The sequence below is a fragment of the Pelophylax lessonae genome (assembly GCF_965119305.1).
Source record: "Pelophylax lessonae genome assembly, chromosome: 6".
NCBI classification, from domain to species: domain Eukaryota; kingdom Metazoa; phylum Chordata; class Amphibia; order Anura; family Ranidae; genus Pelophylax; species Pelophylax lessonae.
Window position 1 is genome coordinate 2,328,038 of NC_138773.1, and position 130,666 is coordinate 2,458,703.

The 130,666-nt window shown below is 48.0% G+C and overlaps 2 protein-coding genes across 2 annotated transcripts; both read left to right on the forward strand.

The window, feature by feature from the left end:
• Positions 1-17,561: 17,561 nt before the first annotated feature.
• Positions 17,562-57,631, forward strand: GREP1 (glycine rich extracellular protein 1). The gene is made up of 32 exons (XM_082262410.1): positions 17,562-17,623; positions 20,997-21,056; positions 22,212-22,271; positions 26,452-26,499; positions 27,947-27,994; positions 28,220-28,258; positions 28,378-28,425; positions 28,542-28,568; positions 29,704-29,745; positions 30,057-30,104; positions 30,428-30,454; positions 33,086-33,124; positions 33,583-33,624; positions 33,771-33,812; positions 35,507-35,554; positions 37,036-37,062; positions 37,362-37,436; positions 38,653-38,679; positions 39,011-39,040; positions 39,824-39,850; positions 39,940-39,972; positions 40,955-40,981; positions 42,391-42,417; positions 43,090-43,146; positions 45,392-45,463; positions 46,369-46,431; positions 46,646-46,702; positions 51,579-51,608; positions 52,645-52,722; positions 53,405-53,449; positions 54,388-54,441; positions 57,518-57,631. The coding sequence occupies exons 1-32, from the start codon at positions 17,572-17,574 to the stop codon at positions 57,535-57,537; spliced, it is 1,419 nt and encodes a 472-aa protein (XP_082118536.1). The 5' UTR covers positions 17,562-17,571; the 3' UTR covers positions 57,538-57,631.
• A 4,575-nt stretch (positions 57,632-62,206) lies between these two features.
• COX6A2 (cytochrome c oxidase subunit 6A2) lies at positions 62,207-86,721 on the forward strand. Its single transcript, XM_082259942.1, has 3 exons — positions 62,207-62,366; positions 72,607-72,749; positions 86,570-86,721. The coding sequence occupies exons 1-3, from the start codon at positions 62,294-62,296 to the stop codon at positions 86,663-86,665; spliced, it is 312 nt and encodes a 103-aa protein (XP_082116068.1). The 5' UTR covers positions 62,207-62,293; the 3' UTR covers positions 86,666-86,721.
• Positions 86,722-130,666: the final 43,945 nt, after the last annotated feature.

The following is a 130,666-nucleotide window of genomic DNA, read 5'->3' on the forward strand; positions in this document are numbered from 1 at the left end:
GTCTATGGACACATCGTATTGTACAGATGGAAGTGTTGGGTCTTCATGGGTGTATGGACCCCCAGTCTATGACACATCGTATTGTACAGATGAAGTGTTGGGTCTCCATGGTGTATGACCCCCAGTCTATGACACATCGTATTGTACAGATGAAGTGTTGGGTCTTCCATGGTGTATGACCCCCAGTCTATGACACATCGTATTGTACAGATGAAGTGTTGGGTCTTCATGGTGTATGACCCCCAGTCTATGACACATCGTATTGTACAGATGAAGTGTTGGGTCCTCATGGTGTATGACCCCCAGTCTATGACACATCGTATTGTACAGATGAAGTGTTGGGTCTTCATGGTGTATGACCCCCAGTCTATGACACATCGTATTGTACAGATGAAGTGTTGGGTCTCATGGTGTATGACCCCCAGTCTATGACACATCGTATTGTACAGATGAAGTGTTGGGTCTTCATGGTGTATGACCTCCAGTCTATGACACATCGTATTGTACAGATGAAGTGTTGGGTCCTCATGGTGTATGACCCCCAGTCTATGACACATCGTATTGTACAGATGGAGTGTTGGGTCTTCATGGTGTATGACCTCCAGTCTATGACACATCGTATTGTACAGATGAAGTGTTGGGTCTTCATGGTGTATGACCCCCAGTCTATGACACATCGTATTGTACAGATGAAGTGTTGGGTCTTCATGGTGTAAGGACCCCCAGTCTATGACACATCGTATTGTACAGATGAAGTGTTGGGTCTTCATGGTGTATGACCCCCAGTCTATGACACATCGTATTGTACAGATGAAGTGTTGGGTCTTCATGGTGTATGACCCCCAGTCTATGACACATCGTATTGTACAGATGAAGTGTTGGGTCCTCATGGTGTATGACCCCCAGTCTATGACACATCGTATTGTACAGATGAAGTGTTGGGTCTTCATGGTGTATGACCTCCAGTCTATGACACATCGTATTGTACAGATGAAGTGTTGGGTCCTCATGGTGTATGACCCCCAGTCTATGACACATCGTATTGTACAGATGAAGTGTTGGGTCTTCATGGTGTATGACCCCCAGTCTATGACACATCGTATTGTACAGATGAAGTGTTGGGTCCTCATGGTGTATGACCCCCAGTCTATGACACATCGTATTGTACAGATGAAGTGTTGGATCTTCATGGTGTATGACCTCCAGTCTATGACACATCGTATTGTACAGATGGAGTGTTGGGTCTTCATGGTGTATGACCCCAGTCTATGACACATCGTATTGTACAGATGAAGTGTTGGGTCCTCATGGTGTATGACCCCCAGTCTATGACACGTCGTATTGTACAGATGAAGTGTTGGGTCTTCATGGTGTATGACCCCCAGTCTATGACACATCGTATTGTACAGATGAAGTGTTGGGTCCTCATGGTGTATGACCCCCAGTCTATGACACATCGTATTGTACAGATGAAGTGTTGGATCTTCATGGTGTATGACCTCCCAGTCTATGACACATCGTATTGTACAGATGGAGTGTTGGGTCTTCATGGTGTATGACCCCCAGTCTATGACACATCGTATTGTACAGATGAAGTGTTGGGTCTCCATGGTGTATGACCCCCAGTCTATGACACATCGTATTGTACAGATGAAGTGTTGGGTCTCATGGTGTATGACCCCCAGTCTATGACACATCGTATTGTACAGATGGAGTGTTGGGTCTTCATGGTGTATGACCCCCAGTCTATGACACATCGTATTGTACAGATGAGGTGTTGGGTCTTCATGGTGTATGACCCCCAGTCTATGACACATCGTATTGTACAGATGGAGTGTTGGGTCCTCATGGTGTATGACCCCCCAGTCTATGACACATCGTATTGTACAGATGAAGTGTTGGGTCTCCATGGTGTATGACCCCCAGTCTATGACACATCGTATTGTACAGATGAAGAGTTGGGTCTTCATGGTGTATGACCTCCAGTCTATGACACATCGTATTGTACAGATGAAGTGTTGGGTCTCCATGGTGTATGACCCCCAGTCTATGACACATCGTATTGTACAGATGGAGTGTTGGGTCTTCATGGTGTATGACCTCCAGTCTATGACACATCGTATTGTACAGATGAAGTGTTGGGTCCTCATGGTGTATGACCCCAGTCTATGACACATCGTATTGTACAGATGAAGTGTTGGGTCTTCATGGTGTATGACCCCCAGTCTATGACACATCGTATTGTACAGATGAAGTGTTGGGTCTCCATGGTGTATGACCCCCAGTCTATGACACATCGTATTGTACAGATGAAGTGTTGGGTCCTCATGGTGTATGACCCCCAGTCTATGACACATCGTATTGTACAGATGAAGTGTTGGGTCCTCATGGTGTATGACCCCCAGTCTATGACACATCGTATTGTACAGATGGAGTGTTGGGTCTTCATGGTGTATGACCTCCAGTCTATGACACATCGTATTGTACAGATGAAGTGTTGGGTCTCCATGGTGTATGACCCCCAGTCTATGACACATCGTATTGTACAGATGAAGTGTTGGGTCCTCATGGTGTATGACCCTTTTACCCAGTCTATGACACATCGTATTGTACAGATGAAGTGTTGGGTCCTCATGGTGTATGACCCCCAGTCTATGACACATCGTATTGTACAGATGAAGTGTTGGGTCCTCATGGTGTATGACCCCCAGTCTATGACACATCGTATTGTACAGATGAAGTGTTGGGTCTCCATGGTGTATGACCCCCAGTCTATGACACATCGTATTGTACAGATGAAGTGTTGGGTCCTCATGGTGTATGACCCCCAGTCTATGACACATCGTATTGTACAGATGAAGTGTTGGGTCCTCATGGTGTATGACCCCCAGTCTATGACACATCGTATTGTACAGATGAGGTGTTGGGTCTTCATGGTGTATGACCCCCAGTCTATGACACATCGTATTGTACAGATGAAGTGTTGGGTCCTCATGGTGTATGACCCCCAGTCTATGACACATCGTATTGTACAGATGAAGTGTTGGGTCTTCATGGTGTATGACCCCCAGTCTATGACACATCGTATTGTACAGATGAAGTGTTGGGTCTCCATGGTGTATGACCCCCAGTCTATGACACATCGTATTGTACAGATGAAGTGTTGGGTCTCCATGGTGTATGACCCCCAGTCTATGACACATCGTATTGTACAGATGAAGTGTTGGGTCCTCATGGTGTATGACCCCCAGTCTATGACACATCGTATTGTACAGATGAAGTGTTGGGTCTTCATGGTGTATGACCCCCAGTCTATGACACATCGTATTGTACAGATGAAGTGTTGGGTCTCCATGGTGTATGACCCCCAGTCTATGACACATCGTATTGTACAGATGGAGTGTTGGGTCTTCATGGTGTATGACCTCCAGTCTATGACACATCGTATTGTACAGATGAAGTGTTGGGTCTTCATGGTGTATGACCCCCAGTCTATGACACATCGTATTGTACAGATGGAGTGTTGGGTCTTCATGGTGTATGACCTCCAGTCTATGACACATCGTATTGTACAGATGAAGTGTTGGGTCTTCATGGTGTATGACCTCCAGTCTATGACACATCGTATTGTACAGATGAAGTGTTGGGTCTTCATGGTGTATGACCCCCAGTCTATGACACATCGTATTGTACAGATGAAGTGTTGGGTTCTCATGGTGTATGACCCCCCAGTCTATGACACATCGTATTGTACAGATGAAGTGTTGGGTCTTCATGGTGTATGACCTCCAGTCTATGACACATCGTATTGTACAGATGAAGTGTTGGGTCCTCATGGTGTATGACCTCCAGTCTATGACACATCGTATTGTACAGATGAAGTGTTGGGTCTTCATGGTGTATGACCTCCAGTCTATGACACATCGTATTGTACAGATGGAGTGTTGGGTCCTCATGGTGTATGACCTCCAGTCTATGACACATCGTATTGTACAGATGAAGTGTTGGGTCTCCATGGTGTATGACCTCCAGTCTATGACACATCGTATTGTACAGATGAAGTGTTGGGTCCTCATGGTGTATGACCCCCAGTCTATGACACATCGTATTGTACAGATGAAGTGTTGGGTCTTCATGGTGTATGACCCCCAGTCTATGACACATCGTATTGTACAGATGGAGTGTTGGGTCTTCATGGTGTATGACCCCCAGTCTATGACACATCGTATTGTACAGATGGAGTGTTGGGTCTTCATGGTGTATGACCCCCAGTCTATGACACATCGTATTGTACAGATGAAGTGTTGGGTCTTCATGGTGTATGACCCCCAGTCTATGACACATCGTATTGTACAGATGAAGTGTTGGATCTTCATGGTGTATGACCCCCAGTCTATGACACATCGTATTGTACAGATGGAGTGTTGGGTCTTCATGGTGTATGACCCCCAGTCTATGACACATCGTATTGTACAGATGAAGTGTTGGGTCTCCATGGTGTATGACCCCCAGTCTATGACACATCGTATTGTACAGATGAAGTGTTGGATCTTCATGGTGTATGACCCCCAGTCTATGACACATCGTATTGTACAGATGAAGTTTTGGGTCTCCATGGTGTATGACCTCCAGTCTATGACACATCGTATTGTACAGATGAAGTGTTGGGTCTTCATGGTGTATGACCTCCAGTCTATGACACATCGTATTGTACAGATGGAGTGTTGGGTCTTCATGGTGTATGACCCCCAGTCTATGACACATCGTATTGTACAGATGAAGTATTGGGTCCTCATGGTGTATGACCCCCAGTCTATGACACATCGTATTGTACAGATGAAGTGTTGGGTCTTCATGGTGTATGACCTCCAGTCTATGACACATCGTATTGTACAGATGAAGTATTGGGTCCTCATGGTGTATGACCCCCAGTCTATGACACATCGTATTGTACAGATGAAGTGTTGGGTCCTCATGGTGTATGACCCCCAGTCTATGACACATCGTATTGTACAGATGAAGTGTTGGGTCTTCATGGTGTATGACCCCCAGTCTATGACACATCGTATTGTACAGATGAAGTGTTGGGTCTCCATGGTGTATGACCCCCAGTCTATGACACATCGTATTGTACAGATGAAGTGTTGGGTCTTCATGGTGTATGACCCCCAGTCTATGACACATCGTATTGTACAGATGGAGTGTTGGGTCTTCATGGTGTATGACCCCCCAGTCTATGACACATCGTATTGTACAGATGAAGTGTTGGGTCTTCATGGTGTATGACCTCCAGTCTATGACACATCGTATTGTACAGATGAAGTGTTGGGTCTTCATGGTGTATGACCTCCAGTCTATGACACATCGTATTGTACAGATGAAGTGTTGGGTCTTCATGGTGTATGACCCCCAGTCTATGACACATCGTATTGTACAGATGGAGTGTTGGGTCCTCATGGTGTATGACCTCCAGTCTATGACACATCGTATTGTACAGATGAAGAGTTGGGTCCTCATGGTGTATGACCCCCAGTCTATGACACATCGTATTGTACAGATGAAGTGTTGGGTCCTCATGGTGTATGACCCCCAGTCTATGACACATCGTATTGTACAGATGGAGTGTTGGGTCTTCATGGTGTATGACCCCCAGTCTATGACACATCGTATTGTACAGATGAAGTGTTGGGTCTTCATGGTGTATGACCCCCAGTCTATGACACATCGTATTGTACAGATGAAGAGTTGGGTTCTCATGGTGTATGACCCCCAGTCTATGACACATCGTATTGTACAGATGAAGTGTTGGGTTCTCATGGTGTATGACCCCCAGTCTATGACACATCGTATTGTACAGATGAAGTGTTGGATCTTCATGGTGTATGACCCCCAGTCTATGACACATCGTATTGTACAGATGGAGTGTTGGGTCCTCATGGTGTATGACCCCCAGTCTATGACACATCGTATTGTACAGATGAAGTGTTGGGTCCTCATGGTGTATGACCCCCCAGTCTTTGACACATCGTATTGTACAGATGAAGTGTTGGGTCTCCATGGTGTATGACCCCCAGTCTATGACACATCGTATTGTACAGATGAAGTGTTGGGTCCTCATGGTGTATGACCCCCAGTCTATGACACATCGTATTGTACAGATGAAGTGTTGGGTCCTCATGGTGTATGACCTCCAGTCTATGACACATCGTATTGTACAGATGAAGTGTTGGGTCTTCATGGTGTATGACCCCCAGTCTATGACACATCGTATTGTACAGATGGAGTGTTGGGTCTTCATGGTGTATGACCTCCAGTCTATGACACATCGTATTGTACAGATGGAGTGTTGGGTCTTCATGGTGTATGACCTCCAGTCTATGACACATCGTATTGTACAGATGAAGAGTTGGGTCTCCATGGTGTATGACCCCCAGTCTATGACACATCGTATTGTACAGATGAAGTGTTGGGTCTTCATGGTGTATGACCCCCAGTCTATGACACATCGTATTGTACAGATGAAGTGTTGGGTCCTCATGGTGTATGACCCCCAGTCTATGACACATCGTATTGTACAGATGGAGTGTTGGGTCTTCATGGTGTATGACCCCCAGTCTATGACACATCGTATTGTACAGATGAAGTGTTGGATCTTCATGGTGTATGACCCCCAGTCTATGACACATTGTATTGTACAGATGGAGTGTTGGGTCTTCATGGTGTATGACCCCCAGTCTATGACACATCGTATTGTACAGATGAAGAGTTGGGTCTCCATGGTGTATGACCCCCAGTCTATGACACATCGTATTGTACAGATGAAGTGTTGGGTCTTCATGGTGTATGACCCCCAGTCTATGACACATCGTATTGTACAGATGAAGTGTTGGGTCTTCATGGTGTATGACCCCCAGTCTATGACACATCGTATTGTACAGATGAAGTGTTGGGTCTTCATGGTGTATGACCTCCAGTCTATGACACATCGTATTGTACAGATGAAGAGTTGGGTCTCCATGGTGTATGACCCCCAGTCTATGACACATCGTATTGTACAGATGAAGTGTTGGGTCTTCATGGTGTATGACCCCCAGTCTATGACACATCGTATTGTACAGATGAAGAGTTGGGTCTCCATGGTGTATGACCCCCAGTCTATGACACATCGTATTGTACAGATGAAGTGTTGGGTCTCCATGGTGTATGACCCCCAGTCTATGACACATCGTATTGTACAGATGGAGTGTTGGGTCTTCATGGTGTATGACCCCCAGTCTATGACACATCGTATTGTACAGATGAAGTGTTGGATCTTCATGGTGTATGACCCCCAGTCTATGACACATCGTATTGTACAGATGGAGTGTTGGGTCTTCATGGTGTATGACCCCCAGTCTATGACACATCGTATTGTACAGATGAAGAGTTGGGTCTCCATGGTGTATGACCCCCAGTCTATGACACATCGTATTGTACAGATGAAGTGTTGGGTCTTCATGGTGTATGACCCCCAGTCTATGACACATCGTATTGTACAGATGAAGTGTTGGGTCTTCATGGTGTATGACCCCCAGTCTATGACACATCGTATTGTACAGATGAAGTGTTGGGTCTTCATGGTGTATGACCCCCAGTCTATGACACATCGTATTGTACAGATGAAGTGTTGGGTCTTCATGGTGTATGACCCCCAGTCTATGACACATCGTATTGTACAGATGGAGTGTTGGGTCTCCATGGTGTATGACCCCCAGTCTATGACACATCGTATTGTACAGATGAAGAGTTGGGTCTTCATGGTGTATGACCTCCAGTCTATGACACATCGTATTGTACAGATGAATCACTGGGTCTTCATGGTGTATGACCCCCAGTCTATGACACATCGTATTGTACAGATGAAGTGTTGGGTCTTCATGGTGTATGACCCCCAGTCTATGACACATCGTATTGTACAGATGAAGTGTTGGGTCCTCATGGTGTATGACCCCCAGTCTATGACACATCGTATTGTACAGATGAAGTGTTGGGTCCTCATGGTGTATGACCCCCAGTCTATGACACATCGTATTGTACAGATGGAGTGTTGGGTCTTCATGGTGTATGACCCCCAGTCTATGACACATCGTATTGTACAGATGAAGTGTTGGGTCTTCATGGTGTATGACCCCCAGTCTATGACACATCGTATTGTACAGATGGAGTGTTGGGTCTTCATGGTGTATGACCTCCAGTCTATGACACATCGTATTGTACAGATGAAGTGTTGGGTCCTCATGGTGTATGACCCCCAGTCTATGACACATCGTATTGTACAGATGAAGTGTTGGGTCCTCATGGTGTATGACCCCCAGTCTATGACACATCGTATTGTACAGATGAAGAGTTGGGTCTTCATGGTGTATGACCTCCAGTCTATGACACATCGTATTGTACAGATGAAGTGTTGGGTCCTCATGGTGTATGACCTCCAGTCTATGACACATCGTATTGTACAGATGGAGTGTTGGGTCTCCATGGTGTATGACCTCCAGTCTATGACACATCGTATTGTACAGATGAAGTGTTGGGTCTTCATGGTGTATGACCTCCAGTCTATGACACATCGTATTGTACAGATGGAGTGTTGGGTCTTCATGGTGTATGACCCCCAGTCTATGACACATCGTATTGTACAGATGAAGTGTTGGGTCTTCATGGTGTATGACCCCCAGTCTATGACACATCGTATTGTACAGATGAAGTGTTGGGTCTTCATGGTGTATGACCCCCAGTCTATGACACATCGTATTGTACAGATGGAGTGTTGGGTCTTCATGGTGTATGACCCCCAGTCTATGACACATCGTATTGTACAGATGGAATGTTGGGTCTCCATGGTGTATGACCCCCAGTCTATGACACATCGTATTGTACAGATGAAGTGTTGGGTCTCCATGGTGTATGACCCCCAGTCTATGACACATCGTATTGTACAGATGAAGAGTTGGGTCTTCATGGTGTATGACCCCCCAGTCTATGACACATCGTATTGTACAGATGAAGTGTTGGGTCTTCATGGTGTATGACCTCCAGTCTATGACACATCGTATTGTACAGATGAAGTGTTGGGTCCTCATGGTGTATGACCCCCAGTCTATGACACATCGTATTGTACAGATGAAGTGTTGGGTCTTCATGGTGTATGACCCCCAGTCTATGACACATCGTATTGTACAGATGAAGTGTTGGGTCTTCATGGTGTATGACCCCCAGTCTATGACACATCGTATTGTACAGATATCTCTCATCTATAGGGGGGAGTCCCAGGACATCTCTCTTCCTCTTGTGCACTCTCGGTGAACTCTCTGTCACCCATCATTGGCAGTCTGTTCCTGTCTTCTCCGATATTTAAATATGGCACCTCCATGTCACATTCCTGTACACTGCCGGGGTCCCTGCTTCTCCAAGCTGATGCATGGCTCTGATTGGAGATATACTACAGGGCTGACATCACCGGGGGGACCTTACTACTAGATGTGTAACAATCAAGCTGGAGTCCAGCTCTATAAGGGTACACTGGAGTGAGATATGGGTGATAAAACAGGACTAGTAGGGGTGGGGTAGGATAGAGGGGTAAGTACAGGACTAGTAGGGGTGGGGTAGGATAGAGGGGTAAGTACAGGACTAGTAGGGGTGGGGTAGGATAGAGGGGTAAGTACAGGACTAGTAGGGGTGGGGTAGGATAGAGGGGTAAGTACAGGACTAGTAGGGGTGGGGTATGATAGAGGGGTAAGTACAGGACTAGTAGGGGTGGGGTAGGATAGAGGGGTAAGTACAGGACTAGTAGGGGTGGGGTATGATAGAGGGGTAAGTACAGGACTAGTAGGGGTGGGGTATGATAGAGGGGTAAGTACAGGACTAGTAGGGGTGGAGTAGGATAAAGGGGTAAGTACAGGACTAGTAGGGGTGGGGTAGGATAGAGGGGTAAGTACAGGACTAGTAGGGGTGGGGTAGGATAGAGGGGTAAGTACAGGACTAGTAGGGGTGGAGTAGGATAGAGGGGTAAGTACAGAACTAGTAGGTGTGGAATAGGATAGAGGGGTAAGTACAGGACTAGTACCGGTGGGGTATGATAGAGGGGTAAGTACAGGACTAGTAGGGTGGGGTATGATAGAGGGGTAAGTACAGGACTAGAAGGGGTGGAGTAGGATAAAGGGGTAAGTACAGGACTAGTAGGGGTGGAGTAGGATAGAGGGGTAAGTACAGGACTAGTAGGGGTGGAGTAGGATAGAGGGGTAAGTACAGGACTAGTAGGGGTGGGGTAGGATAAAGGGGTAAGTACAGGACTAGTAGGGGTGGGGTAGGATAGAGGGGTAAGTACAGGAGTAGTAGAGGTGGGGTATGATAGAGGGGTAAGTACAGGACTAGTAGGGGTGGGGTAGGATAGAGGGGTAAGTACAGGACTAGTAGGGGTGGGGTAGGATAGAGGGGTAAGTACAGGACTAGTAGGGGTGGGGTAGGATAGAGGGGTAAATAAAGGGCCAGTAGGTGTGGAATAGGATAGAGGGGTAAGTACAGAACTAGGAGGAGTGAAGTAGGCTAGAGGGGTAGAGTAGGATAGAGGGGTAATTACAGGATTATTAGGATATGTGGGTGAGTAGATAACTAATAGAGGTTTAGTAGGACATTGTGGAGAGTAGAAGTCTAGTAGGAAGAGTAGGATACAGGAGTCAGAACCAAACTAATTGGGGTGTTGTAAGATAGGGAGGTGAGTACAGGCATAGTAGGGGTGTAGTAGGAATTAAGGGTGAGTACAGGACTAGTATGGTATAGTAAGATATGGAGGTTATTAAAGGACTATTACGGTATAGTGAGTTAAGGGGGTGGGTACAGCACCAGAGATGTTATAATATATGGGGGTGAGTATGGGACTAGTAGAGATGTAGTAGGATATGGTGGTCAATACAGGACTAGTAGGGTGTAATAGAATATTGGGGTACGTACAGGACTATTAAAGGTGTAGTAAGATTTGAGGGTGAGTATGAGAAAAGTAAGGGTGTAGTACGAAACAGGGGTGAGTGAAGGACTAGTAGAGATGTAATAGGATATTGGGGTATGTGCAGGACTAGTAGAAGTGTAGTAAGATATGAGGGTGAGTACAATACTAGTAGGGGTGTAGTAGGATATGAGGATGAATAAACGACTAGTGAGGTGTAACAGGATCGGGGGTAAGTACAGGACTAGTAGAGATGTAGCAAGATATAAGGGCAAGGTAGGGGTGTACTAGGATATGGGGGTGAGTTCAGGACTAGTAGAGGTGTAGTAAGATATGAGAGGGATTACAACACTAGTAGGGGTGTAGTTGTATATGGGAGAAAATATAGGACTCGTAGGTTATAATTGAATATGGGGGTAAGTACAGGACTAGTGGGGGTGTAGTAAGATATTAGGGTGAGTACAGGACTGGTAGGGGTGTAGTAGAAGATGGGGCTGACTGCAGGACTAATAGGAGTGTAGAAGGTTTTGGGGGTGAGTATAGGTTTAGTAGGGGTTTGGTAGGATATTGGTGTGAGTCCAGGACTTTTAATGGTGTATTAGGATATAGGAGTGAGTATAGGACTTGTAGGGGTGCAGTTAAGTATGGGGGTGAGTACAAGACTAGTAGGATGTGGGGTGAGATGGTGAGTACAGGACTAGTATGGGTGTAGTAGGGTATGAGAGTGCGTACTGAACTAGTAGGGGTGTAGTAGGATATGGGGGTGAGTAGTAGAGGTGTAGTAAAATGTGGAGGGTGAGTAGTAGAGGTGTAGTAGGATGTGGAAGGTAAGTAATGGAATTGTAGAGGTGTAGTAAGATGTGGGTGGGGGGGGGGGGTGAGTATAGGGCTTTTAGAGGTGTATTGGAATTGTAGTGGTGTAGTAGGATGTGGGGGTGAGTATTTGAATTGTAGAGGTGTAGTAGGATGTGGAGGGTGAGTATTGGAATTGTAGAGGTGTAGAAGGATGTGGGGGATGAGTATTGGAATTGTATAGGTGTAGTAGGACGTGGGGGTGAGTATTGGAATTGTAGAGGTGTAGTAGGATGTGGAGGGTGAGTATTGGAATTGTAGAGGTGTAGTAGGATATGGGTGTGAGTATTGGAATTGTAGAGGTGTAGTAGGTTGTAGTGGTGAGTATTGGAATTGTAGAGGTGTAGTAGGATGTCGGGGTGAGTATTGGAATTGTAGAGGTGTAGTAGGATGTGGGGGGTGAGTATTGGAATTGTAGAGGTGTAGTAGGATGTGGGGTGAGTATTGGAATTGTAGAGGTGTAGTAGGATGTGGGGGTGAGTATTGGACTTGTAGAGGTGTAGTAGGAGGTGGGGGTGAGTATTGGACTTGTAGAGGTGTAGTAGGATGTGGGGGTGAGTATTGGACTTGTAGAGGTGTAGTAGGAGGTGGGGGGTGAGTATTAGAACTGTAGAGGTGTAGTAGGATGTGGGGGTGAGTATTGGAATTGTAGAGGTGTAGTAGGATGTGGGGGTGAGTATTGGAATTGTAGAGGTGTAGTAGGATGCGAGGGTGAGTGGAATTGTAGAGGTGTAGTAGGATGTGGGGGTGAGTGGAATTGTAGATGTGTAGTAGCATGTCGGATGAGTATTGGAATTGTAGAGGTGTAGTAGGATATGGGTGTGAGTATTGGAATTGTAGAGGTGTAGTAGGATGTGGGGGTGAGTATTGGAATTGTAGAGGTGTAGTAGGATGTGGGGTGAGTATTGGAATTGTAGAGGTGTAGTAGGATGTGGGGGGTGATTATTGGAATTGTAGAGGTGTAGTAGGATGTGGGGGTGAGTATTGGGAATGTAGAGGTGTAGTAGGATGTGGGGGTGAGTATTGGAATTGTAGAGGTGTAGTAGGATGTAGGGGTGAGTATTGGGATTATAGAGGTCTAGTAGGATGTGGGGGTGAGTATTGGAATTGTAGAGGTGTAGTAGGATGTGGGGGTGAGTATTGGAATTGTAGAGGTGTAGTAGGATGTGGGGGTGAGTATTGGAATTGTAGAGGTGTAGTAGGATGTGGGGGTGAGTATTGGAATTGTAGAGGTGTAGTAGGATGTGGGGGTGAGTGGAATTGTAGAGGTGTAGTAGGATGTGGGGGTGAGTATTGGAATTGTAGAGGTGTAGTAGGATGAAGGGGTGAGTATTGGAATTGTAGAGGTGTAGTAGGATGTGGGGGTGAGTGGAATTGTAGAGGTGTAGTAGGATGTGGGGGTGAGTGGAATTGTAGAGGTGTAGTAGGATGTGGGGTGAGTATTGGAATTGTAGAGGTGTAGTAGGATGTGGGGGTGAGTGGAATTGTAGATGTGTAGTAGCATGTCGGGGTGAGTATTGGAATTGTAGAGGTGTAGTAGGATGTGAGGGGTGAGTATTGGAATTGTAGAGGTGTAGTAGGATGTGGGGTGAGTATTGGAATTGTAGAGGTGTAGTAGGATGTGGGGGCTGATTATTGGAATTGTAGGGGTGTAGTAGGATGTGAGGGGTGAGTATTGGAATTGTATAGGTGTAGTAGGATGTGGGGTGAGTATTGGAATTGTAGAGGTGTAGTAGGATGTGAGGGGTGAGTATTGGAATTGTAGAGGTGTAGTAGGATGTGGGGTGAGTATTGGAATTGTAGAGGTGTAGTAGGATGTGGGGTGAGTATTGGAATTGTAGAGGTGTAGTAGGATGTAGGGGTGAGTATTGGAATTGTAGGGGTGTAGTAGGATGTGGGGGTGAGTATTGGAATTTTAGAGGTGTAGTAGGATGTGGGGGTGAGTATTGGGAATGTAGAGGTGTAGTAGGATGTGGGGGTGAGTGGAATTGTAGAGGTGTAGTAGGATGTGGGGTGAGTATTGGAATTGTAGAGGTGTAGTAGGATGTGGGGGTGAATATTGGAATTGTAGAGATGTAGTAGGATGTGGGGGTGATTATTGGAATTGTAGAGGTGTAGTAGGATGTGGAGGGTGAGTATTGGAATTGTAGAGGTCTAGTAGGATGTGGGGGAGGTTAGTATTGGAATTGTAGAGGTGTAGTAGGATGTGGAGGGTGAGTATTGGAATTGTAGAGGTCTAGTAGGATGTGGGGGTTCGTGCAGGACTAGTAGGGGTGTAGTAGGATGTGGGGGTGTGTACAGGACTAGTAGGGGTGTAGTAGGATGTGGGGGTGCGTACAGGACTAGTAGGGGTGTAGTAGGATGTGGGGGTGTAGTACAGGACTAGTAGGGGTGAGTATTGGAATTGTAGAGGTCTAGTAGGATGTGGGGGTTTGTGCAGGAGTAGTAGGATGTGGGGGTGTGTACAGGACTAGTAGGGGTGTAGTAGGATGTGGGGGTGTGTACAGGACTAGTAGGGGTGAGTATTGGAATTGTAGAGGTCTAGTAGGATGTGGGGGTTCGTGCAGGACTAGTAGGGGTGTAGTAGGATATCGGGGTGAGTGTTGGAATTGTAGAGGTCTAGTAGGATGTGGGGGTTCATGCAGGAGTAGTAGGTGTGTAGTAGGATGTGGGGGTGTGTACAGGACTAGTAGGGGTGTAGTAGGATGTGGGGGTGCGTACAGGACTAGTAGGGGTGTAGTAGGATGTGGGGGTGTAGTACAGGACTAGTAGGGGTGTAGTAGGATGTAGGGGTGTAGTAGGATGTGGGGGTGCGTCTGGGACTAGTAAGGGTGTAGTAGGATGTGGGGGTGCGTCTGGGACTAGTAGGGGTGTAGTAGGATGTGGGGGTGCGTACAGGACTAGTAGGGGTGTAGTAGGATGTGGGGGTGTGTACAGGACTAGTAGGGGTGTAGTACAGGACTAGTAGGGGTGTAGTAGGATGTGGGGGTGTAGTAGGATGTGGGGGTGTAGTAGGATGTAGGGGGTGTAGTAGGATGTAGGGGTGTAGTTGGATGTAGGGGTGTAGTTGGATGTAGGGGTGTAGTAGATGTAGGGGTGTAGTAGGATGTAGGGGTGTAGTAGGATGTAGGGGTGTAGTAGATGTAGGGGTGTAGTAGATGTGGGGGTGTAGTAGGATGTGGGGGTGTAGTAGGATGTAGGGGTGTAGTTGGATGTAGGGGTGTAGTAGATGTAGGGGTGTAGTAGATGTAGGGGTGTAGTTGGATGTAGGGGTGTAGTAGATGTGGGGGTGTAGTAGGATGTGGGGGTGTAGTTGGATGTAGGGGTGTAGTAGGATGTAGGGGTGTAGTTGGATGTAGGGGTGTAGTAGGATGTGGGGGTGTAGTACAGGACTAGTAGGGGTGTAGTAGGATGTAGGGGTGTAGTAGATGTGGGGGTGTAGTTGGATGTAGGGGTGTAGTAGATGTAGGGGTGTAGTAGGATGTAGGGGTGTAGTTGGATGTAGGGGTGTAGTAGGATGTAGGGGTGTAGTTGGATGTAGGGGTGTAGTAGGATGTAGGGGTGTAGTAGGATGTAGGGGTGTAGTTGGATGTAGGGGTGTAGTAGGATGTAGGGGTGTAGTTGGATGTAGGGGTGTAGTTGGATGTAGGGGTGTAGTAGGATGTAGGGGTTTGGTTGGATGTAGGGGTGTAGTAGGATGTAGGGGTGTAGTTGGATGTAGGGGTGTAGTAGGATGTAGGGGTGTAGTTGGATGTAGGGGTGTGTACAGGACTAGTAGGGGTGTAGTAGGATGTAGGGGTGTGTACAGGACTAGTAGGGGTGTAGTAGGATGTGGGGGTGTAGTACAGGACTAGTAGGGGTGTAGTAGGATGTAGGGGTGTAGTAGATGTGGGGGTGTAGTTGGATGTAGGGGTGTAGTAGATGTAGGGGTGATGTAGGGATGTAGTAGGATGTAGGGGTGTAGTAGGATGTGAGGGTGTAGTACAGGACTAGTAGGGGTGTAGTAGGATGTAGGGGTGTAGTAGATGTGGGGGTGTAGTAGGATGTAGGGGTGTAGTTGGATGTAGGGATGTGGGGGTGTAGTAGGATGTAGGGGTGTAGTTGGATGTAGGGGTGTAGTAGATGTAGGGGTGTAGTAGGATGTAGGGGTGTAGTTGGATGTAGGGGTGTAGTAGATGTAGGGGTGTAGTTGGATGTAGGGGTGTAGTAGGATGTAGGGGTGTAGTTGGATGTAGGGGTGTAGTAGATGTGGGGGTGTAGTAGGATGTAGGGGTGTAGTAGGATTTAGGGGTGTAGTAGGATGTAGGGGTGTAGTAGGATGTAGGGGTGTGTACAGGACTAGTAGGGGTGTAGTAGGATGTAGGGGTGTAGTAGGATGTAGGGGTGTAGTAGATGTAGGGGTGTAGTAGATGTAGGGGTGTAGTAGGATGTAGGGGTGTAGTAGGATGTAGGGGTGTAGTTGGATGTAGGGGTGTAGTAGATGTAGGGGTGTAGTAGGATGTAGGGGTGTAGTAGATGTAGGGGTGTAGTAGGATGTAGGGGTGTAGTTGGATGTAGGGGTGTAGTAGGATGTAGGGGTGTAGTAGGATGTAGGGGTGTAGTTGGATGTAGGGGTGTAGTAGATGTGGGGGTGTAGTAGGATGTAGGGGTGTAGTAGGATTTAGGGGTGTAGTTGGATGTAGGGGTGTAGTAGGATGTAGGGGTGTAGTAGGATGTAGGGGTGTAGTTGGATGTAGGGGTGTAGTAGATGTAGGGGTGTAGTAGGATGTAGGGGTGTAGTAGGATGTAGGGGTGTAGTTGGATGTAGGGGTGTAGTAGGATGTAGGGGTGTGTACAGGACTAGTAGGGGTGTAGTAGGATGTAGGGGTGTAGTAGGATGTAGGGGTGTAGTAGATGTGGGGGTGTAGTAGATGTAGGGGTGTAGTAGGATGTAGGGGTGTAGTAGATGTAGGGGTGTAGTAGGATGTAGGGGTGTAGTTGGATGTAGGGGTGTAGTAGGATGTAGGGGTGTAGTAGGATGTAGGGGTGTAGTTGGATGTAGGGGTGTAGTAGATGTAGGGGTGTAGTTGGATGTAGGGGTGTAGTAGGATGTAGGGGTGTAGTTGGATGTAGGGGTGTAGTAGGATGTAGGGGTGTAGTAGGATGTAGGGGTGTAGTTGGATGTAGGGGTGTAGTAGGATGTAGGGGTGTAGTAGGATGTAGGGGTGTAGTAGATGTAGGGGTGTAGTAGGATGTAGGGGTGTAGTAGATGTAGGGGTGTAGTAGATGTAGGGGTGTAGTAGGATGTAGGGGTGTAGTAGGATGTAGGGGTGTAGTAGGATGTAGGGGTGTAGTTGGATGTAGGGGTGTAGTAGGATGTAGGGGTGTAGTTGGATGTAGGGGTGTAGTAGGATGTAGGGGTGTAGTAGGATGTGGGGGTGTAGTAGGATGTAGGGGTGTAGTAGGATGTAGGGGTGTAGTAGGATGTAGGGGTGTAGTAGGATGTAGGGGGGTAGTAGGCTGAGGATCTGGTGGGGTGATATAAATCCCGGGGACGGTGGATGACTGGTATCATTCTTCTAGGGGGAGTAGACTGGTATTTGGGCCCCGTACTCCGCTGTGTACATATGACACCTGTGTGTCTGGGCGATGGCAGGATTTGACACATTACATGTAGGAGGGGTGGGGGTGGGTGGAATTGCTGGGGTATATCTAGGGGCCCGGGCCCCAGGGCTGTCTCTGCTTCCTGCACATTCTGAACAATGCTGCGCTTCGTACTGCTCCTGTCCCTGGTGGGGTTCAGCTTACAAGGAGGTAGGTGGCTGATTCTCTCTATCTATATACCTGTATGAAATATGTGACTGTCTGAGGTCTTCTTGTCATACATAAATCCTTCATTGGAGGGTGATGGATGCTGTGATACTCGGTGCTGGGAAGAGTGTAGATGTCTCCGGCTTTCTGTACCTTCCACCCCTCCAACATGTCTATCACCTGCCTGATGTCTCCTCAATAACAGATAGCACTTTATATGCCCCTCTACTCACCCAATATACCCCCCGAGTATATCTCCTTACCCTCCTTACCACATCCCCATAACTATATGTTTATAGTCCTTTCCTAAATGTCTGCTGCCCTTCTACCGAGTACCCTACTACATCTGTACCCCGCCCATCCACCTAGTACCCTACTACATCTGTACCCCGCCCATCCACCTAGTACCCTACTACATCTGTACCCCCGCCCATCCACCTAGTACCCTACTACATCTGTACCCCGCCCATCCACCTAGTACCCTACTACATCTGTACCCCGCCCATCCACCTAGTACCCTACTACATCTGTACCCCCGCCCATCCACCTAGTACCCTACTACATCTGTACCCCGCCCATCCACCTAGTACCCTACTACATCTGTACCCCCGCCCATCCACCTAGTACCCTACTACATCTGTACCCCGCCCATCCACCTAGTACCCTACTACATCGTTACTGCCCATCCACCTAGTACCCTACTACATCTGTACCCCGCCCATCCACCTAGTACCCTACTACATCTGTACCACCCATCCACCTAGTACCCTACTACATCTGTACCACCCGTCCACCTAGTACCCTACTACATCTGTACCACCCATCCACCTAGTACCCTACTACATCTGTACCACCCGTCCACCTAGTACCCCACTACATCTTTACTGCCCATCCACCTAGTACCCCACTACATCTTTACTGCCCATCCACCTAGTACCCCACTACATCTTTACTGCCCATCCACCTAGTACCCCACTACATCTTTACTGCCCATCCACCTAGTACCCCACTACATCGTTACTGCCCATCCACCTAGTACCCTACTACATCTGTACCACCCATCCACCTAGTACCCTACTACATTGTTATTGCCCATCCACCTAATACCCCTACTACATCATTACTGCCCATCCACTTAGTACCCTGCTACATCATTACTGCCCATCCACCTAGTACCCGACTACATATATACTGCCCATCCACCTAGTACCCTACTATATTGTTATTGCCCATCCACCTAATACCCCTACTAAATCATTACTGCCCATCCACTTATTACCCTACTACATCATTACTGCCCATCCACTTAGTACCCTGCTACATCATTACTGCCCATCCACCTAGTACCCTACTACATCGTTACTGCCCATCCACCTAATACCCTACTACATCGTTACTGCCCATCCATCTAGTACCCTACTACATATATACTGCCCATCCACCTAGTACCCGACTACATTGTTACTGCCCATTCACCCAATACCCTACTACATATACACTGCCCATCCATTGAATACCCTACTATATCATTACTGCCCATCCATCTAATACCATGCAACATTTATACCGCCCATCCATCTAATACTCTATATATCTATACTGCCCATCCATCTAATACTCTATATATCTATACTGCCCATCCATCTAATACTCTATATATCTATACTGCCCATCCACCTAACACCATGCAACATTTATACTGCCCATCCATCTAATACTCTATACATCTATACTGCCCATCCACCTCATAATGTACTACATCTATGCTGGCTAATACCCCATTACATCTACAGTACCCCATCTTCCATGTCTTCTCCTTTTACAGCCATATTTCCCCTCCATAGTGCTGACTGCTTCCTGCCCTGAAAGTGTAAATGTTCCCCCAGCTGTAGTGCTGGGCCCCAGGCTGATATTGTACAGAATGGGGCCCTCGTGGAGCCCACAATCTGAACACGCCGTGTATGACAATGGACGCCAGGAGCTGTTCCAAAAAGCTAGGCCCCATGTTTTCTCCCACCTATGTGTCTTGGTTCTTGGTCCCCAGAGGTTGTCATGGTGGGGGTTGTAGTGCTCTATCTCACGGGGAAGGTGTAATACTGAGGGATTGTAGTGCTCCAGACTCTGGGGTGGGAATGTGGTGGGATGGGTGGAGGGGGAGGGGGGTGGGGGGGGTTGAAGATCTTCACAGTTTGCTCACAGTCTGGTTGTAGAGTGAGAAAACCAGCGGAGTTCAGGTTGGGAGGACAAGAGACGGGAGGTGGAGAGAGGGACTCACAGGACAAAAGGGGGCTCACAGGACGGAAGGGGACTCGCAGGACGGGAGGGGGCTCACAGGACGGAAGGGGACTCACAGGACGGGAGGGGACTCGCAGGACGGGAGGGGGCTCACAGGACGGGAGGGGACTCACAGGACGGGAGGGGACTCACAGGACGGGAGGGGGCTCACAGGACGGAAGGGGACTCGCAGGACGGGAGGGGGCTCACAGGACGGAAGGGGGCTCACAGGACGGAAGGGGGCTCACAGGACGGGAGGGGGCTCACAGGACGGGAGGGGGCTCACAGGACGGAAGGGGACTCACAGGACGGGAGGGGGCTCACAGGACGGGAGGGGGCTCACAGGACGGAAGGGGGCTCACAGGACGGGAGGGGACTCACAGGACGGGAGGGGACTCACAGGACAAAAGGGGGCTCACAGGACGGAAGGGGACTCACAGGACAAAAGGGGGCTCACAGGACGGGAGGGGGCTCACAGGACGGAAGGGGACTCACAGGACGGGAGGGGACTCGCAGGACGGGAGGGGACTCACAGGACGGAAGGGGGCTCACAGGACGGGAGGGGGCTCACAGGACGGGAGGGGGCTCACAGGACGGGAGGGGGCTCACAGGACGGGAGGGGACTCACAGGACGGGAGGGGACTCACAGGACGGGAGGGGGCTCACAGGACGGAAGGGGGCTCACTGACCCAGGATTCCAGATCTATGTTCAGGATTGTGACTTTTATTACATGCGTTACAATTTATACCATATCTGGAGCAGTATCCCTGGTGAAAAGTGTCCCTCGTGGTCTCCAGGAACTGGAAGAACCTTTCTTCTTTATGAAAACTGCCCAATCCCTCTGCATGGTGGATCCAGTTTGTATCAGATTTCATCTTTGAGGCACTGATTGAGGGTATCAATGTGGAGATGTGGTTTGGTGGAGGGGAAGATTTAATAAGCTTTGGGAGGTCCACAGGGAGATCATGTTGGTTCCTCAATAAAGTGACCCTGGAACCTAAAAATGGCGTTTAGCGACTGGTGGAGAAAAAGTCACCCGAGGAGCATTTCATTATATATGTTATCTCTGCCCTGTTCAAATGTCCTTCCCGTTTCCTTCAGGGGCCAAACCCCAGCAGAGTGCCGGAGGAAACCCTATATATCAGCCGGATTATTCCAGGGGTGAGAGCAAGACTGCAACCAACCGCCATCATTTAACACCTGACTGCTCCCCCCTACTGGTGCAAGCACTGCCCCTCTTTTACCGAGACTGACACTGCCTTTCTCCAGCTGTCTGTACTGACTGCACTGACTTTACTGCCCACACAGCTGCTCCCTGACCAATCTCCAACTGCCACTGCCCCTTTCCAACTTTCCAAATGGCCCGCTGACTCTCCAGACCTCTGACTGTACTGCACACCCAACTGCCTCTTGACTGACTTCCTACTGCCACTGCCCCTTTCCAACCCTCCAGCTAGCCAAGTGCACTGCTCACCCAACTGCCCTAATGACTGATCTCCAACTGACACTCCCCAGACCTCTGACTTTACTGCCCGCCCAACTGCCTCCTGACTGACTTTCAACTGACACTGCCCTTTTCCAACCCTACAGCTGGCCTACTGCCCGTGCTGCTCACCCAACTTCCCCCTGACTGACCTCCAACTGACATTGTCCCTTTTCAACTGTCCAGTTGGCCCACAGACTGAACTGCCCACCCAACTGCCCCCTGAATGGCCTCCAACTGTTTCTACTTCTCCCCAGCCCCCTGATTTTACTGCTCGCCCAACTTCTCCCTGACTGGCCATCAATTGACACTGTTTTCTGACTTCCCCACTGACTGTACTGTCCACCCAACTGTGATTTCCAACTGATTCTTTCCAGCCACCTAAATTTACTGCTCACCCTACTGCTCCCTGACTGACCTCCAACTGACACTGCTTCTGACCCTTCCAGTGACTGTACTGTCATCCTAACTGCCCCCAAATGACCTCCAACTGACACTGCTTCTGACCCTTCCAGTGACTGTACTGTCATCCTAACTGCCCCCAAATGACCTCCAACTGACACTGCCTCTGACTCTTCCAGTGACTGTACTGTCCACCTAACTGCCCCCAAATGACCTCAAACTGACACTGTGCCTTTCCAACCTTCCAACTACTTCACTGACTTTACTGCCCACCTAAGTGCCCCCTTACTAACCTCCAACTGTCCCTATCCAACACTCTGACTCCACTACACCCCCCTGACTCTTGCCACGGACAGTACTGACCATCTAACTGCCTACTAAGTGTCCATAGACAGTTTATAATGAATTGACTCCTATTTCCTCATTTCCAGGTTTAGGTGCAGGGGCCCAACAGCCGGGACTTACAGGTCCTCTGGGGGCAAAATCTGGAGGTTAGTTTTACATGTTTGGTTCTCTTACTTCAAAAACTTTGACTGTATTGTGTGCTGTCCTGTCTCCATCTACAGACTGAATACAACCATCTATATCTACAGTCTGACCTGTGTATACACCGACTACAACCGTTTATCTACAGTCTGACCTGTGTATACACTGACTACAACCATCTATCTACAGTCTGACCTACGTATACACCGACTACAACCGTCTATATCTACAGTCTGACCTGTGTATGCACCGACTACAACCGTCTATATCTACAGTCTGACCTGTGTATACACCAACTACAACCGTCTATATCTACAGTCTGACCTACGTATACACCGACTACAACCGTCTATATCTACAGTCTGACCTGTGTATACACCGACTACAACCGTCTATATCTACAGTCTGACCTACGTATACACCGACTACAACCATCTATATCTACAGTCTGACCTGTGTATACACCGACTACAACCGTTTATCTACAGTTTGACCTGTGTATACACTGACTACAACCATCTATATCTACAGTCTGACCGGTGTATACACCGACTACAACCATCTATATCTACAGTCTGACCTGTGTATACACTGACTACAACCATCTATATCTACAGTCTGACCTGTGTATACACCGACTACAACTGTCTATATCTACAGTCTGACCTGTGTATGCACTGACTACAACCGTCTATCTACAGTCTGACCTGTGTATACACCGACTACAACCATCTATATCTACAGTCTGACCTGTGTATGCACTGACTACAACCATCTATCTACAGTCTGACCTGTGTATGCACTGACTACAACCGTCTATATCTACAGTCTGACCTGTGTATACACTGACTACAACCGTCTATCTACAGTCTGACCTACGTATACACCGACTACAACCGTCTATCTACAGTCTGACCGGTGTATACACCAACTACAACCGTCTATATCTACAGCCTGACCGGTGTATACACCGACTACAACCATCTATATCTACAGTCTGACCTGTGTATACACCGACTACAACCATCTATATCTACAGTCTGACCGGTGTATACACCGACTACAACCATCTATATCTACAGTCTGACCTGTGTATACACCGACTACAACCATCTATATCTACAGTCTGACCTGTGTATACTCTGACTACAACCGTCTATATCTACAGTCTGACCGGTGTATACTCTGACTACAACCGTCTATATCTACAGTCTGACCTACGTATACACCGACTACAACCGTCTATATCTACAGTCTGACCTGTGTATGCACTGACTACAACCATCTATCTACAGTCTGACCTGTGTATACTCCGACTACAACCGTCTATATCTACAGTCTGACCTACGTATACACCGACTACAACCGTCTATATCTACAGTCTGACCTGTGTATGCACTGACTACAACCGTCTATCTACAGTCTGACCTGTGTATACACCGACTACAACCATCTATCTACAGTCTGACCTGTGTATACACTGACTACAACCATCTATCTACAGTCTGACCTGTGTATACACCGACTACAACCGTCTATATCTACAGTCTGACCGGTGTATACTCCGACTACAACCATCTATATCTACAGTCTGACCTGTGTATACACTGACTACAACCATCTATCTACAGTCTGACCTACGTATACACCGACTACAACCGTCTATCTACAGTTTGACCTGTGTATACACCGACTACAACTGTCTATATCTACAGTCTGACCGGTGTATACACTGACTACAAGCATCTATATCTACAGTCTGACCTGTGTATACACTGACTACAACCGTCTATATCTACAGTCTGACCGGTGTATACACCGACTACAACCATCTATATCTACAGTCTGACCTGTGTATACACCGACTACAACCGTCTATCTACAGTCTGACCTGTGTATACACTGACTACAACCATCTATCTACAGTCTGACCTGTGTATACACCGACTACAACCGTCTATCTACAGTCTGACCTGTGTATACTCCGACTACAACCATCTATCTACAGTCTGACCTGTGTATACACCGACTACAACCGTCTATATCTACAGTCTGACCTGTGTATACATCGACTACAACCGTCTATATCTGCAGTCTGACCTGTGTATACATCGACTACAACCGTCTATATCTACAGTCTGACCTGTGTATACACCGACTACAACCATCTATCTACAGTCTGACCTGTGTATACACTGACTACAACCGTCTATATCTACAGTCTGACCTGTGTATACACCGACTACAACCGTCTATCTACAGTCTGACCTGTGTATACACCGACTACAACCGTCTATATCTACAGTCTGACCTGTGTATACACCGACTACAACCGTCTATCTACAGTCTGACCTGTGTATACACCGACTACAACCGTCTATATCTACAGTCTGACCTGTGTATACATCGACTACAACCGTCTATATCTACAGTCTGACCTGTGTATACACCGACTACAACCATCTATCTACAGTCTGACCTGTGTATACACTGACTACAACCGTCTATATCTACAGTCTGACCTGTGTATACACCGACTACAACCGTCTATCTACAGTCTGACCTGTGTATACACCGACTACAACCGTCTATATCTACAGTCTGACCTGTGTATACACCGACTACAACCGTCTATCTACAGTCTGACCTGTGTATACACCGACTACAACCGTCTATATCTACAGTCTGACCTGTGTATACACCGACTACAACCATCTATCTACAGTCTGACCTGTGTATACACTGACTACAACCGTCTATATCTACAGTCTGACCTGTGTATACACCGACTACAACCGTCTATCTACAGTCTGACCTGTGTATACACCGACTACAACCATCTATATCTACAGTCTGACCTGTGTATACATCGACTACAACCGTCTATATCTGCAGTCTGACCTGTGTATACACCGACTACAACCATCTATCTACAGTCTGACCTGTGTATACACTGACTACAACCGTCTATATCTACAGTCTGACCTGTGTATACACCGACTACAACCGTCTATATCTACAGTCTGACCTGTGTATACACCGACTACAACCGTCTATATCTACAGTCTGACCTGTGTATACACCAACTACAACCATCTATATCTACAGTCTGACCTGTGTATACATCGACTACAACCGTCTATATCTGCAGTCTGACCTGTGTATACACCGACTACAACCATCTATCTACAGTCTGACCTGTGTATACACTGACTACAACCGTCTATATCTACAGTCTGACCTGTGTATACACCGACTACAACCGTCTATCTACAGTCTGACCTGTGTATACACCGACTACAACCGTCTATATCTACAGTCTGACCTGTGTATACACCAACTACAACCATCTATCTACAGTCTGACCTGTGTATACACCGACTACAACCGTCTATATCTACAGTCTGACCTGTGTATACACCAACTACAACCATCTATCTACAGCCTGACCTGTGTATACACCAACTACAACCATCTATCTACAGTCTGACCTGTGTATACACCGACTACAACCGTCTACATCTACAGTCTGACCTGTGTATACACCAACTACAACCGTCTATATCTGCAATCTGACTACAACCGACTACAATCATCTATATCATCATTCGACCTGTGTATACACTGACTACAACCATCTATATCTACAGTCTGACCTGTGTATACACCGACTACAACCGTCTATATCTACAGTCTGACTACAACCGTTTACAACCGTCTATATCTACAGTCTGACCTGTGTATACACCGACTACAACCATCTATATCTACAGTCTGACCTGTGTATACACCGACTACAACCATCTATATCTACAGTCTGACCTGTGTATGCACTGACTACAACCATCTATATCCACAGTCTGACCGGTGTATACACCGACTACAACCATCTATATCCACAGTCTGACCTGTGTATACACCGACTACAACCATCTATATCTACAGTCTGACCTGTGTATACACCGACTACAACCGTCTATATGTACAGTCTGACCTGTGTATACAGCGACTGCAACTGTCTATATCTACTTTATATACCGACTACAACTATCCCTTTTTACAGTCTGATCTGTTTTTACAATTGTCTCTATCTACAATCTGACTTTAACACTGAATATGTACTGACTAGAAACTTCTCTAAACACAGTATGACTATGACACTATCTTCATATTTTTTGGGTGCAGGAAAATACCCTCAGAACCCATCTCAAGGTTACCAACAAGGTCCTTATGGTAAGTTTCTGCCCTGATTATTCAGTTGACTGGAAGTAAGGGCCATACACACTATACCATTTTCTGAAGACTTTTTCCTTCAGAATTACCTTTTCTATGTAGTGAAGGGCCTGCCGGATTGCATACAAATTGAAAGTGTTTGTTTGACCTCATATTATATGGTTTTGGTAAATCTAAAGGAAAAAGTCTTCAGAAAATCTTAGTGTGTATGGCCCATAACTGTGAAGGTGTCCGTGGTTGGAAGAAGATTGGAATTGTCTGGTGTTTGGAGGAAGGTTGGAAGAAGGTTTGGAGTTGTCTGGTGATTGGAGGAAGGTTGGAAGAAGGTTTGGAGTTGTCTGGTGATTGGAGGAAGGTTTGGAGTTGTCTGATGGTTGGAGGTGTCTGATAGTTGGAAGAAGGTTTGGAGTTGTCTGATGGTTGGAGGTGTCTGATAGTTGGAGGAAGGTTTAGAGTTGTCTGGTGGTTGGAGGAAGGTTGGAGGTATTTGGAGGAAGCTTTGAGATATCTGGTAGTTGGAGGAAGCTTTGAGATATCTGGTAGTTGGAGGGAGGTTTGGAGTTGTCTGGTGGTTGGAGGAAGGTTGGAGGTATTTGGAGGAAGCTTTGAGATATCTGGTAGTTGGAGGAAGGTTTGGAGGTGTACAGTGATTGGAGGGAGGTTTGGAGTTGTCTGGTGGTTGGAGGAATTTTTGGAGGGAGCAGATGATCTGAAATAAGTTGAGAGGGGCCATTATATATGTAGATATGTTTGAGGGTCATTTGACTAGGGCTTGATAAGAAGGGGTCTGGTGACTTGGGATTGTCATTGGGAGATTTGGTTTTTGGAGCTAGGTTGCGAGGGATTAGAGCACTGGGGCTAGGATGCAAGGATTCATGTGACTAGGGCTAGGTTGATAGGGAACTGGTAAATACGGATAGGTTGGAAGGTTATAAAGGGTCAGTTGACTAGGGTAAGTTGGTAGAAGAGTTGGTGACTGGGGCTAAGTAGTGAGGGGTCAGGTGATTGGTGCAGGTTGATGGGGGAGGTGGTGATTGGAAGCAGTTTGATAAAGGGTATATGCTGGGGCTAGATCAGACAAGGTTAGGCAACTAGGGTAGGTTAGTGGTCAATTTGTTAATGTGGTTAGTTTGGAAGGAGTCAGGTGAATGAGGTTAGGTTGGTGGGGAAGTTTGTGACCAGGGCTGGTTTGGAAGGGGTCAGGTGACTGAGGTAAGCTGGTGGGGATTTGGTAACTGTTTGGAAGAGGTAAGATGACTACGGCTAGTTTGAAACATGTAGGATGACTGAGGTAGGTTGGTAGGGGGGTTGGTGACGGGGTTTAGCCCAGAAGGGGTCAGGTAACTGGGGTAGGTTGGTGGGGGAGTTAGTGACTGGGGCTAGATGTGAGTTGTGGTTTGGGGGCATGTAGAATGCATGGCACATACCAACACAATCTCTTCCTCAGGAGCTGGAAATGGATATGGAGGACTAGGTGTAAAGGCTGGGAAATCAGGTGAGTGATTTCTTTTTCCTCTATATCACAATTGAGAAGCTTTTTTTTTTGTCTTGTACCTCTTGTCTTGATGGTGATTCTTGGATAGTATGTGTGGAACCTTTGTCTTGAAGAAGCTCAGTCATACAGAGTGCCAGTCACACAAGGATTTCCCCTCTTTTGTTTATAACTAAATTGATCCACCCTGGTTCACCATAACCAACTGTCTTCTTCTTCAATCACCAGGTCCGGGCCAGTATCCTCAGGCTGCTAAACAGAAACCAGGTAACTAGAAGGTGTTAAAGAATAATAAAATAAAATTGCTACAAAGGAAGTCACCCTTATGGAGAGGTGATCTGTGATTTTGGGAGTATGGTGAAATAAATATTCATTAAATATTGCAGGTTATGCAAACAGAGCTGGAAGCTACTTGGGCAATGTTCTTGGACAAGGTGAGATCCAAGTGATGACGAATTATCCAGAAATCATTACATCTAAGATGTTGCACCTTTAAGAATCTCTGCTTTTAAATACAACTGACTTTTTGTGTGTTTCATTTATTTTGTAGGCCTAGGAGCAAAATCGCCCAAAGCTGGTATTGACTTTCTGTTCTCCCTTCTAGGCTGTACAAAGTAATCCTTCTGCTGGTTCCCTGTGTCTGTCCATTACAACTCCTTCCATCTCTGTCATTACAACTCCTTCCATCTCTGTCATGTCTTCTCCCTCCTGTTCATGTATACTCCTGTTATTCTGAATGTCTCCTCTGAGATATTTTATTACTAGAAGACCTTCCACCACCATTAAACATATGCAGACTTTTAGGTATGAATGGACTCCAGTGGGTTATTCTGGATCCAGGGTTCAGGTGCCCTCTACGGACCCTTTAGAGACGTTACATTGATCTGTAATACTGTTTCGTACTAATATCTTTCCCGACAACATGGAAATTTGACTCTAGTGTTACCTTTTTGTCCTTTGAAATACATTGTTGTCATGGGTTAAAGGACCGCATTTTCCTCAGGCCTGGTGTACGTGCCCATTACAGTCCTCATTCTCTTTGTGCCATGATTGATCCATTGCTCTCTGTTCTCCCTTTTAGGCTGTACAAAGTAATCCTTCTGCTGGTTCCCTATGTCTGTCCATTACAACTCCTTCCATCTCTATTATTACAACTCCTTCCATCTCTGTCATGTCTTCTCCCTCCTGTTCATGTATACTCCGGTTATTCTGAATGTCTCCTCTGAGATATTTTATTACTAGAAGACCTTCCACCACCATTAAACATATGCAGACATTTAGGTATGAATGGACTCCAGTGGGTTATTCTGGATCCAGGGTTCAGGTGCCCTCTACGGACCCTTTAGAGACGTTACATTGATCTGTAATACTGTTTCGTACTAATATCTTTCCCGACAACATGGAAATTTGACTCTAGTGTTACCTTTTTGTCCTTTGAAATACATTGTTGTCATGGGTTAAAGGACCGCGTTTTCCTCAGGCCTGGTGTACGTCCCCATTACAGTCCTCGTTCTCTTGCCACCATTGATCCATTGCTCTGACTACAAATGATGCACTACTGTTACTATAAAATAGAGAGCCCCTAGGAGGGGGGAAATTGTGATGATGTGTCTGAATGACATTTCACCCCTCCCCCCTCCCCCCAATTTTCTGTTCTCCCTGAACTTCATATTTTTTAATGTAATCTCTGCAACCATCTTCTTTATTTCCAGGTTACGGTGCAGCAGGATATCCAAACATCGCAGCTCAAGGAGGTATAGTTGTCAATGTTTTGTATACTTTGTACATATATTTTTAGAGTAATATTATTCTGCATTCTATCTATCTATCTATCTATCTATCTATCTATCTATCTATCTATCTATCTATCTATCTATCTATCTATCTATCTATCTATCTATCTATCTATCTATCTATCTATCTATCTATCTATCTATCTATCTATCTATCTATCTATCTATCTATCTATCTATCTATCTATCTATCTATCTATCTATCTATCTATCTATCTATCTATCTATCTCTTAGACCTTCTTTTTACTTTAATCTGTTGCATTTTCTGCAGGCTATGGAAATGGGGCTGCTGGATACCCGAGTAACATTGGCCAGCAAGGTATTAGTTTGTCTAACGCTCAGTATTACTCACTCTCACTCCTAGCAGTGCACAGTTAGCTTTCCAACCACTAGATGGCACTTGTTCTGCTTTCAAATTGCATACAGGGTTATTCTGCACAGTTGCAATCTATATGAAAGAAAAACTTTCTGTGTTGCTTACAGCAACCACTCAGCTTCTCCCTTTTATTCTAATATCTGGAGTAGAAACAGATGGTTCTTATTTTATACTCTTACATAGATTCAGGCAGCATGTACAATGAAAACCATTTTATTTACTCAGCTTAATAGAGTTAATGATAGTAGACATTCCTTCTATTTCAGGCTATGGAGGGAAGCCATCCAAAGCAGGTACGTGTGCTCTAATCACCCCAAATCCTCCTCCTGGTGATATCAATTTCTACACATCTCCAAACAGGGAACAGATATAGAAATTTGTATTAGTAATAAGGATTACCATCCACCAATTATCCCCAACTGCCTACCATCCACCAATCGTCCCCACTACCAGCCATCCAGCAATCATCCCCACTGCCAACCATCCACCGATTATCACCTCTGCCAACTATTTACCAATCATCCCCACTGCCCCACCATCCAATGATCATCCCCACTGCCAGCCATCCATAGATCATCCCTACTGCCCACCATCCACCAATCATCCCCACTGCCAATCATCCACTGATTATCACCTCTGTCAACTATTTAACAAGCATCACCCTGCCACCCATCCACCAATCATCCCCACTGCCAACTATTTACCAATCATCCCCACTGCCAACTATTTACCAATCATCCCCACTGCCCACCATCCACCAATCATCCCCACTGCCAACCATCCACCAATTATCACCTCTGTCAACTATTTACCAATCATCACACGCCCCACCATCCACCAAATATCCCCACTGCCCCACCATCCACCAATCGTCCCCACTACCAGCCATCCAGCAATCATCCCCACTGCCAACCATCCACCGATTATCACCTCTGTCAACTATTTACCAATCATCACCCCTGCCACCCATCCACCAATCAACTCCACTGCCAACCATCCACAAATCATCACCCTGCCAACCATTCACCAATCATCACTCTGCCTGCCATCCCCCATAAATCCCCACTGCCCACCATCCACCAATCATCGCCCCTGCCAACCATTCACCAATCATCACGCTGCCTGCCATCCACCAATCATCCCCACTGCCACCCATCCACCAATCATCACTTCTGACAACCATCTACCAATCACCCCCTGTCAACTATTTACCAATCATCACACTGCCCACCATCCACCAATCATCCCCACTGCCCCCACCATCCACCAATCATCACCCCTGCCAACCATTCACCAATCATCACTCTGCCTGCCATCCACCAATCATCCCCACTGCCACCCATCCACCAATCATCACTTCTGACAACCATCTACCAATCACCCCCTGTCAACCATTCATCAATCGTTCCCCCTGTTCACCATTCACTATTAATCCTACTGCCAACCATGCACCAGTCATCCCCACTGCCAATCATCCACCTATTATTCCCATTGCCATTCATACACCTATCATTCCCACTGCCCACGATCCATTAATCTTCCCCCTCTGCCCACCAATCATCCCCCCTGCCCACCATCCACCAATCATCCTCCCTGGCCACCAATCATCCCCCCTGCCCACCATCCACCAATCATCCACCCTGGCCACCAATCATACCCCCTGCCTACCATCCACCAATTATCTCCCTGCCCACCATCCACCAATCATCCCCTCCCTGCCCACCATCCACTAATCATCCCCGTACACACCATCCGCTAATCATCTCCCTACCCACCAATCATACCCCCTACCCACCTTCCACCAAACACCCCCCCCCCATCATCTCCCCTGCCTACCATCCACCAATCATCCCCTGCCTACCATCCACCAATTATCCCCCTGCCCACCATCCACTAATCATCCCCCCCACCCACCATTCACTAATCATCCCCCCTACCCACCAATAATCCCCCCCTGCCCACCTCCCACCAATCATCCCCCTTGCCAGCCACCAATCCCACACTGCAAAAGACATGCTGGCAGCTTAATTGGCTCTTGTCTAATTTAGCCCTAGTATGTGTATGTATATGTATAAATGTGAGATAGGGGCTTTAGATTGTAAGCACCTTGAGGGCAGGGACTGATGTGAATGTACAATATATATATATATGTAAAGCGCTGTGTAAATTGTCAGCACTATATCAATGCCTGTAATAAATAAATATATCATCACCCTTGCCCACCATCCACCAACTATCACACCTGCCCTGACTCGGTTTGGATCTGATTGGTGGCTGTCAGTTTGGAGACTTTCTGTTGGATTTCAGTGATGGTTGTTTGATGTAGCGCCGTGCCTCCCAGGGGGGTGTAGGGAAACCCCCAAAGGGATATATCAGGGGTACATTTCCAAACGCCCAAATGTCTGCTCACTGGGATCCTTGGTGTTGGGTGGGTTGAATAAGTGGGCAGAAAGTCACTTGATTTTTTAATTTTATTCATCATAACCCCTGACACAGAGGACTAGAAAAACAAGGTACCCCAAAAAAAGCGGCAGCCCTACTTCTTACACCATCTAATCTCTGAACCCCCAAATTCTTGTGTAGCATGTGGCTGACATCTTGCTGGGTGGATGGAGGCCTCTGGCTCTGTAGGAGAATCCCTCTTACCCAAACCCAGAGGAGGGGAAAATACTCTGGAAGGTTCCAAACGTTAATAACCTTCCCTTACAGGCTGAAAAAACTCCTCAGTGATTGGCTGAGGAGGATAAATCTTCAGACCTCAGTTAGTAGCTGGTAGAAGGAGTCAATGAGCTGAGTTCAGGAACACCAGCAGAATAGATTGGAAAATCAGGGAAATGAAGAACAATCGGTTTGCTAGGAATAAAGGAATGTCTTGGCTTGTAGGAAACGTCTTCTAAAAACCTTGTATGTTCTCTTTACCGTAGGATATGGAGCCGGGACCTTCCCGCAGTATGCAGCCCAAGGTAGTGCCGTCATTTCTCAGCCATTTCTCTGATCTCTATCCTCCTGTATGGAGTGTCGCTCTGTGATTGTCTCTGTCGCTCTGTGATTGTCTCTGTAGCTCTGTGATTGTCTCTGTCGCTCTGTGATTGTCTCTGTCGCTCTGTGATTGTCTCTGTCTTTCTGTGATTGTCTCTGTCGCTCTGTGATTGTCTCTGTCGCTCTGTGATTGTCTCTGTCGCTCTGTGATTGTCTCTGTCGCTCTGTGATTGTCTCTGTCGCTCTGTGATTGTCTCTGTCGGTCTGCGATTGTCTCGTTTTTAATATCCAATTCCATTTTTTATTTATGTTACCAGTAACATTATATAATATTATGCTACAGCCCATTAATGCCATCTATTAATGCCTCCTTGTGTTGTCCTTTCTCTGTTCTTTGGGGTCCCCTCATTTTTCTCATCTTTTGTGTCTTCTGCCCACACAGGTTACGGAGCCTCTAATTACCCCCAGTATGGCGAGCAAACCGGTACATCCTTCTTTTACTCTTATTATCCAGAATAATATTCAATGAAATGACTTTTCCTGGGAATTTTAGAGATCTAGAGGGGGAAATCATTTCTGTTCAAGGTTTCTGCTTATGTTTTGTTTGGTTTGCTCCTGTGTCTTTTCCAGGTTATGGAGCTGGAAGTTACCCTCAATATGGCGCTCAGGCTGGTAATAACATCTGTCCCCCTTATTACTGGTATTTCTTGATGTGTCCATCCTCCTCGCTATGTCCTTCATCCTCCTCACTGTGTCTTCTATCCTCCTCGCCATGTTCTTCATTCTCTTCACTGTGTCCTCCATCCTCCCCGCCATGTCCTTCATCCTTCCCACTGTGTCCTCCATCCTCCTCACTATGTCCTTCATCCTCCTCACTGTGTCTTCTATCCTCCTCACTATGTCCTTCATCCTTCCCACTGTGTCCTCCATACTCCCCGCCATGTCCTTCATCCTTCCCACTGTGTCCTCCATCCTCCTCACTATGTCCTTCATCCTCCTCACTGTGTCTTCTATCCTCCTCGCCATGTCTTCATTCTACTCGCTGTGTCCTTCACCCCCCTCATTGTGGCCTTAATTCTCCTCACTGTGTCCTCCATCCTCCCCGCCATGTCCTTCATCCTTCCCACTGTGTCCTCCATCCTCCTCACTATGTCCTTCATCCTCCTCACTGTGTCTTCTATCCTCCTCGCCATGTCTTCATTCTACTCGCTGTGTCCTTCACCCCCCTCATTGTGGCCTTAATTCTCCTCACTGTGTCCTCCATCCTCCTTGCAATGTCCTATATCCTCCTTGTCATGTCCTTCATCCTCGCTACTGTCTCCCATCCTCCTTGCAGGGTCCTTCATCTTCCATGCCATGTCCTTCATCCTTCCCACTGTGTCCTCCATCCTCCTCACTATGTCCTTCATCCTCCTCACTGTGTCTTCTATCCTCCTCGCCATGTTCTTCATTCTCTTCACTGTGTCCTCCATACTCCCCGCCATGTCCTCATTCTACTCGCTGTGTCCTTCACCCCCCTCATTGTGGCCTTAATTCTCCTCACTGTGTCCTCCATCCTCCTTGCAATGTCCTATATCCTCCTTGTCATGTCCTTCATCCTCGCCACTGTCTCCCATCCTCCTTGTAGGGTCCTTCATCTTCCATGCCATGTCCTTCATCCTTCCCACTGTGTCCTCCATCCTCCTCACAATCTCCTTCATCCTCCTCACTGTGTCCTCCATCCTCCTTGCAATGTCCTTCATCCTCCTCGGCATGTCCTTTATCATCTTTGCCATATTCTTCATCATCCCCACTGTGTCCTCCATCCTCCTGTGTTCTTTATCCTCCTTGCTGTGTTGCTCATCCCCCTCACTATGTCTTTCATCCTTTTTTGCTTTGTCCATCCTCCTCCACAGTGTGTCCTCCTTCCTATTTGCTTTGATTTTCATCCAACTCACTATGTCCTTCAGCCTGCACTCTGTATCCTTCATCCTCCTCCCTGTATCCTTCATCCTCCTCCATTTATCCTTCATCCTCCTCCCTGTATCCTTCATCCTCCTCCCTGTATCCTTCATCCTCCTCCATTTATCCTTCATCCTCCTCCCTGTATCCTTCATCCTCCTCCCTGTATCCTTCATCCTCCTCCCTGTATCCTTCATCTTCCTCCCTGTATCCTTCATCCTCCTCCCTGTATCCTTCATCCTCCTCCCTGTATCCTTCATCCTCCTCCCTGTATCCTTCATCCTCCTCCCTGTATCCTTCATCTTCCTCCCTGTTCCCTTCGATCTTCTCATTATGTTTTCCATCCTTTTTACTCTGCTTCCTTTCTGTCCTCCTTTGGCCATGGCTGGAAATAATCAGGATCCCTTTTTCCCTCTTCTCTGCAGGGTACGGAAATAATGGTGGTCAGTATCCCAGTAACTTTCAGCAGCCAGGTAAGAAAAGTGTAATACTTAATAGCATTTACCAATATCTACTGAGCTCCGTAAAGTGATTCACCATCTGAGGGTCTAATTTTTCCTCTACATGACATAAGATCCCTGAGAACTTTCATATTTGGGTTCTTCTGGAAAGTGTGGGGAACTCTCATTTTAAGTTCTCCAGGAAGTCTTGGAGGACCGTCCTTGGAGGACTGTTGTATCTGAGGTGTTCTGGGAGGTTCGGTAGACTTTTGTATTCAGTATTTCCTAGTTTAAAGGGCTTTCATATTCAGATCTCAAGGGTGCTTGAGGGCTCTCATATTTAGGGGTCTCCTCAGAGGTTTGGAGGATTCTCATATATGTGTCTCCTTGTATGTTAGGAGGATTCTTATATGGGTGTCTCCTTGGAGGTTTGGAGGATTCTCATATATGAGTCTCCTTGGAGGTTTGGAGGATTCTAATATATGAGTCTCCTTGGAGGTTTGGAGGATTCTAATATATGAGTCTCCTTGGAGGTTTGGAGGATTCTAATATATGAGTCTCCTTGGAGGTTTGGAGGATTCTAATATATGAGTCTCCTTGGAAGTTTGGAGGATTCTCTAATACGTGTCTCATTGGAGGTTTAAAGGATTTTCATATATGTGTCTCCTTGGAGGATTCTCATATATAGTATGTGTCTCCTTGGAGGATTCTCATATAATAGTATGTGTCTCCTTGGAGGATTCTCATATATAGTATGTGTCTCCTTGGAGGATTCTCATATATAGTATGTGTCTCCTTGGAGGTTCGGAGGATTCTCATATATAGTATGTCTCCTTGGAGGTTCGGAGGATTCTCATATATAGTATGTGTCTCCTTGGAGGTTCGGAGGATTCTCATATATAGTATGTGTCTCCTTGGAGGTTCGGAGGATTCTCATATATAGTATGTGTCTCCTTGGAGGTTCGGAGGATTCTTATATATAGTATGTGTCTCCTTGGAGGTTCGGAGGATTCTCATATATAGTATGTGTCTCCTTGGAGGTTCGGAGGATTCTCATATATAGTATGTGTCTCCTTGGAGGTTCGGAGGATTCTCATATATAGTATGTGTCTCCTTGGAGGTTCGGAGGATTCTCATATATAGTATGTGTCTCCTTGGAGGTTCGGAGGATTCTCATATATAGTATGTGTCTCCTTGGAGGTTCGGAGGATTCTCATATATAGTATGTGTCTCCTTGGAGGTTCGGAGGATTCTTATATATAGTATGTGTCTCCTTGGAGGTTCGGAGGATTCTTATATATAGTATGTGTCTCCTTGGAGGTTCGGAGGATTCTCACATATGGGTCTCCTTAGCCATTTGGAGGATTCTGATATATGGGTCTGCTCTGAGGTTTGGAGGACACTTATAGATTGAATTTACTGGGTGGTTTGTAGGATTCTCATATTTGAGGTCCCTAGGAAGGTTTGTCTTAGTATCTGATCATTTATCTACTGTTACTTTCTCTCTATTTCAGGGTATGGTGGAAAGCCCCCAAAGGCTGGTAGGTCTCCTAAGTTTAAATACTTTCTGAAGCCTTGTTAGGGGTTTCTGTTGTGAACTTCTCAGCAGAATCCCATTGTGGTTCCATCCTTCCTGGATGTACCCTTTCCTCCCTTCTGTAACTGCCCTCACTCAGGCACTGCCCCTCCTTACCCCAATATAACAGCTCAGGGAGGAAAAGCCTCTGCTGCTCTCTTCATCATTCTATCCCTCCAGCTTTCATTGTCTGATTCTCTTATCTGGACCTCTCTGTCACTCCTGGATCTTCTTTAATAATTAAGTCTCTCATTTTTACCGTAGGATACAGAAATGGATATGGAGGAGGTTACCCTAATGCCTACCAGCAGCAACAGCAGCAACAGCAGCAGCAGCAAGGTATTGAGATGTATAACATATGGACAATGGTGTACTACAACATAAACTCTTCTTTACAAAGAAATTTTCAATTAGAACTTTTATTTCAAAACCCTAAAGGTTACACTATTGCCCCTCACATTAATCTAGCCCACCCTACCCTCAAACAACCATCTGAACAAGTTCTCACAGTGCTGAGACACCTGGAACAGTCTATATAACACTTAGGCCCTTTGAGTGCCTAGGTGTAGGGAAGTCTGATGGCAATTATACAGTTGGATTCTGGTCATCAGTCAGGTGTACCTTGTGATCTGGATCCTTTTAGAAGCATCAGGGGGCATCATGGACCATATATGATATCTGGTTTGGAGCCAGACTGGAACATTTAGAAAGATGTGTAGGCCTTCACCTAAAATGCCACAGTTTGAGGGAAGGGGTGGGGGGCAGAAAATCATCTTATCATATCCCTGTAGATTACCACCAATGATGGAGCACCCTTTCATCCACTGACACCAATGATAGGGCACCATTCCCTCCACTGATATCAATGATAAAGAACCAAGCCATCCACTGACACCAATAATGGAGCTTCGTTCCATCCACTGACACCAATAATGGAGCTTCATTCCATCCACTGACACCAATATAGGAGCACAATTCCATCCACTGACACCAATAATGGAGCTTCGTTCCATCCACTGACACCAATAATGGAGCTTCGTTCCATCCACTGACACCAATATAGGAGCACAATTCCATCCACTGACACCAATAATGGAGCTTCGTTCCATCCACTGACACCAATAATGGAGCATCATTCCATCCACTGACACCAATGTAGGAGCACAATTCCATCCACTGACACCAATGATTGATCACCATTCCATCCACTGGCACCAATCATGGATCACTGTTCCTCCCGCTGATAAAATGAGTCACCATTCCTCCTATTAAAACCAACAATGGGGCATTGTTTACTTCTAGTGAAACCCAGAACATTTTCTACACCCTCTGGCCATACTCCGGCCCGCCCAAAGGCTGAAGGAAAGTAAACTGGCCCTTTGTTTAGAATGTTTGGAGAACATTTCATTACATAGAAAACATACAGTATGGTGTGTACTAAGCCTTCTCTGATGGTGAGAGGGGGGGTAATGTGATTATTTGCTGGGTGGAGTCCATTACGTCTGTCGGGGGACACATTAGGACAATGTGCTGATTGAATGTCTCTGTTTTTCAGGTATAGGAGGGAAACCATCCAAAGCAGGTATGTGGTGACAGTTCATATGACACGTGACCTTCACACTATCTGCACATGGGCTGTGTATAGAGATGGATTATAACCCTGCACCCTGTATGAGATGAAGGCTCTGGTGAAGGCCACAAGATGCTGCCTACAGAACCTGGCAGAGACCCCAGAGCTGTCTCTCTATCTATCTATCTGTCTGTCTGTCTATCTTTTCTCTCTCTCTCTCTATATATATATATATATATATATATATATCTATATCTCTCTATCTATCTCTCTCTCTCTCTATATATATATATATATATATACCCTGATTGGCGCTAAGTAACTTTTCTCATTCATATTGCAGGATACGGAAATGGTGCTGCACTATACCAAGGTATTGGATTGCAGGCTCTTGTGGTTTCTCATTCCCCATCTTTCATGTCCAGTATTCATGTGTTTTATAGTGCTATTATACTCACTTTGTACTGCATTGCTGAAGATGTTGATGCTATATAAATAATAGAATGTCATAAAATTATTTTTATAGCCCCTACACACCCTCACGTTGTACTGCACTACAGAAAATGTTGGTGTTATATACATATTTTATTTATTAATAATGTCATGAACTCCTTGTACTGTACCATGGGAGATGTTGGCACTATATATGGTGAGCCCAAATGCGGCCATTTTATTCATTTTGGATGATGGGTAGAAGGGTGAGTTTGGGGGCCTCTGTCAAGTTTTTATTTTTGGTGGCCCATTTGAGATGTTTCCCTTCACTTTCTGTTCTGCAACAATAAAATCCAGACAGAGCAACTGAACCTTCTCCATCCACTCCAACCAAAACTAAAGATCAATGATTGGCCAATGATTGACTGGAGTTTAGGCTTTTGAAGTAATAGCCTGGGTGTCCTCACCTTGTACAGCATTGCAGAAGATGTTGGTGGAACATTAATTAACAATGACCTTATTAATAGTTATAAAAATCCTTACTTACATAGTTAGTTTGGCTGATAAAAAGAAACACGTTCATCAAGTTTAACCAATAAAAGGAAACTTGTCATGCATGAAGGAAGCCCTTGGGCTTGGGATGGGAGCCGGGATGGGAGCCGGGCCCCAAGAAGGTCAGGAATTGTTGTATGGGTAACTATGACAATGTCTTTCTTTTTCCCAGGTGGAATAGGAAAACCTTCCAAAGTTGGTAAGTCCACCTTGTAATCTAGGCCCACCTACCTGTCATCTATGTCTTTATCCTCACCTAAGTCACATGTCAATCTCTTTCCTCCACAGCCTCCGGCTACCCTAGCAACGTCTTCCCACAAGGTATCCATCACATCCTTTATCTGGACTCAACAATCTCTGCTTATATATATATATATATATATACTGTATATTCATATTGTTGTGTCACAGTAATAGCCAACACCAAGTTCAGTGTCACTGTGTCCCCTGGTAGGATATATTACTGAATGACATCATTCTGTAGATAACATTCCATGGAAAGTGACCACAAAGTGTCACTGTGTCACCTATGGTGTAGATCACTATAGGTGGACATTTATATTTAAAGTTCTATTAGGAGTGACCATAAAGTATCATTGTGCCTCCTGGTTGGGCATATGACTGGAGGACATCCATAGATAATATTCTATCAGGAATGGCCACAAAGTGTCACCTGGTGGGGTATATGACTGAAGGAGATCATCCACAGATAATATAATGACCAGAAAGTGTCACTGTGTCATCTGCAGGGTATATGACTGGAGAAGGACATCTATAGATAATGAATGACCAGAAAGTGTCACCTGTTGGGGTACAGTATATGACTGGAGGACATCCATAGATAATGTTCTATATAGAATGACCACAAAGTGTCACCTGATTGGATTTATGACTTAAGGAGGACAACCATAGATAATGTTCTATGAGAAATGATCACAAAGTGTCACCTGATGGGGTTTATGACTGGAGGAGGACATCCATAAATAATGTTCTGAAAAAGAATGACCACAAAGTGTCACCTTGGGGGAGGGGTTGACGTGAGGAGGACATCCATAGATACTATGAAGAAGGATCACAGAGGGTCCATATGTCACCACCATTATCTGGATGATAATATGATATCACTTCTATGCAGAAACCAACCATATGCCCCCTACTCTTACCTCCCTTCTGCTGTCTCTGATTTCATGTCAGTTGTCACCTTTTCTGGAAAAAATAGTTTTTGCTAAATGGTTGGCATAGAGCATAATGTACGGTGGGTGTAATGAGCAGATATGTGACTATATCTTCTTATGTCTTGTAGGTATCGGAGCAAAGACATCTAAAGCAGGTACCAGACTATGAGGGTTCATCTGAGTTATGGGGGCTTTCCTGCTTTGGGCCTGTAACCTTGATCCTCCTAAGACTTTTTCATGATTTTCCAGCATGTGATTACCCGGCTACTGGTCTTTAGTGTAGTGCAGACACATGTACCTACTGTGCCCTACCATGGGTCCCAGTGGGTCCATGGGACCCAGGCAGCACTAGATGGGCAGCAACAGGGGCACACTGCCCGAGGACCCAAGACTCCCTCCTTCCCTCTGGGCATGTCTCTTTTCTGGAGGGGGCATGTCTTTTTGCTGAATATGTGGGTATGTCTCTTTGCTGGATTGGGCTGTCTCTTTGCTGAATTGGGCTGTCTCTTTACTATATTACTATATGGGGATAACCCTTTGCTTTATGGAGATGTCTCTTGCTGAATATATGGGTATTTCTCTTTGCTGGATTGGACTGTCTCTTTACTAAATGGGGATATCTCTTTGCTTTATGGAGATGTCTCTTGCTGAATATATGGATATTTTCTTTGCTGGGTTGGGCTGTCACTTTACTGAATGGGGATAACCCTTTGCTTTATGGAGATGTCTCTTGCTGAATATATGGGTATTTCTCTTTGCTGGGTTGGGCTGTCTCTTTACTGAATGGGGATAACCCTTTGCTTTATGGAGATGTCCCTTGCTGAATATATGGGTATTTCTCTTTGCTGGATTGGGCTGTCTCTTTACTATATGGGTATGTCTCTTTGCTTTATGGAAATATCTCTTTGCTGGATATGTATGTCATTTTTTGGATGGGGGGAGGAAACATTTTATTCTTGGACCCAGGCAGCACAATGTCTAGGACCAGCCCTGCATGTACCATAAAACTTAATATCACTATTGGGATATTGTCAGACAGTCTTGAGAGTGGAGAAGAGTGCCGGCCAAGCCATGTGTGATAGCGAGAGACTTCATCTATTAGGAGGGGGAACAAAATATAACTCAGAGCCTGAAGAAGGTTAGATTGGGGTAATGACATCACCACACTGAATGCAGGAAAGATTGGGGTAATGACATCACCACACTGAATGCAGGAAAGATTGGGGTAATGACATCACCACACTGAATGCAGGAAAGATTGGGGTAATGACATCACCACACTGAATGCAGAAAAGATTGGGGTAATGACATCACCACACTGAATGCAGGAATAATCTTTGTCTGCAGACATTTCAGATCCTCAGATCCAGCACAAAATCCATAAACATCTGGATGGTTGGCACTTCCATACTGGTCCTGGAAGCCAAACAGATCCCTTTGGCTCCGACTCTCCTCCATCATTCATTATCCTGTTTCTCCCCCATTTCTGATTCTGCTGAACCTGGACCACCAATCTTCCATCATTATTCATTTTCTGATCCTTCTCTCCCTGTTTTATCCACAGGTTTATACCAGCAACCATATGCTAATGGTAAGTTATTCCGTGGAACTGTAGGGTTCCTCCAGAGTTTGCTATGGGTTCCTTGAGCTGTGGCTGATTGACCTCCAATTTGATGGTGTCTGCATAGTTCCAGGGCCAAGGCTTCTTGGCAGAGCCAACTGCATGACAACAATGAGTTAAACGATACCCAAGCTCAACCACCCGCTCAGTCCCTTATGACTGAAGAGCAAAGTGTTCCCACACTAAAACAGAAACCCCATAGTAGAAATGAGCCAAGTGGAAAATCTTTATTGACTACGCATAAGTCAGATCACAAGTGTGTTAACGCATTTCGGCTGTGACAGCCTTCCTCATAGCGCAAAACAAAATGAGTTACTTGTGATGTGACTTATGTGTAGCCAATAAAGATGTTTCATCTGATGGATTTACCAGGTGCCAGCTTATATCTACTGTGGAATGCATGACACCAATGGTCTTTTTAACTGTCTGTAAGGTTGGGTTGGTATTCTGACCACAACTGTAAAGGGGGGGGGGGGGCTGTCCTACCACTGATCTCCAATGCAAGGGGAATTTTTTTTCCACTGAACTCCTATGGATTTGTTTTAGCAGGGGTTCCCCAAGACTTCAAGGGTTCCTCTGGGGCAAAGGGTTGAGGAAGGCATTGTCCCGTCTTTGGCATGTGACTCTTATCTTCTCGTTTAGGATTAAAAAATCCGCTCAGTGCATACCAAGGGCCTGCAGGAGAGAACGCCAAGCTGGGTGCGTCCCTTTCTTCACTTCTCCTTCCATCTCTCCATCGCTGTCTCTTCCTCTCTGCCCTCTCCTTTGCTATCCTCTCTCTCTTACCTCTTATCCTACATCGGTCTCATCCTCTCATTCCTCTTTCTGTCTCCTCTTACTAAAAAAACCTCTTTGCTCGTCCCTCACCATATACTGGCCACACATGGGAAATTTTTATTAAGCGCACACCCTAATAGGCCTATGTGATAAACTGGTCCCTTCCCCAAACTTGGTGCAGTAGCAGCCAGGCACACAGCATTTTCTCTCAGCTTTGCAGTTTAAACTTAGATTGGGTGAGGGGCGCTTGGGATACCCCAGAAAGAAGCCCTGAGTAACTAGAGGACACTTCTCCTTCCCACTGATCCATCTCTGTGTCATAAAGCAAGTGGAGGGTAGGGGAGATTACGTTCCCGCAAAGATCTCTGCTGACTAAGTGGTGACTATTATTATTATTATTAATAAGGATTTCTATAGCGCCAGCAATTTACGCAGTGCTTTACAATATTAGAGGGAGACAGTACATATACAATTACAAGAGGATTTAGAGGGCCCTGCTCAGAAGAGCTTACAATTTAATGGGATGGGGCAGGTGTTACAAGAGGTAAGAGTAGGGAATGAGCTGACGGCAGATTAGTTGGTGGTGTGATAGGCTTCCCTGAAGAGATGAGTTCGCCTGAAAGCAGCTAGAGTAGGAGATAGCCGTACAAGTTGAGGTAGAGAGTTCCAGAGGATGGGAGAGGCCCTGGAGAAATCCTGGAGACGAGCATGAGAGGAGGAGACAAGGGAGCTTGAGAGTAGGAGGTCTTGAGAGGAGCGGAGAGGACGGTTTGGGTGATATTTGGAGACAAGATTGGTGATGTAGCTCGGGGCAGAGTTGTGTATGGCTTTGTATGTTGTGGTTAGTATTTTAAATTGAATTCGCTGGGCAATTGGGAGCCAGTGTAGGGATTGGCAGAGAGGGGAGGAGCCAGTGTAGGGATTGGCAGAGAGGGGAGAAGCCAGTGTAGGGATTGGCAGAGAGGGGAGGCAGACGCGGAGCGGTTGGTAAGGTGGATAAGCCTGGCTAGGGCCTTTTTAAGAGTAAAGAACTGTACACAGTCACTAAAGCTCTAAAACTCCGGTCAGTACTCACAATGCCACAGGATCATTGGTTGCCTCCTTCTAAAAATCACCAGGCCCTCCATAGTGTGGGAGAAACAAACTCACAACTCCACAAGACAGCTGGACACTCTCCTCCAACTTCCACTGGGTACTCTCCAAACCAAAATCCCAAACTTAAGCCCCGTACACACGCGTCGAAAATTGGCAGGTAATTTTCGGCCAACGTCCGATCTGCCGATTTTCGGCTTGTTAGTATGATGCTTCCAACAACTGACTCCGACTTTTCGGCCGAAAAAAATCTGGTGTGCAGGCTATAAAATTTTTGTTGGCCGTCAACACAACGGCCGATTTTCATGCAGTCAGTACAGATTTCGACAGGGAATAATCTGACATCACTTCTGAAGTAGAATTTTGTTGGGCGAGAAAATTCGTGTGCAGTCTAGAGGACATTCCAACCAACAAAACACAACTCTGGACAAAAGACGGACAATCGGTCGGCCGATAATCGTTGCGTGTGTACGGGGCTTTAGAAATAGGCCCCCCCAGCTGTGCTACAGCTGATCTTTGGCAATATTCAACAGACTTCCCCCAGGGGCAGGGGGCCCCTTAGCCCAGGGCTCCTCCAGCAGGGTGGGACCCAGGACTAATGCAGGCTTCAAATTATGTATGGGCTCTCCAACCACCTACTGGGCACACCTCCCAGGGATTGGCTTGATCCCCATAAACATTTAAGACTGCCCTTCTATCTTTTCTCCCACTATGATTCTAGAACTCTCTAGAATGCAGGGGGAAATATTCAGACCAACAACCTGTGAGACACTGAGCAAACTAGAGGAGCTAAACTAAACTTTCCTAACATCCTATATCCTAAAATAAGAGGGTGCTGCATCAACTTTTTTTAACTAGAGTTCAATCACAAAAACAAGTAAATGGATAACGTTCCCTCGGATAGCTTAGATAATTTCATGGCTCCAGTAGAACCTCTTGGTGGGTATTGTGTTTGGTTGTTTTTGTGATTGAAAGGTGGTTTCAAGTGTTTGGAATTGCCCTGTGTGTGGCCACCTTAATCTTTCTACTTCTGTTTCCTCTTCAATGTGTTGCTGACGCTCTGTCTGCTCTTTAGGTGCATATGGTCAGCTCCCATACAGGTCACAGCCCGATGCTCTAGGATACGACCCTAAGTCTGCAAAAACAGGTAAGGAAAACATTCCACCGCCATTGTGTCTGGTAACTAGGTGGTGGCCTTTTGTGTCACTAAGATTTTATTGTTTTTTTAGATGTTTCCAGGACAGTAGAAGAAAATACTATAGGGCACAAGGGGGTACAGAGGTGCAATATGTAAAAGGGCTCCACCATATTATACGAACACAGTACACATGCATGACCCAGATATCATGAGTCATAAGGGTGCAAAAACCTCATGGCTTATTTGAAGGGTGTAGGAAACAGATGGTTCAGATGAGGAGAGCTCTGTGTTCGCTATTATGGGCATCTCTACAGTATTGGAGTGGGGAAGTGTCGAACACTTTATGAAGACCTACCAAAGCAAGAAGAAGAAGCAGTATATGCAGAAGAGAGAGTAGAAAAGATATGAAGATGGGGCAGAAAGGAGTAAGATCGTTTGCCAAGTATGGGCAAGGAGAGGAAGGAGGGGAAGGGTGAGTGTAAGGACTTAGCCAATATGGGCCGATGGCTGGGGTGTGTAGGGGCAATAACGAGATACGTCAGACCAAAAGCAAAGTTTGGTCCACATTCAGTTGAGCATTATAGGAAGTCCCGGGGTCACAAACTTTTAGGAATTTGGGCGTGGGAGTCATCAAGGATGGAAGCAAGCTTCTCCTGGACCATGGTCCCCATTGGCCTTCCATAAACCTCAGCAAAATTGAAGTGCGTTTGTCTCTGGGCTCAAGGCAGCTTTTGTCGAGCAGCCAGAAACCCAAATCCCACCAGTTTCCTCTGGTTACTGGTAAGAGTTGGGATCGGTTTATGCAACTGGACCTCCTAGGGTTTGCTAGCAAGTGAGATGTTCAAAACTGACCTAATCATGAAGTAGTGGTGGAATTTTTGTAGACTAATAAGTGAACTTTCTACCTTTATCAGCAGGAGCCAAATCTCCATATGGTGCCCAGGCTGGGTATCCCGATGCCACAAGCTCCAAATACGGTGAGATTTACCTCCTTCTCAAAAACTAGAATACTCAACATCACAGTCCGAATCCCTCAGTTGCTCCATCCCCCGATGTTTTCTATGCCCCCATCTGAAACTTTTTTCTAAAATATATAATTTCCGAGGGTCTCATAGATTCCCTAAATTCCTCTTCAACATGATGTCAGCCATGTGACCGGATGTTGTCTTAATGATATTTCTTCTTTCTCAGCTGGAGCCGGTCAGACCTCATTTAATGGTCAATCTGTCCCACAGAACCCTCTGGAAGGTAAAGATTCTGTTTCTATAGTTCCAGGAACCAAAAGTTATCCTCAGTGTTCATTCATGTTTGTTCATTTACCTTTCATCCATCCCTTTCTCAAGCCTCGTACACACGCAACGAATTTCCGCCGACCAGTCGTCTGTCTTTTGTCCAGAGTGGTGTCTGTTGGTTGGAATGTGCCTAGACTGCACACGAATTTTCCCGCACGACAGAATTCTACTTCAGAAGTGATGTCATGTGATAGAAGTGATGTCATGTGTTGGATTGCTTTCTATGTGTTCTTTCATCTCTGAGCATGCCTAGTCTTGCTCATAAGATTTTTCCCCATCGAAATCTGTACTAATGAGACGAAAATCGGACGTGTTTTGACGGTCGACAAAAATTATATAGCCTGCGCACCAGGATTTTTTCGGCCGAAAAGTCGGAGTCGGTTGTCGGAAGCATCATACTAACAATCCCAAAATCGGCAGATTGGTCGTCGGATGAAAATTCCTGGCCGAATTTCGACTTGTGTGTACGGGGCTTAAATCCACACATTCATCTTTTGGCCTTCCCTCACAATTCTGCCTTGTCTTTGTTTTACAGCTCTCTGGCCTGTATTCTGGTTTCATCTCTCTGCACCATCCCACCGTCTTATTTCAATCATTCCCAGCATCTATCTGTCCATCCATCCTTCATTATCTTCATCTGCTCACTTTATTTATTTATTTTTACCATTTTTATTCTCCTTTTCTTCTAATGCTATTCCCATCCTGTCCAGTCTTTATGTTGGTCTCATATTCTCCCATACCTCTATCTGACCCAACTTCACCCATCCATCTATCTGTCCCATCTTCTTCCATCCTTCCATCTGTTCCATCTTCTTCCATCCTTCCATCCTTCTATCTGTCCCATCTTCTTCCATCCTTCCATCTGTTCCATCTTCTTCCATCCTTCCATCTGTTCCATCTTCTTTCATCCTTCTATCTGTCCCATCTTCTTTCATCCTTCTATCTGTCCCATATTGTACTGTCCTTCTATCTCACCCATCTTCACCCATCCTTCCATCTGTTCTATCTTCTTCCATCGTTCTATCTGTTCCATCTTCTCTCATCCATCTATCTGTCCCATCTTCTTCCATCCCTCTATCTGTCCCATCTTCTCCCATCCTTCCATCTGTCCCATCTTCTCCCATCCTTCCATCTGTCCCATCTTCTTCCATCCTTCTATCTGTCCCATCTTCTCCCATCCTTCCATCTGTCCCATCTTCTTCCATCCTTCTATCTGTCCCATCTTCTCCCATCCTTCCATCTGTCCCATCTTCTCCCATCCTTCCATCTGTCCCATCTTCTCCCATCCTTCTTTTTGTCCCATCTTCTTCCATCCTTCTATCTGTCCTATTTTATCTTGTCCTTCTCTCTGTCTCACCTTCTCCTGTCCAACTACTTGTCCCATCTTCTTTCTGTCCTTTCTTCTCCCATCCGTATATGTATCCTATATTCTCCCATCCTTCTATCTGTCCCATCATTTCCCACCCTGTTATTTATCCCATCTTCTCCCATCCTTCTATCTGTCTCATCTTCTCCTGTCCATCTACTTGTCCCATCTGCACCCTTGTTTCTACCTATCCCAGCATCTCCTATCCTTCTATCCAGCCCCTCTTTCCCTGTCCTTACCTTCCTCACTGTCCCTGCATGTCTCGTCCTATCTGTTCCATCTTGTCCCATCCTATCTGTCTACTCTTTTCCTGTCCTCTCTAGTCCTGTCCTACCTGTCTATTCTTTCCCATCCTATCTGCCCCCTATTGTCCTGTCTTATTCATCCCCTCCTGTCATTTCCTATCTGTCCCCTCTTGTCCCATCCCATCTTTTCCCTTTTGTCCTGTTCTATTTGTCTCCTCTTCTCCTGTTCTACCCTTCCCCTCTTGTCCTGTCCTCATTGTCCCCTCTTGTCCTGTCCTCATTGTCCCCTCTTGTCCCATCCTATCTATCCACTCTTATCCCGTCCTATATCTCCCCTCTTGTCTCGTCCTATATATCTCCCCTCTTGTCTCGTCCTATATATCTCCCCTCTTGTCCCGTCCTATATATCTCCCCTCTTGTCTCGTCCTATATATCTCCCCTCTTGTCCCGTCCTATATATCTCCCCTCTTGTCCCGTCCTATATCTCCCCTCTTGTCTCGTCCTATATATCTCCCCTCTCGTCCCGTCCTATATATCTCCCCTCTTGTCCTGTCCTATATCTCCCCTCTTGTCTCGTCCTATATATCTCCCCTCTTGTCCCGTCCTATATCTCCCCTCTTGTCTCGTCCTATATATCTCCCCTCTTGTCCCGTCCTATATCTCCCCTCTTGTCTCGTCCTATATATCTCCCCTCTCGTCCCGTCCTATATATCTCCCCTCTTGTCCTGTCCTATATCTTCCTTCTTGTCCCGTCCTATATCTCCCCTCTTGTCCCGTCCTATATCTCCCCTCTTGTCTCGTCCTATATCTCCCCTCTTGTCCCGTCCTATATCTCCCCTCTTGTCCCGTCCTATATCTCCCCTCTTGTCTCGTCCTATATATCTCCCCTCTTGTCCCGTCCTATATATCTCCCCTCTTGTCCTGTCCTATATATCTCCCCTCTTGTCCCGTCCTATATCTCCCCTCTTGTCTCGTCCTATATATCTCCCCTCTTGTCCTGTCCTATATCTTCCTTCTTGTCCCGTCCTATATCTCCCCTCTTGTCTCGTCCTATATATCTCCCCTCTTGTCTCGTCCTATATCTCCCCTCTTGTCTCGTCCTATATCTCCCCTCTTGTCCCGTCCTATATATCTCCCCTCTTGTCCCATCCTATATCTCCCCTCTTGTCCTGTCCTATATATCTCCCCTCTTGTCCTGTCCTATATATCTCCCCTCTTGTCCTGTCCTATATCTTCCTTCTTGTCCCGTCCTATATCTCCCCTCTTGTCTCGTCCTATATATCTCCCCTCTTGTCTCGTCCTATATATCTCCCCTCTTGTCCCGTCCTATATCTCCCCTCTTGTCTCGTCCTATATATCTCCCCTCTTGTCTCGTCCTATATATCTCCCCTCTTGTCCTGTCCTATATCTTCCTTCTTGTCCCGTCCTATATCTCCCCTCTTGTCCCGTCCTATATCTCCCCTCTTGTCTCGTCCTATATATCTCCCCTCTTGTCCCATCCTATATCTCCCCTCTTGTCCCGTCCTATATATCTCCCCTCTTGTCCCGTCCTATATCTCCCCTCTTGTCCCGTCTTATATATCCTCTCTTGTTCCATCCTCACTGTCCCTTTTAGTCCCATCCTATCTGTCTCATCTTATCCTGTCCTACCCTTCTCCTCTTGTACTGATCTCTCTGTCCTCTATTGTCCCATCCTCTCTGTCCTCTATTGTCCCGTCCTCTCTGTCCTCTATTGTCCCGTCCTCTCTGTCCTCTATTGTCCCATCCTCTCTGTCCTCTATTGTCCCATCCTCTCTGTCCTCTATTGTCCCATCCTCTCTGTCCTCTATTGTCCCATCCTCTCTGTCCTCTATTGTCCCATCCTCTCTGACCTCTATTGTCCCATCCTCTCTGTCCTCTATTGTCCCATCCTCTCTGTCCTCTATTGTCCCATCCTCTCTGTCCTCTATTGTCCCATCCTCTCTGTCCTCTATTGTCCCATCCTCTCTGTCCTCTATTGTCCCGTCCTCTCTGACCTCTATTGTACCGTCCTCTCTGTCCTCTATTGTCCCATCCTATCTGTCCTCTATTGTCCCATCCACTCTGTCCTCTTTTGTCCCATCCTCCCTGTCCCCTCTTGTCCCATTCTATCTATCTCCTCTTGTCCTGTCCTCCCTGCCCCTCTCTTTGTTCAATCCTCCCTGCCCCCCTCATTGTCCCATCCTCCCTGTCCCCCTCTTGTTCCATCCTCCCTTTCTCCTCTTGTCCAATCTTTCTATCTGTATTCACTTGTCCCATATTCACTGTCCCCTCTTGTCCCGTCCTCCCTGTCCCTTCTTGTCCAATCCTCCCTGTCCCCTCTTGTCCCATCCTATCTGTCCCCTCTTGTCCCATCCTATCTGTCCCCTCTTGTCCCGTCCTATCTGTCCCCTCTTGTCCCATCCTATCTGTCCCCTCTTGTCCAATCCTCTCTGTCTCCTCTTGTCCCATCCTATCTGTCCTCTATTGTCCCATCCTATCTGTCCCCTCTTGTCCCATCCTATCTGTCCCCTCTTGTCCCATCCTATCTGTCCCCTCTTGTCCCATCCTATCTGTCCCCTCTTGTCCCATCCTATCTGTCCCCTCTTGTCCCATCCTATCTGTCCCCTTTTGTCCAATTCTCTCTGTCCCCTCTTGTCCCATCCTATCTGTCCCCTCTTGTCCCATCCTATCTGTCCCCTCTTGTCCCGTCCTATCTGTCCCCTCTTGTCCCATCCTATCTGTCCCCTCTTGTCCAATCCTCTCTGTCTCCTCTTGTCCCATCCTCTCTGTCTCCTCTTGTCCCATCCTATCTGTCCTCTATTGTCCCATCCTATCTGTCCTCTATTGTCCCATCCTATCTGTCCCCTCTTGTCCCATCCTATCTGTCCCCTCTTGTCCCATCCTATCTGTCCCCTCTTGTCCCATCCTATCTGTCCCCTCTTGTCCCATCCTATCTGTCCCCTCTTGTCCCATCCTATCTGTCCCCTCTTGTCCCATCCTATCTGTCCTCTATTGTCCCGTCCTATCTGTCCCCTCTTGTCCCGTCCTATCTGTCCCCTCTTGTCCCGTCCTATCTGTCCCCTCTTGTCCCATCCTATCTGTCCCCTCTTGTCCCATCCTCCCTGTCCCCTCTTCTCCCATCCTATCTGTCCCCTCTTGTCCCATCCTCCCTGGTCACCCAGCTTCTCCTAAGTCTGTTACTTTTTGTTGTTTCTTTACAGAGGAAATTTCTCCGTCTGCTGCTGTTGAGGGTCAGTGCTGAGTCCATTCTTCAGATGTTGTATGTCATGTCCCCCACATTTGTACCATGTCCCCCACATTTGTGTCATGTCCCCCACATTTGTGTCATGTCCCCCACATTTGTACCATGTCCCCCACATTTGTGTCATGTCCCCCACATTTGTGTCATGTCCCCCACATTTGTGTCATGTCCCCCACATTTGTGTCATGTCCCCCACATTTGTACCATGTCCCCCACATTTGTGTCATGTCCCCCACATTTGTGTCATGTCCCCCACATTTGTACCATGTCCCCCACATTTGTGTCATGTCCCCCACATTTGTACCATGTCCCCCACATTTGTGTCATGTCCCCCACATTTGTACCATGTCCCCCACATTTGTACCATGTCCCCCACATTTGTGTCATGTCCCCCACATTTGTACCATGTCCCCCACATTTGTGTCATGTCCCCCACATTTGTACCATGTCCCCCACATTTGTGTCATGTCCCCCACATTTGTGTCATGTCCCCCACATTTGTGTCATGTCCCCCACATTTGTACCATGTCCCCCACATTTGTGTCATGTCCCCCACATTTGTACCATGTCCCCCACATTTGTGTCATGTCCCCCACATTTGTGTCATGTCCCCCACATTTGTACCATGTCCCCCACATTTGTACCATGTCCCCCACATTTGTGTCATGTCCCCCACATTTGTGTCATGTCCCCCACATTTGTGTCATGTCCCCCACATTTGTACCATGTCCCCCACATTTGTGTCATGTCCCCCACATTTGTGTCATGTCCCGTGTTTGTACAGTTCAGTGTCACATGGCCCCACCACATTCCAGGTCTCTAAATCTCTAATAGCGTGTAACATGTATGTGCCGCATGCCGCTAACACGCTAACTTCTCTGTAACTATCTGTCACCCGTCTACATGTCCCCTGACTCTGGAGACCCCGACATGGATCTCCATCCTCATGTGTCTTTGTGTCACCCCAATTTACTTCTGTTATGAGCGGAGACCCACATGTCTATATATATTCTTGGATCCCTCAGGAACTCAGAGAGGAGGGGCCACAACCCTTCCGATAACGCCCACCTCGCCCAGCGTCCTGAAACAGAAACCTTTCAAAGGTAAAGTCAGAGGGACAAATCCCCGGGGATGTCAGACTGGTTACAGGCCACGCCTCTTCCTGCTCAATAACCGCCAGTGCACTCCTGACCAATCAGAGCTGTTCCACCCAGGATTGCTCCATCATCCATTTCACATATACTTACCTCCTCCATCCAATGTAGAACCACCATGCTGCTGCACCCAGCATCCCCACCCTGCTTCCCCTCTCCGCCCAACCTCCCCACCCTGCTCCCCCCCTCCACTGTGCTAACACACAGCTCCACCCATCATCCCCACCCTGCTCCCCCCCTCCACTGTGCTAACACACAGCTCCACCCATCATCCCGACCCTGCTCCCCCCCTCCACTGTGCTAACACACAGCTCCACCCATCATCCCCACCCTGCTCCCCCCCTCCACTGTGCTAACACACAGCTCCACCCATCATCCCGACCCTGCTCCCCCCCTCCACTGTGCTAACACACAGCTCCACCCATCATCCCCACCCTGCTCCCCCCCTCCACTGTGCTAACACACAGCTCCACCCATCATCCCCACCCTGCTCCCCCCCTCCACTGTGCTAACACACAGCTCCACCCAGCATCCCCACTATGCTCTTCCATTCGTCCTCTCACTTAGTGTACATTTCTTCTTCCACCCTCACAAACTATGTTACAATGTACCATTTTCTGCCTCTTCTTAGGTGGATACCAGCAATTGGGAGCCGGACAGAACGCCTGGACATATGGTAGAAGAATAATATACTTTAAAAAATATTATATATATATATATATTAGTACTGCCACAGTATATATACCTCCATACCACTCCCAATATACAGTATATACCTCCATACCACTCCCAATATACAGTATATACCTCCATACCACTCCCAATATACAGTATATACCTCCATACCACTCCCAATATATATACCTCAACTCCACCCCCAATATATATACCTCCATATCACCCCCAATATATATATACCTCAACTCCACCCCCAATATATATATACCTCCATACCCCCACAGTATATATACCTCCATACCCCCACAGTATATATACCTCCATACCACCACAATATATATACCTCAACTCCACCCCCAATATATATATACCTCCATACCCCCACAGTATATATACCTCCATACCCCCACAGTATATATACCTCCATACCACCACAGTATATATACCTCAACTCCACCCCCAATATATATATACCTCCATACCCCCACAGTATATATACCTCCATACCCCCACAGTATATATACCTCCATACCCCCACAGTATATATACCTCCATACCCCCACAGTATATATATTTATATATAGTTACATAGTTAGTCAGGTTCCAATATATATCCAGGCCACCTCCAGATGTCACATGGAAACACATGTTGTAACATTATCATGGGGGACCCCGAGCTCCATCATTTTGGGGGGTCAACATACTTCTGGCTATTTTTATTTTGTATCATTCAGAGACCTAAATCTATATAAAGATTACAAATAGTCATCTTGGACCTCTGTGACCAACATGTGGTCTCCACATTGATCCAGTAACCAAGCTCCTCCAAATATCTCTGTATACCATCCTCCATATTCCAGATACAATGTATCCATGTCCCTCAGAGGGATGGGATGGGAGCAGAGGAGGGGATCTGATCATATATTTGTATTTCAGGCCCCGAGGAATCCGCGTATGTACAGAATGGATATTATGGAAACAGCTATAGAGGTGAGTATCAGTGGCGTATCGTGGGGGGTGCAGGGGGGGCCGGCCGCACCGGGCGCAACATCTGGGGGGGGGGGGGGCGCATCCTCTGTCTGTCTGTCTGACTCTGACATACACAGTTCACACACTGTCTGCGGCTGCCTCCATCTTTAGGCTGGGAGATGTCCAGCGCGGCTGCCCTATGGCTGAAAATGGTGGGTTGGGGCGGGGCTGGACTGTGCCTCACCTGTCCATTGGTGTAGGGTAGGGTGGGGTGGCATTGCAAGCCAAGCCCCGCCTATGCCGCCTCTCCTCACTGCTCAGTCAGTTTAGCAGCGAGTGAGTCAGCAGCCTGGCGTTCAAATAGGCTTCAAAAAAGGGTAGACCCGGGGCGCAGAGCAGTGCACCCTGAGCCCACCCATTGTGTGACAATAGCGAATGAAAATTTGCTATTGTCACACAAATCCTCTTCCTGGCCAATCAGGAAGCGGGTCCGAGATCCGCTTCCTGATTGGCCGAAAGGCAAACTCATTCCATTGGCCGAGGAGGAGGCGGGAGAACTCGAGGAGACGCAGGGAACTGAGGAGAAGCCACCGCTGCAGGTAAGTCTCTCTGCATTGAATGGGGTCACGCTGGTCATTCTGCATTGAATGGGGTCACGCTGGTCATTCTGCATTGAATGGGGTCACGCTGGTCATTCTGCATTGAATGGGGTCACGCTGGTCATTCTGCATTGAATGGGGTCACGCTGGTCATTCTGCATTGAATGGGGTCACGCTGGTCATTCTGCATTGAATGGGGTCACGCTGGTCATTCTGCATTGAATGGGGTCACGCTGGTCATTCTGCATTGAATGGGGTCACGCTGGTCATTCTGCATTGAATGGGGTCACGCTGGTCATTCTGCATTGAATGGGGTCACGCTGGTCATTCTGCATTGAATGGGGTTACGCTGGTCATTCTGCATTGAATGGGGTCACGCTGGTCATTCTGCATTGAAAGGGGTCACGCTGGTCATTCTGCATTGAATGGGGTCACGCTGGTCATTCTGCATTGAATGGGGTCACGCTGGTCATTCTGCATTGAATGGGGTCACGCTGGTCATTCTGCATTGAATGGGGTCACGCTGGTCATTCTGCATTGAATGGGGTCACGCTGGTCATTCTGCATTGAATGGGGTCACGCTGGTCATTCTGCATTGAATGGGGGCACGCTGGTCATTCTGCATTGAATGGGGGCACGCTGGTCATTCTGTATTGAATGGGGGCACGCTGGTCATTCTGCATTGAAAGGGGGAACGCTGGTCTCTCTGCATTGAAAGGGGGCATGCTGGTCATTCTGCATTGAAAGGGGGCATGCTGGTCATTCTGCATTGAAAGGGGGCATGCTGGTCATTCTGCATTGAAAGGGGGCATGCTGGTCATTCTGCATTGAAAGGGAGCACGCTGGTCATTCTGCATTGAAAGGGAGCACGCTGGTCATTCTGCATTGAAAGGGGGCACGCTGGTCTCTCTGCATTGAAAGGGGGCACGCTGGTCATTCTGCATTGAAAGGGGGCACGCTGGTCATTCTGCATTGAAAGGGGGCACGCTGGTCTCTCTGCATTGAAAGGGGGCACGCTGGTCATTCTGCATTGAAAGGGGGCACGCTGGTCTCTCTGCTTTGAAAGGGGGCACGCTGGTCATTCTGCATTGAAAGGGGACACGCTGGTCTCTCTGCATTGAAAGGGGGCACGCTGGTCTCTCTGCATTGAAAGGGGGCACGCTGGTCATTCTGCATTGAAAGGGGGCACGCTGGTCATTCTGCATTGAAAGGGGGCACGCTGGTCTCTCTGCATTGAAAGGGGGCACGCTGGTCATTCTGCATTGAAAGGGGGCACGCTGGTCTCTCTGCTTTGAAAGGGGGCACGCTGGTCTCTCTGCTTTGAAAGGGGGCACGCTGGTCATTCTGCATTGAAAGGGGACACGCTGGTCTCTCTGCATTGAAAGGGGGCACGCTGGTCTCTCTGCATTGAAAGGGGGCACGCTGGTCTCTCTGCATTGAAAGGGGGCACGCTGATCTCTCTGCATTGAAAGGGGGCACGCTGGTCATTCTGCATTGAAAGGGGGCACGCTAGTCATTCTGCATTGAAAGGGGCCACGCTGGTCATTCTGCATTGAAAGGGGGCACGCTGATCTCTCTGCATTGAAAGGGGGCACGCTGGTCATTCTGCATTGAAAGGGGGCACGCTGGTCATTCTGCATTGAAAGGGGGCACGCTGGTCATTCTGCATTGAAAGGGGGCACGCTGATCTCTCTGCATTGAAAGGGGGCACGTTGGTAATTCTGCAATGAAAGGGGGCACGCTGGTCCCTCTGCATTGAAAGGGGGCACGCTGGTCATTCAAACTTGTATTTAGATGCATTTTACTTTAATTACATCAGTATTTTCATAACAAACAATACATGTGCTTAGGGGGTCCGGGTTTCTTTAACTAATCTAGTGGAAGAGACTCGAGTGCTAAAATCCCACGGGTTAGGGGGCGCAAATGGCTTGCCTTGCCCCGGGTGCTGACAACCCACGCTACGCCACTGGTGAGTATGGTGGAAGAAGGCCTCTTGGTTGGCTCATGAGATGCCATGTGACCCCTAGTCTTCTCATTACTTTATAATAGCTGCCAACATTGAGGACACCAACTGCAATATGACCAGGCACCTCCCACTTCTGATGTAGCCACACCCATTTTCATGCCCCTTTTAGGGAGGTAATTCCCCTTCTGGTCCCAGCACCTACCTAGGTTCAAATGGCACTCCGGGATCCTCCCTGGTATGTCTGGATCATTTAGGATTATCAAATGATTCCCAACACCGCACACAGAGGTCATTAACGTGTCAGGCACACCCAACTTCCCATCTTAGCAAGAGACAGAAGTGGGCGTGGCTCAGAGAACAAGGGGGTCAGTTGGTGTCCAATGTCCCACTATTGTGCCCCATAAAACGTTGGTTGCGTCTTTAGTACAGCCCAGAGGTCAGGTGTTTACATAGCAGGGGGTGGATCGGTGGGGATTGGTCCGTGGGGGCGGTACACATTGGATTAATGTAATATGTATGTTTCTGCCCACAGGTTGCGCTGGGAAATGCTGAACAGACCAGTGACTGTGGCCCCAGCTTGGAACATCGCTCAGGAATGCGGGGGCCCTTTATTTAAAGATGTAGGAAAGTCACTAATAAAATACATAAAAAGTTCAGATGTCTCCTCGTTCTTTATAGTGTGTGAGCGGCTGTATGGAACCCATCGAAACTGTCTGTGTGTGCTGACCACTGTCATCCAAACTCTGGGAGCCCCACCCATGAGGAAACTCCCCTTGTAGATGTTATTGTAGTCACCTGAGTATCTGTGACACCTCCAGTCCTGCCTATGAGGGAACTCCTCATGTAGATGTTATTGTAGTCACCTGAGTATCTGTGACACCCCCAGTCCTGCCTATGAGGGAACTCCCCATGTAGATATAATTGTAGTCACCTGAGTATCTGTGACACCTCCAGTCCTGCCTATGAGGGAACTCCCCATGTAGATATAATTGTAGTCACCTGAGTATCTGTGACACCTCCAGTCCTACCTATGAGGGAACTCCCCATGTAGATGTTATTGTAGTCACCTGAGTATCAGTGACACCTCCAGTCCTGCCTATGAGGGAACTCCTCATATAGATGTTATTGTAGTCACCTGAGTATCTGTGACACCTCCAGTCCTGCCTATGAGGGAACTCCTCATGTAGATGTTATTGTAGTCACCTGAGTATCTGTGACACCCCCAGTCCTGCCTATGAGGGAACTCCCCATGTAGATGTTATTGTAGTCACCTGAGTATCTGTGACACCTCCAGTCCTGCCTATGAGGGAACTCCTCATGTAGATATTATTGTAGTCACCTGAGAATCTGTGACACCTCCGGTCCGGCCTATGAGGGAACTCCTCATATAGATGTTATTGTAGTCACCTGAGTATCTGTGACACCTCCAGTCCTGCCTATGAGGGAACTCCTCATGTAGATATTATTGTAGTCACCTGAGAATCTGTGACACCTCCGGTCCGGCCTATGAGGGAACTCTTCATGTAGATGTTATTGTAGTCACCTGAGTATCTGTGACACCTCCAGTCCTGCCTATGAGGGAACTCCTCATGTAGATGTTATTGCAGTCACCTGAGTATCTGTGACACCTCCCGTCCTGCCTATGAGGGAACTCCCCATGTAGATGTTATTGCAGTCACCTGAGTATCTGTGACACCTCCAGTCCTGCCTATGAGGGAACTCCCCATGTAGATGTTATTGTAGTCACCTGAGTATCTGTGACACCTCCAGTCCTGCCTATGAGGGAACTCCCCATGTAGATGTTATTGTAGTCACCTGAGTATCTGTGACACCTCCAGTCCTGCCTATGAGGGTGCTCCCCATGTAGATGTTATTGTAGTCACCTGAGTATCTGTGACACCTCCAGTCCTGCCTATGAGGGAACTCCTCATGTAGATGTTATTGTAGTCACCTGAGTATCTGTGACACCTCCGGTCCTGCCTATGAGGGAACTCCTCATGTAGATGTTATTGTAGTCACCTGAGTATCTGTGACACCTCCAGTCCTGCCTATGAGGGAACTCCTCATGTAGATGTTATTGTAGTCACCTGAGTATCTGTGACACCTCCAGTCCTGCCTATGAGGGAACTCTTCATGTAGATGTTATTGTAGTCACCTGAGTATCTGTGACACCTCCAGACCTGCCTATGAGGGAACTCCTCATGTAGATGTTATTGTAGTCACCTGAGTATCTGTGACACCCCCAGTCCTGCCTATGAGGGAACTCCCCATGTAGATGTTATTGTAGTCACCTGAGTATCTGTGACACCTCCAGTCCTGCCTATGAGGGAACTCCCCATGTAGATGTTATTGTAGTCACCTGAGTATCTGTGACACCTCCCGTCCTGCCTATGAGGGAACTCCCCATGTAGATGTCATTGTAGTCACCTGAGTATCTGTGACACCTCCAGTCCTGCCTATGAGGGAACTCCTCATGTAGATGTTATTGCAGTCACCTGAGTATCTGTGACACCTCCGGTCCTGCCTATGAGGGAACTCCTCATGTAGATGTTATTGTAGTCACCTGAGTATCTGTGACACCTCCCGTCCTGCCTATGAGGGAACTCCCCATGTAGATGTCATTGTAGTCACCTGAGTATCTGTGACACCTCCAGTCCTGCCTATGAGGGAACTCCTCATGTAGATGTTATTGCAGTCACCTGAGTATCTGTGACACCTCCAGTCCTGCCTATGAGGGAACTCCCCCATGTAGATGTTATTGTAGTCACCTGAGTATCTGTGACACCTCCAGTCCTGCCTATGAGGGAACTCCTCATGTAGATGTTATTGTAGTCACCTGAGTATCTGTGACACCCCCAGGCCTGTATATGAGGGAACTCTCCATGTAGATATAATTGTAGTCACCTGAGTATCTGTGACACCTCCAGTCCTGCCTATGAGGGAACTCCCCATGTAGATATAATTGTAGTCACCTGAGTATCTGTGACACCCCCAGGCCTGTATATGAGGGAACTCCCCATATAGATATAATTGTAGTCACCTGAGTATCTGTGACACCTCCAGTCCTGCCTATGAGGGAACTCCCCATGTAGATATAATTGTAGTCACCTGAGTATCTGTGACACCTCCAGACCTTCATATGAGGGAACTACCCATGTAGATGCATAGGCGTGCGCACAGGGTGTGCCGGGTGTGCCTGGGCACACCCTAATCACCTAGGGCACATTAGCATTATCGCTCTGTTTGCCAGTGAGGAGATGGGAAAGATCTCCCTCGGACCTGCTCTGCCATAAGAGAAGTGCCACACACTTCTATTTCACTTTGCCAGCCGGGAGAGTAATGTACCGGGGCCATATACATGTAGGCAAACACATGCATGTGTATTTAAACTTTGGGGTGCACACCCTAATGCAATAGGCTGCGCACACCTATGTGTAGATGTTATTGTAGTCACCTGAGTATCTGTGACACCTCCAGTCCTGCCTATGAGGGAACTCCTCATGTAGATGTTATTGTAGTCACCTGAGTATCCGTGACACCCCCAGGCCTGTATATGAGGGAACTCCCCATGTAGATATAATTGTAGTCACCTGAGTATCCGTGACACCCCCAGGCCTGTATATGAGGGAACTCCCCATGTAGATATAATTGTAGTCACCTGAGTATCTGTGACACCCCCAGTCCTGCCTATGAGGGAACTCCCCATGTAGATGTTATTGTAGTCACCTGAGTATCTGTGACAACTACGGTCCTGTATATGAGGGAACTCCCCATGTAGATGTTATTGTAGTCACCTGAGTATCTGTGACACCTCCAGTCCTGCCTATGAGGGAACTCCTCATGTGGATGTTAGTCCTGATTCTGAGGGGAAGATATTCTCCAGCACACACCTGTCTTCCTGTCTCTGATCACAGGTCCTCATGGTCTTTCCCAGTCTGAAATGGCTGAGCACAGAGGACAATGTACAGAGATCCAGAGAAGAAACACCACAGAAGATGGTTATAAACCACACCCAGGCCGAACATTTATCACGTCAGGGACCTTCGTTAGATCATTGATCATTAACCACTTGCCGACTGCCGCACGACTATTTGCAGCGGCAGTCAGCCCCCTACGTAGACCTACGTCGCTCGCCCACGAGCCTGTAGGGGGCGAGCGCGGGCCACCAGGGGCCCGCTCCCGCCCCCGCCCGTTTCCTGCCTAGCCAGCGCATGTGACCAGCAGCTCCGATGGCCGCCGGTCACTCGCGATCTCAGGAGAGAGAGAAGGACAGACGGCTGATGTAAACACAACTGTCTGTCATTCTCCCTTAGATCATCACAGAGGCTATGTGATCCTGCTATGTAGGATCGTATGTCTCTGTGATTACTTCACTAGCCACGCCCCCTAACAGTTAGAATCACGCCCCTAGGGACACACTTAACCCCTTGATCACCAATAAAGTTAACCCCTTCCCTCCCAGTGTCATTAGTACAGTAACAGTGCATATGTATAGCACTGATTACTGTAGCAATGTCACAACCCCAAAAGTGTCAAAAATGTCAGTCAGGGGTCCGATCTGTCCGCCGCAATGTCGCAGTCCCGCTAAAAATCGCAGATCGCCGCCATTACTAGTTAGTTTTTACTAACAATAAAAATGACAGAAATCTTTCCTTTAGTTAGTAAACGCGATAACTTTTGCGCAAACCAATCAAAATACGCTTATTGCGATTTTTTTTTTACCAAAAATATGTAGCAGAAAACAAATTGGCCTAAAATGTTAAAAAATTTAGATTTTTTACATTATTTTTTTTTGAGAATTTCATATAAAAAAATGTGAAAAATATTGTTATTTTTCAAAATTGTTGCTCTTTTTTTGTTTATAGCGCAAAAAGTAAAAATCGCACAGGTGATCAAATACCACCAAAAGAAAGCTCTGTTTAGGGGAAAAAAAGGATGTCAATTTTATTTGGATACATCGTTGCACGACCGCGCAATTGTCCGTTAAATTCACGCAGTGCTGAATCGCAAAATAGGGCCTGGTCATTGAGCAGCCAAATCCTCCGGGGCTAAAGTGGTTAATTATTGATTTTATGTTCACCTTTAAGTCATTTAAAAATTCTCCTCGTCCATGTTGAGGTTTCCTATGCAGTGTATATCATGTGCGGCGCTCAGTGCCAGGGATAAACTTAGCCGGGTATTTGGCCCTGGCCCAGGTCTGGAGGACATTAGATCCGTACACCCCCTCCCCCCTGGTAAGATGTTACTCAGCAATCAGTGACCTTCCCAAACTACCCAGACACTGACTGCGTCCCCAACACAGCGGAGAATGGTGATCCCCGGAACCCCGATTCTCCGGAGGGCCATGGCCACCGCAGCCCATGGGCATGGGGCCGGAGGAGGTGAGGAACAACCAGCTTCACTACAACTTCAACTACTATTACTACCCTCCACTACTACTAACCCCATCGTTACTGCACTCCTTACACCTTCCTTTACTACTACCATCCATTACTACTCCCTTCACTAAAACTACTCCACTACTACTCACTGACTACACCTTCCTCTACTACTATCTGTCTATTACTACTACCCCAATTACTTCTCCTTCATTACACCTTCCTCTACTACTACCCTCCACTACTACTAACCCCATCACTACTCCACTCCCTACACCTTCCTTTACTACTACCACCCATTACTACTCCCTTCACTAAAACTGCTCCATTACTACTCACTGATTACCCCTTCCATTACTACTACTGTCCACTACTACTACCCCCTTACTATTCCCTTCACTACAATTTGTTCTAATACTACCCTCCACTACTACTGTCCACATTACTAACCCCATCACTACTCCACTCCCTACACCTTCCTTTACAACTACCACCTGTAACGACACCCCAAAGTATGAAAGGGGATACATTTGTCTAGGATAATCCGCTCCCGAACACCAGGACAGCTATCGACCACTCCAATCGGCCATACATGAGGCCCATACAAATAGTACCCCCCCCTCCCCCAAGTACGAGACAAGGCTCCGTATTGAGGTCAAGTGAGAATAACTCTCTTCTACTTTATTGAAAGAAACACAGCATTTATATACACTTTGAGAATACCACATGAACAATGACTGTGTAATTACCTCCCTTAGTAGACAACAAGGTGAGCTCATTAACATACTTATCAATAGTCTCAGACCCAATTAACATACTGTCCTATTTTAGACAAAAGCACTTAGTTAATTAATCAGTAGACATTCTTTAGGAGGGGCTGCAGGAAACAATCCCCCCCCCTCTCTCTGCAGATAATACACATTGATTAGCAGACATGGTGTCTCTCATAGTTCCTGGACGCCCAAATTAGGAGTTGCACTTCCTGTGCCTTGCAGTGTATAGGAATAAGATAGATCTCCATATTTCCTGAGAGATACTGCTAATGCATATTACTGTCCCATTTGAAGTAGTCCAAACCATATTCTCAGTGTACACCACCCTCCCGGTCACCCTGCATCCATAAAAGATGCAGGGGTGACTTAAACATAAGAAAGCCACACAAGGCTGGACATGGTGCCTCCCAACCTCTTTAAAGGAATTTGGGGTCCACAACCCCCATGCCCAAAGTGACTCCTGTCACACCACCCATTATTACTCCCTTTACTAACAGCTCCACTACTACTCACTGACTACACCTTCTTTTACTACTGTCTGTCCACTACTACTACCCCCATTACTGCTCCCTCCACTACAACGCCTTCTACTACTACCCTTTTACTACTCCTTCTACCCATATTAATACTGTAGTGCACCCCCTAAGGAGCCACAAGTAGAATGGGATCCCCCCACCCTGCACAGCCAGGCACACCACATTTTCGCAGTCACTCCAGAGTCAGAGAACAGTCCAGTACTTTGTTTTTTGTGTGTGTTTTATTGAGAGTAATACCTTGGATGGATATTATGGGATGCCCACTTGTTTTCACGGACAACTTCTCTATATACAGTCTATATACACTCCTCACTTCCTCCGGAACTCGCTTGCTTGCAGAACTCTACTGGCACACTGCTTGTGGGTCGGACAAAGCCCTCAGCCCCTAACAGGCAGGGACCCCGGGACCCTTAGATGTGTGGCAAAAAAGGTCAGTGTCCTGCAAACATCCCTGTGGCTACTGATTCCAGTACCACCTCTTCAGGTACTGCCAACCCATCTGGCTTCAGCTTTCCCTTTCACTAGTCCACCCTGCTAACTTCTCAGGAGACCTCCCAGACATGCTAACCAGCTCCTACTGTCCTCTCTCCTTGCCCCCCGTGCCTCCAGGAAAGGATTCCTTTGTGTGTTGTAGAGGATTCCTTCAGCACCTGAGCCCCAGGCCCGGAGTCACCCCCCCTCCTCAGACTAGGGGGTGCCCTAAAGGGCCACCAACAGCCTTCTGGGAACTCCATCTCCATTTTTCACTCAACTGCCCCTGCTGGCATGACTCATACCTATTTATGAGGTGCCTACTCCCTTTCAGCTTCTTTCTGCTGGGGATTGGTCAAGGACCTCATGAATATTCCAAACAGCCCCTCCTATCCTCCACCCACAATGTCTAGAACATTCTCCAAGGTTCCAGAAAACAGGGGAAGCCGCCAGAGGTGCTGCTTGCTGAGTCATCCAGTCTCCCTGCGTCACTCAACCTTGACCCAGGTTCAACCCAGAACTTTATCTACACTAAGAACTAACTATGTATACCTAGCTAGAGAGTGCTACAATACTTAATTCACAAAAAAAAAAACTCTCCACTACTACTACCTCCATTACTACACCTTCATTTACTAGTACCCCTCCACTACTACCTTTATCACTACTCCCTTTACTAAAACCCTTTCACTTCTAGTCACTGACTACACCTTTCTCTACTACTATCCCTCTATTACTACTACTACCCCATAACTACTTTCTTCACAAAATCTTCCACTACTACCCTTATACTACTCCTACTACCCCTATTACTATTTAGTTCACTTAAACCCCTCTACTACTACTACTACTACCTTCACTACAACTTGTTCTACTACTATCATTATACTACACATACTACTCCCATTACTACTCCTTACACTATAACCTCTACTAGTACCATTATACTCCTCCTCCTATCCATATATTACTCCATTACTACTCCCTACACTACACCTTAATTTACTACTACCCCTCCACTAATACTACCTTTATTACTACCTTTACTAAAACTCTTCCACTAATACTCACTAGGTACACCTTCCTCTACTACTATCCCTCTATTACTACTACTACCCCCATAACTACAAACAAAAATCTTTACTACTACCCTTATACTACTCCTACTACCCCTATTACTTCTTAGTTCACTTAAACCCCTCCACTACTACTACAGCCTTCACTACAACTTGTTCTACTACTATCATTATACTACTCGTACTACTACCATTACTATTCCCTACTCTACAACTTCTACTACTACCATTATACTCCTCCTCCTTCCCATATATTACTCATTTCACAAAAAAACTTTTGACTGCTACTATCTCCTTTACTACTCCCTTCACTACACCTTCATTACTACCTCTCCACTACTACTAACTTTATTACTACTCTCTTTGCCAAAAACCTTCTACTACTACTCATTGACTACACCTTCCTCTACTACTACTATCCCTCCACTACTACTACCCCAAAAACAACTTTCTTCACTACATCTTCTACTACTACCCTTATACTACTCAGTTCACTAAAATCTCCCCACTACTACTACTATTATTACCTTCAGTATAACTTGTTCTACTACTAACCAAACACTAGTCCTACTACCCCCATTACTACTCAACTTATTAAAACCCCTCCACTACCTCTATTATTATTCCCCTTACTACACCTTCATTTACTATTACCCTTATTACTATTCCCTTCACCAAAACTCCTCATCTACCACTCACTGACTGACTACAACTCCCTCTATTACTTTTCCCCCATTACTACAACCCCCATTACTATTCCTTTCTTTACAATGTCTTCTACTACTATCCCTTCTTTACTACTCCCATCATTACTACAATGTCCTCTACTACTACCCCTCTAGTAATACTACCCCCATTACTACTCTCTTACCTACAACTACTTCTACTACTATACTTCCACTACCCCTACCCTCTTTACTACTCCTTTCACCAAATCTTCCTCTACTACTACCCTTCTACTACTATTAATACCCCTTTACTATTCTCTTTACTACAACTCTTCCACTATTACTACCTTCATTACAACTTCCTTCACTACAACCCCTCCTCCACTACTTCTAGCTCCATTATTTCCCCATCACCACAACCCCTCCTCTACCACTACTCCCATTACTACTCAGGACACCTTCCTTTACTACTACCCTTCCACTACTACTACTGCCGTTAATACCATCACAAGTAACTTTATTTTTGCTCCTCTATTAAATCTTACTGCAACATCTACTATCACCCCCTCACTACCACTACTTCCATTATATTCCACTACTACTCTCAGTACTATCATTCCAAGTCCATAAACACTAATCCAATTACTATCACTTCCCTCATACCCACTACAACTCCTTTACTACATCTCCCTAAACTACTACTCCAACACTAAACTCCCTTCAATACTGTTATTCCCCCCCCCCCCCTTACTATCACTTATACTCCTACTCCTACACCTTTACCTCCATTACTACAGCAACCTCCACCATTACTTCCCCCCTCTACCCCCCCCCCAACACTATTTCTGTCCTATCGATATATACCTTCCACCCGCACTACTAATCAACCTCTACAAAACCCATACTACTACTTCTGCACTACAACATCCTTCCCCTACTACTGCTTCCCTCCTTCCCCACACTACTACTCCACCCCTACAACACCCATCCTACCCCCCACTACAACATCCTTCCCCTACTACTGCTTCCCTCCTTCCCCACACTACTACTCCACCCCTACAACACCCATCCTACCCCCACTACAACATCCTTCCCCTACTACTGCTTCCCTCCTTCCCCACACTACTACTCCACCCCTACAACACCCATCCTACCCCCACTACAACATCCTTCCCCTACTACTGCTTCCCTCCTTCCCCACACTACTACTCCACCCCTACAACACCCATCCTACCCCCACTACAACATCCTTCCCCCTACTACTGCTTACCTCCTTCCCCACACTACTACTCCACCCCTACAACACCCATCCTACCCCCCACTACAACATCCTTCCCCTACTACTGCTTCCCTCCTTCCCCACACTACTACTCCACCCCTACAACACCCATCCTACCCCCACTACAACATCCTTCCCCTACTACTGCTTCCCTCCTTCCCCACACTACTACTCCACCCCTACAACACCCATCCTACCCCCACTACAACATCCTTCCCCTACTACTGCTTCCCTCCTTCCCCACACTACTACTCCACCCCTACAACACCCATCCTACCCCACACTACAACATCCTTCCCCCTACTACTGCTTACCTCCTTCCCCACACTACTACTCCACCCCTACAACACCCATCCTACCCCCCACTACAACATCCTTCCCCTACTACTGCTTACCTCCTTCATCACACTGCTACTCCACCCCTACAACACCCATCCTACCCCCGACTACAACATCCTTCCCCTACTACTGCTTCCCTCCTTTCCCACACTACTACTCCACCCCTACAACACCCATCCTACCCCCCACTACAACATCCTTCCCCTACTACTGCTTCCCTCCTTCCCCACACTACTACTCCACCCCTACAACACCCATCCTACCCCCGACTACAACATCCTTCCCCTACTACTGCTTCCCTCCTTCCCCACACTACTACTCCACCCCTACAACACCCATCTTACCCCCGACTACAACATCCTTCCCCTACTACTGCTTCCCTCCTTCCCCACACTACTACTCCACCACTACAACACCCATCCTACCCCCGACTACAACATCCTTCCCCTACTACTGCTTCCCTCCTTCCCCACACTACTACTCCACCACTACAACACCCATCCTACCCCTGACTACAACATCCTTCCCCTACTACTGCTTCCCTCCTTCCCCACACTACTACTCCACCCCTACAACACCCATCCTACCCCCCACTACAACATCCTTCCCCTACTACTGCTTACCTCCTTTCCCACACTACTACTCCACCACTACAACACCCATCCTACCCCCGACTACAACATCCTTCCCCTACTACTGCTTCCCTCCTTTCCCACACTACTACTCCACCACTACAACACCCATCCTACCCCCCACTACAACATCCTTCCCCCTACTACTGCTTCCCTCCTTCCCCACACTACTACTCCACCCCTACAACACCCATCCTACCCCCGACTACAACATCCTTCCCCCTACTACTGCTTACCTCCTTCCCCACACTACTACTCCACCCCTACAACACCCATCCTACCCCCGACTACAACATCCTTCCCCCTACTACTGCTTCCCTCCTTCCCCACACTACTACTCCACCACTACAACACCCATCCTACCCCCGACTACAACATCCTTCCCCCTACTACTGCTTCCCTCCTTCCCCACACTACTACTCCACCCCTACAACACCCATCCTTCCCCACACTACAACATCCTTCCCCTACTACTGCTTCCCTCCTTCCCCACACTACTACTCCACCCCTACAACACCCATCCTACCCCCGACTACAACATCCTTCCCCCTACTACTGCTTACCTCCTTTCCCACACTACTACTCCACCCCTACAACACCCATCCTACCCCCGACTACAACATCCTTCCCCTACTACTGCTTCCCTCCTTTCCCACACTACTACTCCACCACTACAACACCCATCCTACCCCCGACTACAACATCCTTCCCCTACTACTGCTTCCCTCCTTTCCCACACTACTACTCCACCACTACAACACCCATCCTACCCCCCACTACAACATCCTTCCCCCTACTACTGCTTACCTCCTTTCCCACACTACTACTCCACCACTACAACACCCATCCTACCCCCGACTACAACATCCTTCCCCCTACTACTGCTTCCCTCCTTCCCCACACTACTACTCCACCCCTACAACACCCATCCTACCCCCGACTACAACATCCTTCCCCCTACTACTGCTTCCCTCCTTTCCCACACTACTACTCCACCACTACAACACCCATCCTACCCCCGACTACAACATCCTTCCCCCTACTACTGCTTCCCTCCTTCCCCACACTACTACTCCACCCCTACAACACCCATCCTACCCCCCACTACAACATCCTTCCCCTACTACTGCTTCCCTCCTTTCCCACACTACTACTCCACCACTACAACACCCATCCTACCCCCGACTACAACATCCTTCCCCCTACTACTGCTTCCCTCCTTCCCCACACTAATACTCCACCACTACAACACCCATCCTACCCCCCACTACAACATCCTTCCCCTACTACTGCTTCCCTCCTTTCCCACACTACTACTCCACCACTACAACACCCATCCTTCCCCAAACTACAACATCCTTCCCCTACTACTGCTTACCTCCTTCATCACACTGCTACTCCACCCCTACAACACCCATCCTACCCCCGACTACAACATCCTTCCCCCTACTACTGCTTCCCTCCTTCATCACACTGCTACTCCACCCCTACAACACCCATCCTACCCCCGACTACAACATCCTTCCCCTACTACTGCTTCCCTCCTTCCCCACTCTACTACTCCACCCCTACAACACCCATCCTACCCCCCACTACAACATCCTTCCCCTACTACTGCTTCCCTCCTTTCCCACACTACTACTCCACCACTACAACACCCATCCTTCCCCAAACTACAACATCCTTCCCCTACTACTGCTTACCTCCTTCATCACACTGCTACTCCACCCCTACAACACCCATCCTACCCCCGACTACAACATCCTTCCCCCTACTACTGCTTCCCTCCTTCATCACACTGCTACTCCACCCCTACAACACCCATCCTACCCCCGACTACAACATCCTTCCCCCTACTACTGCTTCCCTCCTTCCCCACACTACTACTCCACCACTACAACACCCATCCTACCCTTCACTACAACATCCTTCCCCTACTACTGCTTACCTCCTTTCCCACACTACTACTCCACCACTACAACACCCATCCTACCCCCGACTACAACATCCTTCCCCCTACTACTGCTTCCCTCCTTCCCCACACTAATACTCCACCACTACAACACCCATCCTACCCCCCACTACAACATCCTTCCCCTACTACTGCTTCCCTCCTTTCCCACACTACTACTCCACCACTACAACACCCATCCTTCCCCAAACTACAACATCCTTCCCCTACTACTGCTTACCTCCTTCATCACACTGCTACTCCACCCCTACAACACCCATCCTACCCCCGACTACAACATCCTTCCCCCTACTACTGCTTCCCTCCTTCATCACACTGCTACTCCACCCCTACAACACCCATCCTACCCCCGACTACAACATCCTTCCCCTACTACTGCTTCCCTCCTTCCCCACTCTACTACTCCACCCCTACAACACCCATCCTACCCCCCACTACAACATCCTTCCCCTACTACTGCTTCCCTCCTTTCCCACACTACTACTCCACCACTACAACACCCATCCTTCCCCAAACTACAACATCCTTCCCCTACTACTGCTTACCTCCTTCATCACACTGCTACTCCACCCCTACAACACCCATCCTACCCCCGACTACAACATCCTTCCCCCTACTACTGCTTCCCTCCTTCATCACACTGCTACTCCACCCCTACAACACCCATCCTACCCCCGACTACAACATCCTTCCCCCTACTACTGCTTCCCTCCTTCCCCACACTACTACTCCACCACTACAACACCCATCCTACCCTTCACTACAACATCCTTCCCCTACTACTGCTTACCTCCTTTCCCACACTACTACTCCACCACTACAACACCCATCCTACCCCCGACTACAACATCCTTCCCCCTACTACTGCTTCCCTCCTTCCCCACACTACTACTCCACCCCTACAACACCCATCCTACCCCCCACTACAACATCCTTCCCCCTACTACTGCTTCCCTCCTTCCCCACACTACTACTCCACCCCTACAACACCCATCCTACCCCCCACTACAACATCCTTCCCCTACTACTGCTTCCCTCCTTCCCCACACTACTACTCCACCACTACAACACCCATCCTACCCCCCACTACAACATCCTTCCCCTACTACTGCTTCCCTCCTTTCCCACACTACTACTCCACCACTACAACACCCATCCTACCCCCGACTACAACATCCTTCCCCCTACTACTGCTTACCTCCTTCCCCACACTACTACTCCACCCCTACAACACCCATCCTACCCCCCACTACAACATCCTTCCCCTACTACTGCTTCCCTCCTTCCCCACACTACTACTCCACCACTACAACACCCATCCTACCCCCCACTACAACATCCTTCCCCTACTACTGCTTCCCTCCTTTCCCACACTACTACTCCACCCCTACAACACCCATCCTACCCCCGACTACAACATCCTTCCCCCTACTACTGCTTACCTCCTTCCCCACACTACTACTCCACCCCTACAACACCCATCCTACCCCCGACTACAACATCCTTCCCCCTACTACTGCTTCCCTCCTTCCCCACACTACTACTCCACCCCTACAACACCCATCCTACCCCCGACTACAACATCCTTCCCCCTACTACTGCTTCCCTCCTTCCCCACACTACTACTCCACCCCTACAACACCCATCCTACCCCCGACTACAACATCCTTCCCCCTACTACTGCTTCCCTCCTTCCCCACACTACTACTCCACCACTACAACACCCATCCTACCCCCCCACTACAACATCCTTCCCCTACTACTGCTTACCTCCTTCCCCACACTACTACTCCACCCCTACAACACCCATCCTACCCCCGACTACAACATCCTTCCCCCTACTACTGCTTCCCTCCTTCCCCACACTACTACTCCACCACTACAACACCCATCCTACCCCCCCACTACAACATCCTTCCCCTACTACTGCTTACCTCCTTCCCCACACTACTACTCCACCCCTACAACACCCATCCTACCCCCCCACTACAACATCCTTCCCCTACTACTGCTTACCTCCTTCCCCACACTACTACTCCCCAACTACAACACCCATCTTTCCCCTACTAATGCTTCACTCCTTCCCCACGCTACTACTCCACCACCCATCCTACCCCAGACTTAAACACCCCACTCCTACTATTACTTCTCTCCAATCCCCCACTATTTTTTTACTGCAATCCTCTGTGCTACTCTAACCCCCCCCCCCCTTACTACTCCCTATAGCCTTTATATCCCAACTAAGACTCTGCTACTACAACTCCTGTTCTCCCCCATTCTCTTCTTTACTACTTCTCTTCTCCCCCTAATCTTGCTTCATTCCCCCCCCTATGACCCTGTGGTTTTCCTATGATGGGTACCGGGACCATTCAGTCCGGTTACCAGGAGCTCTGAACCTTGTTCAGGGGGAATCTACCCCTATGGGAGGTATTCCAGCCCCCCTGCCCCCGCTCTCTCATTCTACCCCAGATAATGACCCCCTTCTCTCCCCCCTCAGCTCGTACCTGGAAGATCCTGACCTTCGTGGTGGCCCTACCGGGTGTCGGGGTCTGCATGCTGAATGGTTGGCTGTCCATGCAGAATCACCCCCACCAGAACCCCGAATTCAAGGCCTACAGTCACCTGAGGATCCGCACCAAGGTCAGTCCCAACTAGGGGCCACTGAGGGCCCCACACATCCAATCACCGATCATCCAATCTCTACATCCAATCACCAATCATCCAATCTCTACATCCAAAGTACACATCTACTCATGATATCAGATTGTTGTGTCTGTGCTGCTCACCGTTACAACTCGCCTTCCAGGAAACAGGGGAAGGGGGCAGGGGGTGGTATTGCATGGTGTGTAATCTCTACATCCAATCACTAATCATCCAATCACCGATCATCCAATCTCTACATCCAATCACCAATCATCCAATGTCTACATCCAATCACTGAACATCCAATCTCTACATCCAATCACCAATCATCCAATGTCTATATTCCAATCATCCAATCACTAATCATCCAATCACCGATCATCAAATGTCTACATCCAATCACCAATCATCCAATGTCTATATTCCAATCATCCAATCTCTACATCCAATCACCGATCATCCAATCTCTACATCCAATCATCCAATCACTAATCATCCAATCACCAATCATCCAATGTCTACATCCAATCACCGATCATCCAATCTCTACATCCAATCACCGATCATCCAATGTCTACATCCAATCACTGATCACCCAATCTCTACATCCAATCACTGAACAACCAATCTCCACATCCAATCACTAATCATCCAATCTCTACATCCAATCGCCAACCATCCAATCTTTACATCCAATCACCGATCATCTAATGTCTACATCCAATCACTGAAAATCCAATCTCTACATCCAATCACCAATCATCCAATCTCTGCATCCAATCACCGATCATCCAACGAATCACTGATCATCCAATCACGATCATCCAGTCTCTGCATCCAATCACTGATCATCCAATCTCTACATCCAATCACCGATCATCCAATCTCTACATCCTATCACCGATCATCCAATCTCTACATCCAATCATCCAATCACCGATCATCCAACGTCTACATCCAATCACAGATCATCCAATCTCTACATCCAATCACTGATCATCCAATCACTGATCATCCAATCACCGATCATCCAATCACCGATCATCCAATCTCGACATCCAATCTCTACATCCAATCATCCAATCTCTACATCCAATCACCGATCATCCAACATCTACATCCAATCACTGATCATCCAATCTCTACATCCAATCACCGATCATCCAATCACTGATCATCCAATCTCTACATCCAATCACCGATCATCCCATCTCTACATCCAATCACCAATCATGCAATCTCTGCATCCAATCACCGATCATCCAACGTCTACATCTAATCACCGATCATACAATCTCTACATCCAATCAATGATCATCCAATCTCTACATCCAATCACCGATCATCCAACGTCTACATCCAATCACCAATCATCCAATCTCTGCATCCAATCACCAATCATCCAACGTCTACATCCAATCACCGATCATCCAATCTCTACATCCAATCACTGATCATCCAATCTCTACATCCAATCAATGATCATCCAATCTCTACATCCAATCACTGTAGATCTGTACCACCCTCCTAGGTAGGTGATAGTGAGGACATGGCTCGGTTTGGCGGGGGGTGAGTGTAGCACCCTCCAAGGTTGGTGCTAGTGAGGACATGGCTCGGTTGGCTGGGGGGGGGTGAGTGTAGCACCCTCCTAGGTAGGTGCTAGTGAGGACACGGCTCGGTTTGGCGGGGGGGGGGGGGTGAGTGTAGCGCCCTCCTAGGTAGGTGCTAGTGAGGACATGGCTCGGTTTGGTGGGGGGGGGGGGGTGAGTGTAGCGCCCTCCTAGGTAGGTGTTAGTGAGGACATGGCTCGGTTTGGTGGGGGGGGGGTGAGTGTAGCGCCCTCCTAGGTAGGTGTTAGTGAGGACATGGCTCGGTTTGGTGGGGGGGGGGTGAGTGTAGCATCCTCCTAGGTAGGTGCTAGTGAGAGAATATAGTTTTGGGCTTTGTCTGCCTATCAGAGGGCTGCAGGTAAATCTATATTGTTCTCTGCCTACCAGAGAGCAGGATCTGTTAGTGAGGTCTGCTCATTGTACTCAGTATGCGATTCATTCAGTCTGGGGAGTGTTTCACACTGGTCCAATAGGGAGGCATGTTGGACAGTGGGAGGAAACCTGACGAATGGCTGCATAGGCTTTTGATACAGTCCTGGTGATTGGCAGAGGGCAGGTTGCCTCTGTGCATTCTGGGATACTGTATAAAAGCCAGGAGCACATGTGCTGAGGGGTCTTTGGCTGGAGAGCGGAGTCCCCGAGGGAGGGGGAAGCTGCCTTCTCCTCTGTAGAGGTGCCATGTGGTTGCAGGAGGTCGTCCTGAGGACCAGAGGAGTGGTTGAGAGGAGCTAAACTCAGAGGTCCAGGAGAGCTGACTGAGAGGGGAGACACTGGAGACCCTGGGACTACAGTATCATAAATACAGGGACTCGTGTCAAGGGGCCTGACCTGAGGGGGACCACCCCTGCTCGTAGAATAGTCAGTGGACGGGTGTCAGAGAGGAAGAGAGAGAATACTAGGGAGAGTGTCCTGAAGATAATTGTTCATCATTTTGTCCTAAAGAGAAGAGACTTAATTCCTATTCATCCAAAGTGCCCGGATGAATCAACAGCCTCACTGTTCCAAATCTATAGCAAAGCAGAGAAGATTGGAGTCCTCAATCACTGTGAATAGTTAAAGTTGGAGTATCCCACTATTTCCTTCTCCCATCCCCCATTCTACAATAAACCACAAAAACAACCAAATACCCCTGGACTGATTATTGGAGTGTGAGCCAATGAGAATTAAGGACTTGTCTTTGCTTATGGCCGTGTGTTGGTAACCAAGGGGAACCCACAGAGTGAATATCAAGCAGTCCTTATGGGGGCAGTGCTACATTTGGGGGCGTCATCCGGGATGATCCCCTGGGTTAGAGCAACGGTTGCTAATGGCAACGGCCGAGCAGTTGCACCAAATAACACCATGTCTTTCCAAGTAAAGTATTGGAGTTGATGGAGAAGGAATGCGCTGTATTGTAAAGGAGAACTGTTTCTGCTTCACAGTAATCGGTGTAAGCGTGCTTTCAAGTGTTGATGGAGAAAGCAGTGACCGGGGACGCAGGGATCGGTGTGTCGGGGTCATGTCTGTACTGTGGAGGAAAGTGTTGGCCGTGCTGGTAATGACAGCGGGACAATTTTCACTGGCAGTACGGGCGATCGGTTGGCTTGTGAAGGGAAAAGTGCAACTAAGGCCCAGGGGCAGATGGAGGAGGCAGATGTGTGCCCAGTCTGCAACGCAGTGGCATTCGTGCCGGCTGAGCAGGGTTGTAGCGGCAGCGAAGGGGTTACTGCATCACGCAGGAAAGCACGCACTAAAGAGATCTGCCTTACAGAAGGAGCCACCACCAGAGAGTCAGCTAGTCTGAAGTCATGGGTGGAGTCGCCGCCCGCGAGCTGCCAATCCGAGTGGAGGAAGAGAGCGGAGATATCACTTCCACCATTGGATATAGCTGAGGAGCAGACACGTGTGTGAAGGAGCAAAATGGCAGATGGCTATCCCATGTGTTGGGGTACCTGGAGAGCTAGCGGAATCACCAGATTTGACCCTGTGGGACACAGGAATGTGATTGGTGCCTGTTCTGCCCATATTGGTCAGTGCTGTTGCAGATTATACTGCAATGTTGTTGATGTTGCTGCCATCTAGTGGTCAGAGTTTGTTATTATAGTTATTAATTTGCCAGAACATAGAGGAAGAGCTTGTAACCTTTAACCTGGAAGTGTATTTGCTAAAGCTTGACAGGAAAAGGTATTCCCCTCAGAGGGAAGGGCTGTAACCTTTAACCTGGAACTGTATTTCCTCCATTGCATAACTATTCCTGACAGCATTCAGAAGAGCTCTTATCTATTCCAGGACTAATGAGGGAATTGTCTGTAAGTACATCCACTGATGGAGTGAGGCTGCTGTATAATGTTTAATGTACTGACACATATGTTTTGTTTATGCTTATGTTGTAGTTTTACAAAGTTATTCAGAAAAAAGAATACATACAGATCCGATGTCTCACGTTTCTTGACTTCTGAATTATTGTTAAGCTGTCTGACTAGTGTTATACAACAGTTCAATAACACGAAGCAGAACAGTAAAAAGACAACCATGTCCGGTCTGGAATAAACTGAGACGCCATTACTGCAGCATGAGTCTAAGATCAGGAACAAAGTACAAGGCTGATGTCACGCCACCGCCGACACAGCAAGGCAGGGAGAACATTCCCGGCGCCCAGCAAGACGATGCACAATCGCATGCATCCAGATCTTCACGGGCTAGCAAGATGTCCTCAGCAAGTTCCTCAGCGGATAGAGCTCGTGCCAAGGCAGAAGCTGCCCGTGTCCAGCTACAGTACGCAGAAAAAGAAGCCAAGATGATGCAGGAGTTAGCAGCAAAGAAAGCTGTCATAGCACAAGAAGAAGCAGAATTGCTCATCCTGCAGCGACAGACTGCAGCCGCAGTTGCTCAAGCAGAGGCCGATGCCTACATGGGAACAAGTCGATCAGAAAGTGAAAAATCATATAAAGGTGCAGAGGTTCCAGAAAAACCTCTATTCTCTGCAGATCGTACAAGTGAGTACATCCAGAACCTTACTGATGCACACACAAAGGAACAGTCTCTTAAACCTGAAGCAAAGCAAGTCAGGCCGAGATCAACAGACCCCCTGAGCAGGCCCAATCAACCACATGAGGTCAGCGGCTGCCAGCAAATCAAGAATGAAGCACCAGAAACCCCTAAGAACAAAAAACAAGTGTTCCCATCGCCTCAACCTATAGATTACATGCGCGAACAACAATGCGCAGTGGACGTCACCAAATATCTCATCCGCAAAGAAATGGTTAGCTCAGGCTTTCTCCAATTCGATGACTGTCCTGAAAACTATTGGGCATGGAAATCTTCCTTTTTGAATGCCACTGAAGGCCTGAACTTATCACCAGCAGAAATGCTTAATTTAATGATAAAATGGCATGGTACCGAGTCAGTAGAGCATGCGAAGAGGATGAGAAGAGCAAACCTGTTCAATCCTAAAGCAGGACTCAACATGACCTGGAAAAGACTAGAAGAAACGTATGGATCCCCAGAGGTAATAGAAGGAGCACTGTTGAGAAAACTTGAAGTCTTTCCCAAGGTGGGCTACAGAGACAATGTGCGGCTACAAGAACTAAGTGATCTTCTACTAGAGATAGAATATGCCAAAGAGGATGGCTACTTACCAGGACTTTCATATCTAGATACAGCTAGAGGCACTAATCCCATAGTAGAGAAACTGCCCTCAAATCTGCAAGACAAGTGGATGTCTGTGGGAGGTAAATTCAAAGAAGATTATGGAGTCGCCTTTCCCCCTTTCTCTGTGTTTTCTAGGTTTGTCCGACAGCAAGCGAAAATCCGAAGTGATCCCAGTTTCGCCTTCACCACCAGCGGCAATCAACCACACAGACCTGAGAGACCTCACAGACCTCACGGTAGGACCTCTGTATCCACACACAAAACAGCTGTACCTTCAGAAGTCACAGACTACCAAAGCACCCACAAGGTACACACCATAGAAAACCCTGATAGACATTGCCCAATACACAAAAAACCACATCCACTAAAGAAATGCAAAGGCTTTAGAAGCAAACCCATTGCAGAGCGGATGTCCTTCCTTAAACAAAACGGCATCTGTTTCAAGTGCTGTGGATCTACTTATCACATTGCCAAAGACTGCAAAATACCAGTAGAATGTACAGAATGTGGCAGTGAGAGACATATTGCAGCTTTACACCCTGGCCCTGCTCCTGCTCCACTAGAGACTGTAGAACCCAGGAAAGATCAGGGCAGGGAGCAACAAGAGACCCCACTCTCCTCAGTAATGTCTAATTGCACTGAAGTATGTGGACAAGGCAAGAGTGCACGATCATGCTCAAAAATCTGTTTAGTGACCGTGTATCCCACTGGCAAGAGAGAAAGAGCAGTGAAATGTATGCAGTGCTAGATAAACAGAGCAACAGATCCCTTGTAAAGTCAGATTTCTTTGATATCTTTAACCTCAAGGCAAGTGCAGTTCCATACACTCTAAGGACATGTGCGGGGACAATTGAAACCACAGGGAGAAGAGCTACTGACTTTACCATTGAATCCTTCAATAAGAAAGTGCAGTTCCCGCTTCCTACCCTAATAGAGTGTGGCATGATACCTGACGACAAAACTGAGATTCCCTCTCCAGAAGTAGCCCATCACCACCCTCACCTCCGCTCAATTGCTCACCTTATCCCAGCAGTTGAGCCAGATGTTTCTATCCTTCTACTTCTTGGGAGAGACATCCTCCAGGTACACAAGGTGCGCCAGCAAGTCAATGGACCTTATAATGCCCCCTATGCACAGAGACTGGACCTGGGGTGGGTCATTGTAGGAGAAGTTTGCCTGGGGACAGTGCGCCAGCCTGACAACATTAGCTCTCTGAAGACGTCTGTGTTAACAAATGGACGCACATCCCTTCTCAGTCCCTGTCACAACAGCTTCATTGTCAAGGAAAGCTTTGGCAGGTCAACACAACACTGTGACTCTTTTACACTATATGGTAAAGAAGAAGTCAATTCCAACATTGAAACAGACAATCTAGGGATTACAGTGTTCCAGAAAACTAGAGATGATGACAAACAGGCCCTCTCTATAGAGGATCAGACCTTCCTGCAGATTATGGATAGAGAGGCTTACCAAGATGACAATCACAGTTGGGTGGCCCCTCTCCCCTTTCGCACACCCAGACGTGTTTTGCCTAGTAACAGGGAACAAGCCATGAAGCGTTTGCATTCACTCAGCAAAACACTGCAGAGAAAGCCAGAGGTGAAAAGAGATTTCATTGAATTCATTAAAGGGATGCTAGACAACGATCACGCTGAAGTTGCAGAACCACTTGAGACAGACAGGGAACACTGGTATTTACCAATGTTTGGTGTCTACCATCCACACAAACCTAACCAAATCAGAATTGTTTTTGATTCCAGTGCAGAGTATAAAGGAGTCTCTTTAAATTACGTACTTTTGAGTGGCCCTGACCTAAACAATACTTTGCTAGGTGTCCTCATGCGCTTCAGAAAAGAGCCTGTTGCTTTCACAGCAGATGTGCGACAAATGTTTTATTGTTTTCTTGTCAGAGAAGACCACAGAGACTTTCTACGTTTTCTCTGGTACAAAGACAATGATATAGACAAAGAAATTGTCGAGTACAGAATGAAAGTGCACGTATTTGGCAATAGCCCATCTCCTTCTGTCGCTATATACTGCATGCAAAAAGCTGCCCAAAAAGATGCAGAGCGCTATGGACAAGAAGCCAAACACTTTGTATTGAGACATTTCTATGTAGATGATGGACTCGCTTCTGCTAGCACACCTGAAGATGCAATTTCCATCCTCAGTAAAGCAAAGCAAATGCTGGCAGAATCCAACCTGTGTCTTCATAAAATTGCTTCCAACAGCCAAGAAGTAATGGAAGCCTTCCCTGTAGCAGACAGAGCTAAGGACCTAAAAGATCTTTGCCTGGGTACAGACACTCTTCCCCTGCAGAAAAGCCTAGGCCTAAGTTGGGATCTAGAATCAGATAGTTTTGCTTTCAGAGTTTCCTCAGAGGAAAAGCCTTTTACACGTAGAGGCATTCTATCTACTGTAAATAGCCTCTATGATCCCCTAGGGTTTGTATCGCCTGTGACAATAAGAGGTAAGGTCCTAGTCCGGGAACTGTCATCTGGGAAAAGTGAATGGGATGCATTGCTTCCACAGGAGAGACTAAGTGAGTGGGTTCAATGGACAGAATCCTTGCAAACGTAAGAGCACCTAAAGATAGCCAGATGCTATGTGCCTGTATCTCTATCATCAGCTTGCAGGAAGGAACTGTGTATCTTTTCAGACGCATCCACCACAGCTATAGGTGCAGTAGCTTACTTGAAGGTAATTGATGCAGAAAATGTGTGTCATGTTGGATTTGTCATGGGAAAGTCCAAATTAAGCCCTAAACCAGCCCACACTATTCCTCGTTTAGAGTTGTGTGCTGCTGTACTTGCAGTCGAAATGTCTGAGCTAATCACAGATGAACTAGACACTGACTTTGATGCTGTGAAATTCTTCACTGATAGCAAGACTGTCCTGGGGTACATTTGCAACACCGCTAGGAGGTTCTATCTGTATGTCTCCAACAGAGTGAATAGAATCAGGCAATTTACACACCCAGATCAGTGGTTCTTTGTATCTACAGAACAAAACCCTGCAGATTATGCCACTAGACCTATCCAAGCAGTATGCCTTCAGAACTCTATATGGTCCTCCGACCCAGATACACCTATGGTCCTTACCCCAGCAATGTTGTTGACTCAAAAGGTGAACTCTTTGTCTGCTCCATCTGGAACTATAAGTACAACTCAAGTCCATGCGAAACAATGGAAGCAAGTACAATGCTTGGCAGACACCTTTTTGAAAAGATGGAAGAGAGAGTATCTGTCAAACCTGCAACGCCGTAGGAAATGGACTAAGGATCGCCCAAATCTAGAAAGTGGGTGATGTTGTTCTGTTGAAGGACAGCCAAGAGAGCAGAAACGAGTGGCCCGTAGGACTTATTGTCAATGCTCTACCTAGCAGGGATGGCAAGGTTAGAAAGGTTGAGGTCAAGATTGTAAAAAATGAGACTGCCAGAATTTATCTCAGACCTATAACAGACATTATAGTTTTGATCTCAGACTAACTAGGATTCCATTTTTCCTGTTTATGTTTTTTCTGCATAGCAGTAATTGTTTGGGTAGTGACATAATAAATTATGCCAGACAGGGAGTGTTCTGCCCATATTGGTCAGTGCTGTTGCAGATTATACTGCAATGTTGTTGATGTTGCTGCCATCTAGTGGTCAGAGTTTGTTATTATAGTTATTAATTTGCCAGAACATAGAGGAAGAGCTTGTAACCTTTAACCTGGAAGTGTATTTGCTAAAGCTTGACAGGAAAAGGTATTCCCCTCAGAGGGAAGGGCTGTAACCTTTAACCTGGAACTGTATTTCCTCCATTGCATAACTATTCCTGACAGCATTCAGAAGAGCTCTTATCTATTCCAGGACTAATGAGGGAATTGTCTGTAAGTACATCCACTGATGGAGTGAGGCTGCTGTATAATGTTTAATGTACTGACACATATGTTTTGTTTATGCTTATGTTGTAGTTTTACAAAGTTATTCAGAAAAAAGAATACATACAGATCCGATGTCTCACGTTTCTTGACTTCTGAATTATTGTTAAGCTGTCTGACTAGTGTTATACAACAGTTCAATAACACGAAGCAGAACAGTGCCCATTGGAAGACTGGTGTTGTGCAGCGGAGGGGACAAGGAGCTTCTCGGGCTGGTATGTAGCCGATGCTTGAATGTGTCTATACAGCTGTGGGCATGGAGTCAGTGTGGGCATCGAGGTGACATTCTGATGCAGGCGGTGCGGAGTGATTGTCGGCCCAGAAAGCTGAGTGTGAGCTGCGAGAAAGGAGTCACACGAGAGTTGCTGGAGCCTATGATGGGGATCCCTGTGGGCAGAGAAAGAGGAGTGTTGAGAGCACTACTGGGGCCGGGACCAGCGGCGCAGACCTACACCACCATATGCCAGGCCAGGGAGACCCGCATCTCGGAGGTTAGATGCACCCAGATTGTGCAAGCTGAGCCGCGGTCACAAGAAGGGCCAGCAATCCCTGCAAAGGCAGAACCCATCGCTCTAAAAGTGGCAGAGGGGGATCAATGGGCTCCTGAGAGAAAGGCCTCTCCTGTGTCCAGTGAGGAAGAGGCTGGAGCCATTGATATAGGGTCACCCCGCTTCCAAAGTCGATTTGGATCTCTGGAAGAGGGTATCCATGTATGGAAATCTGAAGAGGAGACTGAATGGGGAACAGAGAAGAGGAGCAGCTCTGCAAGTCCCAGTTCACTCGATGATGAGACTGAGGGGGCTGTTGTGCGTATGCAGAAACTTGGGGTTCTGTGAGGCCTATGCCACAAGGGTTCCAGATCTATCCCCACTCCGTACCTACACCTGGGCTCAGTATCAAAATGAGGCCTACGCCAGTCTTATCACAAGGGAGGAGACCTTCTACACCCCACCTGCGAGAGGAGACAGACAAAAGTTTCCCGGGTTCTCTAGATGCCAGCGGCTGATCCAGAAGAAGGTGGTCCTAGAATATGGGTATGACTACCCCTACGCTCTTCGGGAGATTATGGAGGAGATCGAGGCCAAGAGAGAGGCATGGTGCGACAAAGTGGTTTGAGATTTCCTGTACTTTCCCAAGCCGTATCGCAATCGAAAGAGGCCTGAGTTGTGGGACACCTTCTTATCTGTGAAGGCTAATTGGAACCTAGGGCGGTCCATTCATATAGATCGAGTGGAAGTTCATCGTCCAAATGGAACAGTCCAGGCTTAGGCTGTTGGAGTTCAGGACTCTGCAGGGAAGACTGTTCGGATACTTCACCCTGACTATTACTGCTGAGAATGCAGAGTTCCCACCCCTGCTGGAGAGTTATGGTGTTACAAGGCTGGTTAGCCCAGATGTTCATTAAAGGGGGCTAGAGAGCCGAAGAAAGTTCACCAGAAAAAAAAAAGTTGTTGTTAGAGCCGAAAGTCCAATTTCCAAATCCCCTTCCCCTTTTATCTTTGCAAGAGGAATTGGGAATCAGCAGAACAGCTATCACTGTGCAGTTTCTCATATGGAGGAGGGCCGACCCTCTAACCCATAAAGACTTCCGGTTCAGAGAACTTTAGTAGGCACTTAGCTTCTTGTAGCAACTGGGGCACAAAGCTATGTTCATTGGATGTTCAGTCAAGATCCTTTGGGCCAACGTGCCAGAATCACTAGTTGTTTAAACAACATGTTGTGAAGAGTTTGGGCCAACGGGCCAGGATGGTTGGGGTACAGAAGAAGACGCTTTACAATGATACTTTGCTCAAAGGACACTTTGTGATGATCCTGTTAGGCCAGTGGGTCGGTTGAAAGAACTTTGTGTGAGTTGCTACCTTGGGAAAAGGAGGTAGAGGCTCTTCAGAGAAGGGGAAGCTAGAGTGAAAGGCCCCTTGAAGAGATTTGCAATACCTACAAGTTGGACAAGTTTGCTCAGGCTCCAGTAAAATAGCTTGTCGCAGAAGATGTGTTGCCTCAATGTTACAGAAGGAGAGGACACTGTGAACACCAGTCAGGTGGACTCCCCATTTCTTCATTCTGAACTTGTGGGTCTGACTATAATAGGAAAGAGAGTCAGTGCCCGGGCGTTTGAGAGGGACTGTGCCTATTATTTATTCAACAATATGATTCTCGGTAGGAATCAATGGGGAAGTGTTAGATAGTCAGCTTGGCAGGATCTGTTTGTTGTCTATTGCAGGTGTACAGCAGACTGTCGAGTCAAGTGTGCCCTTAGGGTGCCTGGAGTGATGAAGATCCCTATAAGAATGTCATAACTAGAGATAATTTTGGTGAGGTCACCTCTGAGGAGAGGACAGTCTGACTGTGAATAGGTAACAATGTACTACTTATGTTTAACTTTCATTTCCTTTGCAGACTTGTTTGGGATTTCCGGGTCTGGAGAGGCCCTCCATTGCTCAATGTAAATTCTTATACAATGTAGATATTGTATTTAGTTAGCCAGATAGGGTAATGTATTTTCCTGTCAGGCAGATTTTTGTTTGGTGGTATAAATGCACCTTGTATCTGTACATAAATGTGTGAATAGTTGTACAGCAGAGTTATATATTTTTCCAGGTAATTTATTGTATTCACTGGACACATATGGGGTATGCCCCATGGCCCTGTACATATGTTACTTCCCTTTTCCAAGTTTGTGGAATACTCCGTGAAATTATAGGTGCAAAGAATTTTTGTAGGGGCGGCTGCCCAGAGCCAGTGAGGACATGGCTCATTTTGGCAGGGGGGGGGGGGGTGTGAGTGTAGAACCCTCCTAGGTAGGTGCTAGTGAGAGAGTATAGTTATGGGCTCTGTCTGCTTACCAGAGGGGCTGCAGGTAAATCTATATTGCTCTCTGCCTACCAGAGAGCAGGATCTATGAGTGAGGTCTGCTCATTGTACTCAGTATGCGATTCATTCCGTCTAAAGTGTGTTTCACGCTGGTCCAATAGGGAGGCATGTTGGACAGTGGGAGGAAACCTGACGAATGGCTGCATAGGCCTTTGATACAGTCCTGATGATTGGCAGAGGGCAGGTCACCTCGGTGCATTCTGGGATACTTTATAAAAGCCAGGAGTACATGTGCTGAGGGGTCTTTGGCTGGAGAGCGGAGTCCTGGAGGGAGGGGGCAGATGCCTCCCCCTCTGTAGAGGAGCCATGTGGTCGCAGGAGGTCGTACTGAGGGCCAGAGGAGCGTATGAGAGGAGCTGAACCCAGAGGTCCAGGAGAGCTGACTGAGAGGGGAGACACTGGAGACCCTGGGACTGCAATATTGTGAGTACGGGGACTCGTGTCAAGGGGCCTGACCTGAGGGGGGCCACCCTTGCTAGTAGGATAGTCAGTGGACGGGTGTCAGCAGAAGAAGAGAGAGGATAGTAGGGAGAATGTCCTGAAGATAACTAATTGGTCACCAAGTCATCTTAAAGATAAGAGACTTAATTCCTATTCATCCAAAGTGGCCGGATGAAGTAACAGCCTCACTGTTCCATACCTGTAGTAAAGCAGAGAAGATCGGAGTCCTCAATCACTGGGAATAGTTATAGATGGAGTATCCCACTATTTCCTTCTCCCATCCCCCATTCTACAATAAACCACAAAAACAACCAAATACCCCTGGACTGATTATTGGAGTGTGAGCCAATGAGAATCAAGGACTCTTTACTTATGGCGGGGTGCTGGTAACCAGGGGGAACCCACAGAGTGAATATCAAGCAGTCCTTACGGGGGCAGTGCTACACATCCAATCTCTACATCCGATCACTGTACATCCAATCACTGATCACCCAATCACCGATCATCCAATCTCTACATTCTATCACTGTACATCCAATCACCGATCATCCAATCACTGATCACCCAATCACCGATCATCCAATCTCTACATTCTATCACTGTACATCCAATCACCGATCATCCAAACTCTACATCCAATCACTGATCATCCAATCTCTACATGCAATCACTGATCATCCAATCTCTACATCCAATCACTGTACATCCAATCTCTACATTCTATCACTGTACATCCAATCTCTACATCCAATCAATGATCATCCAATCTCTATATCCAATCACTGTACATCCAATCTCTACATCCAATCAATGATCATCCAATCTCTATATCCAATCACTGTACATCCAATCTCTACATCCAATCACTAATCATCCAATCTCTACATCCAATCTCTACATTCAATCACTGTACATCCAATCACTGATCACCCAATCTCTACATCCAATCACTGATCACCCAATCTCTATATCCAATCACTGTACATCCAATCACTGATCACCCAATCTCTATATCCAATCACAGATCATCCAATCACTGATCACCCAATCTCTATATCCAATCACTGTACATCCAGTCATTGATCATCCAATCTCTACATTAAATCACTGTACATCCAATCACTGATCACCCAATCTCTACATCCAATCACCAATCATCCCATCTCTACATCCAATCACTGGTCATCCAATGAACAATCATTTAATCATTGTACATGCAATCTCTGTTCATACAATCGCTGTACACCCAGTCAGGAACCCCCACACTAGCAGACACCACAGACCAGTATAATGATTTGTTCCGGTGACCACCATGTGACGGAGTACCACCATTGTCTCTTGCAGCGCTTCCCCTGGGGTGACGGCAATCACTCTCTTATCCACAATCCACACACCAATCCACTTCCCTCGGGATACGAGGAGCCGCACCACAAGCACTGAGCCGGAGCCTGCACAGGGGCCCATGGAGGGGACCCCATACATGTATTGTATAAACTGTAATAAAAGCAGAACTGAATTGTGTCATGTCCTGTCACTTCCAGCATCTGAGGGTTCTGGGTAATACCCTGACAGAGGGTTCTGGGTAATAACCTGACCGGAAGGTTCTGGGTAATAACCTGACTGGAGGGTTCTGGGTAATAACCTGACAGAGGGTTCTGGGTAATAACCTGACAGAGGGTTCTGGGTAATAACCTGACCGGAGGGTTCTGGGTAATACCCTGACAGAGGGTTCTGGGTAATAACCTGACCGGAAGGTTCTGGGTAATAACCTGACTGGAGGGTTCTGGGTAATAACCTGACAGAGGGTTCTGGGTAATAACCTGACAGAGGGTTCTGGGTAATAACCTGACAGAGGGTTCTGGGTAATAACCTGACTGGAGGTTTCTGGGTAATAACCTGACTGGAGGGTTCTAGGTAATAACCTGACAGAGGGTTCTGGGTAATAACCTGACAGAGGGTTCTGGGTAATAACCTGACAGAGGTTTCTGGGTAATAACCTGACTGGAGGTTTCTGGGTAATAACCTGACTGGAGGTTTCTGGGTAATAACCTGACTGGAAAGTTCTGGGTAAATACCTGACCAGAGGGTTCTGGGTAATAACCTGACAGAGGGTTCTGGGTAATAACCTGACAGAGGGTTCTGGGTAATAACCTGACAGAGGGTTCTGGGTAATAACCTGACAAAGGGTTCTGGGTAATAACCTGACCGGAGGGTTCTGGGTAATAACCTGACAAAGGGTTCTGGGTAATACCCTGACAGAGGGTTCTGGGTAATAACCTGACCGGAGGGTTCTGGGTAATAACCTGACAGAGGGTTCTGGGTAATAACCTGACTGGAGGTTTCTGGGTAATAACCTGACTGGAGGTTTCTGGGTAATAACCTGACAGAGGGTTCTGGGTAATAACCTGACAGAGGGTTCTGGGTAATAACCTGACAGAGGGTTCTGGGTATTAACCTGACTGGAGGTTTCTGGGTAATAACCTGACTGGAAGGTTCTGGGTAAATACCTGACCAGAGGGTTCTGGGTAATAACCTGACCGGAAGGTTCTGGGTAATAACCTGACTGGAGGGTTCTGGGTAATAACCTGACAGAGGGTTCTGGGTAATAACCTGACAGAGGGTTCTGGGTAATAACCTGACTGGAGGTTTCTGGGTAATAACCTGACTGGAGGGTTCTGGGTAATAACCTGACAGAGGGTTCTGGGTAATAACCTGACAGAGGGTTCTGGGTATTAACTTGACTGGAGGTTTCTGGGTAATAACCTGACTGGAAGGTTCTGGGTAAATACCTGACCAGAGGGTTCTGGGTAATAACCTGACCGGAGGGTTCTGGGTAATAACCTAACCAGAGGGGTTCAGGGAAATGACCAAACCAGGGGGGTTCTGGGTAATGACCTGGCAGGGGGATTCTGGGTAATGACCTTACCAAAGGGTTCTGGGTAATGACCTGACAGGAGGATTCTGGGTAATGAAATGACCGGAGGGATCTGGGTAATGACCTGACCTAATGGTTCTGGGTAATGGTCTGACCAGGGGGGTTCTGGGTAATGGTCTGACCGGATGGTTCTGGGTAATGGTCGAACCAGAGGGTTCTGGGTAATGGTCTGACCAAAGGGTTCTGGGTAATGATCTGTCCGGGTGGTTCTGGGTAATGGTCTGACTGCAGGGTTCTAGGTAATGGTCTGACTGGATGGTTCTGGGTAATGGTCGAACCAGAGGGTTCTGGGTAATCACCTGACGGGAGGGTTCTGGACGTACATGGTTAGACCGGAGGGTTCTGGACGTACATGGTTAGACCGGAGGATTCTGGACGTACATGGTTAGACCGGAGGGTTCTGGACGTACATGGTTAGACCGGAGGGTTCTGGGAAATGGTCTGATCGGAGGGTTCTGGGTAACGGTCTGACTGGAGGGTTCTGGGTAATGGTCCGACCGCAGGGTTCAAGGTAATGGTCTGACCGGAGGGTTCTGGGTAATGGTCGAACCGGAGGTTTCTGGCTAATCACCTGACCGGAGGGTTCTGGACGTACATGGTTAGACGGAGGGTTCTGGGAAATGGTCTGATCGGAGGGTTCTGGGTAACGGTCTGACCAGAGGGTTCGGGGTAACGCTCTGATTGGAGGGTTCTGGGTAACGGTCTGACCATGGGGGTTCTGTGTAATGGTCTGACCGGAGGGTTCGGGGTAACGCTCTGGTTGGAGGGCTCTGGGTAACGGTCTAAACATTGGGGGTTCTGTGTAATGGTCTGACCGGAGGGTTCTGGGAAAGGGTCTGACCAGAGGGTTCGGGGTAACGGTCGTACCGAGGGAGTTCTGGGTAAAGATCTGACCGGAGGGTTCTGGGTAACGATCTGACCGGAGGGTTCGGGGTAACGCTCTGATTGGAGGGTTCGGGGTAACGCTCTGATTGGAGGGTTCTGGGTAATGGTCTGATTAGAGTATTCGGGGTAATGATCTGATTGGAGGGTTCGGGGTAATGGTCTGATTGGAGGGTTCGGGGTAATGGTCTGATTGGAGGGTTCGGGGTAATGGTCTGATTGGAGGGTTCAGGGTAACGGTCTGATTGGAGGGTTCGGGGTAACGGTCTGATTGGAGGGTTCGGGGTAACGGTCTGATTGGAGGGTTCTGGGTAATGATCTGATTGGAGGGTTCGGGTAACGGTCTGATTGGAGGGTTCGGGGTAACGGTCTGATTGGAGGGTTCTGGGTAATGATCTGATTGGAGGGTTCGGGTAACGGTCTGATTGGAGGGTTCTGGGTAACGGTCATACTGGGGAGTTCTGGGTAATGGTCTGATTGGATGGTTCAGGGTAATGGTCTGATTGGAGGGTTCGGGGTAATGGTCTGATTGGATGGTTCGGGGTAATGGTCTGATTGGAGGGTTCAGGGTAACGGTCTGATTGGAGGGTTCGGGGTAACGGTCTGATTGGAGGGTTCGGGGTAATGGTCTGATTGGAGGGTTCTGGGTAATGATCTGATTGGAGGGTTCGGGTAACGGTCTGATTGGAGGGTTCTGGGTAATGGTCTGATTGGAGGGTTCTGGGTAACGGTCATACTGGGGAGTTCTGGGTAATGGTCTGATTGGATGGTTCGGGGTAATGGTCTGATTGGATGGTTCGGGGTAACGATCTGACCGGAGGTTTCGGGGTAACGGTCGTACCGGGAGTTCTGGGTAATGGTCTGATTGGAGGGTTCTGGGGGGTGACGGGAACCCCGTATAATGAAGAAGGGGGAGGGAAGCAGAGCACAGTATACAGGAAATCTATATACACCTCTCAGCAGATGATTCCAGAAGGTTCCGGAGACGGTGATGAGAAGTCATAAAGAAAAACCACAGAGCTCCTCCACCCAAACCTCAGACCACCAACCAGGTGTCACCTTCTTCCTGCCGTACCGACTCCGCCCCTAACACCTCCAACTACCCACATATCAGGGGTCCTACCGAGGACAACCAGGACACCACTGAGGACACCACCGAGGACAGACTGACACCACCGAGGACAGACTGACACCACCGAGGACAACCAGGACACCACTGAGGACAACCAGGACACCACTGAGGACAGACTGACACCACCGAGGACAGACATGACACCTCTGAGGACAGACTGACACCTCTGAGGACAGACATGACACCACTGAGGACACCACCGAGGACAGACTGACACCACCGAGGACAACCAGGACACCACTGAGGACAACCAGGACACCACTGAGGACAGACTGACACCACCGAGGACAGACATGACACCTCTGAGGACAGACTGACACCTCTGAGGACAGACTGACACCACTGAGGACAAACTGACACCACTGAGGACAGACTGACACCACCAAGGACAGACATGACACCACTGAGGACAGACTGACACCACTGAGGACAGACTGACACCACTGAGGACAGACATGACACCACTGAGGACAGACTGACACCACTGAGGACAGACTGACACCACCAAGGACAGACATGACACCACTGAGGACAGACATGACACCACTGAGGACAGACATGACACCACTGAGGACAGACTGACACCACTGAGGACAGACTGACACCACCAAGGACAGACATGACACCACTGAGGACAGACATGACACCACTGAGGACAGACATGACACCACTGAGGACAACCAGGACACCACCGAGGACAGACTGACACCACCGAGGACAGACATGACACCTCTGAGGACAGACATGACACCTCTGAGGACAGACATGACACCACTGAGGACACCACCGAGGACAGACTGACACCACTGAGGACAACCAGGACACCACTGAGGACAGACTGACACCACTGAGGACAGACTGACACCTCTGAGGACAAACTGACACCACTGAGGACAGACTGACACCACTGAGGACAGACATGACACCACCAAGGACAGACATGACACCACTGAGGACAGACATGACACCACTGAGGACAGACATGACACCACTGAGGACAGACATGACACCACTGAGGACAGACTGACACCACCGAGGACAGACATGACACCTCTGAGGACAGACATGACACCACTGAGGACACCACCGAGGACAGACTGACACCACCGAGGACAACCAGGACACCACTGAGGACAACCAGGACACCACTGAGGACAGACTGACACCACCGAGGACAGACATGACACCTCTGAGGACAAACTGACACCACTGAGGACAGACTGACACCACTGAGGACAGACATGACACCACCAAGGACAGACATGACACCACTGAGGACAGACATGACACCACTGAGGACAGACATGACACCACTGAGGACAGACTGACACCACTGAGGACAAACCTGACACCACTGAGGACAGACTGACACCACTGAGGACAGACATGACACCACTGAGGACAGACTGACACCACTGAGGACAACCAGGACACCACCGAGGACAGACATGACACCTCTGAGGACAGACATGACACCACTGAGGACACCACCGAGGACAGACTGACACCACCGAGGACAACCAGGACACCACTGAGGACAACCAGGACACCACTGAGGACAGACTGACACCACCGAGGACAGACATGACACCTCTGAGGACAGACTGACACCTCTGAGGACAGACATGACACCACTGAGGACACCACCGAGGACAGACTGACACCACCGAGGACAACCAGGACACCACTGAGGACAACCAGGACACCACTGAGGACAGACTGACACCACCGAGGACAGACATGACACCTCTGAGGACAGACTGACACCTCTGAGGACAGACTGACACCTCTGAGGACAGACATGACACCACTGAGGACACCACCGAGGACAGACTGACACCACCGAGGACAACCAGGACACCACTGAGGACAACCAGGACACCACTGAGGACAGACTGACACCTCTGAGGACAGACTGACACCTCTGAGGACAGACATGACACCACTGAGGACACCACCGAGGACAGACTGACACCACCGAGGACAACCAGGACACCACCGAGGACAACCAGGACACCACTGAGGACAACCAGGACACCACTGAGGACAGACTGACACCTCTGAGGACAGACTGACACCTCTGAGGACAGACATGACACCACTGAGGACACCACCGAGGACAGACTGACACCACCGAGGACAACCAGGACACCACTGAGGACAACCAGGACACCACCGAGGACAGACATGACACCTCTGAGGACAAACTGACACCACTGAGGACAGACTGACACCACTGAGGACAGACATGACACCACCGAGGACAGACATGACACCACTGAGGACAGACATGACACCACTGAGGACAGACTGACACCACTGAGGACAACCAGGACACCACCGAGGACAGACTGACACCACAGAGGACAGACATGACACCTCTGAGGACAGACATGACACCTCTGAGGACAGACATGACACCACTGAGGACACCACCGAGGACAGACTGACACCACCGAGGACAACCAGGACACCACTGAGGACAACCAGGACACCACTGAGGACAGACTGACACCACCGAGGACAGACATGACACCACCGAGGACAGACTGACACCTCTGAGGACAGACTGACACCTCTGAGGACAGACATGACACCTCTGAGGACAACCAGGACACCACCGAGGACAGACTGACACCACCGAGGACAGACATGACACCACCGAGGACAGACTGACACCACCGAGGACAGACATGACACCACTGAGGACAGACTGACACCACTGAGGACAGACATGACACCTCTGAGGACAGACATGACACCACTGAGGACAGACTGACACCACTGAGGACAGACTGACACCTCTGAGGACAGACATGACACCACTGAGGACAGACATGACACCACTGAGGACAGACTGACACCTCTGAGGACAGACATGACACCACTGAGGACAGACTGACACCACTGAGGACAGACTGACACCTCTGAGGACAGACATGACACCACTGAGGACAGACATGACACCACTGAGGACAGACTGACACCTCTGAGGACAGACTGACACCTCTGAGGACAGACTGACACCACTGAGGACAGACATGACACCACTGAGGACAGACATGACACCACTGAGGACAGACTGACACCTCTGAGGACAGACATGACACCACTGAGGACAGACTGACACCTCTGAGGACAGACTGACACCTCTGAGGACAGACTGACACCACTGAGGACAGACATGACACCACTGAGGACAGACATGACACCACTGAGGACAGACATGACACCACTGAGGACAGACTGACACCACTGAGGACAGACTGACACCTCTGAGGACAGACTGACACCACTGAGGACAGACTGACACCTCTGAGGACAGACTGACACCTCTGAGGACAGACTGACACCACTGAGGACAGACTGACACCACTGAGGACAGACTGACACCTCTGAGGACAGACTGACACCACTGAGGACAGACTGACACCACTGAGGACAGACATGACACCTCTGAGGACAGACTGACACCACTGAGGACAGACTGACACCTCTGAGGACAGACTGACACCACTGAGGACAGACATGACACCTCTGAGGACAGACTGACACCACTGAGGACAGACTGACACCTCTGAGGACAGACTGACACCACTGAGGACAGACATGACACCACTGAGGACAGACATGACACCTCTGAGGACAGACTGACACCACTGAGGACAGACATGACACCTCTGAGGACAGACTGACACCACTGAGGACAGACTGACACCTCTGAGGACAAACTGACACCACTGAGGACAGACATGACACCACTGAGGACAGACTTTTTAATTGACATTTTATACTTTGACAGTAAAAAAATATCCAATATATTGAATTTTTGTCATATTTAGGCCAAAATGTATTTATCTCCATGTCTTTGACAAAAAAATTCTCAATGAGCGTATTTTTAACCGCTTTAAGACCGGAAGATTTTACCCCCTTCCTGACCAGGCCATATTTTGCGATTCAGCACTGCGTTACTTTAACGGACAATTGCGCGGTCGTGCGACGCTGCACCCAAATTAGATTTACGTCATTTTTTCCCCCACAAACAGAGCTTTCTATTGGTGGTATTTCATCACCTGTGCGATTTTTTTATTTTTTGCGCTAAAAAACAAAAAAGAGCGACAATTCTGAAAAAAACATAAACAAATATTTTTCACATTCTGATAATTAACATTCTCAAAAAAAAATTAAAAATAATTTTTTTTAACATTTTGGGCCAATTTTCTGCTACATATTTTTGGTAAAAAAATGCCAATAAGCGTATTTTGATTGGTTTGCGCAAAAAAAAAGCGTTTACTAACTACGGGAAAGGTTTTTTTTTTTTTTACGAGTAATGGCGGCGATCTGCAATTTTTTTTTTTGCGGGACTGCGACATTGCGGCGGACAGATCAGACCCTTGACTGACATTTTTGCCACTTTTGGGGGTACCAGTGACATTACTGCAGTAATCAGTGCTATAAATATGCACTGTCACTGTACTAATGACACTGGCAGGGAAGGGGTTAACACTTTTGGTGATCAATGGGTTAAATGTGAGCCTAGGGGAGTGATTCTAACTGTGGGGGGGCGTGGCTTGTGAAATGATCATAGAGACCTGTGATCCTATATGGAAGGATTGCATGGTCTCTATGATCATTGCAGGGAGAAGAACGGTCAGCTGTGTTTACATCAGCCGTCCGTCCTTCTCTCTCAGCTGGGAACGATCGCCGGTGTCAGGCGGCCATCAGAGTCTCCTGACACACGCGCCAGATTCCCCGCTGACGAGCGGCGGCGTGCGCTCGCCCCCTAGCTCTTCCCAGGCGACGTACCGATACGTGACTCTGCCTGGGAGAGCCACTCTTCCAACGTATATTTAAAGTATATGGTCGGCAAGTGGTTAAACCGGTTGCTAGGTAACGATGTTTGACGACGCTCCGGTCCTCCAAGACCATAGAGTGGAGTGGGGGCCATCTTGCCCTCACTCGACTTCCTATCTAAGTGCCGGTTCACATTAGTGCGATCGCGGAGATCGCATGTAATTTGTAGCGCACTTCTCCTGTCTGTGCGGTGCAAATTTCAGCCATACACTTTGTATAGCTGAATTCGCACCGCATCCGCACCAAACTCGTACAGGAGGCATTTTTTTATTCGCAGCAGAATCGGATCGCATGGTGGTTCACACTAGTGCGATCCGATTCTGTGTGAACTTGCAGATCGCACTTCGATATGCGATCGCAACTGGGGGTGTCGTTAACATTTAATTGACACCCCCTGCGTATCGCATATGGTGAACTGCCAGAGGTGCAGATGCGATGCGGGAACACGCTGTATATTTGCAGCACTCCCGCATCGCACAAATGTGAACCGAGACTAAGAGGATCCGGGACCAGAATGTTTTCCCCACTGCCAGGAAAACGACTGAAACGCGGCAGGAGCGGGGGCACCTCTTCCGCCACACCGCAAGGGTGATCCCGCAGGGAATCTGCCACTGGGACCACCCTTACCTGAAAGCTGATTGCCCGCCGTTTTCAAAAATACCCGGGTTATGGCGGCTGTCTGCTGCCTGCTGTCTGCTGTCTGCTGCCTGCTGCCTGCTGTCTGCTGTCTGCTGTCTGCTGCCTGCTGCCTGCTGTCTGCTGTCTGCTGTCTGCTGTCTGCTGCCTGCTGTCTGCTGTCTGCTGCCTGCTGTCTGCTGTCTGCTGCCTGCTGTCTGCTGTCTGCTGTCTGCTGTCTGCTATCTGCTGTCTGCTGCCTGCTATCTGCTGTCTGCTGCCTGCTGTCTGCTGCCTGCTGCCTGCTATCTGCTGCCTGCTGTCTTCTATCTGCTCTCTGCTCTCTGCTGTCTGCTATCTGCTGTCTACTGTCTGCTGTCTGCTCTCTGCTATCTGCTGTCTGCTGTCTTCTATCTGCTGTCTGCTATCTGCTATGCTATCTGCTGTCTGCTATCTGCTATGCTATCTGCTGTCTGCTGTCTGCTGTCTGCTATCTGCTATCTGCTGTCTGCTGTCTGCTATCTACTGTCTGCTGCCTGCTATCTGCTATCTGCTGTCTGCTGTCTGCTATCTGCTATCTGCTGTCTGCTGTCTGCTATCTACTGTCTGCTGCCTGCTATCTGCTATCTGCTGTCTGCTGTCTGCTATCTGCTGTCTGCTGTCTGCTGCCTGCTATCTGCTGCCTGCTCTCTGCTATCTGCTCTCTGCTCTCTGCTATCTGCTGCCTGCTCTCTGCTCTCTGCTCTCTGCTATCTGCTCTCTGCTATCTGCTGTCTGCTGTCTGCTGCCTGCTCTCTGCTCTCTGCTCTCTGCTATCTGCTGTCTGCTGTCTGCTATCTGCTTCTAAGTGTAGACTGTAAGCAGAAATTTATTACACATGAACAAATACACTCACATCTGTATGCATATGTATGCAATGAAACCATTCCGGTAGTCGAGATGAGTGGGTAGCTTGACTTTATCCCCGGTCTGTGAAGCTGTTCCGCTGGCGTGTAGACCTCTCGGATGTACACCAACAATGTAGCGAAGCCGAGCTCTGCTGACACTGAAGAGGAAGAGGATCGCCGCACGTCAGTGGGAATGAGGCTTGGTACAGCGTCGGTAGTTGATGGCGTCACGGAAGTGCGACGCGTTTCCGAGCGTGTGTACTGCCGGGGGAAGACGTGAGTGTATTTGTTCATGTGTAATAAATTTCTGCTTACAGTCTACACTTAGAGGCGCCTCTATTTTGTTTTTTTGTCTGCAGTTTGTGGAACTTTCGGCTTCGGTTCCCTGAAGGCTGTCCTTACCAGTGGACTGTTTCCCCCATCTGTACCCCTATCTAGTGACTGCCAATCTATATGGACTCGAGCTTATGGTATGACGTGTGCGCCTATATTTATGTTTTGCTGTCTGCTGTCTGCTGTCTGCTGCCATAACCCCGCTATTTAGCGTCAAAAGACCGAAGTAAAATGACGGCGGGCGGTCGGTAAATGGTTAAATATCGTTTTTTATCAGAATTGTCTGTCACCAATCAATGTATCCATGTCATCATGTACGGATCTGTTACATACTTGCACACTGTCCCGTTTTTGCTGGGACAGTCCTGGGAAATAGGGGCGTGTCCCGGGTAATTTATATTGTCCCTGGAAGCACCTGTAAATGTTACGTAGAAGTAGTGCAGCTGAATGGGAGAATTATTCCAACTCTGCTACTGTGACCTTAAGTTTAAAATTCCCCTTTTAATTTCCTGTTAATCTCTCTTTATTGAGTAGACTCTATAATAAGTAGGCGGCGATTAATTATGAGGAGTGGGCGGAGCTTCAGGCAAGTGGGTGTGGTAAGTAATTGATAGCTGTCCCTGGGATTTTTTTTCAAATGTTGGCAACTATGTTATTAACCTCCATTGATTATTGTTTCCTAATGATACTTTTTGCTTCATCTGTGATCATCTATGTCAGGGGTGGGGAACCTACGGTTCGGGGGCCGTATGCAGCCTGCAAAGTCATTTGGTCCGGCCCCCCGTGCAGCTAAGTCTGTGTCCCTCAGCTGATCTGTCAGAACGGAGCTGATGCTTCCGGTATAGTTCCTGCGCCGTTATGACAGTCTGAGGCAGAGTGATATCAAATGCACTCCACCTGTGACCAATACATTGCCTCTTCCTCCAGCGTGGCGCTGCTACACTTTTCCTAGCCAGCATTTCCCTCCAGCAGTACTCACAGCAGTAGCAGCCAGAACCAGCAGTACCCACAGCAGTACCACCCAGAGCCAGCAGTACCCACAGCAGTACCACCCAGAGCCAGCAATACCCACAGCAGTACCACCCAGAGCCAGCAATACCCACAGCAGTACCAGCCAGAGCCAGCGGTACCAGCCAGCAGTACCCACAGCACAGTACAAGCCAGCAGTACCAGCCAGAGCCAGCAATACCCACAGCAGTACCAGCCAGAGCCAGCAGTACCCACAGCAGTACCAGCCAGAGCCAGCAGTACCCACAGCAGTACCAGCCAGAGCCAGCAGTACCCACAGCAGTACCAGCTAGAGCCAGCAGTACCAGCCAGAGCCAGCAATACCCACAGCAGTACCAGCCAGAGCCAGCAGTACCAGCCAGCAGTACCTACAACACAGTACAAGCCAGCAGTACCAGCCTGAGCCAGCTGTACCCACCAGCAGTACCAGCCAGCTGTACCCACCGGCTGTACCAGCCAGCTGTACCCACCGGCTGTACCAGCCAGCTGTACCAACCAGCTGTACCAGCCAGCAGTACCCACCAGCAGTTCTTTTCAAAACTTACCACCACAAAAACACGACTGCGCTCCAGACTGACCGACGCAAACCTGGAAAACCAGTTGCGAGTAGCAACATCATCAATACCAGCTAACATCACACACCTCACCAAAGAGAAGCAGTGGCAGCCATCATATTAGGGGTGAGTTAATTAAATGTTTGACCAAATATAACAGTCACATTAAGTTGATAATTTTGTACGGCCCCCCGAATGATTTTATAAATACCCAAATGGCCCTTGGCAGAAAAAAGGTTCCCCACCCCTGATCTATGTATTAATTATTGATTATTTATGTATAGATATATTTCTTTCTCCTCTATCACTTTATATACTTTTTGGGCCATTACCATCAATGCTATCCTCGGTTGTTTGCCATATTATGAACATCTTCTGTTGCCTGACCATTGGGACACGCACCCCAGTTTGGTGTCCCTGACCTTTTGCCGCTCTCAGGGTTGGGGCGGGGTGGTGTGGGGGGCGATGCACACTATTTACATTTCTAGGAGTGTATGGTGGGTCAGTGGCGATTTTGGCTCTGGAGGAAGAGGGTCCTCCCTCGAAACGCGTAAGCCACAGGGGGTTTTGAGAACGTCATCACGCTATCCAGCAGTAGAGAAGTGTCCTGGAGGCGAGCGGTCCCCATTTCCTACATGCTTGTATATATATATATATGTATATATGTAGAGTAAATTCTACGCTACCCACCTTTGATTTTAGTAAACTTTTTAGTGGTAATGCACAAGTCGGTGCGCCCTTCTTGTTGTTTTCTTGAAAGGGCTGATCTGTGTCAGACATTTGTGAACACCGCCAGGAAAATCCACTATTTATTAGGCCAGAATAAGTTTGTAGAAGGCCCAGGACCCGGGGATTGTGCACAGGAGTCTGTCTGTCAGGAGGATGAGAACTCCAAATTAGGACAAACATAAGAGATGAGTTTCCTGAAATCACTCAGAAACAAAAACCACAATGAAGGTGTAGGAAGGGGGGGAGGGGAGGATGTGGGTGTCAGCGAAGTTCCTCTTTTCTTCTCAGAGCGTCACTTTTCCTCTCATCCATTTCACCATCAACCACACCGCACTGGTCTCATACTGGGCCCCATACAGGACAGGACTGGTCTCATACTGGGCCCATACAGGACAGGACTGGTCTCATACTGGGCCCCATACAGGACAAGGCTGGTCTCATACTGGGCCCATACAGGACAGGACTGGTCTCATACTGGGCCCCATACATGACAGGGCTGGTCTCATACTGGGCCCCATACATGACAGGGCTGGTCTCACATGGGGCCCCATACAGGACAAGGCTGGTCTCACATGGGGCCCTATACAGGACAGGGCTGGTCTCACATGGGCCCCCATACATGACAGGGCTGGTCTCACATGGGGCCCCATACAGGACAAGGCTGGTCTCACATAGGCCCCCATACATGACAGGGCTGGTCTCATACTGGGCCCCATACATGGCAGGGCTGGTCTCACATGGGGCCCCATACAGGACAGGGCTGGTCTCACATGGGGCCCCATACAGGACAAGGCTGGTCTCACATAGGCCCCCATACATGACAGGGCTGGTCTCATACTGGGCCCCATACATGGCAGGGCTGGTCTCACATGGGGCCCCATACATGACAGGGCTGGTCTCACATGGGGCCCCATACAGGACAAGGCTGGTCTCACATGGGGCCCCATACAGGACAGGGCTGGTCTCACATGGGGCCCCATACAGGACAAGGCTGGTCTCACATGGGGCCCCATACAGGACAAGGCTGGTCTCACATGGGGCCCCATACAGGACAAGGCTGGTCTCACATGGGGCCCCATACAGGACAAGGCTGGTCTCACATAGGCCCCCATACATGACAGGGCTGGTCTCATACTGGGCCCCATACAGGACAAGGCTGGTCTCATACTGGGCCCCATACAGGACAGGACTGGTCTCATACTGGGCCCCATACAGGACAAGGCTGGTCTCATACTGGGCCCCATACAGGACAAGGCTGGTCTCATACTGGGCCCCATACAGGACAGGGCTGGTCTCACATGGGGCCCCATACAGGACAAGGCTGGTCTCATACTGGGCCCCATACAGGACAGGGCTGGTCTCATACTGGGCCCCATACAGGACAGGGCTGGTCTCATACTGGGCCCCATACAGGACAGGGCTGGTCTCATACTGGGCCCCATACAGGACAAGGCTGGTCTCATACGGGGCCCCATACAGGACAGGGCTGGTCTCATACTGGGCCCCATACAGGACAGGGCTGGTCTCATACTGGGCCCCATACAGGACAAGGCTGGTCTCATACGGGGCCCCATACATGACAGGGCTGGTCTCACATGGGCCCCCATACATGACAGGGCTGGTCTCATACAGGGCCCCATACAGGACAGGGCTGGTCTCGCATGGGGCCCCATACAGGACAGGGCTGGTCTCGCATGGGGCCCCATACAGGACAGGGCTTGTCTCATATGGGGCCCCATACAGGACAGGGCTGGTCTCACATGGGGCCCCATACAGGACAGGGCTGGTCTCACATGGAGCACCATACAGGACAGGGCTGGTCTCACATGGGGCCCAATACAGGACAGGGCTGGTCTCACATGGGGCCCATATAGGACAGGGCTGGTCTCACATGGGGCCCATACAGGACAGGGCTGGTCTCACATGGGGCCCAATACAGGACAGGGCTGGTCTCACATGGGGCCCCATACAGGACAGGGCTGGTCTCACATGGGGCCCCATATTGGACAGGGCTGGTCTCACATGGGGCCCCATACATGACAGGGCTTGTCTCACATGGGGCCCCATATTGGACAGGGCTGGTCTCACATGGGGCCCCATACAGGACAGGGCTGGTCTCACATGGAGCCCCATACAGGACAGGGCTGGTCTCATATGGGGCCCATACAGGACAGGGATGGTCTCATACGGGGCCCATACAGGACAGGGCTGGTCTCATATGGAGCCCGTCCCAGGACAGGGCTGGTCTTACATGGGGCCCCATATAGGACAGGGCTGGTCTCACATGGGGTCCCATACAGGACAGGGCTGGTCTCACATGGGGCCCCATACAGGACAGGGCTGGTCTCACATGGAGCCCCATATAGGACAGGGTTGGTCTCACATGGGGCCCCATTCGGGACAGGGCTGGTCTCACATGGGGCCCCATACATGACAGGGCTGGTTTTACATTGGGCCCCATATAGGACAGGGCTGGTCTCACATGGGGCCCCATACAGGACAGGGCTGGTCTCACATGGGGCCCCATACATGACAGGGCTGGTCTCACATGGGGCCCCATATAGGACAGGGCTGGTCTCACATGGGGCCCCATTCGGGACAGGGCTGGTCTCACATGGGGCCCCATACATGACAGGGCTGGTCTCACATTGGGCCCCATATAGGACAGGGCTGGTCTCACATGGGGCCCCATACAGGACAGGGCTGGTCTCACATGGGGCCCCATACATGACAGGGCTGGTCTCACATGGAGCCCCATATAGGACAGGGCTGGTCTCACATGGGGCCCCATTCGGGACAGGGCTGGTCTCACATGGGGCCCCATACATGACAGGGCTGGTCTCACATTGGGCCCCATATAGGACAGGGCTGGTCTCACATGGGGCCCCATACAGGACAGGGCTGGTCTCACATGGAGCCCCATATAGGACAGGGCTGGTCTCACATGGGGTCCCATACAGGACAGGGCTGGTCTCACATGGGGCCCCATACAGGACAGGGCTGGTCTCACATGGGGCCCCATACAGGACAGGGCTGGTCTCACATGGAGCCCCATATAGGACAGGGTTGGTCTCACATGGGGCCCCATTCGGGACAGGGCTGGTCTCACATTGGGCCCCATATAGGACAGGGCTGGTCTCACATGGGGCCCCATTCGGGACAGGGCTGGTCTCACATGGGGCCCCATACATGACAGGGCTGGTCTCACATTGGGCCACATATAGGACAGGGCTGGTCTCACATGGGGCCCCATACAGGACAGGGCTGGTCTCACATGGGGCCCCATACATGACAGGGCTGGTCTCACATGGAGCCCCATATAGGACAGGGCTGGTCTCACATGGGGCCCCATTCGGGACAGGGCTGGTCTCACATGGGGCCCCATACATGACAGGGCTGGTCTCACATTGGGCCCCATATAGGACAGGGCTGGTCTCACATGGGGCCCCATACAGGACAGGGCTGGTCTCACATGGGGTCCCATACAGGACAGGGCTGGTCTCACATGGGGCCCCATTCGGGACAGGGCTGGTCTCACATGGGGCCCCATACATGACAGGGCTGGTCTCACATGGGGCCCCATATAGGACAGGGCTGGTCTCACATGGGGCCCCATTCGGGACAGGGCTGGTCTCACATGGGGCCCCATACATGACAGGGCTGGTCTCACATTGGGCCCCATATAGGACAGGGCTGGTCTCACATGGGGCCCCATACATGACAGGGCTGGTCTCACATTGGGCCCCATATAGGACAGGGCTGGTCTCACATGGGGCCCCATACAGGACAGGGCTGGTCTCACATGGGGTCCCATACAGGACAGGGCTGGTCTCACATGGGGCCCCATTCGGGACAGGGCTGGTCTCACATGGGGCCCCATACATGACAGGGCTGGTCTCACATGGGACCCCATATAGGACAGGGCTGGTCTCACATGGGGCCCCATTCGGGACAGGGCTGGTCTCACATGGGGCCCCATACATGACAGGGCTGGTCTCACATTGGGCCCCATATAGGACAGGGCTGGTCTCACATGGGGCCCCATACATGACAGGGCTGGTCTCACATGGGGCCCCATATAGGACAGGGCTGGTCTCACATGGGGCCCCATATAGGACAAGGCTGGTCTCACATGGAGCCCCATATAGGACAGGGCTGGTCTCACATGGAGCCCCATACAGGACAGGGCTGGGGCCAGAACACTGAAGATGGGTCATGGATGGGTCTTCCAGCATGACAATGACCCAAAACATACCACAAAGGCAACAAAGCAGTGGCTCAAGAAGAAGCACATTAGGGTCATGGAGTGGCCTAGCCAGTCTCCACACCTTCATCCTATAGAAAATGTATGGAGGGAGCTGAAACTTCGAGAAACTTTCAGGATTTAGAGAAGATCTGTAAAGAAGAGTGGACCAAAATCCCTCCTGAGATGTGTGCAAACCTGGTCACCGACTACAAGAAACGTCTGACCTCTGTGCTTCCAACAAGGGTTTCTCCACCAACTACTAAGGGGATCAAATACTTATTTTACTCACTGAACTGCAACTCCATTTATAACATTTGTATTACAGCGGGGATCGAAAGTTTGGGCACCCCAGGTAAAAATTTGTATTAATGTGCATAAAGAAGCCAAGGAAAGATGGAAAAATCTCCAAAAGGCATCAAATTACAGATTAGACATTCTTATAATATGTCAACAAAAGTTAGATTTTATTTCCATCATTGACACTTTCAAAATTACAGAAAACAAAAAAATGGTGTCTGCAAAAGTTTGGGCACCCTGCAGAGTTAATATCTTGTACTGCCCCCTTTGGCAAGTATCACAGCTTGTAAACACTTTTTGTAGCCAGCCAAGAGTCTTTCAATTCTTGTTTGTGGTATCTTTGCCCATTCTTCCTTACAAAAGTCTTCCAGTTCTTTGAGATTTCTGGGCTGTCTGTCACGCACTGCTCTTTTAAGGTCTATCCATAGATTTTCAATTATGTTGAGTTCAGGAGATTGTGAAGGCCATGGCAAAACCTTCAGTTTACGCCTCTTGATGTAACCCCCCCGTGGATTTCGAGGTGTGTTTAGGATCATTATCCATTTGTAGAAGCCATCCTCTCTTTAACTTCAGCTTTTTCACAGATGGCATCAAGTTACCATCCAAAATTTGCTGAAATTTTATTTAATCCATTTTTACTTCTTCTCGTGAGATGTTCCCCGTGCCACTGGCTGCAATACAACCCCAAACCATGATTGATCCACCCCCCACGCTTAACAGTTGGACAGAGGTTCTTTTCATTAAATTCTGTGCCCCTTCTTCTCCAAACGTACCTTTGCTCATTCCGGCCAGAAAGTTAAATTTTAACCTCATCGGTCCCCAGAACTTGTTTCCAAAATGCATCAGACTTGTCTATATGTTCATTTGCAAAGTTCAAACACTGATTTTTGTGGTGAGGACGTAGAAGAGGTTTTCTTCTGATGACTCTTCCATGAAGACCATATTTGTACAAGTATCTCTTTATAGTGGAATAGTGTACCACAACTCCAGTGTCTGCCAGATCTTTCTGGAGGGATCCTGCGGTCAAACCTGGGTTTTGAATTGTTTTTCTCACAATCCTGCGAGCCGTTCTGTCTGATATTTTTCTTGGTCTTCCAGATCTTGCTTTAACTTCCACTGTTCCTGATGACTGCCATTTCTTAATTACATTCCGAACAGAGGATATTGACATCTGAAAACGCTTTGCTATCTTCTTATAGCCTTCTCCAGCTTTGTGAGCGTCAACTATTTTCAGTTTCAGCTTTCTAGACAACTGCTTAGAAGATCCCATGGTGCTGATTGTTGGGGCAAGGTCAGATGAGTCTGGGCATTTAAAACCTTTGAGATTGACATCACCTGGTCTTCCCAGATGATGATTGAGAACAATCCATGACACTGGCAGGTCTCAGCCTTGCAAAGGGGGCAGTGCATTCTATAAATTCTGCAGGGTGCCCAAACTTTTGCAGATGCCATTTTTTGGTTTTCTGTAATTTTGAAAGTGTAAATGATGGAAATAAAATCTAACTTTTGTTGACATATTATAAGAATGTCTAATCTGTAATTTGATGCCTTTTGGAGATTTTTTCCACCTTTCCTTGGCTTCTTTATGCACATTAATACAAATTTTTACCTGGGGTGCCCAAACTTTTGATCCCCACTGTATGTGTTTTTTCTGGATTTTTGGTTGATATTCTGTCTCTATCATATAAAATACATCTATGATAAAAATTATAAACCCGCCATTTCTTTGTAGGTGGGCAAACTTACACAATATACAGGGGATCAAACAATTATCCTTCAACATGGGGTGAAGGTCTGGGGAGTTTCCTGGCCATGGACCCAAAATGTCCATATTTTGTTCCCCAAGCCATTTAGTTACGACTTTTGCCATATGGCGAGGTGCTGGAAAAGCCATTGTTCCTCGCCAAACTCTTCAAAGAATACTTTATACCTCATTATGTGGGATTTTAGAGGCAACCTAGACAAATTTGAATACAAACAAGTATTTTATTCAAAGCATTATTTTAAGAGACAAATAAAGACAGTTTAAGTAGAGACATGTGCGTTTACAGACATCAAGAGCGAGAATAATCAAGAAAGAAATGATTGTGTATAGGATCAGTTACAAAGGGGCATTCCCCAACTGGCTGCTCTATAGATCCATGTGAGGAAACAGCATAGACCAGAGATGGTGAACCTTGGCACTCCAGATGTTTTGGAACTACACTTCCAATGATGTTCATGCACTCTGTAGTGTAGTTGAGCATCTTGGGATATGTAGTCCCAAAACATCTGGGGTGCCAAGTAGGGATGTACTGATTTTGGGCAATGCCAATATATCCGGGGCCCATATGCACTTTCCCCGATATATGGCAATAGGCCCCGGAGGTTACCGATATTGCCGATATATTGAGGGCCGATATGCACTTTCCCCGATGTATCCGAATCGGCCCCGGAGGTTACCGATATTGCCGATATATTGAGGGCCGATATGCACTTTCCCCGATGTATCGGAATTGGCCCCGGAGGTTACCGATATTGCCTATATATTGAGGGCCGATATGCACTTTCCCCGATGTATCCAAATCGGCCCCGGAGGTTACCGATATTGCCGATTTATATTGAGGGCCGATATGCACTTTCCCCGATGTATCAGAATTGGCCCCGGAGGTTACTGATATTGCCGATATATTGAGGGCCGATATGCACTTTCCCTAATGTATCGGAATCGGCCCCGGAGGTTACCGATATTGCTGATATATTGAGGGCCGATATGCACTTTCCCCGATGTATCCAAATTGGCCCCGGAGGTTACCGATATTGCCGATATATTGAGGGCCGAAATGCACTTTCCCTGATGTATCGGAATCGGCCCTGGAGGTTACCGATATTGCAGATATTTCGGAAAGTGCTTTTACCAAAGTGATGCCTGCAGCTACAGGCATCACCCCGGTACTGCTGTCCATAGCTGATGGTTGGCTGTCTTGTAATGACAACCGATGTGGCTGAGAAGGCGCTCGGCTGTCATTACAAGGAGCAGGAGGGGACGACGCCTAAAGAAAATTCTCTAGATAGTGCAGTACCGGCTTGCGTTCCACCAGGCTCCCAGGACGTGCAGCGCAAGCCGGTAGTTACCGCTCTCCACTCACAGGCACCGCTTTTAACGGACGAAAATGTAAACTTTTAAACATTTTGTACTGTACTATACACATTAAAGGATATTTTTAACGGTACTGCACTATCTGGAGCATTTTATTCTTTACCCCAACCGGACCCTGAGGATCTAGATTATCCAGGAGAGGGACCCCGGACCGTAGGGGACTACAAAGCCCAGCAGTTAGCTTCCTGGCCCAGGAGGCCACAAAGCTCTTTAGGTCTTCTTACCGTACGGTAACTAAGACCCACTACTTCTGGTGAGTGCGTACCCCCTTTCTCTGACGCTCATTGACAGACGTAGTCCTCCTTGATTAATATCAACTCGGGTTATACTGCCCTCTACAGGAGTAGGACTAGACAGGAAAGAAAACGTTCTGGCCACACCTTAGGGGCAGTCCCAGAGGGTATATCCTCTCCCTCTCTGCCACAGCAAATCAGTTTTTTTCTGTCTAGTTAGGAGTAAGGACCTAGATACCTTGCTGGGATCTCTGGTCCTGGCAAGATTTTTTAGAAATACTTTTTTAGGCAGCTTTTTTTCTCCAGTGTTCCTGTGAGATCTTCAAGCAAGTACGCTGAAACTGGGCGACGGGCTGGATGTTGAGATCCAGTGGTCACCCCAGTTCAGCCTACGAGCGCGTGCAGGCCATAGCTCCGCGCTGGGTCGGCCGCGACATAGTCCCACTAGACGGGGACTGACCCTGCGAGTTAAACGTCTCGCCTGGACGCCAATGACCAACGGAGTCACGGCGTCCACATTGGTCGACAGCCCCCCCACTCCGGTGGAGAGGGGTTCTGTCAGGAGTTGGCGCCCGCCTGGTTCCGGTATGGTGAGTAAAATGTTCCCCCTCTCCCCCTGTCGGGTTTGTTGGTGGACGCGGGCCCCTCTCTAGGATGGATGGACGTGATCCTAACAGGTGTCATTAATCCCCCTCTTAAAAAAGCTTGGTTTGGGAGCTGACTATCTATAGTCACTATATGACACTATAAGGGAGATACTAAAGTCAGTGGCAGACTGCTAAAAGGCATTTCTATTAAGGTATAGAGGTATCTTACCTGACATATGTGTATACAGGCCGATGCCTATGCCTGGATTACCGCATCCGCAGGTCGCCATCCTTCCATAAAGCCAGTCACCTCCGCAGGCTGCACAGAATCCCGCAGGCCTCACAGGCCGAGGATTACCTCCCACAGGCCGCACAGGCCTCCCGCAGGCCGCACAGGCCGAGCACACACCTCCCGCAGGCCGCTGCTACCTTGCAAACCGCCGCTATCCTCCACAGGCCGCCGCCATTTTCCTGCAAATCGCATGGGGCCGCCATTTTGGCGTAGCCTCGTGTCTCTAGCATGGGGGCGGCCATGTTTGAGGTGACCTAACACCTCGAGGAGCAATTGGGAGGCGCCGGAAGGCGTGTAAAGGGGCGGAGCCGCCTCCTTTATCCGGGAAAGCAAGCCTAAGACTCGTTGTCTGCAACAGACAGTGCTGGAAGCAGGTTGTATAGAAACTTCTGAGCATCAGGTGGTGAGCCTTAGGGTCTCTCTCTCTCTCTGTAGGGGTCCAAAAGCAGGTAACACTGAGGGGCACTGCTGCGCTGGGGGAGAAGAAGAAAAAAAAAAAAAAAGTTTTATTTATTTTTTGATTACAATTAATTTTTTCTGGCAAGTGTCTTGTATATCATGGACCCTGCCGCACATGTATCCCCACCTGATCCCCTCGAGGTGGCCGCAGGACCCTCCAGTGCCTCACAGAGTATGGATGCATTTACAGCAGTTTTGGGTTTTTTTTGTATCCCGGGTGGAGATCGCCTGTCAGGGACGGAGGTCAAGGAAGCGACCCCCGCCTACTCCTATTTCATCTGATACTTCAGATTCAGATTCTGAGATGGTCATTGCAGCTGCAGGTCCCTCTGCAGGGGCTGCTGTCTCGGGTAATATTCCCTCAGATAGTGAGGAGGACGGTTCTGCCTCCGCCATGGCACAAGAAGAAGCATTGGTGGACGCACTAGTTGTGTCGGTCCGGGAAACCTTAAGGCTTGAGGTTATACCGGCAGAGGTAACCGAGATGGAAATTCCTTTTGGTACTAGTAAACCTACCAAGACGGCAAAGGTTTTTCCCTTACCCAAATGTTTTGGTAATAAGATTAAAGAGGAATGGGATCATCCGAAACGAATCTTTACTATTTCCAAACACATTGCTAGACGCTATCCGTTTGAGGAATCCCTCATTAAGAAATGGACGGTACCACCAGTGGTGGATCCACCGATTTCCAGACTGAATAAAGCCACTGTTATCCCGTTGGCGGACGCTCCGTCCTTTAAGGATCCGGTGGATCGAAAAGTGGAAGCAGAATCCCGCACTGTTTTTTCCCTGATAGGGTCAACCTTTAGACCAGTGGTTGCCATTGGTTTAGTTTCACAAACATTGACAGAATGGGCAAAATTGTTGCGCAGTGACCTAAAGGGGAGAAGTATCCCCAAGGCAGTGTCTGATTTGATGGAGCAAATTATACAAGGACTACAGTTCGTCTGTGATGCAGCCCTGGATGCCACTCCCTTGTTAGCGCATGCATCGATGTCAGCAGTAGTCTTCAGACGTGTGCTGTGGTTAAAATGTTGGTCGGCGGATCAAGGTTCCAAGAAAGCTCTGGCGAATCTCCCTTTTCAGGGGAATCGCCTATTTGGGGCCATCCTAGATGAGATCATAAAGGATGTCACTAGGGGCATGAGCACTTTTTTGCTGCAGACTGCTAAAGCTAAAGGACCTCGTAACAGGCGTGGACCTTTCTTTTCAGCTCATAAAAGGTTCGTTCGCTCCGCTGGGGCGAGCGGGAAGGGCAAAGTCCCTTCAGGAGGTTACAAAAGGCGCTGGTCGGGTAAACAAAAGGCCGACTCAGCCAAACCTGAAGATAAGGCTAACACAGCCTGAAGGTGCGCTCCCACCCAGCTCAGGGGTGGGGGGACGTCTTCACCGGTGTTCAGATCCAGAGCTTTCCTGAATCCCGGACTAAAGGGTTCAGGCGATCATACGATCAGGATACAAGATCGAGTGTTGATCACTGCTACCGGTGCGATTCTTCCCTTCCAACATTTAGATGCTACAGGGAGCGGTAATTCCCGTTCCCTGAGCAGATCATTTTCTTTACCTTTTCCAAAGATCATTCCCAGTTCCCTTCAGGAATCGGATCTGGTTGAGCGAGCGGACCAAGGAGCCTCTGGTCCGGTGACTTCTGTCTCTAATGCTCAACCAAGAGAAGTCACCACTCCTGATAGGAATCAAGTTTCTGATAAATGTGTGGGAACCGAGAGCGATCAGACTTTGTCGGATTGCCTGGACCAAGCAGCTCTAGGGCAGCCCGGTTCGGATCCAGTCAGACAATATCATGGTGATGACTTAGGTCGATCACCAAGGATTTCACCATCTGTGTCTTCATTAGAGCATCCCGGAGGTGGATCTGTTGGCACATCGACTCAACAGGAAGGCGCGGAGGTTGGTAACGCGCGGCCGCGTTCCTCTAGCGGACGCAGCAGACGCGCTGAACGGCCTGTAAAGGCAGTATCAGCCACCATATGTCTTCACCCCTCTCAAGTTGCTGCTGAGATTTCTCCGCAGGATAGAGGTGGAGGTAACTCCAGTTATCCTGGAAATTCCGGGCTGGCCTCGTCAAGCCAGGTACGCCGACTTGGACAGGCTGGTCGCGGACGCTCCTTGGAGACTTCCTCTCAGGGAGGATCTGCGGTCTCAAGGACCGATCTTCCATCATGCTTTACAGTCGCTGGTTTTAATGGCCTGGCCATTGAGACCCAGGTACTGAAGGACAGAGGGTTGTCAGCTTCAGTTATTCCTACGCTAATCAAAGCAAGGAAAGCGACTTCCAGCAAAGTCTATTATCGCACATGGAAGACTTATATCGCGTGGTGTGAATCTTTGGGATTTCCCCCACGTACCTATTTGGTGACCCGAATTTTGGCTTTCCTGCAAAAGGGGGTTGAGCAGAAACTATCCTTGAGCACCATCAAGGGTCAGGTTTCAGCATTAGCAATCTTCTTTCAGAAGCCTCTGGCTACTCATTCCTTGGTGCGGAATTTCATCCAGGGGGTGCGGCACTTGGCTCCGCCATTGCGCGCGCCCTTACCGCCCTGGGATCTTAATTTGGTTTTGTCGGTTCTGCAGAAACCTCCCTTTGAAAATATCAGGGAGATTCCCTTGCTTACTTTATCCCAGAAGGTGGCCTTCTTGGGGGCTATCACTTCTGCACGCAGGGTGTCAGAACTGGCTGCATTATCATGCCATTCCCCATATCTAGTGGTTCATAGGGATAAGGTGGTTCTTCATCCGAAGCCATCCTTTCTTCCTAAGGTGGTTTCAGATTTTCATCTGAATGAAGATTTTGTGCTACTCTCCTTGTGTCCTCAGCCCAATCATCCTCGGGAACATGCGTTGCATTCCTTGGATGTAGTTCGGGCAATCAGGGTATACCTGAAGGCTACGGAATCGTTCCGTAAGACGGATTCACTTTTTGTGGTCACGGATGGCCCCAGAAAGGGGTTGCCTGCGTCTGCCGCGACCATTGCCAAATGGATTAGACAGACGGTGGTACAGGCTTATTCTGTTAAGGCGCACTCCACTCGAGCACTCAGTACTTCCTGGGCCTGCCGCCATCAGGCGTTAGTGGTTCAGGTTTGCAAGGCGGCTACCTGGTCGTCGGTGCATACCTTTACAAAATTTTATAAAGTTGATATGATGGCATCGGCGGATGCCTCATTTGGCCGCAAGGTTTTGCAGGCCGCAATTTGAGGAGACCGGTGGTCTACCTCGAGGGTTTTTTTCCGTTGGAATTTCAGTTGAGTCTCATCTTTTGATTTGATGAGCCTTTAAGACTTCTAGTTGGCACCGGTTGGGCCTTCTAGATTGGATTTTGATTTTTTATCCCACCCCTCATTTGTGGCACTGCTTTGGGACGTCCCGAGTTGATATTAATCAAGGAGGACTGCGTCTGTCAATGAGCGACAGAGAAAAATTGATTTTTGTAAGATCTTACCGTAAAATCCTTTTCTCCTAAGCTCATTGACAGACGTAGTACCCGCCCCTCTGTTTTTGAGTTGGTTTGGGTTAAATTCTCTAAACACTGCTTTGTGACATAACTGATTTGCTGTAGCAGGAAGTGAGAGGATATACCCTCTGGGACTGCCCCTAAGGTGTGGCCAGAACGTTTTCTTTCCTGTCTAGTCCTACTCCTGTAGAGGGCAGTATAACCCGAGTTGATATTAATCAAGGAGGACTACGTCTGTCAATGAGCTTAAGAGAAAAGGATTTTACGGTAAGATCTTACAAAAATCCATTTTTATTCCATAAGGCCCACACCACAAGTACCAGCAGTTGGACTACTGGAGGATCCAGCACTAGCACCCGCACTTTCCCTAACCTAGCACTGAAGCTTTCATTTATGCACCAAAGTCACTTATGAACTTTTTACTTGGACTTATTTGGCACAAATTTGCACATTATGGCACATATGTAATTTTATTGTGATATTATTATTTTTATGGTGTAATTTATATATTGTGATTTATATTGTGATTTATATTGTGATACACTTATTACCCAGTTACAAGCTACACATTTTTATTTGAGTATATTAATTTACCAATTTGCCACTTTGCCCTACCCATTATTATTATCCGGGCTATAGACAAGCAATTGCCCTTTCCTGGCTAATACTAGCAAGCGCTATATAAATTCCAGCTACTCTGGGATTTCCCTCTCTATACACATCACTTATCCTATAGCAGCTGCTAAAATCACACATATTTATTTATTCCTATTTTTTTCCCCCCACTCTCCAAATAGGCCACCCATAGGCGCGAGGGATATACGCTATTCAGTGTATATATCTTTACCACTAATAGGTAAATGTATGAAGATATGTGCGTGAAAATCCTTAAGAATCAGAAATGTTATCGTAAAATCTCTGCCTCCGTGGTCGATAGATTCAATCCAAAAGCCATAAGGCCCAACCTAAAAGGCGCAGTGCAAAAGGAAATAATTTGGTGGCTGTGACCATCATGTGTTCTGGTGGGGTCTCACAACTGGAGTGTTACTAAGAGCACCCCTAGGGTGACCTCTCCCGGGGGGCACAGACACTGCGGACCTTCTCTCTTCCCGGCCCATGGCCAGACACCGCGGACCTTCTCCCTTCCCAGCCCATGGCCAGACACCACGGACCTTCTCCCTTCCCAGCCCATGGCCAGACACCGCGGACCTTCTCCCTTCCCAGCCCATGGCCAGACACCGTGGACCTTCTCCCTTCCCAGCCCATGGCCAGACACCGCGGACCTTCTCCCTTCCCGGCCCATGGCCAGACACTGCGGACCTTCTCCCTTCCCAGCCCATGGCCAGACACCGCGGACCTTCTCCCTTCCCAGCCCATGGCCAGACACCGCGGACCTTCTCCCTTCCTAACCCATGGCCAGACACCGCGGACCTTCTCCCTTCCCAGCCCATGGCCAGACACCGCGGACCTTCTCCCTTCCCAACCCATGGCCAGACACCGCGGACCTTCTCCCTTCCCAGCCCATGGCCAGACACCGCGGACCTTCTCCCTTCCCAGCCCATGGCCAGACACAGCGGACCTTCTCCCTTCCCAGCCCATGGCCAGACACCGCGGACCTTCTCCCTTCCCAGCCCATGGCCAGACACCGCGGACCTTCTCCCTTCCCAACCCATGGCCAGACACCGCGGACCTTCTCCCTTCCCAGCCCATGGCCAGACACCGCGGACCTTCTCCCTTCCCAACCCATGGCCAGACACCGCGGACCTTCTCCCTTCCCATCCCATGGCCAGACAAGGTAGAACACTCAAATCAGGAGGTAATGGGCTCTCGGGGGAATTACTCCCGTATCCCCAACTGCCTCTGGGCCCCCCCCCGGTTTCTGTTCCAGCCGGTACTAGCCTTCCAAGCCCCCATCACTCTAGATTCATAGCCACCACTCCAACCTTGGTCAGGTCAGAATGACAGCAGAGAACCTCCACAGATACTACACTAGATCTTCTCCTCACGGTGTGTGAGGGCCCTTCACCTGCCTACTGCCATTCCTCAGCAAGCTCTGCACTGGTGGCGCCCCGATCCCACAGCTCAATCAACTGCAGAGACGATCCTTGCTGGACTTTCTTTCTTGGGTGCCCTGAAGCCTTCTTCACACATATCCGAAAGAGAAATGGGTCAGAGTAACTGATTTATATAAAAAAATAAATACATCTATATACATAATAAATACAATATTAATACAATTTATTATTATTATATATAAAAATGTTATTAAATTATTATTATTATTATTACATTCAGAAATATACGGCTCAAAAAAATTAAGGGAACACTTTGAAAGCACATCAGATCTCAATGGGGAAAAATATCATGCTGGATATCTATACTGGTATGGACTGGGTAATATGTTAGGATCTATACTGGTATGAACTGGGTAAAGTGTTAGGATCTATACTGGTATGGACTGGGTAATGTGTTAGGATCTATACTGGTATGGACTGGGTAATGTGTTAGGATCTATACTGGTATAGACTGGGTAATGTGTTAGGATCTATACTGGTATGGACTGGGTAATGTGTTAGGATCTATACTGGTATGGACTGGGTAATGTGTTAGGGTCTATACTGGTATAGACTGGGTAATGTGTTAGGATCTATACTGGTATGGACTGGGTAATATGTTAGGATCTATACAGGTATGGACTGGGTAAAGTGTTAGGATCTATACTGGTATGGACTGGGTAATGTGTTAGGATCTATACTGGTATGGACTGGGTAATGTGTTAGGATCTATACTGGTAAGGACTGGGTAATGTGTTAGGATCTATACTGGTATGGACTGGGTAAAGTGTTAGGATCTATACTGGTATGGACTGGGTAATGTGTTAGGATCTATACTGGTATGGACTGGGTAATGTGTTAGGATCTATACTGGTAAGGACTGGGTAATGTGTTAGGATCTATACTGGTATGGACTGGGTAAAGTGTTAGGATCTATACTGGTATGGACTGGGTAATGTGTTAGGATCTATACTGGTATGGACTGGGTAATGTGTTAGGATCTATACTGGTATGGACTGGGTAAAGTGTTAGGATCTATACTGGTATGGACTGGGTAATGTGTTAGGATCTATACTGGTATGGACTGGGTAATGTGTTGGGATCTATACTGGTATGGACTGGGTAAAGTGTTAGGATCTATACTGGTATGGACTGGGTAATGTGTTAGGATCTATACTGGTATAGACTGGGTAATGTGTTAGGATCTATACTGGTATGGACTGGGTTATGTGTTAGGATCTATACTGGTATGGACTGGGTAATGTGTTAGAATCTATACTGGTATGGACTGGGTAATGTGTTAGGATCTATACTGGTATGGACTGGGTAATGTGTTAGGATCTATACTGGTATGGACTGGGTAATGTGTAATGGTATCATGGCATCCCCTCCCCCTGAAGACTCTAAACACCAATGGTACTCCTTCTCCCCCCCCCCCCCGAAGCACCTGATCACCAATGGTACACCTCGCCCCCCCCCCAGAGGCTCTGATCCCCAATGGTACCCTGTAGTTTTGTATTACACTTGATTGCCTCGGATATACGGACATTATATGGAGGTCAGTGAGATCCCAACATCCTGCGCCCAGCACATGACCGTGTGATGGCCTCTAGAGAGAAAGGGAGGACCGGACTTTCCCCCCAAAAATGTTCAGACTATAGAGGTCACCCCTCATCTGTGGTCACCTTCACACCAATACCGCAGGGGGGGCACCTATAATATGTATATCAGATACATGGCGGCTCCCCTCAGTGCTGATTGTCCCTGGCAGTCTACAGAGACCTGATAATGGAAGTCCAGAGATGATATCGATATTCTCCTCATTACAGAGTCATGTGACCCCAGAGATCTGACCGCACCGCGTCCACCCCACCCCCGCCACCAGATTTATATTACTTCTATTATAGTATACAACACTCTGTATACTATCCCCTGCACTGCCTATATACTGCACTGCCTATATACTGACTATACTGCACCCCCTATATACTATTCCCTGTATACTGCACTCCCTATGTACTATCCCCTGTATACTGCACTCTCTATATACTATCCCCTGTATACTGCACTCTCTGTATACTATTCCCTGTATACTGCACTCTCTGTATACTATTCCCTGTATACTATCCCCTATATACTATTCCCTGTATACTGCATTCCCTATATACTATCCCCTCTATACTGCACTCCCTGTATACTATTCCCTGTATACTATTCCCTGTATAGTGCACTCCCTATATACTATCCCCTCTATACTGCACTCCCTGTATACTATCCCCTATATACTATTCCCTGTATAGTGCACTCCCTATATGCTATCCCCTGTATACTGCACTCTCTATATACTATCCCCTCTATACTGCACTCTCTATATACTATTCCCTGTATACTGCATTCCCTATATACTATCCCCTCTATACTGCACTCCCTGTATACTATTCCCTGTATACTATCCCCTGTATACTGCACTCCCTATATACTATCCCCTGTATACTACACTCCCTATATACTATCCCCTGTATACTACACTCCCTATATACTATCCCCTGTAAACAAACCTCCGTATACTGCACTCCCTTTATGATATTTCTTGTATACTGCACTCCCTAAATACTATCCCCTGTATACTATTCCCTGTATACTACACTGCCTGTATACTTTTCCCTGTATACTATCCCCTATATACCGCACTCCCTATATACAATTCCCTGTATACTATCCCCTGTATACTGCACTCCCTAAATACTATCCCTGTATACTATTCTCTGTATACTGCACTCCCTAAATACCATTCCCTGTATACTATCCCCTCTCTATATGAAGATATTGCTGACAAATATTACTGTCCCATCTGAACCAATCCAAACGATTAATTATCTGTTTTTCACTCCCAGTGATGGTGAATACCATCACATATCTTCCCCCCAAAGGTAGACTAATCCAGGTACCAGACCTCCAATCGTTCTGTGCCTGAGTTAGTCGGGTAACAAGTCCCAAAGAGTCCATCCATCATGGCAGCTTCCCTGACAAAGTTGCACATAGTTTGTAAGTTTGTCCCGGCAGGGCGCATGGAGCTCTCATAGCGATCAGTCTGTGGAAGTCTGGTTTGGGCAGGCCAGACTGGGCTTCTTGGTTACCCTGTGTCCCTAAGAGACACAGGGTGACTTAGACCAAAGAGGGGCCTAGGGGGCTAAGAGAACAATTTTCCATCCTCTCTAAGGTAGGCTGTGTTCCACGGGCCCTCACAATGTCTGCACCCACCCAGTACCCCAAACAAATTGTCTGGAACACAGCGCTACTCACCCAGCCAACCTCTGCCTCTCTCGTAGCACATACATGCCCCTGGGGAGAAGCGTGGACTGGCCCTTCTCCTGGGAGTCCTTTCAGCCGCTGGAGAGAAGACAGGGTGGTGGGGCTCACTTCGTCAGGCTGTTGGGGTTCTGGGCCAACTGTCCAGCATCCCTGGGATATAGAGGTGAAGACTGTAGTCCCATCCACTACCACAGGAACTCCATCTTTTGCATGTTGAGGGCAGAGGCCAGCAGCACTCTGCTCTGTGCCAGCTCTTCTGCTGGGTTGGTGTCATCATTCTGGGGCACCGTCTGCTGCTGGGAAGGGGAGTCAGCTGCTCCATCTTCCTTACCCTCTCATCTGACTGTTGGGACAACCTTTCTCCGTTACTGTCTCCCAGATGCACAGATCCTGGCTGGGGAGGGAAGACCGTTTCCTCCTCTCTGACTGACTGTTGGGGAGGGAGGGCAACAATCTTCTCTCCCTTCTCACCCTAGGCCTCTGGTACTGCCACAGGTGTGGAGCAGAGGTTGTTGACTCTCTGTCTGGCTGCCAGCGCTTCAGCTGGGTGTAGAAGCTTCACTGCATCAGCTTGTTGCTGGGGCAAGGGGCCGATTTCCCCAGCTTACTGGAACTCTGTAGCTTTTGCAGGTGCTGGGCAGAGGTTGGTAGCACTCTGCCCTGTTGCCAGCACTTCGGCTGGAAAGTAAACTGTTAAGTCAGTGGCCTTGCACACATCTTCCTGGGTCACCAATTGTTGCACACAGAGGTCAGTGTAATAGGCCTGGATGCCCGCTCTACTGCTGTAGGGTCACTGGGAGGTTCCTCCTCAGCAGAAAAATCTATTAAATCCCCAGTCTCTGAAATTGCTGAGGGCATGGGCTGGTGACACTTGGGCCTAGTGCCAACACTTTGGCAGGTGACTTATCATCCATAACATCCTCTGATGAAAAGTCAATTAAATCTGTGATCCGTGGATGGGGAATGAAGATGGCTTCCTCTTCTCCCGTACCTTTATCCAGTGGCTGGACAGACGCATTCCTCCATCCATGCTCATCCTGTGCAGAAAAGGGTTCATCCAGGTGAGTCAGCACTTGCTGCATCTGCCACAAGACTTCTGCATCCAAGATCATGGGTGCAGGTGAGCAAAGCACACTATTACTGTGCCATATTGTCCATTCTTCAGTTAGGATCTCTGGACTGTCAGCTGGTTCTTCAGGATATTCCCAGGCAAGGGGAGCCCAGCCCTGGTGCTGAGCAGAGTCTAGCAGCCGTCTGTAGGAGATCTCCAGCTCCCATTCCTGAACGGCCAGAAACTCCAAATTTTCCGGTGCCCAGAGCACTTCCGAGATGTTCAGAATCTCTTCTCTGTAATCCATAATTTCCTCCAACTGCAACTCCAAATCGCTCCCAAAGTTAGGATCCCCTGACAGCTTCCCGTACAACAGTCCATGGCTGCCGTAGCCAAAGCCTTCAGTTGGGCTGTCATCCGCTATCCAAGGCATGTTTGGGATACATGCCACCGGAGGGCTCTATAGCTCTCTTCCAACCACATCTCTGCCCAGACCAGCCTGCTTAACTCCTTGTGTGGTGTATCTCCCAAAAACAGCTCCCACAATCCATACTGCGACCAATACCTTTTCTGGATGGAGGGGAGGAATTTTCCCTGGTGTCGCTGCTCACGGGCTAGCGTTTCCTTCCAGAGATCCAAGCACACAGAATCATGCCATCCTAGCAGGACCTGGTATGACTCTGGTCTCCTGTGCTGTATCTGCATCTCTCGCAACCTCCTCACAAATTCCTCTGCCATGGCGGGGGATATCTGTTCCTCTCCTCTTATGGTGATGCTGCACGAGTGTTAGCTCGCTCCATAACGATACCAGTGTCTCCGGGAGCTGCTTCTCCTCGCACTAGGATGCCATCCCACCGCTTGCCACCAATGTAAAAGATCAACCGGCACCCTGACTGGGTACCTCCGTTGACGGATGCTCCTAGTGCTTCCCGAGGGCTCCAAGCACTCCACCAGACACCATAACCACCTCAGACCCCACGAGTGCAGTGCAGAGTTAACAGGACAGCAAGTCAGCGTTAACAAGCGCCAACCGGCGTTGACCGGCATTCAGCCGGCGTCAAGTCAGCGTCAAGAGGCGTTTTCCTCAGTTGTCCCATTACAGTGTGTATAGTCGAGCCAGAGGAGTATCCCACTCATTCCCTTCTCCCATCCAAGTTCCTAAATAAATACAAAAAAAACCCAAAGATGCCGGACTGTTTCTTGTCTCAGAGCTCACACTTGGAGAACATGCTTAAAGTGGAGTTCCACCCGAAAATGAAAGTTCGTTCCATCTTCTCGCTCCGGGTCACCTGAAAAACAAATGGATAATCGCAATTTTTTTTTTTTTTACTTACCTTGTTTAGAAGATAATATACTTACCTTACTTCCTCTTCCTCCCCTCGGCGGCCACGGCGATTCATCACTTCCTGGCTTGCAATGATTCCTGGGAGCTGAACGTCATCGCTCCCAGGAATCAATGCGCCTGCACCGGCCCCGACGTCAGTTCCGGTGCAGGCGCCGTCATACCTTGCTAAACAGCTTCTGGGCATGCCCAGAAGCTGTGCAGGGATGACGCTGCGGCACCGGAAGTGACGGCCGGGCCAGTGCAGTGCATCGTGGGACCGAAGAAGATGGAAGAGGACACAGAAGAGGATCGCGCTGGCTTCAAGCTGCCCACACCTGAGATGGCAGCGCTGGAGAAGACATTTTCAAGGTAAGTATTTCTCCTAAAAGGTAAGTGCAACTCAGGACAGTTCAGAGGCTATCCATTGTGGAATGCACTAGCCCTGACTGTCCCGGGGATATTTTTATGTATTTTTTTATTTTTTAGGTGGAACTCCGCTTTAAACGTGCTGTTGTTACTAGCGGTAACTCAGGGGGACCCAAATCCAGCACAAAGGCTGGAAATCCTACGACATCTATATGGAGATATTGCTGACAAATATTACCGTCCCACTTGAAGCATTCCAAACCATTAAGTATCTGTTTTTCACTTCCAGGGCCGGTGAATACCATCACACTCTGTATACTGCACTCCCTATATACTATTCCTTGTATACTGCACTCCCTATATACTATTCCTTGTATACTGCTCTCTAGGGCTTTTTTTCCTCACAAAATATGTGCAAGACCCACTTTCCAAGTCACCTCGGCCCCTACCCCCCTCCAAGCACCATTCCTTAGTTCTACCCCCTCCCTACATCCCAGTACTGGCCCTTTTAGAGAATACAGAACCATGAAAAGGTGCTAAATAATTTTTGGAATATGGTAATGATAACAAGAAAACAATATAGCCCCTCCACAGAAACAATAGATCCCTCTAACAACAATGGACCACCAGCGACAAAAGACTCCCGGCAGCAACAACAGATCTACCCACAGCCAGCAACAATAGATCCCTCCCTCAACAGTAAATCTCTCCCAGCAACAACTGACCCCCCCCAGCAATATAAGACCCACCCCAAGCAACAATAGGGCCCCCACCAGCAACCATAGGCCTCCTCAGCAACAACAGACCCCCCTGCAAAAATAGAACCCTCCAGATGGAATAAATCCCCCAGCAGCCAAGCATTAATAGACCCTGCAGCACACTCAAGCACCCCTTGCCATTACATACAGTCAGTGCTGGAGGTGCCGGAACTGCGTTCCCCTGCCTTCCCGCTAAAAAAAAGCCCTGCTGCCCCCCATATATACTACTCCCTGTATACTCCGCTCCATACGACTATACCCTGTATACTGCACTCCCTAAATACTATCCCCTGTATACTACCCCATGTAAATTATTCCCTGTATACTGCCCAGCCTGTCCAGCAAACAATAAAGTGAACCTGTCAGTAAGTTTACAGGTAGAGATGTGGTCCTGGTTTCAGTGGGTTCAGCATTTATCGTCACTAGGAGTTTTTGTGCAGATTCACCCAGGACAATTTTTTAAAACCATAATGCACTGCATGACCTCTGAACTATAGTCACCGAGCTTAGAGAGGCCAATAAGGTGGGAGAGGGGTTGGATCAGCCACGTGCCTGCCTATAAAGGCGCAACCATAGATATCCCCTTAGATAAAAGTTAGGCATACACCGGTTAGGCCTGTTATCCCAGATTATCCTGTCCTGGTCGGTGACCGGTGTTACACGGCTGTGTCCTCCTCATCCTCAGAGTGAAGCTCTATCCTGTGATCTGTTTGTCTCCAGTACATTTGGGTCCAGCCTCACTCATTATAACTTCTGCTGGCCACATCCTCTGCAGTATCTTAGTTCATTCTTAATGAGAAAGTGACGGAAATTGGCCAGCAGCTGGACAGTTTTACATCATTGAGGACTGGGACAGCCAACTATTGGCCAATCTCAATCTGCTGGTCAAAGTGGGTATATGAAGAAGCATGCGTCACTGCCCGAGCCCCCGAAATTATGGTTTTTTTAGGATTTGTGCTGTCAGGATTGACCCCAAGTCACATGCACTGGATTTTATTGCATGGTATGGTTATAGGTGGATGTGAGTGCGGAGTGTAATCACAGTCACACATAGAGGAGGACGGATCCGGTGCGATGGAAGCTGACCCTTCTGGACCAGCGGGTGGTCTTCCTCGTCCTGTCACTAATTTTGGCTCCGATTGTTCTCTGCGGAGTTCCTGTGTACAAACCCCCCTCTCCCCCCACCATTCAGCTTTAATCATAAAAAAAAACAACAAACAAGTCAGAGTGACACCAACAATTTCCCTAGACTAATATATATCACCCGGGGCCACACACATAACCAGGGGCCACACAGATACCCAATCCAAGAACAACATAGAGATAATCTGGGGGAACACAGAAATAACTAGGATCTGTCGGGGGGCCCATCCGTGTATAAAAGGGGCACAGGGGCTGATGCTAGAGGATGGGGGTGACGCAAACTGTTTATTACTAGAAATCGAATTTCTTTGTTCTGTGGTTTTATTACCTCACCGAGTGTCACCTCAGAGGAAGTGAAGACAGAGGACCAGAGATGACAAAATCACGAGAGGTTCACCACCGACCGCACAGAAATATGGTGATATGAAATCGTTCCATGGAAGGGACGCCATTAACTAACACTGACCACAATATGACTGTTCATGTAGATACTATAAGGGCCCCCAGGGGCCAAAACTCTGAGATCTAATGACCAGATACACAAAGATTTTTATGCAATTAGGACATTTACAACAATTTAATGATGATGATGACACACAGATCTTTCCCCTGGATTGAGAGAATCTACACTGCTGGATTCATCTGTCCGCTCCTTATTATCCAAAGCTGGGAGAACATGGGTGGCATAGGGTAAACATGAGTGGCATTGGGGCAATAAGGGTGACTTGGGTGAATATGGGTGACATTGGGAGAACATAGGTGAAATTGGGGGAACATGGGTGGCATTGGGAGAACATGGATAACATTGGGAGAACATAGGTGCCATTGGGGGAACATAGGTACAATTGGGAGAACATAGGGGGCATTGAGAGAACATGAGTGACATTGGGAGAACATGGGTGGCAAAGGGTTAACATGAGTAACATTAGGAGAACATGGGTGAAATTGGGGAAACAAGGGTGGCATTGGGTGTACCTTGGTGACATTAGGGGAACACGTGTGGCATAGGGCGATCATGAGTGACATTGGGAGAACATGGGTGACATTGGGAGAACATAGGTGGCATTAGGGGAACATAGGTACAATTGGGAGAACATCGGGGGGCATTGAGAGAACATGAGTGACATTGGGAGAACATGGGCGGCAGAGGGTGAACATGGGTGACATTAAGGGAACATGGGAGACATTAGGGAAACATGGGCGACATTGGAAGAACATGGGTGAAATTGGGGGAACATAGGTGACATTGGGAGAACATGGGTGGCATTGGGAGAACATGGGTGGCATAGGGTTAACATGAGTAACATTAGGAGAACATGGGAGACATTAGGGAAACATGGTCGACATTGGAAGAACATGGGTGAAATTGGGGGAACATAGGTGAAATTGGGGGAACAACGGTGACATTGGGTGAACAACGGTGACATTGGTGAACCTTGGTGACATTAGGGGAACACGTGTGGCATAGGGTGATCATGAGTGACATTGGGAGAACATGGGTGGCATTGGGTGAACATGGGTGGCATTGGGAGAACATAGGTGGCATTAGGGGAACATAGGTACAATTGGGAGAACATCGGGGGGCATTGAGAGAACATGAGTGACATTGGGAGAACATGGGCGGCAGAGGGTGAACATGGGTGACATTAAGAGAACATGGGAGACATTAGGGAAACATGGGCGACATTGGAAGAACATGGGTGAAATTGGGGGAACATAGGTGAAATTGGGGGAACAATGGTGACATTGGGTGAACATTGGTGACATTAGGGGAACACGTGTGGCATAGGGTGATCATGAGTGACATTGGGAGAGCATGGGTGGCATTGGGTGAACATGGGTGGCATTGGGTGAACATTGGAGACATTAGGGGAACATGGGTGGCATAAGGTGAACATGGGTGGCATAGGGTGAACATGGGTGGCATTGGGAAAACATGGGTGAAATTGGGAGAACATAGGTGACATTGGGAGAACATGGGGGAAATTTGGCAAACATGGGTGACATTAGGAGAACATGGGTAAAATTGGGAGAACATGGGTGACATTGAAAGAACATGTGTGAAATTGGGGAAACATAGATGACATTGGGGGAACATGGGTGACATTGGGAGAATATAGGTACAATTGGGAGAACATGGGTGGCATTGGGAGAACATGAGTGACATTGGGAAAACATGGGTGCCATTGGGAGAACATAGGTAGCAGAGGGTGAACATGGGTGACATTGAGAGAACATGGGTGACATTAGGGGAACCTGGGTGACATTGGGAGAACATGGGTGACATTGGGGGAACATGGGTGGCATAGGGTTAACATGAGTAATGTTAGGGGAACATGGGTGAAATTGAGGGAACAAGGGTGGCATTGGGTGAACATTGGTGACATTAGGGGAACACGTGTGGCACAGGGTGATCATGAGTGACATTGGGTGAACATGGGTGGCATTGGATGGACATGGGTGGCATTGGGTGAACATTGGTGACATTAGGGGAACATGGGTGAAATTGGGAGAACATGGATGACATTGGGAGAACATAGGTGACATTGGGAGAACATGGGTGAAATTGGGGAAACAAGGGTGACATTGGTAGAAAATGGGTGAAATTGGGGGAACAAGGGTGACATTGGAAGAACATGTGTGAAATTGGGGGAACATGGATGACTTTGGAAGAACATGGATGACTTTGGGAGAACATGGGTGGCATTGGGGGAACATGGGTGACATTGGGGGAACATGGGTGACATTGGGGGAACATAGGTACAATTGGGAAAACATGGGTGCCATTGGGAGAACATGGGTGGCATAGGGTGAACATGGGTAAAATTGGGTGAACATGGGTGACATTGGAAGAACATGTGTGAAATTGGGGAAACTTGGTGGGTGACATTGGAAAAACATAGATGACATTGAGAGAACATGGGTGGCATTGGGGGAACATGGGTGATATTGGGAGAACATGGGTGGCATTGGGAGAACATGAGTGACATTGGGAAAACATGGGTGGCAGAGGGTGAACATGGGTGGCAGAGGGTGAACATGGGTGACATTGAGAGAATATGGGTGACATTAGGGGAACATGGGTGACATTGGGAGAACATGGGGGAAATTGGGGGAACATGGGTGACATTGGGATAACATGGGTGGCATAGGGTTAACATGAGTAATGTTAGGAGAACATGGGTGAAACTGAGGGAACAAGGGTGGCATTGGGTGAACATTGGTGACATTAGGGGAACATGAGTGGCATAAGGTGAACATGGGTGGCATAAGGTGAACATGGGTGAAATTGGGAGAACATGCGTGACATTGGGAGAACATAGGTGACATTGGGAGAACATGGGTGAAATTGGGGAAACATGGGTGACATTGGAAGAACATGTGTGAAATTGGGGGAACATGGGTGACTTTGAAAGAACATGGATGACATTGGGAGAACATGGGTGGCATTGGGGGAACATGGGTGACATTGGGAGAACATAGGTACAATTGGGAGAACATGGGTGGCATTGGGAGAACACGAGTGACATTGGGAAAACATGGGTGCCATTGGGAGAACATGGGTGGCAGAGGGTGAACATGGGTGACATTGAGAGAACATGGGTGACATTAGGGAAACATGGGTGACATTGGGAGAACATGGGTGAAATTGGGGGAACATAGGTGGCATTCGGTGAACACGTGTGGCATTGGGTGAACATGAGAAACATTGGGAGAACATGGGAGAAATTGAGGGAACAAGGGTGACATTAGGTGAACATTGGTGACATTAGGGGAACACGTGTGGCGTAGGGTGATTACGAGTGACACAGGGGGAACATGGGTGGTATAGGGTGAACATGGTTGGTATTAGGTTAACATGGTGAGTTTGGGAGAACATGGGGGACATTGAAAGAACATAGTTGACATTAGGGGAATATGGATGACAATGAGAAAACTTGGATGACCATAGAAGACATTGGGTTAACATGGGTGAGTTTGGGAGAACATGGGGGACATTGAGAGAACATGGGTGACATTAGGAGAACAGAGGTGACAATGGGAAAACATGGGTGACAGTGGGAGAACATGGGTGACATTGAGAGAACAGGGTGAATTAGGGAACAGGGATGACATTGGATGACCATGAATATGATTGGGAAAACATGGGGGAAGTTGGAAAAAAATGGGTGACATTGGGAGAAAATGGGTGACAGTGGGAGAACATAGGTGACGTCATAGAACATGGGTGACATTTGGGGAACATGGGTGACAATTTGAGAACATGGTGACATTGGGAGAACATGGGTGACATTAAGGGATCATGGATGACATTGGGTGACCATGAGTGAGATTAGGAGAACATTGGGGAAGTTAGGAGAAACTGGGTGACATTGGGAGGACTCGTAGGGACGATCGAACTTTTGAAAAGTTTGGTTCGACCAGAACACCCGAATTTCCCGAAAGTTCGGTTCGGATTCTGGGACTCCATTGAAATCAATGGGACCCGAACTTCGGGAATCAAAAAAAAACATTTTGAAGCCCTAAAACCTAATAAATGCCCCTAAAAAGGGCCCAGGGTTCTGGGTCATACCCCAGGGACTATGAATCAGGCAAAAAAAAAGTTCTTAAAAATTGTCGTTTTTGATAGAGAGCCAATTATTGAAAAAAAAAAAATGAGATTTCTTTGGATGGGGGGGGGGGGGGGGGTATTCAATAAAATTGGAGGAGCACACAGAATCTGGTCCAGATGTGCATAGAAACCAATCAGCTTCCAGTTTTCTTTGTAAAAGCCTAATTGAGCAACCTGAAGTTAGAAGCTGATTGGCTACCATGCAAACCGGCACCAGATTTTGCACTCTCCAGTTTTGGTAAATCTCCCCCTTAGTGTCTGGGGGGTCTAAAAAGTGTACCTGTGAAGTTTCAGCTCTGTAGCATGTCCAGAACCAGAATTATAGCATGCCAAACCTTCAAAAATGCGTCACACACATCTGCTTTATTTAGCGACAACTTTGGGTCGCATAGTAGTGTGCGTCTTGCAGGTGATTTTCACATCGCACAGTTGATAAAGCCTCAGTGACAAGTTAACGCCTGTTCTTGTTGTAAGCGTTAAGTCCACTGCAAAAGGCTTTGCTACTCTGCGTCACACACATTTGCTTTATTTACCGACAACTTTGGGTCGCATAGCAGTATTATCGTCATCATCAACAACTACAGTGACCCAGGCAGAGAAAAGTGGTCAGTCTTCTGCAGTTGGCAGAGCAAATAGAGATGAGTCCATGTCCATCTCAAGTCCTCCCTTAGACCCAACTTCAGACATGGCAGAGGAGTCAGCTGAGCTGTTTGACCACAGTGTCGGCCATCTACTCCAGCCTGATGCTCAGTCCTTTATGGAGTCTGATGTTGGGTCTGAGGTTCAGGAGGAGGCAGAGCAAGCAAGAGGGGAGAACCAAAGTTGTCGCTAAATAAAGCAGATGTGTGTGACGCAGAGTAGCAAAGCCTTTTGCAGTGGACTTAACGCTTACAACAAGAACAGGCGTTAACTTGTCACTGAGGCTTTATCAACTGTGCGATGTGAAAATTAGGGATGATCGAATGGTTCGGGTCGACCATCGGTTCGACCCGAACATTGACTGTTCGAGGTTCGGGCGAATTCCGAACTTTTTGCTGAAAAAGTTCGGAATTCGGCAACCAGAACCGACCAAAATGCAATGGGACAGGAAATGGGCTTTAAAAGCCAGTGATTGGACCAGAACCATCAGTAAAAGCCAATTGAGGGGGCAGGAGGATGCTAGGAATGTGATTGGAGTGACTAGGGGGTCCATAGTCCAATCATTAGTGAATACGCCCCCCAGTATATAAGATAGCCCCGCCAAATTCCTAGCTTTGTAATACAGGGATGTGGAAGAGAGTGGAAGCAGTTCTGTTACTTCTGCTTCAAAGTGTCATTTAGCAATTATTAGTGTGAGGAAAGGGATATCTAGTGTAGTTAGGGTGCTATTTTCCACTTTAGTTTTCAAAAATCTAGTTTCTGTAGGGAAATTGTTAAGTGTTAGGGGACCGTAGTGTAGTGTAGGGTTAACTGACTCTGACTGCTATGGCAGGGTGACAAAACCCTTCCATTTCAGGGTGACCGCTATAGAGAAAAGATTGTTTGTATTAGAACACTTATAGAACAGCGATATGGCTTCGCCACTGTCACCCTGCTTTTTGCTGCAGGCGTTTATAGGGTTTTTTTGAGGACATGTTTGGAGTCAGGCATGACATCTGAACTTCTGTGTAGGGGTATATATACACACACACATGTCTGTATATATACACATACACATATATAGGTGTGAAAGTAGCAGAACCCTATGCTTGCGCTAATGAAATAATTAACAGGCATATGGCTCCGCTCCTATCACACCTATATATGTGTATGGGTATATATACATATAAGTGTGTGTGTGTGTATATATACCCCTATACAGAAGTTCAGATGTTTTGCCTGCCTCCAAAGACCCCAAACAAATGCCCAAAAAAAACGCCTGCTGCAAAAACACACCTGGGCGTTTTTGTAGCTGGCGTTTTTTTGGGCATTTTTTGGGCGTCTTTGGAGGCAGGCATAACATCAGAACTTCTGTGTAGGGGTATATATACACACATGTATGTATATATACACATACACATATATAGGTGTGAAAGTAGCAGAACCCTATGCTTGCGCTAATGAAATAATTAACACCCATATGGCTTCTCTGCTATAACACCTATATATGTGTATGTGTATAAATACATATAAGTGTGTGTGTATATATACCCCTATACAGAATTTCAGATGTTTTGCCTGCCTCCAAAGACGCCCAAAAAATGCCCAAAAAAACGCTTGCTACAAAACCGGCAAGGTGTGAAAATAGCGGAGCCATATCCCTGTTCTATATTAATTCTAATACAAACAAACTTTTTTTTCTGGTTCTGGACATGCTACAGAGCTGACACTTCACAGGTACACTTTTTTAGACCTCCCAGACACTAAATCCAAAGAAATCTCATTTTTTTTTTTTCAATAATTTTTTCAATAATTGGCTCTCTATCAAAAATGACAATTTTTAAGAACTTTTTTTGTGTGATTAATAGTCCCTGGGGTATGACCCAGAACCCTAGGCACTTTTAGGGCATTTATTGGGTTTTTAGGGCTTCAAAATGGTGTTTGTTGATTACCGAAGTTCGGGTCCCATTGATTTCAATGGGGTTCTGAAATCCGGGCCGAACTTTTGGGGAGGTTCGGGTGTTCTGGTCCAACCGAACTTTTCAAAAGTTCGATCATCCCTAGTGAAAATCACCTGCAAGACGCACACTGCTATGCGACCCAAAGTTGTCGCTAAATACAGCAGATGTGTGTATCGCTGAAATGTATTTTTCACAATAGCTGACTAGCAAGCACGTATACCTGCTGTAGATATATCAGCAGTGCAACATGCTCACTAGACGGAACCCTGACACTTGAAACTCCCTACAAAAACGAGATTATTGAATCTAACTATAGTGGTATATAGTACCCTAACTACACTGCATATCCCTTTCCTCACACTAAAAGAACAGCTCCATACAGCAGAAGATAATTTCTAACTGACACTGTCCCTTTTAAAAAAAAAATTTCTAACTCAAGCTTCACAATCGCTGTATTTCTAACTACACTGACAATCTTTCTGTAAGCTGACTGCTCTTCTGCTGATCTGGAGCTTTACAAGCATTCGGCTATGCAGCAAACGTTGTTTAACACAGCAGGAGAAACACAAAGGCTTCCACTCTCTTCCAAAGCCTCTGTATTACAGTGCTAGAGGTTAGGCGGGGCTATGTTATATACTGGGGGGCGTATTCACTCCTGATTGGCCTCTGGTCCACGTAGTCACTCCAATCACGTTCCTAGCAGACTCCTGCCCCCTCATTGGCTTTTACTGACGTTTCTGGGCCAATTACAGGCTTTTAAAGCCCAGTTCCTGTCCCATTGCATTTTGGGCGGTTCGGGTGACCCGAATTCCGAACTTTTACCGCAAAAAGTTCGTAATTCGGCCGAATTTCGAACACCCAATGTTCGGGTCGAACCGATGGTCGACCCGAACCGTTCGATCATCCCTAGGGAGGAGATGGGTAATTTGAATGTACATTGGTGACATTGAATGAACATGGGTGACATTGGGAGAACTTGGGTGACATTGGGAGAACATGGTGACATTGGGAGAACATGGGTGGCAGAGGGTGAACATAGGCTCTCTCTCTCCCTCCTCCTCTCTCTCCCCCTCTCTCTCTACCTCTCCCCCCTCTCTCTCCCCCTCTCTACCTCCCCCTCTCTCTCCTCTCTCTTTCTCCTCCTCTCCCCCCCCCCCGCCTCTCCTCCTCCTCCTCCTCTCTCCTCCTCCTCCTCTCTCTCCCCCCCCTCTCTCTCTCCTCCCCCTTTCTCTCCTCCCCCTCTCTCTCCCCCCTCTCTCTCCCTCTCTCCCCCCTCTCTCTCTCTCTCTCTCTTCCTCTCTCCTCCTCCTCTCCCTCTCCCTCTCTCTCCCTCTCTCCTCCTCCTCTCCCTCTCCCTCTCTCTCCCCCCCTCTCTCTCTCTCTCTCTTCCTCTCTCCTCCTCCTCTCCCTCTCTCTCCCCCCCTCCCTCTCTCTCTCTCTCTCCTCTCTCTCTCCTCCTCTCTCTCTCTTCCTCTCTCCCTCTCTCTCTCTCCACCTCCTCTCTCTTCCTCTCTCCCCCCCCCCTCTCTCTCTCCTCCTCTCTCCCCCTCTCCTCCTCGTCCTCCTCTCTCTCCTCTCCCCCCCTCT

What these genes read in the sequence shown, in the direction of transcription:
- GREP1 (XM_082262410.1), top strand. Translation starts at nt 17,572, where the DNA reads ATGCTGCGCTTCGTACTGCTCCTGTCCCTGGTGGGGTTCAGCTTACAA. An exon ending in CCAGCAACCATATGCTAATG is followed by an intron (nt 42,418 to 43,089) that starts GTAAGTTATTCC and finishes CTTCTCGTTTAG; the next exon opens with GATTAAAAAATCCGCTCAGT. An exon ending in CCCACAGAACCCTCTGGAAG is followed by an intron (nt 46,703 to 51,578) that starts GTAAAGATTCTG and finishes GTTTCTTTACAG; the next exon opens with AGGAAATTTCTCCGTCTGCT.
- COX6A2 (XM_082259942.1), top strand. Translation starts at nt 62,294, where the DNA reads ATGGTGATCCCCGGAACCCCGATTCTCCGGAGGGCCATGGCCACCGCA. An exon ending in TGGGCATGGGGCCGGAGGAG is followed by an intron (nt 62,367 to 72,606) that starts GTGAGGAACAAC and finishes CTCCCCCCTCAG; the next exon opens with CTCGTACCTGGAAGATCCTG. An exon ending in ACCTGAGGATCCGCACCAAG is followed by an intron (nt 72,750 to 86,569) that starts GTCAGTCCCAAC and finishes TGTCTCTTGCAG; the next exon opens with CGCTTCCCCTGGGGTGACGG.